Consider the following 144,179-nt stretch of genomic DNA (forward strand, 5'->3'; position numbering starts at 1 on the left):
CAGTGGTGGCAAATGAAGAGAATGAGATGATTCCCACTAGAGTGTAGAATTCATGGAGAGTTTATGTCAATTATAGGAAACTTAATCAGTCTAGCAGGAAAGACCACTACCCCTTGCCTTTTATTGATCAAATATTAGAGAGGCTAGCGGGTAGGTCACAATATTGCTTCCTCAACGATTACACAGGGTATTTCCAAATATGCATCGCCCCTAAAGATCAGGAGAAGATTACTTTCACTTGCCCCTTCAGGACTTTCGCTTATCGTCGTATTTCATTCGAATTATGTAACGCTTTGGGGAACTTTCAGCAATGTATGGTGAGTATTTTTGGTGATTTATTAGAGCATTATATGGAGGTATCCATGGATGATTTTTTAGTTTATGGCTCGTCTTTCGATGCATGTTTGAATAATTTGTCGTAAGTTTTGCATAAATGTACTGAGATCGATCTAGTTTTGAATTTTGAAAAATGTCATTTTATGGTCGAGCATGACATTGTTTTAGGTCATATCATCTTTAGGGAGGGCATTAAAGTAGACCCTGCTAAAATTTGTATTATATCTTCTCTATCTTACCCTGCATGCATGCTGGAGGTTCAAAATTTACTTAGTCATGCAGGTTTCTACAGGAACTTTATTAGACATTTCAGTAAAATTGCCCTTCCATGAACCCATTTACTGCAAAAGGATATGGTATTTCATTTTGATCAGAGGTACAAGTGTTGGACCAACAAGGCCGACAAGAGGGGAGATGAATTTCCTATCAAAAATAAAACTAACTCTTTCTCAAACTTTTAACTTAGATTAGTAACATAATTAAATTAAAGCAATTGAACAACTAAAAATAAAAGAGGCTAAAAAATTACTTGGTTACAACCTAGATGGTTGTTAATCCAAGGTAAAAGAAAGTACTAAAAAAAAGTCTCCTTCATTGAAGGCGGTGAAGCCTCTTACACTCGTTGAATGCTCAGAAAAATACTAAGAAATAAATACAAGAGTTGTTCTATATTTTTTAGGTCCAGGGGTCTTTTTATAGCCCTTGAAAAATATTATCCACAGCTTGAAGGCGCCTTCAAGGCGGTCCAAGGCGCCTTCCATTAGATAAATTCTATCTCCTGAGGATAAAATTTTATCCGCAGGTAACGGCTAGGAAAGGCACCCTCCATGGGTTAGAAGGCGTATTGTTCATCGAAGGCACCTTCCAAGACATGGAATGTGTCTTCCATAAGGTAAAAGGCAGATCAACTCCCATAAGCTGATATTTCTTACGTGGGTGATGCTCCGGCTACCCGGAATTGAGCTCACCCGAACTCAACTCCGACCTTCTCTTCGAGCAGACTTCCTCCCTAGCTTATCGTCCCTCGAACGCTGCGCACATCCTTCTCATCCATCGATATACTCTTCCGCGGCACCTCGTCCCTCGGATGCACCAAGCCCGTCGACTCTTTTCTTGTGACACCCTTCTCGCTAGCTACGTCGTTCGCTTGACTTCTTGTGTTCCTAAGTTCCTGCACACTTAGATACAATAATCAAACACACAGGATCTAACTTAACTTAGTTGACCACATCAAAACTACCACGGAGTACTTACAACCTCTCCCTTTTTTATATGCATCCCAAGTTAAAGTTAGGGTTAAATAAAAAGTAATAACAAGATTATGTAAAGAGAGTTGCAATTTGAATAAAATATCGCAATGCACTGAATATAAGTACAAGGATAAAAATTCTAATTTTTAAAATTCTATCTCTAATTTTTTTCCCTAACTCTTAACTTGAACATATTTCTCCCCATTTGATCATATTAAAAAAAAATAGAAAAAATAAAATAAACTGTTAGAAAAATTTGAAATATTTTTCTAGGGGTATTTAAAAAGAATGATTAGTATAATAATATTTTTTTTAGAATGACAAAGAATAATTTAAAAATTACTTTTCGATTTCAAAAAATCTTGAAAATTTTTGTCGAATCTAAGCAGAATAAGTTAGACCTGTAGAAATATTTTCATAAAAAAATATGATTTAGTCTAACAAAAATGTTTTATTTTACTAAAAGAACTAATTTTCAAAAATAAATCCCCCAAAAAAATTTTCTAACTCTAAAAATTCTTCTTATTTTTTTTGGATATGACAAACAAATTGTCTAATACTAGAAAAATCAAAGTTCTTGAATTTCTAATTTCCTGAATTTTTAATATTAAAAACTATCTTGTAAAAAAGAATCTGTTATAAATTAGATAAAATTTGAAAAATATCAAAAAAATTTGTGAAGATAGAAAACATCATGGTTTATCCTAGAAAAATAAAAGATTTTAAAGATAAATCTGAAAATTATTTTAAAATTTTAAAATACCGTTTTTGTTAATAAATTCATAGAAAATAAATTAGAAAATTATAAAAATATTTCCTTTGACAGAGAATATTATATTTTATCATAAAAAAAATAATTTTTTCAAAAACTAAATTTGTGAAATAATTGTCAATTTCAAAATACAATTCTTGTTAATAATTTCATATAAAATAAATCGACAGTAATTTTTTTAAAAAAAAAAATTATTTGAGGATCATATTTTCATTTTGCACAAAAAAAAATTAGCAAAAATTAATATAGAAAGATTACCAAAATAATTGATTTTATAAAAATGACTAAATTAAGTAAATTAATGCATAGATAAGATTCTGAGTAAAGAATATAACAAAAAAAATTACTCAAAAATTATTTAAAAATTAATAAAAAAATATCTTGAAATCTAATATAGGTTTTTTCCTATTAGGTTCACTAAAAATTTCAGTGGTATATAATTCTTAGGGATTTTCCTAATTTATCCTTGTGATTTCTAATATACTAGTTAATTTTACCATACTTTCTAAATTTTAATTTTTGAAAGTCGTTAGAACATGCATGGTTATTTTTAAATTTTTCTATTTATACATTCAATTTTCATTTTCTATTTTTAAATTATCAAACATATCTAATGAGCATGAATTTGCTAAGTTTAATTTTAACCTAGCATTATCATGTTCTAGTTGTACTATATTTTTAGATAACATTTTTGATAAATTCAAAATATTGCTTTGGAGATAGTGCACGTATCTCACTTACCTCGTGTTTTGATGCTCCCCCTTTATCGTAGCTTTCTTCTGAGGATCCTTACCCTTCATCGATGCTTATTTCTGAGCTGCTTTCATCTTCTCTTTGGTAGTCTGCTAATAAGGCTAGTCCAGTATATTCTTTAATTTCTGACTCCGATGATGTCTCGTCTGTTGGACCTCGTGGTTATTTTGATGTGATCAACCAAGTTAGTTAGATCCTGTTTGTTTTTTATCCCCGTGTCTAAGTGTTCAGGAGCTTAGGAGCGCAGGAAGTCGAGCGGAAAATGCAGCTAGCGAGAAGGACGACACGGGAAGGGAGCCGACAGGCTCGGTGCGTCCGAAGGATGAGAGAGCTACGGAAGAGTACACCGGTAGGCGAGAAGAACGTACGCGACATTCGAGGGACGTAAAGCCGGGATGGAAGACTGCTCGAGGAAAATGCCGGAAATTAGGTTCGGGTGAGCCTTATTTCAGTTCGCCTTGGACCCTCGAGATAGAGTTTACAGGAGCTATATAAAGGCCCCTGGAGCTAGGAAATAGATATTCAACTGCATTCAACTCTTGTACTTCATTCCTAGCAATAGTTCTGAGTTTTTAGTGTGTAAAAGGCTTCTCCGCCTTCAGAGAAGGAGATCGTTAGTGCGCTTTTTTCATCGCCTTGGATTAACAACCGTTTTGGTTGTAACCAAGTCAATTTTTGGTCTTCACTAATTCTTTTTGTTTTATTATTTTATAATTATTGCATATTTATTTTGAGTTGAAAGTCTTAAGGATGGTATACTTTTATTTGGCAGGCTATTCACCCCCCTCTTACCGGCCCCGCTGAACCAACAAGTGGTATCAGAGCCCGACCGCCTCAGAAGGACTAACCGCTAACTGAAGCACAAAGATCAAGACGATGGCTGGAGCGGACATTCATCCCCCGAAGTTCGACGGAGACTTCGCTACGTGGAAACGCAAAATGGAGGTATTTTTTAAAATAGATTTCGATATTCTTATTACTATGAAATATGGTTTTACAACTCCAATAGATAAAGAAGAGTACCAATGGACGAAGAAGGAGCAAGCAGATTTCGTCGCAAATGGAAAGGCGAAATTTCACCTGCTAAGTGTTCTGCCGCCCCAGGAGGTAAGTCGGATCGGAAGCTACGACTCCGCGAAAGACCTCTGGGAAAAATTTTTGGAGCTTCATAAAGGTACCTCAGAAGTAAAATTGGCAAAGCGGGACATCCTCCGGACTCAGCTGACGAATCTCCGGATAACACCGGCGAGAAGGTAGTGCAACTCCAAGCGAGGATCAAGGAGATGATAACTCAATTCAACAACCTCGAAGAATCGGTAACGAACCGAGACTCGATCTGATACACACTCAACGCCTTCCCCAGAACTCCTGAATGGGCGTCCTTAGTAGATGCTTACTATATCTCTAAGGACTTTGAGGTAAGTAGTTTAGAAAGTCTATTTTCTACATTCGAACTTCACAAGTCTCGACTTGCAGAGCCTAAACAAGTAGAGAATTCGAACCTTAACATTACCCTACAAGACGAAAAGGATGATCCCACTCCGAAGCGTCGATCGACGAAACTGAAGCGACGCTACTGGTAAGATGTTTCAATAAATTTCTTAAAACTAATAAATTTTAATCACAGTCGAGAAAGCATCAGCGCAATAGAAGAACGGTCCGTTGCTACAATTGCAATGAAGAAGAGCATATTAAGGATGATTGCCCAAAAATAAAACAAAAGACAAAAGACAAGGAGAAGGTAAAGTACAAGTCAAATTCCTCTAAGAATAAAATCCTGAAGGCCACGTTGGACGATTCAATGTCCTCCGAATTTGAAGTCGAAGCCTTCTCGGGACTAGCGCTGATGGCGAATCACCAGCTAGAAGAAGAGTCAAGTTCAGAAATGAGCATAGATGAAGGGGGAGGAACATCAGAAGAGGAAAGCTATGATGAAGGAGGAGCATCACAAAGTAAGGTAAGTAAGGTATGTGTTCTAAACCCTAAACAGTCATTTCAATTTATTAAAGCTCTTTCTAAAGACTTAGCTGAATCAGAAAAAGAAATTGCTAACTTAAATAAAATGTTAGATAATTTGAAATCTAAAAATGATAAATTGAAACTCCAAATTGAAAAGTTAAAATCTGATGCGTGTTTATATACTAATGTTTTTCAAAAATCAAAAATTAAGGTTTATGGAAAATTAAATTGGTATATAAGAAAACATCAGGGTCAACTTAGAAGAATACCTTAAAGGCTATATACCCCCTAAATTTTTAACTAACCCTATAGCAAGGAAGTGGATGATGCAACTCATGTGGCAGATTTGTTTTTCAAAGAGGTGGTAAGACTTCATGGCATGCCTAGGAGCATTGTTTCAGATCGTGACACCAAATTTTTAAGCCATTTTTAGAGGACCTTATAGAACAAGCTGAGAACAAAGTTTCTTTTCTCCACCACATGCCACCCACAAACTGACGGCCAGACTGAGGTGGTAAATAGGGCACTTTCTACTCTTCTTAGAGCAATTATTAAGAAGAACATTAAGTCTTGGAAAGAATGTTTACCTCATGTTGAATTTGCTTATAATAAGGCGGTCCATTCTACTACTCAATTTTCTCCTTTTGAGATTGTTTATGGGTTCAATCCACTAACACCTCTTGATTTGTTTCCTTTACCTAACACTTCTTCTTTAGTTCACAAGGATGACAAAACAAAGGCAAAATATGTGAAGAAGCTTCATGAGCAAGTTAAAGCTCAAATTGAGAAGAAAATGGAGCAATATGCAAATCGAGCCAATAAAGGGAGAAAAAGAGTTGTCCTTGAACCCAATGATTGGGTGTGGGTTCATATGAGGAAGGAACAATTTCCTACCCAAAGGAAATCAAAGCTTCAACCAAGAGGAGATGGACCATTCCAAGTGTTGGAAAGAATTAATGACAATGCTTACAAAATTGATTTGCCCGGTGAGTATGGTGTTAGTGCAACATTTAATGTGGCTTATTTGAGTCCTTTTGATGTAGGTGATGAAGATCTAAATTTGAGGACGAATTCACTTAAAGAAGGAGGGAATGATGTGAGCCAAGAAGAGGCATTGAAGGGAATTGGGGGACTCATGACTAGGTCCAAGACTAAGAGAATAAAGCAAGCTTTGGAAGGTTTAATAATGGGGCTCAAGGAAAAGGAGGATCAATGCACAATAGAGGCAACAACTAAATGGATCACATTCCTTCAAATTGAAAGTGAAATTGGACCAACATGAGGACTATTTTCGTATGCATTTTTGGGGGTTTTTTTCTAAAGTGACTTTTGATGTTCTTTGTGTGTTTTTAATGTATTTTTGAGAGTTCCTAAGCTAGTATAATAAATACCATGCATGCATGGTTGTATTAAGCTAGTATTAGGGATTAGTGGATAATAAATATCATGCATGCAAGCATGATATTTATTGCATAATTAGTGCATACTGGATCTTAAGGGATGTTAAATAGGAGAACTCTTGTATGGAAAATCAAGTAAGTTTGAATGAAAATTTTAGTTTCTCTTTGGTGAGAGCTTCCTTCTAGTTCTTAGGCAAAGAACTAATTCCGATCTTATCAAGGCAACTTATGGCGATCAAACCCCATGACTTATCACTCACCTTCTCACCTTGCTTGAGTGTGGCGTCAATACCCTTCCCCAAGCTGAATTTCAAGGTGATCCATTTACTACAAGGTTCTTTATCAAGAGAGCTACGGAAGAGTACACCGGTGGGCGAGAAGAACGTACACGACGTTCGAGGGACGTAACGCCGGGACGGAAGATTACTCGAGGAAAAGGCCGAAAATTGGGTTCGGGTAAGCCGTATTTCGGTTGGCTGCAATCACCCTATCAATCAGAGCTTCGGAAGGAGAAAGAAAGCCAAAAGGAGCTGAAGAAGCTAGCCAGAGGCGCCTTCAACCAATGCTGAAGGCGCCTCAGCTGCCTATACTGTCTGAGGCGCCTCAGATAGCTTGGAGGTGCCTCAGACCCAGTCCGAGGTGCCTCCAAGGCCAATTGAGGTGCCTCAGTTCCAGTAAACTTAAACGTTTGCGTTTAGATAAAGTTTTATCCAGTCAAACTATTGGAGGCGCCTTGAACCCCTGTTGGAGGCGCCTTGGACCCTCAAGATAGAATTTCCAGGAGCTATATAAAGGCCCCTGGAGCTAGGAAATAGATATTCAACTATATTCAACTCTTGTACTTCATTCCTAGCAATAGTTCTGAGTTTTTAGTGTGTAAAAGGTTTCTCCACCTTCAGAAAAGGAGATCGTTAGTGTGCTTTTTTCATCGCCTTGGATTAACAACCGTTTTGGTTATAACCAAGTCAATTTCTAGTCTTCACTAATTCTTTTTGTTTTATTATTTTATAATTATTGTATATTTATTTTGAGTTGAAAGTCTTGAGGAGGGTATACTTTTATTTGGCAGACAATTCACCCCCTCTTGTCGGCCCCACTAAACCAACCTCGTCCCATGTAGCTTTTAAGTCTTGTGCCTCGATTTGGTTGGCTCTTTGTTCTTGTCCTTCATCTTTAGCTTTGGACAATCATCCTTGGTGTGCCCCTTCTTCATTGCAGTTGTAGCATCAAATCTTCCTTTTGCACCAAAAGTACTTTTTCATCTACGATTTAAATTTATTAGATTTAATAAACTTATTAAATTTTCTTACCAATAATGTCGCTTCATTTTCGTTGATAGATGTTTCAGAGTCTTGTTTATCTGTTTTTGTCTTCAAGGCAATGTTCTGACTGAGCTCCTTTTTTAATTATGCACATTTAGATTTGTGAAGTTCTAAAGTAGAAAATAAACTCTCTAAAGTACTTACCTCTAGATCTTTTGAAATATAATAAGAGTCTACTATAGACGTCCAATCTTATGTCCTAGGAAAAGTATTTAAGGCACACCTTAAAGAATCTTAATTTGTTACTTGTTTCCGAAATTCATAAGTTCGATTATTAATTCTTTCAGCTTGGCGTGCAATTGTGCTACTGTCTCTCCTTCTTTCATCTGGAGGTTGGTCAATTGGTTCTGGAGCAGATCCCATTTTACAAGCTTGGTTTCGGACGTTCCTTCATGTAGCTCTAGGAACTTCTTCTAAAGTTCCTTTGCTGATTCGTAGGTGCCAATTTTGCTAACTTCCTGTGGAGGTAGCACGCTCAGAAGATGGAATTCGACTCGTGTAAGGTCCAAAATCCGCAAACGTAAACTCCATGCATGCAATATAGAAAAATAGTAATTTAATTTAATGATTTTAAATGCATTATGTCATCTGCTAGGAACGATTAAAGGTTTAATTGAGTAGTTTCACATGACTTCTGTTGGGAATTTCGGGCCGCAAAAACCGCCTTTTTGCGTTGCGGAAACCCCAAAACCCAAGCCACCGGATCCGTGCTAAGATAAAATTTTCGAAAAATATTACGAGTACGAGTTTCTTATGCGAGTTCTAAACTAGATCTACAAGGAGAAGGAATTTACCCTCGATGCGATGCCCTTCGCAATCCCGCTCGTCCAACGGTTCACCGGATCTCAAGATCGTCAAGTGTATGATCCTCTAGAAGTATCCACACGAACAAACTAGGTGGAGAAGACCAAACAAAGGTGTGCTAGCACCTTAGGTGGTTCAGTCAAGGAGGAGGAGAGGGAGAGGAGAATGAGAGAAAGGAAGAAGATGAGAGTTACTTGGCTTGAATGAAAATTAATCCATCCATTCAACCATAAGTGGCCGGCCACTATTGGAGTTGTAACCTCCATTCTCATTTAATGTGGTCATTAAAGAGGAGATTTGTAACCTCCATGAGGTGGCACACACATGTGCTAAACATGATGATGTGTAACACCATTATTGGCCACTTAATGCCAACTCACAAATGAGGTGGCAAATGGTCAAGTCAAACTTGACCTTTCATCTTCCTTCTCAAGTCAAGTCAAACTTGACCAAATCTCTCTTATGGTTGATCTAATATAACCATTTGATTCAAACCAACTTAATATAATGAATCTAATTCATTTAATTAAATTGATTCAATGAGTCATAATCTAAATTAGACTCATTGAACACATGAATCAACTTGAGTCCAACTCAATTAGTTCAATTAGGATTACTCTTAATCCAATTTGATTCATCACATGAATCTAATCCTCTTGGTTCATCATATGAACATAATCTCCATCTAATTGTCCTTTGTGTGTGACCCTATAGGTTCTTGTAACGTTGGCAATGCTCCTAAACTCATTTAGAAGCATAAGTAATGAGCGGTATCTAGCAATACATCATTACTACCCAAGTTACAAGAATGTTGAGATCCAACATCACCTTGTGACTACTAATTGTGACTCTTCACAATATATGACATTGTCCTTCTATCCTAGATATCTAGATTGATCAATGTGAGGCATAGACCGTGTCATCCTCTAATCAATCTAAATCTTGAATCCCAAGTAGACTCACTCGATCAAATGAGCTTAATATCTCATATTGACTCATTTGGGCATGACCATGTACTTAGTGGTCTCACTCTATCAAGAATATCAATGTCACTCCCGTCATATAGGAGGGATAGATCCCATCTACATCACTCGCATCCCTCTACATAATTTGTTGCATACCCAGTAATCGTCTTTATAGTCCACCCAGTTACGGGTGACGTTTGACGAAGCTAAAGTATATAACTCCTTATGTAGGGATCCATGGTGATTTCAGGTCCAAGGACTAATAGTCATACTAATAGCCACATGAGAAAGTATATGACACTCATATAACGATCCATGATACTTTCTCATGGTGGGTCATTCAGTATACATTCTCCAATGCATACCCATGTGTCAACTTGATATCTCTATATCCATGACTTGTGAGATCAAGTCATCGAGTTGACCTACATGCTAGTCTTATTGCATTAACATTGTCCCTGAATGTTAATACTCGACTAGGAATGATTAAGAGTAGTGTTCCCTATATCATCTCACTATCGATTCAACCAATCGATTGATATAGGTAAGAACCTTCTACTCAAGGACGCTATTATACTTAGTTTATTTGGCACCAATACAAGTAAGCATAATAACTAAAAAACCAAATGCCTTTATATATAAGAATATGATACAATGAGTCCATACAACAATCATCAAATGATTGGCTCTAGGGTTCTAACTAACAACTTCATAATTAGGATTTTTGTTTTTGAATATTAGATGCTGGGCCAAGTTTACTTTTTCATTAATATTAAACCAAAATAGGTTTCAAATATATAAATATTCTCGATGAATACTACTGTGTGAATAGTAGTCACATGAATATTAATTATATGAATAGTGATTTTTGCTCATATGTAGGTTTTATTGATTTTATTGGGCCTAGTTACCTAGGATTAGTGGGCCTAATCTTGACCTAAATATTTAAAGCCAAAAACCTTATCTTCCAAGCATATGATTTCCCACACAGCTTCACGGCAAAACTGAGGGTGAGGAGTCTAGTTGCAGCCGCAATGTCGTCGTTTCATATCAAATGATTTTTGATCAAGTTTCAAGGATAAATCGAAGCCAATCCATTTTCCTGTCCTTCCAGCAACTCTCCTACGTGTCTAGATTAGAATAATCGTGTGTGGATCACATAAAGGCATGTTCAATCCTTCGTCCCTCTCATCATTCAAGCTATATATATATATATGTGCTTTATTTATTGCATGAAGGAAAGTTAATAGCATGATGTATATTTTCGTTTTTATTGATTAATGCATGAAAATGACGTTTATTTTTCGTTTTATTGAATTATGCATGAAAACTTGATATTCCTTGCATGTAAACGCATGGTTTGATGTTGCAAGGTGGCTGCTGGTCTAGGAAGGGTTGAGTATGATAAAAATATTTAATTTAAATGATTATGGATATTTTAGGAAATTTAATGATATATGCTGTTATTATAATGTATGCGTGACTTTAAAAGGAAAAAATGATATAATGTATGATATTTATACAAGTGATGATAAGATGAAAAATTATCTTGAAGTATGTGAGTTGACTGTGATAAATTATGATTTGTGGATTTTTCGTGAGGGAGAAGGTCCCAGAGGGAGCTTGTTCACAGGAGAAGGCCCCAGAGGGAGCTCAATATCGGATTTCCAATATTTTAGGTCACGACCCAGTGACGAGAGTTACTGACACCCCGCCGCCTGGTACCATGGTTTTACTACTGAGATTGATCAATCAACCCCTTCCCCCTGATTAGTTAGTCACTTTCAATGATCAAACTACACCTTAAGAATCTTTACAATGAATGCTAAATGTTATGATAAATGATTCATGATTATGATTATGCTATGATTATGATATTGTGAAGGATTTACTCATATTATTATGCTCATGTTATTTTATGTAAGGATATTGTTTTTTTTTCACTGTAGTATGAATATGCATTATTTGCTATAATGGTTAGGACATGCTGAGTCATTAGACTCACTTAGTTCGAATGGTGCAGGTGAGAATAGCATTGATGAGATTGGAGGCTCGGATGCTTGAATGGACTGGACAGACAGTATACATTCCAAGGACATTACAAGCTTCTGTAGATTTGACAATCAAATGATTTTTCTTTTTTTTTATATGCATACTATCTATGCTTAAGAATGGTTTTGGAGGGGAAAAATACATTATTAAAATATTTATGCTAATCTATTTTAGTTTGTTAGACCGGGGTTGGATCTTAAGAAGGCATACTGTTTTATTTATGTTTATAATTTTGAGATATTCTAACAGCAGTTGAAATCGTCATAATGGTGTGTGTGTGTTTAAATATTCCTTTATTAATATTTTTACTTATGTATTTATTTATTAAATATAAAGCATGCGTTGTTTTTTTATTATATAGAAAAATAATGATAATGGTAATAATAAAGTTAGTAATGACTTTAAGTAAATTAGAAGTTTGGGATATTACAACTCGTCCATTTACTACGAAGTCCGCTTGCTCCTTCGTTGTCCATTGGCGTTCCTCTTTTTCATCTCCTTGTGGGTTCTTAGGATCTACAAAATCATATTTTATAATTAAAGGCAATTCAAAGTCTATTTTAAAGAATACATCCATGCGTTTCTTCTATGTTACGAATTCTCCCTCAAATTTCGGTGGATAGATGCTTGGTCCGGCCATCGTCTCGGTACTTCAGTCAGGGGCCAGTCCTTCTAAGGTGTTCTCGCTCTGATACCATTTGTTGGAGCAGCAGGGCCGACAAGAATACATCCATGTGAAGGATTTACTCATATTATTATGCTCATGTTATTTTATGTAAGGATATTGTTTTTTTTTCACTGTAGTATGAATATGCATTATTTGCTATAATGGTTAGGACATGCTGAGTCATTAGACTCACTTAGTTCGAATGGTGCAGGTGAGAATAGCATTGATGAGATTGGAGGCTCGGATGCTTGAATGGACTGGACAGACAGTATACATTCCAAGGACATTACAAGCTTCTGTAGATTTGACAATCAAATGATTTTTCTTTTTTTTTATATGCATACTATCTATGCTTAAGAATGGTTTTGGAGGGGAAAAATACATTATTAAAATATTTATGCTAATCTATTTTAGTTTGTTAGACCGGGGTTGGATCTTAAGAAGGCATACTGTTTTATTTATGTTTATAATTTTGAGATATTCTAACAGCAGTTGAAATCGTCATAATGGTGTGTGTGTGTTTAAATATTCCTTTATTAATATTTTTACTTATGTATTTATTTATTAAATATAAAGCATGCGTTGTTTTTTTATTATATAGAAAAATAATGATAATGGTAATAATAAAGTTAGTAATGACTTTAAGTAAATTAGAAGTTTGGGATATTACAACTCGTCCATTTACTACGAAGTCCGCTTGCTCCTTCGTTGTCCATTGGCGTTCCTCTTTTTCATCTCCTTGTGGGTTCTTAGGATCTACAAAATCATATTTTATAATTAAAGGCAATTCAAAGTCTATTTTAAAGAATACATCCATGCGTTTCTTCTATGTTACGAATTCTCCCTCAAATTTCGGTGGATAGATGCTTGGTCCGGCCATCGTCTCGGTACTTCAGTCAGGGGCCAGTCCTTCTAAGGTGTTCTCGCTCTGATACCATTTGTTGGAGCAGCAGGGCCGACAAGAGGGGGGTGAGGCCGACAAGAGGGGGGTGAATTGCCTGTCAAAAATAAAATTAACCCTTTCTCTAACTTTCAACTCAGATTACTAGCACAATTAAATTAAATCAATTAAACAACTAAAAATAAAAGAGGTTAAAAAATTACTTGGTTACAACCTAAGCGGTTGTTAATCCAAAGCAAAAGAAAATAGTAAAAAAGTCTCATTCGTTGAAGGCGGAAAAGTCTCTTACACTCGTTGAATGCTCAGAAAATGCTAGGAAATGAATACAAGAATTGTTCTATATTTCCTAGGTCCGGCTACCTGGAGTTGAGCTCACTCAAACCCAATTCTGACCTTCTCCTTAAGCAGGGTTCCTCCCCGGCTTCTCGTCCCTTGAATGTCAAGCACGTCCTTCTCGTCCACCGATGTATTCTTTCATATCATCTCATCCCTCGAATTCACTCAGCCCGTCAGCTCCTTTCCTATGACACCATTCTCACTAGCTGCGTCTTCCGCTCGACTTCTTGTGTTCCTAAGCTTTCACACACTTAGATAGGATCAAACACTTAGTGTAACACCCGAAAATTCTCAAATAAATTTTAGAAATATTCTATTATTTTTCTGGAATTTTAGAATATTTTAATGAAATTTTTGGAGTAGCAGAAGTAGCAAAATTAAATAAAAACGTAAAATAGCCTAAGCTAGAATTGAACCCGCGACCTATTAGACCCTACAACTTATAGCCTTACTTTAGTAACCAGGTGGCCCCAGCAGGGGTGTGCTAAAAGAAGAGGAGAAAAATTATATTTATGATTTAGTTGGATCGTATTAATCACTTAATATAAATAGGGAATTTAAGTGGGGATTTATTATTTTTGGATCGGCAACTCTTCCTCACCCTCACACTCAACTCACCGCCCTCTCCCTCTTCCTCACCCTCTCGGCACACCAAGCCCCGAGGGACCTGGGGTTCCATCCCTAGGGTCGTAGGAGCACCTTCCGGCGACGACTCTAGTACAAGGACGCTCATCTCCGCGAGAAGAACGCGTAGACATAAGAAGATCGTCGAGGAGATCTTCTTCTTCGAAAACCTAGCGATCAGAACTGTAAGAAACCTAGCGCAGGAAGTAATTAATCCCTCACCTGCAGTATAAGTAGTTAATCGTATGTTTTTATGTTTTTAGTTCAGCCATATGCAGATTTTTTTCGGCACGTAGGGTGTATTTGACCCTCCTCGCAAGTTTAGGGTTTATTTGAGCACCTCTAGATGGGCCAAACATGTTTCCCTCTCCAGTTTTGGGGTATTAGACGCTGTCGGGTGCCTAGAGGTGGTCCCCTAATAGAGAGGAGAAATAGAGCACACCAAGTGTTCGATAAAATGACTAGTACAATTAAATGCTACAGTAGGCATTTTAATAGTTCAGTTAAATGCCATAGAAGCATTTTAAATAGCATACTTAGTCTTGCTTCAGTTTATATGGGACTATGGTCCAATGGGTGGGATCCCACAGTTGCCCCTAGGTTCAGATAACCTAGCTCTAGGTTCAGATAACCTAGTAAGATCAAGATAAGATAAATTAGCTTATGAATCAGTATTTTACTTTTATCAGTGGCACTGTGCTGGACTCTTAGTTGTCCTTGGGTTAGGCTCCCATAGTCGTCCCTAGGTTTAGATAACCTAGTAAACCATACTAGATTCGGGACTAGCTACCTCGGGTCTAGTTAGGGATGCGCGCATAGTAAGTACAATTGTCGGGCCTATTAGCAGCATGATTATTATTTTTATCTATTATGAAAAATAATTTTCAAAACTTCACAATTCAGTTATGTGAATACAATTCAGATTTAGCATTAGCCTAACATTAGTTTAGCTTAGTTTATGTATCCGTTCAGTTTTTCTTATTGATACAATAAGATAGTTCTATGATCAGTATTTGATTGCCATGATTCATATATCAGTATGCCATGTTTTTAGCATTTCCAGTATAATTATCTGCATGCATTTCCAATAGCATCTTTTAAAAGCATGATTTCATCGAATGCATGTTTGTGAGGTAGATGGTTCTTACTAAGCTCCCAAGCTTATAGTTTCATTTTTCCTTATACTGCAGATAAAGGTAAAGGGAAGATGGATTAGCGGAGGCTGGAGGAAAATGTGCCAAGATGTGTGTGAGAAGGAACTTGGAATAAAGACTCTTGGGGACTAGCAAGTTTAAGAATTAGACTTCTTATATTCTTATTATTCCGCACCTTTAGAATGTTTAAATGTCATGAATTATGAAAATATGCACTATGCTATGCCTAGACTACTAGTTATGTTGATGTTAGTTAATAACTATGAATAATGATAGTAATGACATGCCTAGTAATTTAGTGATGCTTTCCAGTTGATACATTTGCATTGTATATGGATTAGTGGTGGTATGCAGCAAAAAAATCAGAGCTCCAATCGATCAGCCGATCGATTGGAGGGTCCTCAATCGATCAGTCGATCGATTGGGAAGTGATTTTCCGTGTACAGAGAGCTGATGAATCGATCAGCTGATCGATTGGCCATGGATCGATCAATCGATCGATCGGAAAGTAATTTCCGCGAACAGAGAGCTGCTGAATCGATCAGCTGATCGATTGGCCCAGGCTGGATCTATCAGCCGATCGATTCAGAAAGGAGTTTCGTGCGCAGAAGCACGCTGGATCGATCAGTGGATCGATTGAAGCCCTTTCAATCGATCGAGTCTCAGCTTCAATCGATTGGGAAGTCTGATTTCAGCTGGAAATGTCTGATTTCAGCTCCTTGATCAAATGGGATGTTTGGGAGTTGCTAGCGGCATGTTTAGTTTGTATAAATGCTTAGTTTTAGTATGAGTATTGATACAAAACTCATGGTTCCACTCACATGCTTAGTAATTGCCCAAGCATGCTAAATTTGATAGAAACATATATTAAATAGCCTATAATGGTAGCTTAGAATGGTGTTTTATTGTATGATATAGCATAGAAAGTTTAGATTCCCTTCTTTAGCATATGTACAACAATGAAAGTGTATTATGAACATAAATTCCAGTTTTAATAACAATTAGCAGAGTTTTTAATTTAGTTCAGCCTTTCGCACATTATACATCAGTGGTAGCCACAGAATATTTTAGCAACCGTAACCCCCGGCCTTACAGTTTAGTTAGTAGAAGGCGGGGGCGTTATAGAGTGGTATCAGAGCAAGTTCCATACTTCCTCCACACACACATCAGCATTGAACCTACAGCTTCCAAGTAAGAATACCTCTCACCTTATTTATGTTTCTTGCTTTCATGTTTATAGATAACTAAAGCATGTTTATATATGATGGCATCTAACATGATAGTAGTAGTTATGTAAACATGATTGTAGTAGTTATGTATGTCCTCTACTTCTCTAGGAAATGGTACGAGGACGCCCAGCTAGAAGGGCACCAGCTACTGAGCCCCAGCATGAGGCGGACAGCTTAGTGCCTCCCCCAGACCTTACAGAGGTAGTGACTCAGTTACAGAAGCAACTAGCTGAACAGCAACAGAAGATAGCCACCCTAAGGGCTAATCAGCAGAACACTCCCACTGCCACCTCGGAACCTAACATAGCAACCCCAGTAGTTACAGAGGTTCCACCAGTCCAACCTACAACACCTGTAGCCCCAACAGCGAGGGCAAGGAGAGAAGCCTATCTGATCCAGTGGTAGAAAATCAAGCCAGAGAACTTCTCAGGCACTAGTGAACCATGGGATGCCCAAGTCTGATTCAAAACACTGGAGAGTACGATGGAACTTCTGGACTGGCCAGATCATGAAAAGGTGAAATGTGCCTCCTTCTGCCTGGCAGGAGACGCACGTATGTGGTGGGAGAGGATTAAAGTGAAGCGCCCAGTGAACCAGATGACATGGGCCAACTTCGAAAGAGAATTCTTTGAGGAGTTCTTTCACATGCGGGTCAAAGCCGCCACTACGACGAGTTCACTGAATTTCGTCAGGGCAACCTTTCAGTTGAGGAGGCCGTGAAGAAATTCAACAGGTTGGCTCGTCTGTGCCCCGAACTAGTCAACACCGAAAGAGAACGAGTCCGGCTGATGCTCAAAATGCTAAGGCCGGAAATAGCACTGAACGTGGCCAGCAGCGTCCGTAGGCCGCAAACCACTGAAGAACTGGTAAGTAGTGCTCTGATCACCGAGCATTACCAGAACAACATCAAGCAGTAGAAGCAAGCCTTCTCAGAGTCAAAAGGCCAAGGAGGCTCAGGTACTCAGAAATACCGTGGCCACAGCTCTAACTGGAAAGGGAACTCCAGTAACAAACGTAAACCAGGGAGTTACCCAAAAGGAGGACCAGCTAGTAAACAGCCTAGCTATCCCAAGTGTTCCACTTGTGGAAAATTCCACCCAGGAGTTTGTCGCAAGGGCACACGAGGATGCTTCGAATGTGGCCAGGAAGAGCATATGGCTAAACAATGCCCGAACAAGACCAACTTTCCCCCACCACAGCTGATTCAGTACGGAGGTAACCAAACACAGTTACACCATATGCAGGTTACTTTAGATGGTCCACACATCAGCCAGGGCAGACTAGAAGCCCCCTCAGCCACGATGAATGCGAGAATCTACTCACTAACCAAAGACGACGTAGCGAATGCCTCGACAGTTGTTACAGGTCAGACAGCAAAGTGCAACTATCTTATTCGATACTGGGGCAACCCATTCTTATATATCCAGGACATTCGCCGAAAAGTTAGCAATATCTCCAGAGGTACTCAGTTGTCAGTTTTTGACAACACTACCTTCAGGAGAAATCATGGCATCCACGCACTGGCTCCGAGCAGTGCCAGTCATTATAGCGGACAGAGAACTCTTTGGTGATCTGATCGTGCTAGATATGATTGACTATGATGTCATATTGGGAATGGACTTCCTGATCAAGTACGGTGCCTCTATAGAGTGCCGTAAACAGAAAGTTGTATTCCAACCTGAAGCAGGAGTGCAGTTTGGGTACATCAGAGAACCAAAGAGAAAGGCCAAGAAGTTTCTCTCAGCTTTGAAAGTACAGAAACTACTGGATTCAGGATGTACGGGATTCCTAGCACATGCAGTCAGTACCAGTCAGGACAAGAACCAAAAGCTAGAAGAGGTCCGAATTGTATGTGACTACCCAGCAATCTTCCCTGAGGAGTTACCGGGCCTAGCACCAGACAGAGAGATTGAATTTGAGATAAAACTCATCCCCGGTACAAATCTCATCTCCAAAGCACCCTACCGCATGGCTCCAGCAGAACTAAAGGAACTTCAGGAGCAACTACAGGAGCTGCTCGACAAGGGTTTCGTACGCCCTAGTCACTCACCATGGGGAGCTCGTGTATTGTTCGTGAAGAAGAAGGACGGGAGCATGCGCCTGTGTATAGACTACCGGGCACTAAACCAAGTCACGATTAAAAATAGGTATCCTCTTCCCAGGATAGATGACCTCTTTGATCAGCTAAAGGGAGCAGCAGTGTTCTCTAAAATAGACCTCAGATCGGGATATCATCAGGTAAGAGTTAAAGAAGGTGATATACCCAAGACAGCTTTCAGGATCAGATACGGACATTATGAGTTCGTAGTCATGCCCTTTGGCGTGACGAATGCTCCAGCTACTTTCATGGACCTCATGAACAGAGTATTCAGGGAATACTTAGATAAGTTTGTCATCGTGTTCATCGACGACATTCTTATCTATTCCGGAACTCAGGAAGAACACGCAGAGCACCTGAAGATAGTACTGCAGAACCAGCTGTATGCCAAGTTCACGAAATGTGAATTCTGGCTCGATCAGGTATCCTTCCTGGGTCACATCGTCTCCAAGGATGGTATCATGGTAGACCCCAGTAAGATAGAGGCTGTGAGTAACTGGAAAAGACCTAAGAACGCCAGTGAAATCAGAAGTTTTCTGGGACTAGCAGGCTATTACAGAAAATTTGTAGAAGATTTCTCCAGGATAGCCTCCCCACTGACAGCTCTCACCAGGAAGAATAGAAAATTTTAGTGGACAGAGGACTGTGAGAACAACTTCATCGAGCTAAAAAGAAGATTGACCAGTGCTCCCATTCTGACTCTGCCAGAAAACACAGACAGCTTTGATATTTACAGTGATGCCTCTAAATTGGGACTAGGAGCAGTACTGATACAAAATGGCAGGGTGATCACCTATGCCTCCAGACAACTCAAGGACTATGAGAGGAATTACCCTACTCATGACCTTGAGCTTGCAGTAGTTGTTTTCGCCCTCAAAATTTGGAGACATTACTTGTATGGAGCTCAGTGTAGAGTGTATACAGATCATCAAAGTCTGAAGTACTTCTTCACCCAGAAGGATCTGAATATGTGACAGCGCAGATGGCTCGAGCTGGTCAAAGACTATGACATAGACATCCTCTACCACCCAGGAAAAGCTAATAAGGTGGCAGACGTACTTAGCAGGAAGTCCAGTGCCACCTTATTATCCCTAGCAGCCATGTCACCACCCCTACAAAAGGAAATTATAGATTTCGGTCTCGAACTTATAGTGGGACATCTCTCTACTATGACATTAGCATCTACCCTACTTGGTGACATCTAGACAGCTCAGTGTCAGGACCCTGAAATTCAGAAAATCAAGCAAGGTTAGCAGAATCAGAAAGTGGAGAGTTCAGAGTATCTGATAGTGGGGTATTGTATTTTGGTGACAGACTATGTGTTCCGGATCAGGAGGAACTACGGAGGAAGATCCTAGACGAGGCTCACAGGAATCCTTATGCAATGCATCCTAGTTCCACCAAGATGTACCAAGACCTAAAGAGACGTTTTTGGTGGCCTGGGATGAAAAGAGACATCGCTAGATATGTCAGCACATGTCTGACCTGTCAGAGGGTCAAGGCAGAACACCAGAGACCAAGAGGAGTTTTGCAGCCTATTCAGATTCCAGAATGGAAGTAGGAGGATATTTCTATGGATTTCATAGTGGGACTACCCAGAACCACGAATGGTTTTGATGTCATCTGGGTAATAGTCGACAGATTGACTAAATCGGCCCACTTCTTAGCTATCAGGATATCCTACTCCATGGAGCAGCTAGCTCAGTTGTATCTCAAGGAGATTGTCAGACTGCATGAAGTTCCACGGACCATCATTTCAGACAGAGACAGTAGATTCACGTCACACTTCTGGGAGTGTGTACAGTCAGCATTGGGCACCAGGTTAAAGTTTAGCACAGCTTCCCATCCTCAGATAGATGGTCAGACGGAGCGAGTAAATCAGGTACTCGAAGATATGCTCCGAGCGTGTGCCCTAGACTTCAAGGGAAGTTGGTGCAAATATATGTGTTTAGCAGAATTTACATACAACAATAGTTATCAGGCCACTATCGGCATGGCACCCTACGAGGCTCTCTACGGGCGGAGGTGTAGATCTCCAATCTGCTGGTATGAAAGTGGTGAACAGAAAGAACTAGAACTTTAGACAGATCTAGTAGCAGATACCACAGCAACTATACAGCAGATCCGCCAGAGGATAGAGACGGCTCAGAGCCGCCAGAAAAGCTATGCTGATACACGACGTCGACCCTTAGAGTTTTCAGTGGAGGATACAATATTCCTCCGAGTGGCTCCCATGAGAGGAGTAATGCGTTTTGGGAAGAAGGGCAAATTAAGTCCCAGATATGTGGGACCATACCTTATCACCAGAAGAGTTGGCAAGGTAGCATATGAGCTAGAACTACCCCAGGAGATGTCAGCTATCCATAACGTATTTCATGTCTCTATGCTAAAGAAGCATATCCCAGATGCCACCCAGGTGATTGAGCCCCAGTCGGTACAAGTCTGCGAAGACCTCAGCTATGACAGTCGGCCTATTCAGATAATAGACCGAGCAGTTAAGAAATTACAGAACAAGGAGATACCATTAGTAAAAGTCATTTGGCAAAATCACACCGCAGATGAGGCAACTTGGGAGACAAAAGCTAGTATGAGACAGAAGTATCCAGAGTTATTTTAAGTTCGAGGATGAACTTTTTATAAGGTATGGGGGATTGTAACACCCGAAAATTCTCAAATAAATTTTAGAAATATTCTATTATTTTTGTGGAATTTTAGAATATTTTTATGGAATTTTTGGAGTAGCAGAAGTAGCAAAATTAAATAAAAACATAAAATAACCTAAGCGGGAATTGAACCCACGACCTATTAGACCCTACAACTTATAGCCTTACTTTAGTAACCAGGTGGCCCCAGCAGGGGTGTGCTAAAAGAAGAGGAGAGAAATTATATTTATGATTTAGTTGGGTCGTATTAATCACTTAATATAAATAGGGAATTTAAGTGGAGATTTATTATTTTTGGATCGGCAACTCTTCCTCACCCTCACCCTCAACTCGCCACCCTCTCCCTCTTCCTCACCCTCTCGACACACCAAGCCCCAAGGGACATAGGGTTCCATCCCTAGGGTCATAGGAGCACCTTCCGACGACGACTCTAGTACGAGGACGCTCATCTCCGCGAGAAGAACGCGTAGACATAAGAAGATCGTCAAGGATATCTTCTTCTTCGAAAACCTAGCGATTAGAACTGTAAGAAACCTAGCGCAGGAAATAAGTAACTCCTCACCTGCAGTATAAGTAGTTAATCGTATGTTTTTATATTTTTAGTTCATCCATATGCATATTTTTTTCGGCACGTAGGGTGTATTTGACCCTCCTCGCAAGTTTAGGGTTTATTTGAGCACCTCTAGATAGGCTAGACGTGTTTCCCTCTCCAGTTTTGGGGTATTAGACGTTGTCGGGTGCCTAGAGGTGGTCCCCTAATAGAGAGGAGAAATAGAGCACACCAAGTGTTCGATAAAATGACTAGTACAATTAAATGCTACAGTAGGCATTTTAATAGCTTAGTTAAATTCCATAGAAGCATTTTAAATAGCATGCTTAGTCTTGCTTTAGTTTATATGGGACTACGGTCCAATGGGTGGGCTCCCATAGTTGCCCCTAGGTTCAGATAACCTATCTCTAGGTTCAGATAACCTAATAAGATCAAGATAAGATAAATTAGCTTATGAATCAGTATTTTACTTTTATAGTGGCACTGTGCTGGACTCTTAGTTGTCCTTGGGTTGAACTCCCATAGTCGTCCCTAGGTTTAGATAACCTAGTATACCCTACTAGATTCGGGACTAGCTACCTCGGGTCTAGTTAGGGATGCGCGCATAGCAAGTACAGTTGTCGGACCCATTAGCAGCATGATTATTATTTTTATCTATTATGAAAAATAGTTTTCAAAACTTCACAATTCAGTTACGTGAATACAATTCAGATTTAGCATTAGCCTAACATTAGTTTAGCTTAGTTTATGTATCCGTTCAGTTTTTCTTATTGATACAATAAGATAGTTCTATGATCAGTATTTGATTGCCATGATTCATATATCAGTATGCCATGTTTTTAGCATTTTCAGTATAATTATCAGCATGCATTTCCAATAGCATCTTTTAAAAGCATGATTTCATCGAATGCATATTTTGTGAGGTAGATGGTTCTTACTAAGCTCTCAAGCTTATAGTTTCATTTTTCCTTATACTGCAGATAAAGGTAAAGAGAAGATGGATTAGCGGAGGCTGGAGGGCAATGTGTCAAGATGTGTGTGAGAAGGAATTTGGAATAAAGACTCTTGGGGACTAGCAAGTTTAAGAATTAGACTTCTTATATTCTTATTATTCTGTACCTTTAGAATGTTTAAATGTCATGAATTGTGAAAATATGCACTATGCTATGCCTAGACTACTAGTTATGTTGATGTTAGTTAATAACTATGAATAATGATAGTAATGACATGCCTAGTAATTTAGTGATGCTTTCCAGTTGATACATTTACATTGTATATGGATTAGTGGTGGTATGCAGCAAAAAAATCAAAGCTCCAATCGATCAGCCAATCGATTGGAGGGTCCTCAATCGATCAGCCGATCGATTGGGAAGTGATTTTCCGCTTACAGAGAGCTGATGAATCGATCAGCTGATCGATTGGCCATGGATCGATCAGCCGATCGATCGGAAAGTAATTTCCTCGAACAGAGAGCTGCTGAATCAATCAGCTGATCGATTAGCCCAGGCTGGATCGATCAGCCGATCGATTCAGAAAGGAGTTCCGTGCGCAAAAGCACGTTGGATCGATCAGTGGATCGATTGAAGCCCTTTCAATCGATCGAGTCTCAGCTTCAATCGATTGGGAAGTCTGATTTCAGCTGGAAATGTCTGATTTCAGCTCCTTGATCAAATGGGATGTTTGGGAGCTGCTAGCGGCATGTTTAGTTTGTATAAATGCTTAGTTTTAGTATGAGTATTGATACAAAACTCATGGTTCCACTCACATACTTAGTAATTGCCCAAGCATGCTAAATTTGATAGAAACATATATTAAATAGCTTTGAATGGTAGCTTAGAATGGTGTTTTATTGTATGATATAGCATAGAAAGTTTAGATTCCCTTCTTTAGCATATGTACAACAATGAAAGTGTATTATGAACATAAATTCCAGTTTTAATAGCAATTAGCAGAGTTTTTAATTTAGTTCAGCCTTTCGCACATTATACATCAGCGGTAGCCACAGAATAGTTTAGCAACCGTAACCCCCGGCCTTACAGTTTAGTTAGTAGAAGGCGAGGCATTGCACTTAGACACCTTGATTTCAGATATCGAGGAAATATCTTGCACGCTCAGACAATATGAGCTTAAACATTACCCTAATAAGTGTCTATTCGGGGTCAAAAGTGAGAAATTTTTTGAATACATCATGATCGAACAAGGAATCGAAACAAACCCTGAGAAGATCTAGGTGTTCCAGAATATGCTTCCCCCTCTTAATCTGAAGGAGGCACAATGATTAGTCAGGCGTATTACTGCACCTTCCCTATTCATCTCCCAATTAATTGATCAAAGCTTATCCTTTTGTAAGAAATTGAGAAAAACTTCTAAGTTCAAGTGGGAAGCAAAGTGCGATAAAACTTTTACTGAATTAAAGGAATATTTATCTCAACTACCCTTGCTCTCTGATGAACGTATATTGTGCATGTTTCTAGGCATTATCGTACATTTACCTATATTTCATAAGCATGATTTACATTATCGCACCCTATTTTTATATGATTTCATTGTTTTTACTCTTTTGATTTAGAGAACTGCTCTTTACTTGTTTTGATTGATAGGACATATTTTAGGAGCAAAAATGGAGCATAAATCTCTTGGAATGTGAAGTTAGAGTAAGGAGTATGCTCTAGCCATGTCCCATGACACATGCATGCTCTATGACCAAAAAGTCGAAGAATGAAGCGGAAAAGGCTCAACACTGACTAACCATGCCTCATCATCAAGCAAACACACGAAGTATTCAGGAAGAAAAAAGGATTCAAAATACCATCAAAATAAAGTTTTAATCAAGGAATATTCTCCGACCGTGTCTCATGACACGAGCATATTTGTACGGAAGAAATCAGGTGAAAAATAATACTAAAATGGAGCCAACAGCTTCCACCACAACATGGTCGTGTCGATGCACATGACTATGTCAATTTTGGCCATATTCTAGTGTCCACCATAGCCGAATGTGCCAGCTTTTATTTTGAATCACATGTCGTACTACTTATCAAAAGTTAGATAATTTCAAGATCTATAACTTTGATTCAAGGTTCAATATGAGAAAACTAGGTTTAAGGGTTGAAAAACCCATTTTAGGGGAGCTTGATAAATTTGTAGATATGGACAACTTGGGGGAGATATAAAAGGGTGAAGGAAACTCTTCTTGTGATCATCTCTGACTAGGGGGCTTTGCCCCCTTCCTTAGAAGAGGGTTTTTCCCTCTAGGGGAAACCCTAGAACAACTCTGTTCATCCATCTCGACTATCCGTCCACCTCCGGAACAAGAATTCCATCCGAGAAGACCAACATTACATTGATAAACATTCTCTTCTCTCTATTTTGTGTATTGAGTTGTTTATTGATATTTTCTTCATCTTTTGGTTGTATTTCCTTCTTCATAGAGTAGATATATGGATTCTAGGAGTAGGGAGTAATTACTATTAGGATGTATACTAAAAGCCTAGCTTTTTGTATGAATATTTATTGAATGAACATTTATTTTGTAATAAGAATCACATTGGTCGAATATCTACATTTAGTTAAATACAGTTGTCCATTTAATTTATATTGTAGATAACATGGTGTGTGGTGTCACATAGAAGATCGTGTTATCAGTTCCTTATAAATTATAAATAGTAGCTCACAACCAAGAAGGATTGGGATAAACCATTGGAATGATTGTAGTGTAATTTGATACTAGTTTATCTTGACTATAAAATTACACTAGTACACTATGAGTGTATTGAGCAGGACCATTTGAGGTTGTTTCTTTTTATACTAACTGCATAGAAGAACATAACCTCTGTTATTATGGATGTGCGTACTCTTAATCCCGATATAATAACAAGCAATTATACTTAGTATTTATTTCTTTAATTTATCAATGGGTGAGATTTATTCGTTAAATTAATAGGTCCGATAAGTTGAGAAATAATATTATTTATATGGTGTGTTGTTGATTATAGAAGGAAATTGTGTCATAGTTATCTAGGTTGATGATGTCCCCTTGAGGAGCTCATAAGTATTGTCATATAAACCTTGCAGGTGGACCTAGTCCGGCATGATAATGAAGTTGAGTGATACTACTCTTAGAGCTAGATGTTAATTAAGTGAGTGTCAGTAACTCATTTAATTAATGGACATTCGATATCTTAAACATAGGGAGATTCATGCACTCATAATAAGAAGGAGTCCATAATGTAATATGAGATTGGTGCGATAATTCAATAATAACTCTTTAGTGGTATGAGTTATTATTGATGAACTTGAGTTGGGTGTTCGGGGTGAACATAAGAAGCTCAAGCTCATCAGGAGACCAAAAATAATTCCTCCTCTCGGTCCCTATTGTAGCCTCTATAAAGCCTTATATCCACCAAATCTACTTCTTACCCAAGTAATGTGCCGGACACATCCTTGCTTGGTGCAAGGGGGTTGGCCAAGCATTAGCTTAAAGCTCAAGAAGTGGTCGGCCAAAGCATGGCTTGGTGCCCAAGCTAGGGGCTAACCACTAGGATTAAAAGGGAATTTTATTTTTATTAAAATCTTTCCTTTTATAGTCATCCACATGATTTTAAAATAGAGTTTTAAATTTTAAAATCTTTCCTTTTATACTTATCTACAAAATATTAAAAAAGAGATTTTAATTTTATTAAAATCTTTTCTTATTTGTAGTGTTTAAAAGAGAGATTTTAATTTTGATAAAATTTTCCTTTTTTTGTAACCATGATTTAAAAGAAAAGTTTTAATTTAATATTTCCTTTTTTGTAGTCATCTACAATGTTTAAAAGAGAGAGATTAATTTTAAAACTTTCCTTTTGTAACCATCACAATAGGAAATTTAAAAGAGAGATATTTTAATTATTATTAAAATTTTCTTTTTTGCCATGACCAAGGATTATAAAAGAGAGGTAGATGGTGCCTTATGGGACACACATCTCCATAATTCCCTTGCTTCCTTAGGGCCGACACCTCTTCCTCTTCTTCTCCTTGTGTGGCCGGCTCTCTCATCTTCTCCCCTTCACCTTGTTTTCTTCCCTAAGGTCGGCGGCACACATCTCCTTCTATCCCTTTTTTTCTTTCTAAGGTCGGCACTCATCTCTTCTTGGTGGCCGAAACTTGAAAGAAAAGAAGAAGCACTTGGTGGCCGGTTACTTGGAGGAGAAGGAGAAGAGAAGGAAGTTTCCTATTTTGGTTTCCCTTGGTGGCCGAATTTCTTGGAGGAGAAGAAGTTGTTTGGGTGGATTTCATCTTGGTAGATCGTCGCCCACACGACTTCTAAGAGAAGGAGAGGAATACAACAGAAGATCAAGAGGTCTTTAACTACAAAGAAAGGTATAACTAATAAATTGTTTCTGCTTCAAATTAATTAGTTTGTATTCTTTGTATGAATCCTGAAATACCAACACAAGAGGTTAGCGATTTCGTGTTTTCGATTTAGTGTTTTGATCTTATGCTTCTATTGAGGTCTCTGTAGTTAAACCTAGGGTTATTGTAAGAAGTTTAAATATCCAATTTCTTTGAAAGACTTTATCTAGGAAGTGGTGGATGATCTCATACCCAAGAAGGCCAAGTGCCTCTCCATATTTAACTTGAAAGCCAATCCTTGAAATAGATATTTAATCAACTTCTATAACATGTAATGAACCTGGATTAATAATGTTAAGTATCATTTGCAATCTAAGTTTTAACTACTGAAGAACACATGAGTTGAACTTGAAATAAAATTGTTAAGTTCCGTTTTTAATTCAAGTTTAACTCATGAGGAACACATAGGTTGTTAGGAAAGTTCTGTGCTTGTACAAATTTTTATACAGGGGAAGCAGAACGGAATTCCAAGTAGCGACCAACAATTACGATGTAATTTTTTATGCATGAATTATGTATTTGGTCATTTCCATGTTTTATAATATGTTTGTTTGTGGTCTGGGCCTACTATATACACATGATCTTGATGCTAAAAGCACAAGATTCGTATCCCATTAGGTGTGGGGATGAACTAAAAGGAGAACCCAATCCTCTGACCGGTAGAAACTCGAGACATGGAGAGTCGCTTACAAAAGTAGATTGGTATGCCACAAGGAGCAATAAGCTGTTAGATTTTGAGGGATGTTTTGTTAGTTAGAGCCCTAGAGACAATCATTTGATGATTGTTGTATGGACTCGTTGTATCATATTCTTGTATATAAATAAAGGCATTTCTTTATGGTTATTATACTTACTTGTATTAGTATCAAATAACTAAGTATAATAGCGTCCCTGAGTAGAAGGTTCATATCTATATCAATCGATTGGTTGAATCGATAGTGAGATGATATAGAGAACACTACTCTTAATCATTCCTAGTCAAGTATTAACATTCAGGGTGTAACGACCCGGCCCTTTGGCCTCTTGGGCGGCCCTTTCGGCGGCCCACTGGCGGCCCTTATGTCGTCGGCCCATTTGGCGACCTCTCATGTCGTCGACCGACGACTCTTTGGCCGTGCCGTTACTCACTAGGACTTTCCACCCCTGGCCAGTGGATTTTTACCTCCCCCAGGATTCGAACTCTAGACCGCCAGGCTTAAGTACTAGAGTTTATGAATCCTGGTAACCAAGTGAGCGGCGCTCACTTGGCTACCATGTGGCGGCCCATTTGGCGACCCTCGTCGACCACCTAGCTCCACTCACTAGGACTTTCCACCCATGGTCAAATCCTGGCAACCAAGTGAGATGATCTCATTTGTCACCGTGATTCATAAACCTAATACTTAAGCCCGAGGTTTAGAGTTCGAACTGGGAGGCAAAATCCACGCCAGGTGGAAAGTCCTAGTGAGTAATCGACGACATGAGAGGTCGCCAAATGGGCCGACGACATAAGGGCCGCCAATTGGGCCGCCACAAGGGCCGCCCAAGAGGCCAAAGGGCCGGGTCGTTACACAGGGACAATGTTAATGCGATGAGACTAGCATGTAGGTCAACTCGATGACTTGATCTCACAAGTCATGGATATAGAGATATCAAGTTGACACATGGATATGCATTGGAGAATGTATACTGAATGACCCGCCATGAGAAAGTATCATGGATCGTTATATGAGTGTCATATACTTTCTCATGTAACTATTAGTATGACTATCAGTCTTTGGACCTGAAGTCACCATAGTTCCCTATATAAGGAGTTGCATATTTTGACTTCGTCAAACACCACCCGTAAATGGGTGGACTATAAAGGCGACTATTGGGTACGTAACAAATTATGCGGAGGGATGTGAGTGATGTAGATGAGATCTATCCCTCCTATATAACGGGAGTGACATCATTATTCTTGATAGAGTAAGACCACTAAGTACATGGTCATGCCCAAATGAGTCAATATGAGATATTGAGCTCATTTGATTATAGTGAGTCTACTTAGAGTTCAAGATTTAGATTGATCAGAGGATGACACTGTCTATGTCTCAGATTGATCAATCTAGATGTCAAGGATAGAAGGATATTATCATATAATGTGAAGGGTCACAATTAGTAGTCACAAGGTGATGTTGGATCTCAACATTCTTGTAACTTAGGTAGTAATGATGTGTTGCTAGATACCGCTCATTACTTATGCTTCTAAATGGGTTTAGGAGCATTGCCAATGTTACAAGAACCTACAGGGTCACACACAAAGGGCAATTAGATGGAGAATAAGTTCATATGATGAACCAAGAGGATTAGGTTCATATGATGAACCAAATTGGATTAAGAGTAATCTAAATTAAACTAATTGAGTTGGATTCAATTTGATTCATGTGTTAAATGAGTCTAATTTAGACTTGGACTCATTGAATCAATTTAATTCAATGAATATAGATTCATTAAATTAAATTGACTTGAATCAAAGGTTGGATTTGATCAACCATGGGAGAATTTAAGTTAAGTTTGACTTGACTTGAGAGGGAAGATGAAGAGTCAAGTTTGACTTGACCTTGACTTGACCAAATGTCATGTCATTGTGACTTGGCATAGGGCCGGCCAATAATGATGTGCCACATCATCAAAGGTTACATGAGTGTGTGCCACCTCATGAGGGAGACCAAGAGTTGTGACCCTTGGTATACCATGGAGATAAAAACTCCTCCATTAAGTGGCCGTCCACTTATGTGTGATTTTGGTGTGCTTGTGTAACTCCATCTTCTTCCTCCTCTCTTCTTGCTCTCCCTCTCATCCTTCTTGGCCGAAACCTCCTTGAGTGCTAGCACACTTAAGAGGTTTTTCTCCACCTAATCGTTCGTGTGGATACAAATAGAGGGGTGTTCACTTGACACCCTTGAGATCCGGCATCTTCTTGGACGAGCGAGATAAGCGAAGGGCTTCGCATCAAAGGTATAAATCTCCACCAAGTAGATCTAGAGTGGATCTAGGTTAGAAAACATGTACACAAAATTTTTGTTCTTTTATCTTCGCACAGATCCGGTGGCATGAGACTTCGGGGTTTCTGCAACGTAAAAAGCAATTTTTGTGGGTCGAAAGTCCCAACAGTGGTATCAAAGCCACGTGCGAAGCGTGTACGTGTTTTATTTTGGTTTTTATGAAAAACTTCAGATCTGTAAGTTTCTGTATATTTACTATTTTTATGTATTTTATGGGTATTTTTCTCGTAGAAGCGAAGCAACAAGTGTTTGGTCACTTGTAGGCTTCGATTACCGAGAAACACCTTCCGAAACGGCAAGGCCTCGCCCAAAATGTTTTGGGACATCGGCTTAGGGCGCTGTAACATCATCGTGGGACACTCGTGAGACTCATTTCACGAGAAGGGGTGCTGTCCCTAAGCCCGCAAGGGGCATTGTCCCGCAATCGCACCCGAAAACCGCTAAACGGGACCGCCGGGAAGTTGTAATTCATAAAATTGTAAAAATAGTAGAAAAAATTATAGAAATTTATGAAAATTACATAATTTAGAATTATGTATAATTTTTGTGATGGTCATGGCCCAAATACCCAATAAGATTGGACAAAATGTGTTGTAATTCATATTATGGCCTGTGGGCCATTTTGTGTGATGTGCGTGTTGTATTTGCTATGCGACCTGCGCGTCGTGCCTTTCTCTATTTTAATATTCCTGTTGTAAAATAGTTTTAGACTTGAATGCAACTCGAGTTTCAAATTTGTAATGTACAAAATTGGAGCGGTGGAAGGTCCACTCAAGGAGGAGTTACGAGGAGGGTGCTAGCAACACATGGTGGTCAAAGGGAGGAGCTTGGAGGAGCTTGGAGAAGCTGTTGACCCTAGGTTGACCATCCGATCTTCTCATTGGCTTGAGAAGATTGTAGTAGGGCCATGACTAATCACAATTTAATTAATTGCTTGTGTGTGTATGTGATGCATGCTAGAGTAGAGTAATTAATTAGTGCCTTAACGATTAGATTCGATCTAAATCGAGTATATGATGCACCACGATTAGATTAGATCTAAATTGCGTATATGATACACATCAATGATTAGATTAGATTAGATCTTAATCACGTCAACTCAAAATGCCTACCATGCCATGATACCCATCACTACTTCGATCACATGTTGTTGTTGAATCTGCCAAAGCAGAGCAACGCATATTATCTTGGTAGGGTGCGGAGGGACAATCTTGGTCTCGCCTATCAACGCCTAGGTGAGTACAAATTCAATTAGATTGAGTAAAACTAGTTAAACTCAATTGGATCGGGTTTAACTATAGACATTTTTCAATGGTTGGTAGATAGGTCAAAATCACATTTATATTAGCTCTTGGGCGATTTAGCCAAAGCTAACTCAAGTTTTAATATAAATGCGGATCTTGATCCTATAAACAAGAGTTTCATAGAGATGTAATTGATAATTAGTTATCTACCAATCATACTAAGTCTTGGGCGATTTAGCCAAAGCTAACTCAAGGCGTAGTATGATGTGGATCTTGTCCCACATGAATTATAGAATTCAGTGGGAGCATTATTTAGTTAAAGGCCTAATTAAATGATTAAATAGAATATGATATTTATTTTCTGCATTTTCTGTTGTAGATTGTCATGTCGTTAAACACGAACACCTTCTCCCTGCGTTCTATCCTAAGGACAAGCTCAATGGAGCTAACTTCCTGGACTGGTACAGGAACCTGAGAGTTGTTCTCACTCAGTAAAGGAAACTGTACGTCTTGGAGATGCCCATTCCCGAGGCACCTCCTGCCACTGCCACGCGAGCTGACCGTGATGCTTATAAGAAGCATCAAGATGACGCATTAGATGTGTCCTGTCTCATGCTCGCGACCATAAACTCTGAGCTTCAGAAGCAACACGAGTTGATGGGTGCTTATGATATGGTTGAATATCTTTGTCAATTGTATCAAGGACAAGCAAGGCACGAGAGATTCGAGATCTTTAAGGCACTGTTTCAGTGCAAGATGCAAGACGGGACTCCCGTAAGCCCATATGTACTCAAGATGATTGGGTGCATAGAAAACCTACAGAGGTTGGGATTCCCACTTGGCTAAGAGCTGGCCACTGACTTGATCTTGTAATCCTTGCCGGATAGTTACAATCAATTTATTCTAAATATAACATGATAGAAATTGATAAACCCTTGTCCGAGCTGCTAAGCATGTTAAGAACTGCTGAGCTCAACCTTAAGAAGGTTAAGCGCAACTCCATTTTGATGGTGCAAAGGCATAAAGGCAAGGGCAAGTCTAAAGGTAAGGGAAAGTCCCAAGCCAAGGGCAAAGGCAAGGCACTGAAACCCAAAGGAGGGGTTGCCAAGGATCCTACCTGCTTCCACTGCGGTCAGACCGGACACTGAAAGAGGAACTGCAAAGTGTACCTGGAAGATCTTAAGAAGAGAAGTGAGACTTCTACTTCAGGTATATATGTTATAGAAGTCAATCTATCTATTTCTTCATCGTGGGTATTAGATACCGGATGTGCTTCTCACATTTTCACTAATGTGCAGACGCTGAGAAATAACAGAGCATTGGCGAAGGGCGAGGTGGACCTACTAGTAGGCAATAGAGCACGGGTTGCTGCTGTTGTTGTAGGAACTTACTGTCTATCTCTGTCCTCTGGGCTTGTACTAGAATTAGATGAATGTTGTTATGTGTCTACTCTTACTAAGAACATAATTTCAGTTTCTTGTTTAGACAAGAAAGGTTTTTCATTTATAATAAAGAACAAATGTTATTCAGTTTATTTAAATGATATGTTCTATTGTAGTGCACCTCTGATGAACGGACTCTATATTCTAGACTTAGAGAACCCCATCTATAACATAAATACCAAAAGGTTCAAATCAAATGAAATGAACCAAACCTATCTCTAGCACTGTTGCTTAGGTCATATAAATGACAAACGCTTATCCCAGCTCCATAAAGATGGTTTGCTAGACTCATTTGATTTTGAATCATATGAGACATGCGAGTCATGCCTACTGGGCAAGATGACCAAGACTCCCTTTAGTGGACACAGCGAGAGACCGACTGACTTGTTAGGACTTATACATAGTGATGTATGTGGCCCTTTCAATGTCGCTGCCAGAGGTGATTATAGGTACTTCATTACATTTACTGATGACTTCAGTAGATATGGTTATGTGTATCTGATGACACATAAGTCAGAATCCTTTGAAAAGTTCAAATAATTCAAGAATGAAGTACAAAACCAGCTTGGCAAGAGTATTAAGATACTTCGATCAGATCGAGGCGGTGAATACCTTAGCCATGAGTTTCGTGACTATCTAGCTGAGTGTGAGATTCTATCCCAACTCACTCCTCCTGGAACACCATAGTGGAATGGTGTATCCGAAAGGAGGAATCGTACCTTGTTAGATATGGTACGGTCTATGATGAGTCACACAGATCTTCCTATATCTCTTTGGGGCTATGCTCTGGACACAGCAGCCTTCATACTCAACCGAGTTCCATCCAAGGTTGTGATAAAGACACCATATAGGATATGGACTGGGAGAGATGCTCAGGTGTCTTTTATGAGGATTTGGGGTTGTGAGGCTTACGTTCAACGTCAAGTCTCGGACAAACTGGGACCCAAATCCGATAAGTGCTATTTTATAGGATATCCCAAGGAAACGAAGGGATATTACTTCTACATTCCCAGTCAACACAAAGTAGTTGTGGCTAAGACTGGGGTATTTCTAGAAAGGGACTTTGTTTCTAGAAAAACTAGTGGGAGTACGTTCAATCTTGAAGAAGTTCAGGATATGGACCATAACACTGAAACCTTGATGGAAGTTGAACTGGAACCACAAAGTGTTGTGGATGATGAGATTGTTCCACAAGGAGTTGGGGAACAACAATCAGTTCAAGTAGACATACCTCTTCGCAAGTCTGATAGGGTACGTCATCAGCCTGAGAGATACTCATTTCTCTTGTCTGACCATGATGACGCTGTACTCATTGAGAATGAGCCTAGCTCTTATCAGGAAGCTGTGATGAGACCAGATTCTGAGAAATGGCTAGAGGCCATGAGATCCGAGATGGAATCCATGTACACCAACCAAGTATGGACTTTGGTTGATCCACCTGAAGGCGTCAAACCCATTGGGTGTAAGTGGGTCTTTAAGAGAAAGACTGGCATAGATGGACTTATCTATAAAGGTCGTTTGGTAGCAAAAGGTTTCAAGCAAATTCATGGTATTAACTATGATGAAACCTTTTCTCCAGTAGTGATGTTTAAGTCCATTCAGATTATGCTTGCTATTGCAGCATACCACAATTATAAGATCTGGCAGATGGATGTCAAAATCACGTTTCTGAATGAAAACTTACTCAAGGATATGTACATGATATAACCTGAGGGTTTTGTAGATCCATAGCATACTGGCAGAGTATGCAAGCTGCATAAGTCCATTTATGGACTAAAGCAAGCTTCTCGGAGCTGGAATCTTCGATTCGATGATGCAATCAAATAGTTTGGTTTCATCAAGAATGAAGATGAACCATATGTCTACAAGAAGGTTGTAGGGAACACAGTTGTCTTCCTTGTATTGTATGTGGATGACATACTACTCATTGGGAACGACATCTCTTTGCTGCAGTCTGTAAAGACTTGGTTAGGGAATTGTTTCTCAATGAAGGACTTAGGTGAAGCAGCCCGTATTCTAGGCATACAGATCTATAGAGATAGATCTAAGAGATTCCTTAGCCTAAGTTAGAGTGCATACATTGACAAGATGCTTAAACGTTTTGCCATGGAGAATTCCAAGAAGGGATTCTTGCCTATGTCACATGGTGTGAGTCTTTCGAAGACTCAAAGTCCCTCTTCTAGAGAGGAGAGAGACCGCATGGATAAGATCCCTTATGCTTCAGCCATAAGATCTATCATGTACGCCATGATATGTACGCGTCCTGATGTTTCGTATGCTTTGAGCATGACGAGCAGATACCAATCAGATCCAGGTGAAAGTCACTAGATAGCGGTCAAGAATAATTTTAACTACTTGAGAAGGACTAAAGAATATTTCTTGATATATGGAGGCGATGACGAGCTAGCTGTAAAGGGTTATAGTAATGCCAGCTTCCAAACTGACCAGGATGATTATAGATCGCAGTCTGGGTTCGTGTTTTACTTAAATGGTGGTGCTGTGAGCCGGAAGAGTTTGAAGCAGGACACAGTTGCTGATTCTACAACAGAGGTCGAGTATATTGCTGCATCAGAAGCAGCAAAGGAGGCAGTTTGGATCCGCAAGTTCATTACTGAGCTTGGGGTGGTTCCTAACATAGCAGATCCCATAGAGCTCTATTGTGACAATAATGGAGCAATTGCGCAGGCTAAGGAACCTCGCTCACACCGGCGGACCAAACACATACTACGGTGCTTCCATCTCATTCGAGAGATCATCGATAGAGGAGATGTGAAGATTTGCAGAGTACCCACAGAGGCTAACATTGCAGATCCCTTGACCAAGACTTTGGCACAGAGAAAGCATGATGGTCACACTAGGTCATTGGGGCTTAGAGCCTACATTGATTGGCACTAGTGCTAGTGGGAGATTGTTAGTTAGAGTCCTAGAGTCAATCATTTAATGATTGTTGTATGGACTCGTTGTATCATATTATTGTATATAAATAAAGATATTTCTTTATGGTTATTATACTTACTTATATTGGTGCCAAATAACTAAGTATAATAGCGTCCCTGAGTAGAAGGTTCATATCTATATCAATCGATTGGTTGAATCGATAATGAGATGATATAGAGAATACTATTCTTAATCATTCCTAGTAAAGTATTAACATTCAGGGACAATGTTAATGCGATGAGACTAGCATGTAGGTCAACTCGATGACTTGATCTCACAAGTTATGGATATAGAGATATCAAGTTGACACATGGGTATGCATTGGAAAATGTATACTGAATGACCCGCCATGAGAAAATATCATGGATCGTTATATGAGTGTCATATACTTTCTCATGTGACTATTAGTATGACTATCAGTTCTTGGACCTGAAGTCACCATAGTTCCCTACATAAGGAGTTGTATATTTTGGCTTCGTCAAACGCCACCCGTAAATGGGTGGACTATAAAGGCGACTACTGGGTATGTAACAAATTATGCGGAGGGATGTGAGTGATGTAGAAGGGATCTATCCCTCCTATATGACGGGAGTGATATCATGATTCTTGATAGAGTGAGACCACTAAGTGCATGGACATGCCCAAATAAGTCAATATAAGATATTGAGCAGAAATGATTAGAGTGAGTCTACTTGGAGTTCAAGACATAAATCGATTAGAGGATGACACGGTCTATGTCTCAATTGATCAATTTAGATGTCAAGGATAGAAGGACATTGTCACATATTGTGAGAGTCACAATTAGTAGTCACAATGGTGATGTTGGATCTCAACATTCTTGTAACTTGCGTAGTAATGATGTGTTGCTAGATATCGCTTATTACTTATGTTTCTAAATGGGTTTAGGAGTATTGCCAACGTTACAAGAACCTATAGGGTCACACACAAAGGACAGTTAGATGGAGATTAGGTTCATATGATGGACTAAGAGGATTAGGTTCATGTGATGAACCAAATTGGATTAAGAGTAATCCAAATTAGACTAATTAAGTTGGACTCAATTTGATTCATGTGTCGAATGAGTCTAATTTAGACTATGGTTCATTGAGTTAATTTAAACCAATGAATAGAGATTCATTAAATTAAATTTATTTGAGTCAAAGGGTAGATTTGATCAACCATGAGAGATAAGAGGTCAAGTTTGACTTGACTTGAGAGGGAAGATGAAGGGTCAAGTTTGACTTGACCAAATGCCACTTCATTGTGACTTAGCATGGGCCGGCCAATGATGATGTTCCACATCATCAAGGCTATCTCATTGTGTGCCACCTCATGAGGAAGATCAAGAGCCATGATTCTTGGTATTACATGGAGGTATAAAATGCTCTAAAAGTGGCCGGCCACAATAATGAATGAGTGATGCAAGGGTGTGCTCATTCAAGTCTCTTCTTCTTCCTATCTTCTTTTCTCTCCTTCTCCTCCATTGCCGAGACCTCTCAAGAGTGCTAGCACACTCTAAGTGGTTCTCTCCACCTTTTGTCTGTGTGGATACGTGTAGAGGAGTGTACACTTGACACTCTACGAGATCTGGCAACCATTTGAACGAACGGGATAAGCGAAGGACATCGTTACAAGGGTAATACTTCCTTTTCATGTAGATCTAAGGTAGATCTAGTGTAGACAAACATGTACATGAATATTCTATTTATCTATCTTCGCACGGATCCGTGGCTAGCTTCGAGGTTTCCGTAACACAAAAAATGATTTTTACGGCTCGAAAGTGCTAACAACAAGTCCCAAATACAGACAAGCTAGCTAAAATAAGCTAGTCTAGTTAAAAGTAGAGGGATGTTGACTTATATGCTAGGAGCACATCATCTCCAGAACCTCCTACTGTTGCGCCTCCATGATTTTAGATCGCTCATCAATACACTAAAATCCGAGAGTGACAATCTCCTCGAGGCAGATAAGTCGATCCTCTAATTAATGGAACTCAAGCATCTTCTCATCCTTCCAAGACTGAGGTGGTTGCCTCCCATGCTTCCAGACTATATATAACTCTATCCTTAAGTTACATTTTAGCTAAACTAAATTGTCTAAACCCTATCTTATTGTATCCCTAGGGCTGCGATGCAACTATTATGCCCTCCAAGTGGTAACCAGACATCTAAGGGTGAATATACGACACATTGCAAGGATTTCTCCAGTGGGACGACAACTCTAAGAACGCAAGCTGCTTGGATGAGCCTCCGCGAGTGCTTTTCGATTTATCCTGTGATCGATGGGAAACTTCCTTAGGGCCATGTTAGTCACCTCCAAGATTAGTCGATTCGAAGAGTTGGATACCTAGATTACCCGAAAAAAGATAAGGTTTAATGTTATCTCAAGTGTGTAAATATGCTATCACGAACGATTCTTATGAGCAGTCAGGATATATAAAAAACTACTGTATGTAAAAGAAACACATTACCATGAATGACTCTCGTGGTCGATAGAGTGTGTTTGTAATATGAGAATAGATCATAAGCATACTAAGCAATAACAATGTTATCCCAAAAAATCTTCTACACTTATACTACGACATGATAACACTAAATCTATATATATAGAGTGTAAAATACCGCAAATAGGCGAATAATAATAAGGGAATTTTTTAGAATTTTTAGAAATTTTTCGGAAATTTTTCGGAGTTCGTATGAACGAGTTTACGGGGATAAAAACAGGACCTCGGGAAGGCCTATTTGGGCTACCCTATTTTAAAGAGGAAATGTTTATTTTCTTTAACTCATTCCCTTTTTCTTTTAATTTATTTTATTTTGATTTATTCCTCTTCTTCACCCCGTGCCTCACCCGAGCTCCCTCACGCGACCTTCCCCTTGCGCCGACTGAGCCCTAACCGCACGACGGTTTCCTCCACCTTCTCCTTCATTTTCTTCCTCCCGAGCCGCACACCCGAAGCTTTCTCCTCTTCTCCTCTCCTCTGCCGCCACCACAGCAACGCCGTGCCCTAATTAGGTTGTGTCGCCGCCGAGATTACTTCGCCGCCACCGACCTAGTGCAGCCGCCGGCGACGCACGGAGCAGTGCCTCACACCCTGGTGCCCTAGCATCTCCGCCGACACCATTGACTCCTCTCGGCTGCTTCTCTGTGCCGGCCACCGTTTTCCTCTGCCGGCGCCGATCCTCACCCTTGTGCCCTAGCCGACGCCTCTCTGATTCTCACTGTGCCCTAGGTTCTTCGCCGACACGGTTCTGCTCGGGTTGTTTCCGGCCTAGAGCAAGGAGGATTTAAGTTATAGTTTTTCCCTCTCTACCACATCTCGGCACAGCGCCGCCGACCGCACCAGTACATCTTCACTGTCGCCGGCCATCAGGTACAGCCGAGCCTTAGTTGGTTTTGGAGGTAAGTTGTGTGGTGTGGAATTTAGGTTATGGCTTGATCTGTGTTCATAATCTCAGTTCTTGACCTTGCTTGGACCAGTTGGTGGATTTCTTCTCTCTGTGTTGCTGCTGTGCCCTAGTTCACCACTGCCGGTGCCGCTCTGTTCTTTACAGCAGAGTGGTGATCTTAGAGGTAAGGGGAATAGGGAGGACTTGCTGTGGTTTTCTTGGTTACGACAGAAATTCCAACTAGTAGCACTCCTGTTCTAGCAATCAACAGGGCTGTGACTTCAAGGTATGTTGTAGGAATTTAGCTACGTGTGGTAGTTATGTAATGGATCCTTGTTGTAGATTGGGTTGGTTTAAATTTAATCTAATGGAACGATTAGGGTTAAGACAATTAACCCTAGTCAATTGTTAGATTTAATTTAGGTAGGCAAATGGTTATGTGGATTAGGGTTTTCCCTAATTTAGTCTCGTGGATTTTATTTATCTATTTAAATTCTTATGAATTTTTAGCTAAATAAAAATATATATATTGATTGGTACAGGACTTTGATTTGAGACGGTGTCTCGACGAGGGATCTATTTTGGATTGAACCTTTTCTATTGGAGGCGAGTACTTTTGACTTATGTCATTTGATATACATTGTAGTGAATATAACAAATTGCATTAATTATGTTTCTCATTCTGTTTCGGTTAATCACTACCCAAAACTTGATACATGCTTGATTGATTGATTGGTTTGCATCTCATGTATACATTACCTGTTTATACATACTTGTAGGGGTAGTGATATACCATGCTTTACCATATTCAGGACCTAGGTTTTATACCTTCTGTGTACCTTTGATTTGATTTGATTCGTTGACCTATATGCACTTTTATATACACATGGATTAGGTCAGGATATTTTGTGGTTAGTGCCATGTACCATTTGCATGATTGCATGCTGTGCGATAGTCCGCTCCATTATTGTTGAGCACATCGCCAGTTACATGGATCTGCACACACCACCACTCATGGGTTAGTGGTCGATTCAGGCAGAGTGTGTTGCAGCAGGGACTCTGTTAGGCACCGTTGGTCCGCTCATGGGTAGTGTGACACAACGTGTTATCCGGCAGGGATTCCTCCCCGTCATCGTGTACCGAGAGTTGAGAGCATTGCGCTCCCCCATTTATGATTTGGGGTAGGAGGATAAGTGTACTCCGACAGCATCCCGTCAACTCGATCACTCATCAGGAGCAGTGACGACAGAGTGCACGGTTGTCACAGCCCTACCCACTCGGCCTCACTATTGTGTGAGATGATCGACTGGCGTCAGGGGTGACCAGAACGCATCATTGGCATCATATGCATGATGCATTTATTGATTGTGTTTGTGTTTGCTGCATTTATATGCTGCATATTGTTTGGATACCCATGTTTGACATGCATACAGGATTTCTATACCACTCGGACTGTTTGTCCTTATACCCAGGTCCTGGTTAGTACAGTTTCTCTCCTGTTTATTTCAGATGCATTTTTGTCCTTATTATATCAGGAGACTGTACGCATGATTAGTGCTAGGTGTTATTTCCTTACTTTGTATATCAACTATACCTGCTGAGTGTTGGACTCACCCCGCCTCCATTGTTGTTATATTTCAGGATGAAGTTGTCAGGAGAGAGTTCTAGTTGCTGGTCCCCTGAAGACCCCGAAGACTTATGGATCTTTTGGTTTTGTTTTGCTTCTTATTTGACCATGTTTACACTTGGTTTTGTTTGATGCCTGGATATTGTATGGACTCTTATGATCGATGGATTTTCGTATGGTTTAGATTTGTTCTACTACATGCCTGCCTGGACGACAGAAGAGGTAAGTTTGTCGGATTTGTGTTTTACGAGTGTAGTTGAGTAGGGTGATTTTCGAGTCAGAGTATTACTGCTTTGTTTGATTATATATAATTGCGTGGATGTTTGTGTGGTTGTGTTTTATTTACTGTTATTATTCCAGCCGCATGTGGCTGAGGTATATGGATATGTAGAAAGTTTCAGATTGTCCGTCGTACAGGGGAGATGCTGCCGAAATTTCTTCGGACAGGGACTCCTCCGGGGCGTGACATAGAGAGAACTAATACGTTGCCTAACCTCCCATTTGCACCGCTCGCGAGCGCACGCGCGTGTATATATATATATATATATATAGAGAGAGAGAGAGAGAGAGAGAGAGAGTTGATATGTATATATATATATAGAGAGAGAGAGAGAGAGAGAGTTGATACGCTATCTAACCTCCCATCTGCGTCTCTCATCCATGACTAAGTGGTTGGACTGTCCAAAAGCGATCTGAGTGTCTTGAATGCATTCACTTTGGGGTGCTTGGATTACTTTTGAATGCCCTGACCACTTAGTCACTAACAAGCAGCGTAGACGAGTGGCATGGATGGGTCGTCAGACAACATATCAAAACTATTTATATAGATATATAGAGGTCAAGGCATAAATAACAATGAAAAGAATAGATATCAACTAGAGTAAATAAGTTAATATCAAAAAACAAATGTAGAGTAGAATATTAATATAAAAATAAGTAATTGTTATCTAATTAATAAAAGAAAAATAATCAAGCATTAAGGGTAAAAAATATATATAAAAGTCAAAGGATAAAACCATCTCTACTCTAGAATGTATAACCATCATCTAATTAAAGAGTTGCCTTGATTTCGAATATATAATTAAAGGATAAATATTTAAGATCAATAAATCAATCTATTAATTTTTAATAACATATTAAGTAATTCAATTGAACTATTAATTAATATTTAATTAACTCTAAATTGATATCAAATTCATATTAACAATTACATTAACCTAAGTGGATTAATTAATCACCAAACAACATTAACGCATAAATAAATATCTCAAATTATCTAATTACAGCTAATCAATTAATTAATTAATGAATTAGCTATCCTAATTAATAAAATAATTAATCAATCTATCAATAACTAAACTTAATTAATTAATCCATAGATTAATTAATTAATCAATTATTTAGTTCATCATATCAATAAACCCTCTAATTGCATTTAATTTTAAAAATAATTTTATATTTGATTTTATAAATTTAAAATGAAATATTTAATTAGTATATTTTTAAAAAGATACTAATTTCCAATCCAGCTTTTATATCTTAATTTTAAATATATTTAGGTGAGAGATCCCTAATATGTGAGTTCTCATTCTCGACTCCTGATTTCTTTCCCTTGTCTATTGCTTCCTCCCCACAAGCAACATGGATTATTAATGCGATGCTTTGTAGCGAGCTCACTGCTTGCCCTCTTTCAGCCATCAATTTAGTAAATCTCCATTGCCAAGGTATAACATCCCCACCATTTCGGCTACAAGTTTCTTCTTAGATAAATATTTGTTAGTGAAGGTTTTGTAATAAAGAATAGATGACTTATGATCATGAATTGAGAGAATGACTGAAAGTGTGATTGCACTAAACCCCTTCAATTGCAACCTACATTTGTTTTTGTAACTCATTTGAAAGGTTAAATAAAGTGGAGATTCTTGCATAACTAGAGTAAGTTAGAGATCTTTTATGGAAGCAACTAGAACTTTGACTCGAGAGAATGGGAGAGAAGAGAAGTGATCTCTCATGTTTGATTGCAGCAAGTAAACAAAAACTTAAGGGTTAAATAGGATCATGTAACAAAATTTGCAAGTAAAGAAAACTTGATAGGTCATGGTTAGTCAGATATTAATTAGGCATGGATAAATTCATTAGAGACATGAGATCTCTTTAAACCATATAAATTCAACCTAGGTATGATTGAAATATGAGTGATTGACTAATGAATTCAAAATTCAAAAATAATTTAGACTGACTCGATCATCTTGTGCATAATTACACCAATATATATATATATAAATCAAGAGTTATCTATTTACACAAAATACTTCATGATAAACTAAAAAAAAAAGATAAATTAACGTTTTTAAATATCCAATATCAACATACCCACACAAAAATTATTAGATTAAGTGACCAAAGCTAATCATCTTTTTAGTTCATTATTTTTTAACATAAATTTTATCTTTGAAAATGAGTTTAAAAATTGAAAATAAATAAATAGGTATAGTTAACTAAATTCAAACCTATTAGTTATTTTGATAAATTATTAATTTTTTTGTGAAAATTTTCATAAATCATTATAGTAATATTGATGAAACAATTATATAACAAGTTTATTATTATATAATTAAAATGATTATTGTCAATACTAGCAAAAAGATAGGATTTTTTTTTCCGAAAAGGAGCTGTTATTTTTTTTAGCAACGTGATCATTGCCTCATTGGATCGTTTAAATTTCATGGTTATTGTTTTAAATTATTTATTAGTTTTTTTAAAATTAATATTGTCCTTTTTAATGAGAACCGTTGCTTTTTTTTTCTAATTTTTTTACCGTTGCTTTTTTTTTTTCTAATTTTTTTACCGTTGCTTTTTTTTTTTCTAATTTTTTTTACCGTTGCTTTTTTTTTTTTCTAATTTTTTTTTACCGTTGCATCTTAATGCGCCAGGTTTTTTTTGAGAGTTTTTTAAGCAGCGCATCGTCTTCTTATCGGGTTGGCAAAAGGCTACTCATCGTCTTCTTCATCGGGCAAAGAAGCGAGCGAGAGAGAGAGAGAGATGAGCGCAGAACTAATCCAAGACCTCCTCGCCTCAGTTCTCGATGATGCAGCTATCTGATACCTCTTGAGGATGATTTTCTTTTGGATTTGGCGGAGTATTTGTTGACCGGAAGGCGAATCTGCCACGCCAAGAAGGTAGGCGCAGAACTAATCCAAGACCTCCTCGCCTCAGTTCTCGATGATGCAACTATCTGATACCTTTTGAGGAGGATTTGCTTTTGGATTTGGCAGAGTATTTGTTGACTGGGAGGGGGATCTGCCGCGCCAAGAAGGTAGGAGCTACTTTGTGATCGGTCTATTTTTCTTTCTGTCTATCTGTGACTCTCTGAGAGGTTAAATTTTAAACAAAAAGAAATTAGCTAGTTTCGAATTTTAAATAATATGGTCGATATGTTTCGGTTCTTCGTTTTCCCCCGTTAGGTAGGGTAGGAGCCCCTTTTGTTTCTAGCATTGTGCAGATCTTCATGATGCTTTGGGATTGTGAGTTCACATAAATGTAGATTCTTTTGGGACATTGAGAGTGTGGCAAACTTTTCTCTCCTTTTTTTTTTCAAAACAAAGAAGTATTGTCTAGTATTTGCTGGAAAGTTTTTTTTTTTTCCATAGACCAATCCGTCTCCTTCTCCTCCTAATTCTTTAACGTTGTAGGGTTTCTATCGGATCAACAGACAAGCTGCGAGATGGAGAAGAAGATGTGAGTATTTCTTATGTGGTTGCTTTAGTTTTCTTCCTTGTTTTCAGTTGGTTCTTTTGTGCTTAGGGTTCTTCCAGAAGTTGCGTTCATTAGCCTTTGTTTCTCTTCATCCCCCTCTCTTTGAATAGTTCTCTGATTCTTCGAATTGACTTCTTCTATTGTCTTCGTTCAGTGAGATCATCAAGACCACCACTTCCTCCTAATTCTTTGCTTTGTAGGGTTTCTATTGGTCCCACGGACAAGTGGCGAGATGGAGATTAAGATGTGATTATCACAAGTGGGCAGGTAATCTTTGCTACATATTTTCTAATTGTCTAATCTTTGCTACATATTTTCTAATTGTCTAATTGTCACTCCTTCGGTTATTGGATTCTTGTGCTTAAGGTTAGTCATCGTGAAGCTGTACTGAATGGCCTTGGTAGTCTAGGTCTTTCTTTTTAAAATAGTTTCTTGCCAGTCCTTTATCAACAAGCACTTTGTTTAGTTATTTTACTTTCCTAACTGCAAATTGTCATTCATTCTTTTGAAATTTCAGGATCAGTTGCTAAGCAGTTCATTCATCTCTTCTTAGGTAGTCATCTACTTTTATGCATATCTACCATAGCAAAATACTTTCTAGTGCTAGATACATTTTGCATACATCATCCAATTATAGATTTCCAGTCCTAGCATAATTTGTTTTTTTTCCTTTTGTTGCATGTTTCAAATTCTTGATAGGGATTATCTTTGGTTAAGTCCTAGCATAGATTGTCAAGTCTTGCCACTTTGAGTGGGTTATAAAATGAGATCATTAGTGGGATTTTTTTTTAGTGCTTATATTGAATATGTGAAATCTAGAATTGGACCTTTATTTTATATTGCATCTTTAAAGTTAATAGTTTACACTCTGTTGCTAGTATTATGAATTAGAAAAGAGGGTTGGGAAGTATCTTTATTGTTGAAGAAGGTACAGTTTTTTTTAGTATTGTTTGTTAGTCAATTATGAAGGGTATTATATTACATCAACATATAAATTAATGAAGTTGTTTTCCCAACGTCTTGTACAATTGTAGCTCCCTTTCCTTACTTGCTTGAGAAGTAAGCTATATCTTGGTTCATCATTTCCTCATACATAATTTATATTTTTGAGCACGCACCTCTCACTCGTTCTTGTACATATGTATTTGTTTATTGTTGTGGTTGAAACTTAAGACGTTAATAGTTGAGTTGATTGCCCATCTAAAATTCTTACGGCAATAATTTAAAAATTGGAGATTGAGCCACCTTATTAATTTAAAAGGCTATTTTTATGATGTAAGATACTATTTAAGCAAACCATTAATCTATATGCATTGTACAAAGTGGTTATATTTTTAGCCAAGAAATGAACGTCTGTGGGTGTTGAAGGCAAGATGACCATTTGGTTTTAGATGCTTTTTTGAATTTGTTTTTTCTTTAGTGAATATAGCTTATTTGTATCCTATTTTGCATTTGAATTGTGATAATATTGTTCATAGTTGATTTATCTTTTGTATATAGACACATTGTATCATTAAAATTGTTTAATAAGAGTTTTTTTCTATATTGTTTCCATTGTATGCTTGCCTTTTTTTCTTTCACTTGTGTTTCTCCTCCTTTTAAGTTTGATCACCCTCATTGCTTCTATATGTTGACTTTCTCACATGTAACTTATAGTGTGAAAAAAAAATTATGATCCTCTTTGATATTAAAGTTCTTTTTTCATATTCAATAATGCATTTTTTGTTATTTTTGTAGCAATTCCTTTTTCTTTGGTGAAAATAGCTTAGTATCCTATTTTGCATTTGAATTGTGACATGAATATTTTGCATTTGAATTGTGATCATTCATGTCATTGCTAATTTATATTTTGTTTATAAACTTCCATTGTATTATTTGAATGGTTTGATATCTTTACCATTTGGTTAAAGTGGATTGATCTTTTATCACTTGATTTTCTTGAGTCTATTACAAGATCTTTAAGGTATTTCATTCAACAAACTATGTCCTTCTAACCCTTTTTCTTGTGTTTTTCTCCTTTCTTCTTCTTCTTCTTCTTCTATTTATTTTCTTCGATCTTTTTGTCCTTTTGTTGCTTCGACATATGCTTCTCTTTATATTTAACTTCGTTTTTCATTTTGTTTCTTTGATTTCTTCTCTTCTTTGTTTTCTAATGTTTGTTTTCTTTTTTTATTTTGTCACTCCTTGTAGCTTATTTTCTTTTGCTTGGTCTCTTTTTATTTTTTTCTTTCAACTATTATTATTTCTTCTTCCTTAGTTTTTGCTTTCTTTATGTTCCTCTTGTATTTTTTTCTTGTCTCTCTCTTCATTTTTGGCCATTATTTTCTTCTTCTAATTAACCTCTTGATAATTTTATTTATTAATTTTTCATTTCTTATTCATCAATTGGTAACTTTTTTTATTCTAATTTTCATCATTCTTGATTTTAATTATTTGCACTCTTCTCCTTCTTTATCTACTCCTTTCGCTTATTTATTTTTTTCTTGTTCAATACCTAATTTATCTACTTGATCATCTTTATAACTCTTCTCTTGTCTTTTTGCTTTTCTTAGCCTTTGCTTATCCTTTACTATCATCATTTTTCTTATTGTCTTCTTTGTATAATTTTCTTTCTTTTCCCTTCTCATCTTCTTCCTCCTTGATCCTTGTTTATTTTTTAAAGTTCTGTCTACTTTTCTTTCTCTTCTCTCTCCTCATGGGATTATTTTGTCATCCTATTGTATTTTTATATATTTCTACCAAATACCTTACAAAAATATATATAGATGCTTGATGTATGATCATAGGATACAAGAACAAAATTTAAAATATGGTAAAAGGAAACAAAAAGGAAAGAAAAAGTGAAAAAAGGAACAAGAAGAAAAGGATTTAACATCCTTATTTCTTTTGTTTTGTTTTTCCTCTTAATTTTTATTGGGATGGGATATAAGAGAAAATTCAAATTGATGGAGAGAATGACATAGGCAATCAATGCACATTCATACAAACTCAACCTAATAAAGTGACATTCCAATATATTTAAATCGTTCTTGGCTTATATTGGCTACTAAATTTCCCCTTCATAATCGGTACTCACATTATTAATAAGACGATCTTAAGTTTAATTAACTTCATGTATTATGTAGCTAAATAGGATGTAGGTCGAATCACATAGTAAAAAAAATATTGATTATCTTTGCCATCCCAATACAAATTGAGAGGAAAGACAGAATTTAAAAAAAATAAAGGATCTTTAATTCTTTTTCATCTTGTTCTTTTTTTTTTTCCTTTTTCTTTCCTTCTTATTTCTTTTTACTCTATTTTAAATTTTGTTCTTCTATCCATGTACTTTTTGTCTTCTTTATGTACTCTTCTCTTGTCCTTGTGCTTTTCTTCACCTTTGCTTATATTTTTTTATCATCATTCTTTTTTTCTTCTTTATATCTTTTGGTTCCTTCCCTCCTCGTCTTCTTCCTCATCCTTGTTTATTCTTCTTATTTTTTCTACATTTTTCTTTCAATTTCCTCCTCTGTTTTCTTGTTATTCTTATTTGTTTTTTATTTTTTTTATTGACTTTTCATTTTCCCTTATAACTTTTGATTACCTCTTTTTCATCGTCCTTTCTTTATCTTATTCTTTTCCACTTTTTCTTTCGTTTATTTATTTTTCTTCTACAACTTGTTCTTGCGTTTTATTGCTACTCTATGTTTGCCTTATTTGTATTCATATTTGTCTTTCTTTCATTAATATTTAAAATGTTTGATCTAATTTTTATTAGATTTGATCCTATACTCTTTTTTTTTTCTTTTCCTAGTTTTTCGCTTCTTTTTCCTCTTCCCTAATTAGTCAACTTTAATTATTTTTCTTCTTTTTCATTTACTAGATCTTGTTCATTTTTGTACCTATTTCTTTTCTTCTTGTTTCCTCTTAGTGCATTCTCAATGTTGATCTTCAATTCCGTCTACTTCCTCTTTGTCCCCTTTTATGACTCAACCAAAAATTGATTATCCTTTTTTGTTTACTATATAACTATCCTTTTCATATTTGATAATGCACTCTCCATGGTACTTTTCCTTGTTAGAATTTGTTTTTTAGTGAATATAGCTTATTGTATATCCTATTTTGTATTTGAATTGTGATAATGATGTCCATATTGATTTATATTTTGTGTATAGACTAATTGTATTCTTAGAATTGTTTAAGGTAAATTGACTTTTCACACTATTTTTGAAATTTGATAAATTTAGACTTTTATTAGAAGATGTTCAAGTTGTTCCATTCAACAATTTTTTTCTAACTTTGCACTTTTTGTTCTTTTCTTCTTTTGTATTTTTCTGTTTATATTTTCTTCTTTTGTTTTTTGATCTTTTTAGCTTCTTTTTTTGCTACATTGTTTCCTTCCTATGCTTGCCTTTTTTTCTTTCACTTGTGTTTCTTCTTTTAAGTTTGATCATCCTTATTGCTCCTATATGTTGACTTTCTCACATGTAACTTATAGTGTGAAAAAAAATTATGAACCTCTTTGATTTACAATTTAAGTTCTTTTTTCATACTCAATAATGCATCTTTTGTTGTTTTTGTAGCAATTCCTTTTTGTTTGGTGAAATAGCTTTGTATCAAATTTTGCATTGTGATCATTCATGTGCTAATCTATATTTTGTTTATAAACTTCCATTGTATTATCTGAATGGTTTGATGTCATTACCATTTGGTTAAAGTAGATTGATTTTTTATATCATAGTGTTAAAATTCAATTACATGAATTTCATTTTTCTTTTATTATAGTAGATCTTTAAGTCAATTCATTCAACAAACTATGCCCTTCTAACCCTAACTTAAACTCGCTCTTCTTATCTTTCCTTCATTTGTGTTTTTCTCTTTTTACTTTTTCATCTATTTAACTTTGACATGTGCTTCTCTTTATCTTTAACTTCATTTTTCCTCTTATGTCTTTGATTTTTTCTCTTCTTTTTTTTCCCTAATGTTTGTTTTCTTTTTTTATTTTGTCTCCTCATAGCTTATTTTATTTTGCTTGGTCTCTTTTTTAATGTTTTTCTCTTTCAAATATTATTTTTATTTATTTTCTATAAGTTACTTTCTTTTGGTATTTTCGTTTTCTTTATGTTCCTCTTGTGTTTTTTGTTTTCTTGTCTATCTCTTCATTTTTTGCCATTGTTTTCTTCTGCTAATTAACCTCTTGATAATTTCATTTATTTTTTATTTCTTATTCATAAATCAGTACCTTTATTTTCTTATTCTAATTTTTATCATTCTTGATTTTAATTGTTTGTACTTTTCTTCTTTATCTACTCCTTTTGCTTGTTTATTTTTTACTTGTTCAATACCTAATTTATCTTCTTTATCATGTTTATCCTCTTCTTATGCCGTTGTGCTTTTCTTAGCCTTTGCTTATGCTTTACTATCATCATTTTTCTTGTTGTCTTCTCTGCATAATTTTCTTTCTTTTCCCTTCTCGTTTTCTTCCTGCTTGATCCTTGTTTATTTTTTAAAGTTTTGTCTACTTTTCTTTCTCTTCTCTCTTCTCATGAGGATTATTTTTAGTCACTCTCTTATATTTTTATGTATTTCTACCACAATACCTTACAAAAATATATATAGATGTTTGATATATGATCGTAGGATAGAAGTACAAAATTTAAAATATAGTAAAAAGAAACAAGAAGGAAAGAAAAAGTGAAAAAAGGAACAAGAAGAAAAAGATTAAAATCTCTTTTTTTTGTTTTGTTTTTCCTCTCAATTTTTATTCGGATGGGATAGAAGAAAAAAATTCAAATTGATGGAGAAGAAAGACATAGGTAACCAATGCACATTCATACAAACTCAACCTAATAAAGTGAGATTCCAATATATTTAAATTGTTTTTGGCTTATATTGGCTACTAAATTTTCCCTTTCCAATGGGTACCCACATATTATATTAAAAAGATGATCTTAAATTTAATTAACTTCATATATTATGTACTTAAATAGGATGTATGTTGAATCACGTAGTAAAAAAAATAGATAACCTTTGCCATCCCAATAAAAATTGAGAGGAAAGACAAAAATAGAAAAAAAATATAGGGTCTTTTATTCTTTATTTTTTTTACTCTATTTTAAATTTGTTTTCTTTAAATTTTCTTCCTTTTTTTGTCTTCTTTTACCACTCTTCCCTTCCCCTAGTATTTTTCTTCACCTTTGCTTATGTTTTTTTTATCATTATTCTTTTTCCCTTCTTTGTATCTTTTGTTTCCTTCTCTCCTCGTCTTCTTCCTCGAGATCCTTGTTTATTATTCTTCTTTATTTTTTTTGTACATTTTTCTTTCAATTTCCTCCTCCATCTTCTTGTTATGCTTATAAATGTTTCTTATTTTTTTATCGACTTTTCATTTTCTCTTATAACTTTCTCTTTTTCATTGTCCTTTCTTTGTTCTTTTCCGCTTTTTCTTTTATTTATTTATTTTTTCTTCTCCAACTTATTCTTGTGTTTTATTGCTATCTATGTTTGCCTTGTATTCATATTTGTCTTTCTTTCATTAATATTTAACATATTTGATCTAATTTTTGTTAGATTTTCATCCTATATTACTTTTTTTTTTTCTTTTCATCTTCTAGTTTTTTGCTTTTATCTCTTCCCTAATTAGTCCTCTTTAATTATTTTTCTTTTTTTTTTCTATGCTAGATCTTGTTCAGTTTTGTCCCTATTTTTTTTCTTGCTTCCTTTTAGTGCATTCTAAATGTTGATCTTCAATTATGTCTACTTCCTCTTTGTCCTCTTTAATGACTCGAACCAAAAATTGATGATCCTTTTTTGTTTACTATTTAACTATCTTTTTTATATTTGATAATGCACTCTCCATGGTCCCTTTTACTTGTTAGAATTTGGTTTTTTTTAGTGTATATAGCTTACTTGTATAATCTATTTTGCATTTGAATTGTGATAGTGATGTCCATATTGATTTATATTTTGTGTATAGACTAATTGTATCATTAGAATTGTTTAAAGTAAATTGACTTTTCACACTATTTTTAAAATTGGATTAATTGAGACTTTTAATAGAAGATGTTCAAGTTGTTCCATTTTGCAAATTTTTTCTAACTTTGCACTTTTTGTTCTTTTCCACTTTTGTATTTTTCTCTTTATATTTTTCTTCTTTTTTTTGATCTTTTAAGCTTCTTTTTTGCTACATTGTTTCTATTATTTTTTTTTTTCTTTCACTTGTGTTTCTCCTTTTAAGTTTGAACACCCTTTACTCCTATATGTTGACTTTTAACTTATAGTGTGGAAAAAATTTATGATCCTCTTTGATATACAATTTATTTTCATATTCAATAATGCATCTTTTGTTGTTTTTGTAGCAATTCCTTTTTCTTTGGTGAAAATAGCTTAGTATCCTTTTTTTCATTTGAATTGTTATCATTTATGTCATTGCTAATGTATATTTTGTTCATAAACTTCCCTTGTATTATTTGAATGGTTTGATGTCATTACCATTTGTTTAAAGTAGATGGATTTTTATATCATAATGTTGAAATTCAATTACTTGAATTACTTGAGTCTTTTATTACAAGATCTTCAAGGTATTTCATTCAACAAACTATGCCCTTCTAACCCAAACCTAAACTTGCTCTTCATATCTCTTCCTCATCTGTATTTTCTTTTTCTACCTTTTTTCTTCTTCTATTTGTTTTTTGTGCTCTTGTCCTTTTGTTGCTTCGACATTGGGTAAATGTAGGATTTTAATCATGGAAGGGTTTAGAAGACAAAACCCCAAATGACATAGTAATATAATTCCTTTGCAAGAAGCATTTCACATTTAGGTATTTGTTCACACTCTTAACCAGAAACTAATGTTAACTCCGTGGATTATGTTTCAGCATTTGAAAGTTGAGGTAATTTCAGCTTGCGTTATGAAAGGCTCAACTCGTCAATGACTCTCATTTAGCAGTGAGATAATAGGAGGTTGAATTCCAGTTGTTGTTGCTTGAAATCAACACATAGAATTGACATTCAACATATTTTAGATTCCAAGTTACAAATTCTTTCAGTTCATAACTTTTTTTTTCTAACTAACTTCAGATTTCACAATAGCTTAAATGATAACATCTACATTTCCTTGATCCTCTAAACTTAATGTTTATCTCAAGTAATTCAACTTCTTGTAAATCCCACTACAATTTAACAAGTGTTGTAAAACAGAGACCTATCGGTCCTCAATTGCAATAGGCAGAATATCAAAACATCCAAGTGTGCAGCATGAAGGAAGAATACCATCTGGCTAGGTACCCGAAGACAATGGTGGTTCATTGCAAATTTATGAGAATAATAGGCTGCTCAATTTCTGTAGTGTAAATCAAAATACAGTTTCAGATATCAACAACTTCTGCTTCAAATCCAGCTGATGTAATTCCATTCTGTTTTGAATTATTTTATATTCCTTCATATTCAATCTTTTCCTCTTTTTCTTATTTTCTTAGTTGTAGTTTTTTTTCTCAACTCGTGCCAACTTACTGATTCTTGTTCTGGAATGAAGCTGGATAGTTTCGGAAATTCAATCCATTGAAGTTGTCTGATTTGAACCATTGAAATCTTGGAAAGAAAAGAACAACATATGACAATGAGGTAGTCACAGGTTTAATTGAAAGTTTTTCGATTAGAGAATCACAAAAATAAATTGGCACACAAATAAAATCAGGACAATTCTGAATTCCTTCCTAAATTTAGGAAATCAAAAATCTTAAGGGAATTTTTAGAAATTTTATGGGGATTTTTTGGAACTCGTATGATGAGTTTAAGGGGGATCAATAATTAGGCCACGGGAAAGCATGTTTAAGCTACCCGAGGAAAAGTTTGATTTTTCTTATTATTATTTTTTCTTTTTTTTCCTTTCCTTTTCTCTCTTTTCCTTTCTCTCTTTTTCCTTTTCTTTTTTTCCTCTCCTCCCCTCTCCTGAGCTCGCCACCGCCGTCGCTCCCGAGCCTCTTCATCTTCGCCAATCGACGCGCAACCAACCCGACGCCACGCGACTCCTCTTCTTCTTCTCCGCGTTCATAACCACCTGCTAAAAAGGAAGCCCCTAAGCCCTAGCGTCCCCTCCTCTGTCTCATCGCTTCCTCGCCGCGGAGATCCCATCGCACCAGCGCCGATTTGCCTACCTCCTCTTCTCAGCCAATCGTCGAAGCTTGAACCATTGCAAAGCTCTTTGAGATTTGCCCTAATTCGGCCGTGCCTTAGTTTGAAGCCAACCGCCACGACCCGACACCGCCGGCCAGCCACCACTTTTCTCCTCCTCCATCCACATCTCGTTCCTTTTGAGCCACCTCACGTAGGGGAGTTGTCGACCAAGGGTAGGGAGTCGTTGACCTGTTGTCGCTGTCTCTGTACGCCGCGGCCCAGACCTCAGACCCCTTCGGCTAACCCTCTACCACTAGGGTTAGTGTCGCATCTCTTCCTCTGCTCAGAAGTGAAGTTCTTGGCTAAAATCCTAATACCGACTAAGCAACACAGTTTCGGTCAGGATCGGTACAGGCGTGAGTGATTGGAACACAAATCAAAGATCAATGGAAGGTAAGATCCCTTATCTAAGAGTTGTGGACTTAGGTTTGGGACTAAAGCAGATACAAATGTGTTGATGGTGTCGTAGGGTGTTCGATTTAGAGGGCAACTCCTTTTACCTCGCTTCGGTCAGGTTTATTGGCAGCAAGTTGTCTCCGGCTGTGGATCACCGGTTGAGGTTTCAGATTTGGGTAAGTTATGCTCAGTATTAGGTTAAGTATGGATGGGATACATTCTGTATTGGATTGATTATGTTGCTAGTAAACCCTAATTGGAGGGAAAATGATTGAGGATGCTTAATCTATTTAGCTATGTATTAGAGATTCAGTTATGAGTTGTTGGAGGTCAATTCATTGTTTTGTCTTAATGATGCAAATTGATTAAAGGATAGTTAGGGTAGATGATTATATCGATTAGGGTTTTTCCTAACTTGTTTGGGGATTTTATTAGCTATTTAAATTCATTTGATACAGGACTCTGATTCGAGACGGGAGTCTCGACGTGAGATCTATCTTGATACGATCTCCATTTTTGAGGCGGGTACCATTGATTTATTTTTTTGATATTGTCATTCTGATATGCTTAGTAGGTTATATAACTTACAGTAATAGTTATGTTTATTTCTGCTTGGTATGTTACTACATGTTACTTGTTGCATGCTGGTTTTGCTTACCTGTTTTGCATTCATTACCCTCTGGATTATTTATGCTCATGGAGGTAGTGACATACCATGCCTTATGATATACCGGACTAGACATCTATCATATCTGATGCATGTACCTAGATCTTCTTATTTGAGTCATTTATTTTTGGTACATGTTTTATGAAGGTAGATATGGATTTACATGCTTAGTGTCATGCACCATCTTGCATGATTGCATGCTGAGCGATTGACAGCTCCATTATTGTTGAGCTCATCGCCAGTTACATGAATCTGCATATAACCACTCATGGGTTAGTGGTATATCAGGCAGGGTATGTGGCAGTTTGCTCTGTCAGTGCTTCGTTGGTCCACTCATGGATAGCGTGACGCAGCATGGTAGCACGACAGGGGTCCCTCCTCTCGACTGTTAGGAGATGAGCGCATTGAGTTCTCCCACTTATGATTTGGAGTAGGAGGATAGGTGTACTCCGAAAGCACTCTGTCACTTTGTCACTCACCCCGTTGATTATTACTATTTCAGGTTAATACTGTCAGGAGGTTCTAGTCGCTAGTCCCCCACCACTGTCAGGAGGCTCTCCCACTTATTTTGGCTTTTTTGGTTTACTTGTTACATTTTATATACTTGTGATGTATAACCGTACTCGTGTATTTTTATCGATTTTTGGTCTGCTGCCTTTGTTTTTCGTTGCGTTGGATTTTGTTGTGGGTTTAAGTTTTTCGTCGTATTAGTGGAATAGGTTTTATTTAAATAAACTGCGTGGTTGTGTCAGCCAGAGACTGAGTTAATATAAACTGTATGGTTTGTTAGTTATTTTTATTATTATTGTTCCGACCATGTTGGCCGAGGTTAGTGTGGCCCTGAGGTCTTGTAGTAATGTTTCAGATTGTCACCGGTACAAAAAAGATGTTGTCGAAATTTTCTTGGTAGGGACTCCCCCAGGGCGTGACAAATTTAATTCTAGAAACTTAGACTGCAGGGCTTGAATGATGAAAAAATCTTGCAAAGGGGGGATGCCACTTGGAAATAAGATAGCATAGCTTTGATTAAGTCATCACTGCTGCAAAACTGTAGTTCCTTTCATTTCTTCTTGACCGAATTCTGGAAATGAACTCACATTCTGATTTTTTTTTTCTGTTGTTACAGTTTCATAATTTATTGGCTGAATTCTGAACTTTGTGTACTTGAAGAAGATTTTTGCTTGCGGTTTAGAAAGCTGATCTTCTCCCAACAAAATGGAAAGGCAACAGGATTGGTACAACCATCTTTGCTCCTTTGTTTCCTTCGTATGCTTGCTTTTTTTTTCTTTCACTTGTGCTTCTCGTTTTTAAGTTTGATCACCTTTATTGCTCCTATATATTGACTCTTTTACATGTAACTTTATAGTTAAAAAAATTTAATGATCCTCTTTGGTTGACAATTTATGTTTTTTTTCATATTCCTTAATGCATCTTTTATTTTTCTTGTAGCAATTCCTTTTTCTTTGATGAAAAAAGCTTAGTATCCTATTTTTCATTCGATTTGTGATAATTGATGTGCATGGCTAATCTATATTTTAATTATAGACTCTCCATTGTTTTATTTGAATGGTTTGATGTCATTTCCATTTTATAAAAATAGATTGACCTTTTATATCATAATGTTGAAATTCAATTACTTGAATTACTCGAGTCTTTTATTACAAGATCTTCAAGTATTCCATTGAACAATCTATACCCTTCTAATCCTAACCTTAAAACCTTGCTCTTCTTATCATTTCCTCATTTGTGTTTTTCTCTTTTCTACTACCGCTTTTCTTTTTTTGTTTCCTCTTCTCCTATTTGTGTATTGTCTTCTTGTGCTTTTGTTGCTTCGACATGCTTCTCTTTATCTTTAACTTCTTTTTCCCTCTTGTTTCTTTGATTTTGTCTAATCTTTCTCTTCTAATGTGTTTTGTTTCTCTCCTTTTAGATTATTTTCTTTTGCTTGGTCTCTTTTTATTCTAATTTTTTTTTCAATTAATATTATTTATTTTCTATGAGTTCACTTACTTTGTGGTCTTTTTTTCTTCCTTAATTTTCATTTTCTTTATGTTCTTCTAGTGTTTTTAGTTTTCTTGTACCTCTTCATTTTTTACCATTGTTTTATTCTTCTAATTCACCATTTGATAATTTTATTTATTTATTTTTTATTTCTTATTCATCAATCGCTACCTTTATTTTTTATTCTAATTTCTATCATTCTTGATTTTAATTGTTTGCTCTCCTCTTCCCCTTCATTAGCTACTCCTTTCACTTGTTTATTTTTCAATCCCTTATTTATCTACTTTCTCATCTTTTTGACCATTCTCTTGTCTTTGTGCTTTTCTTAATTGTCGCTTATGTTTTCTTATCATCATTTTTTATGTTATTATCTTCTTTGTATAATTTCTCTCTCTTTTCTTCCTGTCTTCTTCCTCCATGATCCTTGTCTATTTTTTAAAATTCTGTCTACTTCTCTTTCTCCTCCCTGTTTTTTTTTGTTTACTTTATAGGCACTAAATTATTCTCCAATAACTTTTATTCACCTATAATTTTTAGTTCTTTTTTTATCGTCCTTTATTTTTCTAACTTTGTCTTCCTTCCTTTATTTTTCTAACTTTGTCTTCCGATCAATTTTTATTGGAATGACAAAAGGTTATGTATATTTTTTGTTGCATGATTCGACCTACAACCTATTTAGTTATATAATACACAAAGTTAATTAAATTTAAGGTCGTATTATTCTATAATATGTGGGTACCCATTGGGAAGATGAAATTTAGTAGTTAATAAAAGACAAGAACTATTTAAATATTTTAAAATCTTACTTTAGTAGGTCGAGTTGGTATGAATGTATACTGGTTACTTGTGTCATTTTCCTCTATCAACGTGTATTTTCTCTCTAGACTGTCTACTTCCTTTTTGTACTCTTTTACAACTCTAACTTGTCCATGTGTTTTTTTCGCTTTATGTCTTTTTTTATCGCTATTCTTTTTCTCGTCTTATTTGTATACTTTTCTTTCCTCTTTTACAACTTTAACGACTTCTATTTTTTGTTTTTCATCTTCCTTAATTCATCCTCTTTAATTCTTTTTTCTTCCTTGTATTTCCTTTTTCTTTCTTCTTGTTTCTCTTTGCTCTATTTTAAATATTGTTCTTCAATCCTATATATTATTATTTTTGTCTTCTTTTACCACGCTTGTCCTTGTGTTTTTCTTCACCTTTGCTTATGTTTTTTTATCATTATTATTTTTCCCTTCTTCTTTGTATGCTTTTGTTTCCTTCCCTTCTCGTCCACGGTTATTCTTCTTTGTTCTTTGTCCATTTCTCTTCTAATTTCTTCCTCTATTTTCTTGTCATGCTTATTTCTTTGTTTTTTTTATTATTTTTTATCTACTTTTCATTATCCCCTATATCTTTTGATTATCTCTTCTTTCGTCCTTACTTTAACTTGCTCTTTTACAATTTTTTTCATTTATTGTTATTTTTCTTCAACTTTTTTTCTATCACTACTCTATGTTTTCCTTATTTGTATTTATATTTGTCTATCATATTTAAATGCTTTATCTAATTTTTTGTTAAATCTTCATTTTGTAATACTTTTCTTTTCTTTTTCTTTTCAAACTCTTGCTTCTTTTTCTTCTTCCCCAATTAGTTCTCTTTAATTATTTTTCTCTCTTTTTTGTTTACTTTTTTTCCTATTTCTTTTTACTTTTAAAATATGTATTCTAAATGTTGATCTTCAATTTTATCTACTTCCCCTTTGTCCTCTTTTATGATAACTAAAATTTGATGATCTTTTTTGTTTATAATTTAACCATCCTTTTCATGTTTTTACTTGTATATATTATTTTGCATTCGAATTGTGATGATGTCCATAGTTGATTTATATTTTGTGTGGAGTCTAATTGTGTCATTAGAATTGTTTAATGTGAGCACTATTTTTTAATGTAAATCAATTTTCCACACTATTTCTAAAATGTGAGTAATTGAGAATTTTATTAGAACTTCAAGTTGTTCCATTCAACAAACTATTTTTGTAACCCTTATCCAACTTTGCACTTCCTTTTCTTCATCTTTTTTGCTTAATTTTTTTTGTTACTTTGTTTCCTTTGTATGCTTCTTTTTTTTTCCTTTCACTTGTGCTTTTCCTTTAAATCTGATTACCCTCATTGCTACTATATGTTGACTCTCTCACATATAACTTTATAGTGTGAAAAAAATTAATGATCCTCTTTGGTTTACAATTTAAGTTTTTTAGTTTCATATTCATTAATGCTTGTTGTTCTTGTAGCAGTTCCTTTTTCTTTGATGAAAATATCTTATTTTCCATTTTATTTGTGATCATTGATGTGCAGGCGAATCCATATTTTGTTTATTGACTTCCATTGTTTTATTCAAATGGTTTAATGTTATTTTAATTTGGTTAAAATAAACTGACCTTTATATCATAATGCTGAAATTCAATTACTTGAATTACTTGAGTCTTTTATTACAAGATCTTCAAGGTATTTCATCCAACAATCTATGCTCTTCTTATTATTTCCTCATTTGCATTTTTCTCTTTTTTCTCCTCTTTTTTTTTTTTTTGTTTCATCTTTAACTTCTTTTTTCCTCTTGTTTCTTCGATTTGTCTTGTCTTTCTCTTTTAATGTTTGTTTTTTCTTCTCCTTTTAGCTTATTTTCGTTTGCCTGGTCTCTATTTGTTCTTATTTTTTTCTATTAATATTATTTATTTTGTGGTCCTTTTTTTTCCTTAATTTTCATTTTCTTTATTTTCTTCTTGGGTTTTTGGTTTTTTTGTACCTCTCTTCATTTTTTACCGTTGTCTTTTTCTTCTAGTTTACAATTTGATAAATTTATTTTTATATTTTTTATTTCTTATTTATCGATCAATACCTTTATTTTTTATTCTAATTTTCATCATTCTTGATTTTAATTGTTTTCTCTCCTCTTCCCCTTCTTTTATTATCTACTCCATATGCTTGTTCATTTTTTAATGCCTTATTTATCTACTTTCTAATCTCTATGTCTCTTCTCTTCTTCCTCCTCCTTGATCCTTATCTATTTTTTAAAATTCTGTCTACTTCTCTTTCTCCTCTCTCTTCTCATGAGGTTTATTTTTTAAATTTTTTTGTCTACTTTATGGGCACTCTTTTATTCTCCAATAACTTTATTAACCTATAATTTTTAATTCTCTTCTTGATCATCCTTTATTTTTTCTATTTGTCTTTTCTATCAATTTTTATTAGAATGACAAAAGGTTATGTATATTATTTTACTACATGATTCGACCTACAACCTATGTGTAGTTGCATTATACATGAAGTTAATTAAATTTAAGGTCGTCTTATCAATATAATATGTGAGTACCCATTGGGAAGCTAAAATTTAGTAGCCAATATATAAGCCAAGAACGATTTAAATATATTGGAATCTCACTTTAGTAGGTCGAGTTGGTATGAATGTGTACTGGTTACCTATGTCATTCTTCTCTATCAATGTGTATTTTCTTTTCTACACTATCTACTTCCTTTTTGTACTTTTTTACAACTCTTCCTTTGTCCTTGTGCTTTTTTTATCTCATGTCTTTTTTTTTATCATCTTATTTGTATACTTTTCTTTCTCTTTCCTACTTGTCTTCTTCTCTTGAAGTTTATTCATTGTTCTTAATTTTTTGTTTATTTTTCTTTTGCTTCCCTTCTCTTTCATTTTATGGGTTTCTCTTTATATTTGTCTTCTTTTTTTCCTTTTTCATCTTTCCGAATTAATCCTCTTTAATTCTTTTTCTTTCTTTTTTTCTTCTTCTTTACTAGATCTTATTCCTTGTATTCCCTTTTTTCTTTCCTTCTTGTTACACTATTTTAAATATTGTTATTTAATCCTATATATATATATATTGTCTTCTTTTACCACTCTTCCCTTGTCCTTTGTGCTTTTCTTCAACTTTGCTTATGTCTTTTTATCATCTTGATTTTTTTTCTCTTCTTCTTTGTATGCTTTTGTTTTCTTCCCTCCTTGTCTTCTTCCTCTATCCTTGTTTATTCTTCTTTGTTTTTTATTATTTTTTATTTACTTTTCATTTTCCACTATAACTTTTTATTATCTCTTCTTTCGTCCTTTTCTTTATCTTGTTCATTTTCATTTTTTTTCATTTATTGTTCTTTTTATTCTTCAAATTATTATTTTTTATTGTCACTCTCTATGTTTTCCTTAGTTGTATTCATATTTGTCTTTCTTCTACTAATATTCAAAATGTTTGATCAAATTTTTTTGATAAATCGTCGTCTTATATTACTTTTATTTTTTTTTTCCTAACTTTTTTGTTCTTTTTCTTCTTTCCTAATTTGTTCTCTAATTATTTTTCTTCTTCTTCTTTTTCGTTTTCTATTTTTACTATTTCTTGCTTCTTGTTTCCTTTTAGTGAATTCTAAATGTTGATCTTCAATTCTATCTACTTCCTCTATGTCTTCTGACTCAACTAATATTTGATAATCCTTTTTTGTTTACAATTTAACTATGCTTTTCATATTAGATAATGCACTCTACATGGTACTTTCTTTGTTAGATTTTTTTTTTTTAAAAATATTGCTTACTTGCATATTTTATTTTGCATTGGAATTGTGATAATAATGTCCATAGTTGATTTATGTTTTGTGTGTAGTCTAATTATGTCATTAGAATTATTTAATGTGAGCACTATTTGTTTAACGTAAATTAACTTTTCACACTATTTCTTAAATTTGATAAATTGAGGATTTTATTAGAACTTCAAGTTGTTCCATTCGACATACTATATTCTTGTAACCCTTATCCAACTTTGCACTTTCTTTTCTTGATCTTTTTTGCTTTATTTTTTGCACTTTGTTTCCTTCGTATGATTGCCTTTTTTTTCCATTTCACTTGTGCTTCTCCTTTTAAGTCTAATCACCCTTCTTGCTACTGTATGTCTGTCTCTCTCACATATAACTTTATAGTGTGAAAAAAATTAATGATCCTCTTTGGTTTAAAATTCAAGTTTTTTAGTTTTATATTCATTAATGCTTGTTGTTCTTGTAGCAGTTCCTTTTTCCTTGATGAAAATATCTTATTTTCCATTTTATTTGTGATCATTGTTGTGCATGGCGAATCCATATTTTGTTTATAGACTTCCATTGTTTTATTCAAATGGTTTAATGTTGTTTTAATTTGGTTAAAATAAACTGACCATTATATCATAATGCTGAAATTCAATTACTTGAATTACTTGAGTCTTTTATTACAAGATCTTCAAGGTATTTCATCCAACAAACTATGCTCTTCTTATTATTTACTCATTTGCGTTTTTCTCTTTTTCCACCTTTTTTTTTTTTTTTTTGTTTCATCTTTAACTTCTTTTTTCCTCTTGTTTCTTCGATTTGTCTTGTCTTTCTCTTTTAATGTTTGTTTTTTTCTCTCTTTTTAGCTTATTTTCGTTTGCCTGGTCTCTATTTGTTCTTATTTTTTTCTATTAATATTATTTATTTTGTGATCCTTTTTTTTCCTTAATTTTCATTTTCTTTATTTTCTTCTTGGGTTTTTGGTTTTTTTGTACCTCTCTTCATTTTTTACCGTTGTCTTTTTCTTCTAGTTTACAATTTGATAAATTTATTTTTATATTTTTTATTTCTTATTTATCGATCAATACCTTTATTTTTTATTCTAATTTTCATCATTCTTGATTTTAATTGTTTTCTCTCCTCTTCCCCTTCTTTTATTATCTACTCCATATGCTTGTTCATTTTTTAATGCCTTATTTATCTACTTTCTAATCTCTATGTCTCTTCTCTTCTTCCTCCTCCTTGATCCTTATCTATTATTTAAAATTCTGTCTACTTCTCTTTCTCCTCTCTCTTCTCATGGGTTTATTTTTTTAATTTTTTGTCTACTTTATGGGCACTCTTTTATTCTCCAATAACTTTATTCACCTATAATTTTTAATTCTCTTCTTGATCATCCTTTATTTTTCTATTTTTGTCTTTTCTCTCAATTTTTATAGAATGACAAAAGGTTATGTATATTTTTTTACAACTTGATTCGACCTACAACCTATGTGTAGTTACATAATACATGAAGTTAATTAAATTTAAGGTCGTCTTATCAATATAATATGTGGGTACCCATTGGGAAGCTAAAGTTTAAGAGCCAATATATAAGCCAAGAATGATTTAAATATACTGGAATCTCACTTTAGTAGGTGGAGTTGGTATGAATGTGTACTGGTTACCTATGTCATTCTTCTCTATCAATGTGTATTTTCTTTTCTACACTATCTACTTCCTTTTTGTACTTTTTTACAACTCTTCCTTTGTCCTTGTGCTTTTTTTGTCTCATATCTTTTTTTTATCTTCTTATTTGTATACTTTTCTTTCTCTTTCCTCTTTGTCTTCTTCTCTTGAAGTTTATTCATTGTTCTAATTTTTTTGTTTATTTTTCTTTCGCTTCTCTTCTCTTTCATTTTATGGGTTTCTCTTTATATTTGTCTTCTTTTTTTCCTTTTTCATCTTTCCGAATTAATCCTCTTTAATTCTTTTTCTTTCTTTTTTTCTTCTTCTTTACTAGATCTTGTTCCTTGTATTCCCTTTTTTCTTTCCTTCTTGTTACTCTATTTTAAATATTGTTATTCAATCCTATATATATATATATATATAGTCTTCTTTTACCACTCTTCCCTTGTCCTTTGTGCTTTTCTTCACCTTTGCTTATGTCTTTTTATCATCTTGATTTTTTTTCTCTTCTTCTTTGTATGCTTTTGTTTTCTTCCCTCCTTGTCTTCTTCCTCTATCCTTGTTTATTCTTCTTTGTTTTTTATAATTTTTATTTAATTTTCGTTTTCCACTATAACTTTTGATTATCTCTTCTTTCGTCCTTTTCTTTATCTTGTTCATTTTCATTTTTTTTCATTTATTGTTCTTTTTATTCGTCAAATTATTATTTTTTTTTGCCACTCTCTATGTTTTCCTTAGTTGTATTCATATTTGTCTTTCTTCTACTAATATTCAAAATGTTTGATCAAATTTTTTTGATAAATCTTCGTCTTATATTACTTTTATTTTCTTTTATTTTCCTAACTTTTTTGCTTCTTTTTCTTCTTTCCTAATTTGTTCTCTAATTATTTTTCTTCTTCTTTTTCGTTTTCTATTTTTACTATTTCTTGCTTCTTGTTTCCTTTTAGTAAATTCTAAATGTTGATCTTCAATTCTATCTTCTTCCTCTTTGTCTTCTGACTCAACTAATATTTGATAATCCTTTTTTGTTTACAATTTAACTATGCTTTTCATAGTAGATAATGCACTCTCCATGGTACTTTCTTTGTTAGATTTTTTTTTAAAAAAAATATAGCTTACTTGCATATTTTATTTTGCATTGGAATTGTGATAATGAAGTCCACAGTTGATTTATGTTTTTTGTGTAGTCTAATTATGTCATTAGAATTGTTTAATGTGAGCACTATTTGTTTAACGTAAATTAACTTTTCACACTATTTCTTAAATTTGATAAATTGTGGATTTTATTAGAACTTCAAGTTGTTCCATTCGACATACTATATTTTTGTAACCCTTATCCAACTTTGCACTTTCTTTTCTTGATGTTTTTTGCTTTATTTTTTGCACTTTGTTTCCTTCATATGATTGTCTTTTTTTTTTTTCCCATTTCACTTGTGCTTCTCCTTTTAAGTCTAATCACCCTTCTTGCTACTGTATGTCGTCTCTCTCACATATAACTTTATAGTGTGAAAAAAATTAATGATCCTCTTTGGTTTACAATTTAAGTTTTTTAGTTTCATATTAATTAATGTTTGTTGTTCTTGTAGCAGTTCCTTTTTCTTTGATGAAAATATCTTATTTTCCATTTTATTTGTGAACATTGATGTGCATGGCTAATCCGTATTTTGTTTATAGACTTCCATTGTTTTATTCAAATGGTTTAATGTTATTATAATTTGGTTAAAATAATCTGACCATTATATCATAATGCTGAAATTCAATTACTTGAATTACTTAAGTCTTTTATAACAAGATCTTTAGGGTATTTCATCCAACAAACTATGCTCTTCTTATTATTTCCTCATTTGCGTTTTTCTCTTTTTCCGCCTCTTTTCTTTTTTTTTTGTTTCATCTTTAACTTCTTTTTTCCTCTTGTTTCTTCGATTTGTCTTGTCTTTCTCTTTTAATGTTTGTTTTTTTCTCTCCTTTTAGCTTATTTTCGTTTGCCTGGTCTCTATTTGTTCTTATTTTTTTCAATTAATATTATTTATTTTGTGGTCCTTTTTCTTCCTTAATTTTCATTTTCTTTATTTTCTTCTTGGGTTTTTGGTTTTTTTGTACTTCTCTTCAATTTTTACCGTTGTCTTTTTCTTCTAGTTTACAATTTGATAAATTTATTTTTATATTTTTTATTTCTTATTCATCGATCGATACCTTTATTTTTTATTCTAATTTTCATCATTCTTAATTTTAATTGTTTTCTCTCCTCTTCCCCTTCTTTTATTATCTACTCCATATGCTTGTTCATTTTTTAATGCCTTATTTATCTACTTTCTCATCTCTATGACTCTTCTCTTCTTCCTCCTCCTTGATCCTTATCTATTTTTTAAAATTCTGTCTACTTCTCTTTCTCCTTTCTCTTCTCATTAGGTTTTTTTTTTAAATTTTTTGGTCTACTTTATGGGCACTCTTTTATTCTCCAATAACTTTATTCACCTATAATTTTTAATTCTCTTCTTGATCATCCTTTATTTTTTCTATTTTTGTCTTTTCTCTCAATTTTTAATAGAATGACAAAAGGTTATGTATATTTTTTTACTATATGATTCGACCTACAACCTATGTGTAGTTACATAATACATGAAGTTAATTAAATTTAAGGTCGTCTTATCAATATAATATGTGGGTACCCATTGGGAAGCTAAAATTTAGTAGCCAATGTGTACTAGTTACCTATGTCATTCTTCTCTATCAATGTGTATTTTCTTTTCTATACTATCTACTTCCTTTTTGTACTTTTTTACAACTCTTCCTTTATACTTGTGCTTTTTTTGTCTCATGTCTTTTTTTTATCATCTTATTTGTATACTTTTGTTTCTCTTTCCTCCTTGTCTTCTTCTCTTGATGTTTATTCATTGTTCTTAATTTTTTGTTTATTTTTCTTTCGCTTCCCTTCTCTTTCATTTTATGAGTTTCTCTTTATATTTGTCTTCTTTTTTTCCTTTTTCATCTTTCCGAATTAATCCTCTTTAATTCTTTTTCTTTCTTTTTTTCTTCTTCTTTACTAGATCTTGTTCCTTGTATTCCCTTTTTTCTTTCCTTCTTGTTACTCTATTTTAAATATTGTTATTCAATCCTATATATATATATATATATATATATTGTCTTCTTTTACCACTCTTCCCTTGTCCTTTGTGCTTTTCTTCACCTTTGCTTATGTCTTTTTATCATCTTGATTTTTTTTTCTCTTCTTCTTTGTATGCTTTTGTTTTCTTCCCTCCTTGTCTTCTTCCTCTATCCTTGTTTATTCTTCTTTGTTTTTTATAATTTTTATTTTCTTTTCATTTTCCACTATAACTTTTGATTATCTATTCTTTCGTCCTTTTCTTTATCTTGTTCATTTTCATTTTTTTTTTCATTTATTGTTCTTTTTATTCTTCAAATTATTATTTTTTATTGCCACTCTCTATGTTTTCCTTAGTTGTATTCATATTTGTCTTTGTTCTACTAATATTCAAATTTTTTGATCAAATTTTTTTGATAAATCTTTGTCTTATATTACTTTTATTTTCCTAACTTTTTTGCTTATTTTTCTTCTTTCCTAATTTGTTTTCTAATTATTTTTCTACTTCTTTTTCGTGTTCTATTTTTACTATTTCTTGCTTCTTGTTTTCTTTTAGTGAATTATAAATGTTGATCTTCAATTCTATCTACTTCCTCTTTGTCTTTTGACTCAACTAATATTTGATAATCCTTTTTTGTTCACAATTTAACTATGCTTTTCATATTAGATAATGCGCTCTCCATGGTACTTTCTTTGTTAGATTTTTTTTTTAAAATATAGTTTACTTGCTTATTTTATTTTGCATTGGAATTGTGATAATGATGTCCGTAGTTGATTTATGTTTTGTGTGTAGTCTAATTATGTCATTAGAATTGTTTAATGTGAGTACTATTTGTTTAACGTAAATTAACTTTTCACACTATTTCTTAAATTTGATAAATTGAGGATTTTATTAGAACTTCAAGTTGTTCCATTCGACATACTATATTCTTGTAACCCTTATCCAACTTTGCACTTTCTTTTCTTGATCTTTTTTGCTTTATTTTTTGCACTTTGTTTCCTTCGTATGATTGCCCTTTTTTTTCCATTTCACTTGTGCTTCTCCTTTTAAGTCTAACCACCCTTCTTGCTACTGTATGTTTGTCTCTCTCACATATAACTTTATAGTGTGAATAAAATTAATGATCCTCTTTGGTTTACAGTTTAAGTTTTTTAGTTTCATATTTATTAATGCTTGTTGTTCTTGTAGCAGTTCCTTTTTCTTTGATGAAAATATCTTATTTTCCATTTTATTTGTGATCATTGATGTGCAGGCGAATCCATATTTTGTTTATTGACTTCCATTGTTTTATTCAAATGGTTTAATGTTATTATAATTTGGTTAAAATAAACTGACCTTTATATCTTAATGCTGAAATTCAATTACTTGAATTACTTGAGTCTTTTATTACAAGATCTTCAAGGTATTTCATCCAACAATCTATGCTCTTCTTATTATTTACTCATTTGCGTTTTTCTCTTTTTTCGCCTCTTTTCTTTTTTTTTTGTTTCATCTTTAACTTCTTTTTTCCTCTTGTTTCTTCGATTTGTCTTGTCTTTCGCTTTTAATGTTTATTTTTTTCTCTCCTTTTAGCTTATTTTCGTTTGTCTGGTTTCTATTTGTTCTTATTTTTTTCAATTAATATTATTTGTTTTGTGGTCGTTTTTCTTCCTTAATTTTCATTTTCTTTATTTTCTTCTTGGGTTTTTGATTTTTTTGTACCTCTCTTCATTTTTTACCGTTGTCTTTTTCTTCTAGTTTACAATTTGATAAATTTATTTTTATATTTTTTATTTCTTATTCATCGTTCAATACCTTTATTTTTTATTCTAATTTTCAACATTCTTGATTTTTATTGTTTTTTCTCCTCTTCCCCTTTTTTTAATATCTACTCCATATGCCTGCTCATTTTTTAATGCCTTATTTATCTACTTTCTCATCTCTATGACTCTTCTCTTCTTCCTCCTCCTTGATCCTTATCTATTTTTTTAAATTCTGTCTACTTCTCTTTCTCCTCTCTCTTCTCATGAGGTTTATTTTTTAAATTTTTTGTCTACTTTATGGGCATTCTTTTATTCTCCAATAACTTTATTCACCTATAATTTTTAATTCTCTTCTTGATCATCCTTTATTTTTTCTATTTTTGTCTTTTCTCTCAATTTTTATTAGAATGACAAAAGGTTATGTATATTTTTTTACAACTTGATTCGACCTACAACCTATGTGTAGTTACATAATACATGAAGTTAATTAAATTTAAGGTCGTCTTATCAATGTAATATGTGGGTACCCATTGGGAAGCTAAAATTTAAGAGCCAATATATAAGCCAAGAACGATTTAAATATATTGGAATCTCACTTTAGTAGGTCGAGTTGGTATGAATGTGTACTAGTTACCTATGTCATTCTTCTCTATCAATGTGTATTTTCTTTTCTACACTATCTACTTCCTTTTTGTACTTTTTTACAACTCTTCCTTTGTCCTTGTGCTTTTTTTGTCTCATGTCTTTTTTTTATCATCTTATTTGTATACTTTTGTTTCTCTTTCCTCCTTGTCTTCTTCTCTTGAAGTTTATTCATTGTTTTTAATTTTTTGTTTATTTTTCTTTCGCTTCCCTTCTCTTCCATTTTATGGGTTTCTCTTTATATTTGTCTCTTTTTTTCCTTTTTCATCTTTCCGAATTAATCCTCTTTAATTCTTTTTCTTTCTTTTTTGCTTCTTCTTTACTAGATCTTGTTCCTTGTATTCCCTTTTTTCTTTCCTTCTTGTTACTCTATTTTAAATATTGTTATTCAATCCTATATATATATATATTTTGTCTTCTTATACCACTCTTCCCTTGTCCTTTGTGCTTTTCTTCACCTTTGCTTATGTCTTTTTATCATCTTGATTTTTTTTTCTCTTCTTCTTTGTATGTTTTTGTTTTCTTCCCTCCTTGTCTTCTTCCTCTATCCTTGTTTATTCTTCTTTGTTTTTTATAATTTTTATTTTCTTTTCATTTTCCACCATAACTTTTGATTATCTCTTCTTTCGTCCTTTTCTTTATCTTGTTGATTTTCATTTTTTTTCATTTATTGTTCTTTGTATTCTTCAAATTATTATTTTTTATTGCTATTCTCTATGTTTTCCTTAGTTGTATTCATATTTGTCTTTCTTCTACTAATGTTCAAAATGTTTGATTTAATTTTTTTGATAAATCTTCATCTTATATTACTTTTATTTATTTTTTTTTCCTAACCTTTTTGCTTCTTTTTCTTCTTTCCTAATTTGTTCTCTAATTATTTTTCTTCATCTTTTTCGTTTTCTATTTTTACTATTTCTTGCTTCTTGTTTCCTTTTAGTGAATTCTAAATGTTGATCTTCAATTCTATCTACTTCCTCTTTGTCTTCTGACTCAACTAATATTTGATAATCCTTTTTTGTTTACAATTTAACTATGCTTTTCATATTTGATAATGCACTCTCCATAGTACTTTTAGCTTACTTGCATATTTTATTTTGCATTGGAATGGTGATAATGATGTCCAGAGTTGATTTATGTTTTGTGTGTAGTCTAATTATGTCATTAGAATTGTTTAATGTGAGCACTATTTGTTTTACGTAAATTAACTTTTCACACTATTTCTTAAATTTGATAAATTGAGGATTTTATTAGAACTTCAAGTTGTTCCATTCGACATACTATATTCTTGTAACCCTTATCCAACTTTGCACTTTCTTTTCTTGATCTTTTTTGCTTTATTTTTTGTACTTTGTTTCCTTCATATGATTTTTTTTTTTTTCCCATTTCACTTGTGCTTCTCCTTTTAAGTCAAATCACCCTTCTTGCTACTACTGTATGTTGCCTCTCTCACATATAACTTTATAGTGTGAAAAAAATTAATAATCCTCTTTGGTTTACAATTTAAGTTTTTTAGTTTCATATTCATTAATGTTTGTTGTTCTTGTAGCAGTTCCTTTTTCTTTGATGAAAATATCTTATTTTCCATTTTATTTGTGATCATTGATGTGCATGGCGAATCCATATTTTGTTTATAGACTTCCATTGTTTTATTCAAATGGTTTAATGTTATTATAATTTGGTTAAAATAAACTGACCAATATATCATAATGCTGAAATTCAATTATTTGAATTACTTGAGTCTTTTTTTACAAGATCTTCAATGTATTTCATCCAACAAACTATGCTCTTCTAATTATTTCCTCATTTGCGTTTTTCTCTTTTTCCACCTCTTTTCTTTTTTTTGTTTCATCTTTAACTTCTTTTTTCCTCTTGTTTCTTCGATTTGTCTTGTCTTTCTCTTTTAATGTTTGTTTTTTTCTCTCCTTTTAGCTTATTTTCGTTTGCTTGGTCTCTATTTGTTCTTATTTTTTTCAATTAATATTATTTATTTTGTGGTCCTTTTTCTTCCTTAATTTTCATTTTCTTTATTTTCTTCTTGGGGTTTTGGTTTTTTTTGTACCTTTCTTCATTTTTTACCGTTGTCTTTTTCTTTTTGTTTACAATTTGATAAATTTATTTTTATATTTTTTATTTCTTATTCATCGATTAATACCTTTATTTTTTATTCTAATTTTCATCATTCTTGATTTTAATTATTTTCTCTCCTCTTCCCCTTCTTTTATTATCTACTCCATATGCTTGTTCATTTTTTAATACCTTATTTATCTACTTTCTCATCTCTATGACTCTTCTCTTCTTCCTCCTCCTTGATCCTTATATATTTTTAAAATTCTGTCTACTTCTCTTTCTCCTCTCTCTTCTCATGAGGTTTATTTTTTAAATTTTTTTGTCTACTTTATGGGCACTCTTTTATTCTCCAATAACTTTGTTCACCTATAATTTTTAATTCTCTTCTTGATCATCCTTTATTTTTTCTATTTTTGTCTTTTCTCTCAATTTTTATTAGAATGACAAAAGGTTATGTATATTTTTTTACTACATGATTCGACCTACAACCTATGTGTAGTTACATAATACATGAAGTTAATTAAATTTAAGGTCGTCTTATCAATATAATATGTGGGTACGCATTGGGAAGCTAAAATTTAGTAGCCAATATATAAGCCAAGAACGATTTAAATATATTGGAATCTCACTTTAGTAGGTCGAGTTGGTATAAATGTGTACTGGTTACCTATGTCATTCTTCTCTATCAATGTGTATTTTCTTTTCTACACTACCTACTTCCTTTTTGTACTTTTTTACAACTCTTCCTTTGTCCTTGTGCTTTTTTTGTCTCATGTCTTTTTTTTTATGATCTTATTGTATACTTATCTCTCTATTTCCTCCTTGTCTTCTTCTCTTGAAGTTTTTTTATTGTTCTTTATATTTGTCTTCTTTTTTTTCCTTTTTCATCTTTCCGAATTAATCCTCTTTAATTCTTTTTCTTTTTTTTTTCTAGATCTTGTTCCTTTTATTCCTTTTTTTCTTTCCTTCTTTACTCTATTTTAAATATTGTTAGTCAATCCTATATATATATATTTTGTCTTCTTTTACCACTCTTACCTTGTCCTTTGTGCTTTTCTTCACCTTTGCTTATGTCTTTTTATCATCTTGATTTTTTTCTCTTCTTCTTTGTATGCTTTTGTTTTCTTCCCTCTGTCTTCTTACTCTGTCCTTGTTTATTATTTTTTATCCACTTTTCATTTTTCACTATAACTTTTGATTATCTCTTCTTTCGTCCTTTTCTTTGTCTTGGTCATTTTCATTTTTTTTCGTTTATTGTTCTTTTTATTCTTCAAATTATTATTTTTTTATTGCTACCCTCTTTGTTTTCTTTAGTTGTATTCATATTTGTCTTTCTTCTATTGATATTCAAAATGTTTGATCTAATTTTTTTGATAAATCTTCGTCCTATATTACTTTTATTTTCTTTTTTTTTCCTAACTTTTTTGCTTCTTTTTCTTCTTCCCTAATTTGTTCTCTAATTATTTTTCTTCTTTTTCGTTTTCTATTTTTACTATTTCTTGCTTCTTGTTTCCTTTTAGTGAATTCTAAATGTTGATCTTCAATTCTATCTACTTCCTCTTTGTCCTCTGTCTCAATTAATATTTGATAATCCTTTTTTGTTTACAATTTAACTATGCTTTTCGTATTAGATAATGCACTCTCCATGGTGTTTTCTTTGTTAGATTTTTTTTTTTTTTTGAAAATATAGCTTACTTGCATTTTTTATTTTGCATTTGAATTGTGATAATGATGTCCATAGTTGATTTATGTTTTGTGTGTAGTCTAATTATGTCATTAGAATTGTTTAATGTGAGCACTATTTGTTTAACGTAAATTAATTTTTCACACTATTTCTTAAATTTAATAAATTGAGGATTTTATTAGAACTTCAAGTTGTTCCATTCGACATACTATATTCTTGTAACCTTTATCCAAGTTTGCACTTTCTTTGCTTGATCTTTTTTGCTTTATTTTTTGCACTTTGTTTCCTTCGTATGATTGTCTTTTTTTTTTTTTTTCCATTTCACTTGTGCTTCTCCTTTTAAGTCTAATCACCCTTCTTGCTAGTGTATGTTGTCTCTCTCACATATATCTTTATAGTGTAAAAAAATTAATGATCCTCTTTGATTTACAATTTAAGTTTTTTATTTTCATATTCATTAATGCATCTTTTGTTGTTTTTGTAGCAATTCCTTTTTCTTTGATGAAAATAGCTTAGTATCTTATTTTCCATTATATTTCTGATCATTGATGTGCATGGCTAATCTATATTTTGTTTATAGACTTTCATTATTTTATTTAAATGGTTTAATGTCATTACAATTTTGTTAAAATAAATTCACCTTTTATATCATAATGCTGAAATTGTAACGACCACCCTTCTTACTACTACTACTCTCTAAGGATGACCGTTACTTAACTACTAACTCTACTTAACCGGTATGATTAAAAATCACATGGAAACCCTACCGAAAAATTTCGGCAGAGTCTCCCCTGTATCGGTGACCTTAAACTGACATACATACTGAAACACATATCAAACACACAAAAGGAATAACATCACCACGCAGTTTAATGAAATCAAATCATGCAAGTAATGAATAGCGGAAACAAAATAAAAACATACAATTAACTAACAGCGGAAGACTAAATGACTCATCTAATACATTCTTAATAAATGACAATCTTAATAAATTCTTAAACTAAGTCCCAAGGCTTCCATAGTCCTGGCATCACACACCATCCGCGCCACCTTGTCGCCTTCCTTTCTATATCTTTTCCTTTCCTGTATCTGCAGTAAGAGGAAGTGTAGTCTATAAGCAAAATTTGCTTAGTAAGTGCTATCTAACTCACAAAATCTCAATATGCATGAGGATATACTGAAATCTAAAACTGAATGCTCAAAAGGAATCTACTCATGCTCATCTACTAGTGAAAGAAACATACTGAAAGGCTAAATATGTAAAGTAAATCTATACAATCATGCTAGCATAAAGAACTAAACTTACTGAATTCTAAACACCTTCTGAATCTTATTTCACTTGCTTAAAGACTTATTCTTTAATACTTTATACTTATGTAAAACTTGCTTTACTTGTTCAAAAACTTATACTTATAATACTTCAAAATAGTAATCAACTTCTTCTTGGGCCCAGGCATAGTACCATCTTATGCGCGTTCCCTAACTAGTAGCGAGCCACCAATTCTAAAAGAGCAGACCTCGGTCTACTAGGGCCAAGTCCTCGGAATTGGACACCTGGATTTGTTTAACGACAACCTCGGAAGTCGGGTACTAGCCTCTTCTTAAAAGTAAAATACTTATAATCTTAATTACTTCTTCTTTAAATGCCTCGGCATTTTAATAGGCACCTTGTGTGCCAAAAATCCCTAAAGTCTTGACTTTGGGATCTACTTAAGGCCTCGACCTTTTCTTTCTTTTCTTTATCTTTCTTATACTTTTCTTTATCTTTCTTATACTTTTCTTAAATCCAAAATACTGTTAGGGTATCTTTCGTATGCATCTATGAATGAAACTAACTATGTAACACATAATCATGCATAGCATACAAAAGAAATCTGCACATACAATAGTTATAAAAAATCTGCACTAATACTCAACAGAAATCTGCATACTAGCTCAATAAAAATCTGCATAATAGCTTAACAGAAATACGCATACTAGCTTAACAAAATCTGCACTTGCTTAACAGAAATCTGCATGCTAGCTTAATAAAAAAATTTGCATACTAACTTAACAGAAGTCTGCATACTAAGCTTATCTAAATCTGCATACTAAGCTTAACAAAATCTGCATACTAAGCTTATCAAAACTCTGCATACTAAGCTTATCTAAAATCTGCACTGCTAAAGAACTAAATACTTAAAGAAAAGTCTGCACTTAATGGTCTACATTTCTAAGCTATTTCCAATCAAGGCAAAGCATGAGGAAACTGATAAATTGCAACTAAAACTTGCTATACTAGACCCAGTGCTTCAAGGAACAGCAAGCAATACCCATGACATTTATCAAACTAGCAGGGATAAACTCGAATTTTATCACCAAGTGCTAACTCTACCAAACCGTGTCTACTAAAAGAAATCCTGACAGTATTAGATCCCCAAGCAAAACTTGTCTTTAAGTCTGCCAAATTCCAGATTTAGCACTAAAACATATCCACACAAAAATCAAACTGCTAGTCTAATAGACTACTAAAGATCTAACTGGATACTCCTAGAACTAAAGCTGTTTATTCCCCATGCTCAGCTCAAACCGGAACTAAACAGTAAACTCAAACGAGACTATTCGTGCCCATGAACATAGCACCAACTAAATCCTTTTCATTCCAAGAGGGAGACATTAAAAATCCTATCTAACCTCTTCCATATTCTGTTATTTGTCCAGGTATACTTATCCCCAACAGAACCTGCACTAGAAATCCTGAACACTTCACAAAACCATTAAATACTTTAACAGCCCGCAGCCTTGACATACCCCCCTTCAGATTTCTCACCAATACTAGAAATTACATTAAAATCTCCAATCCTGTATAGCATATTCCGAAAATAAAGTAGGAAACTAAATCCCTAGCAAGTTAATTCTGTACAGTATGTACCGAATGCAAAGAAGGAACAATCAAAACTAGAAAACTAAATCCCTAGCATGTTAACTTTGTACAGGATTCTTAGGCATGCTTCCGCAGAAACAGCAAATAAGCAAATCTGTGCAGCACAATTCGAAAACAGAGAAAGCAAAGGAACTCATGCAAAGCTTCGGAAACAAGGAGGGAATCAAAGATTAAACCTCGGAGCTATCCTACTGCAGGTGAGTAGCAACTTACCTTGCTGTTCTTGAGCTTACTACCGAAGGAGAAAGGCAGCTCTAGGGTTTCGGAGGAGCTCACGATCTCGGCCTCTTCCCTTCGTGTCCGTGCGTCCTCCTTGACAAGGCGCTCACGGGCTTCTTCTTCACTGTCGCTCGAGAGGAGAAGGTGCACGGGAGGAGGAGATAGAGGTGAAGCCCTAGCCCTCTTCTTCGTTTCTACCCGAGAGAAGCCGACGCCGTCGCTCTCGATCGGGAGAGGAAAGGAGAGGGAAAAGGGTTTTCGGTTTTGGGAATTTACCACCTCAACTTATCCCTCTTTATAATCTTCATATTCTGTTAACTTGTTAAATAATTTTCCTACCTTTTCTAAACAGAAAAATCTGTTTGCCCACCTGGTCAGCCGGCTTTTAACCGAATCAAAGGTTTGGGCTTCGATTCCTCCGCCGCGCACTTTTTATTCCAATTTATTTTAAACGTTCCAACTATAGCTTAAATATATTTCACTTCCTAATTTACTAGCAACAACCGCCAGCACAGTTGGTCAGCAGGGTTTTGACCGAGTCAAAGGTCGGTGGTTCAAACCTCGGCTTGGACATTTTTTGTCAAAACTTTTTTCGTTTAGTAAAAATAGCAAACGACCTCCAAAAATTGCATAAAAATACTCTATAAATTCCTAAAAATCTCTAGAATTTTTCTAAACCATTTCTAGATTTTAATAAGGTATTTTAGGACTCCAAATCATGAAATTTGGGGTGTTACAATTTCAATTACTTGAATTACATTTGATCTTTTAGCACAAGAGCTTCAAGTTTTTCATTCAACAAACTATGCCCTTCTAACCCTATTCTAAACGGGCTCTTCTTATCTTTTCCTTATTTGTGTTTTTCTCTTTCTACTTTTTTCTTTTCTTTTTCTCTTTCTTCTTCTTCTTCTATTTGTTTTTTGTGTTCTTGTCCTTTTGTTGCTTCAACATGTGCTTCTCTTTATCTTTAACTTCCTTTTTCATTTTGTTTCTTTGATTTCGTCTCCTTTTTTTATCTCTTCATAGCTTATTTTCTTTTGTTTTGTCTCTTTTTATTCTTTTTCTCTTTCAACTATTGTTATTTTATTTTCTATGAGTTCACTTCTTTTGCGGTCTTTTTTCTTCCTTAATTTTCATTTTCTTTATGTTTATCTTGCGTTTTTTATTTTCTTCTCTCCTCTAGACTTCCTTTTTCTCTCCGGCAGCTCTACTTCACCTCCTTCCTTAAAATAGCTTGTAGGTTGTGTCCTTGTTGTCAAATTTAGGAAATTTCTGAAGGGATGCTGAAATTTGAAGCTAGATTGCAGCATTAAGTAAATGCAAGATTCCAATCATGAAGGGGTTTATACGATAAAGTAAGTGCAAGTACTCTTAAGGTTTTCAAGAAACAATTCACATTTAGGTATTAGCTCACACTCTTCAACATAAACAAATGTGAACTCCTTGGATTAAGTTTAAGTATCTGAGAGTTGAGGTAATTTCATCTTGCGTTATGAAGGGCTCAACTGGTCCTTGACTCTCATTTAGCACTAGGAGAATAGGAGGTTGAATTGCAGTTGTTGTTGCTGAGAATCAACACAGAGAATTGGCACTCAACTTGTTTTAGACGCTAAGTTATAGATCCTTTGAGTTCCTGCTAATTTCTGTTCATAACTTCTTTTTTTTTTGTGACTAATTTAAGATTCCACAATGGCTTAAATGATAACATCTATATTTCCATGATCTTCTAAACTTAATGTTTATCTCAAGTAATTCAACTTCCTATAAACCCCACTACAAATTCTACAAGTGTTGTAAAATAGAGACCTCCTCAACTGCAGTAGGCAGAATATCAAAACATCCAAGTCTGTACAGCATGAAGGAAGAAGACCATCTAAAACATAAATATCTAATAGGCTGGTATCAGAAGACAATGGTGGTTCATTGCATATTGATGAGGAGAATAATAGGTTGCTTAATTTTTGCACTGCAATTCAAAATACAGTTTCAGAAGTCCTCTACAACTTCTGCTTCAAATCCAACTGATGTAATTCCATTATGTTGGGAATTATTTTTATCTTCCTTCGTATTTAATCTTTTCCCCTTTTTCTTATTTACTTCCTTGGTTGTAACTTTTTTTTCAACTCATGCCAATTTACTGATTCTTGTTCTGGAATGAAGATGGAAAGTTTCGAAATTTCAATTCATTGAAGTTGTATGCTTTGAACCATGTAAATCTTGGAAAGAAAAGAACAACAAATGACAATGAGGTGGTCACAAGTTTAATTGAACATTTTCCGATTAGAGAATTGCATAAATTAATTGCACACAAACAAAATCAAGACAATACTCAATTCCTTCCTGAATAAGGAAATCAATAATTTAATTATAAAAATTTGGACTACAAATTCGAATCATGAAAAATCTTGCAAAGGACGTGTTGAAACTTGGAAATAAGATAGCACAAGCTTTGATTTAAGTATCACTGCAACAAAACTGTAGTTTCTTTCATTTCTTCTTGACAAAATTCTAGAAATGAACTAACATTCTAATTGTTTTTTTCTCTGTTACAGTTTCAGAATTCATTTGCTGAATTATGAACTTTGTGTACTTGATGAAGATCTTTTCTTTGCTTGCTATTTAGAAAGCTAATCTTCTCCCAACAAAATGGAAAGACAATAGAATTGGTACAACCATCTTTGCTACTTTGTTTCCTTCGTATGCTTGCCTTTTTTTTCCATTCACTCATGCTTCTCCTTTTCACCCTTATTGCTCCTATATGTTAACTCTTTTACAGGGAGCTTTATAGTGTAAAAAAATTTTTTTGGTTGACAATTTATGTTTTTTTTTCATATTTGTTAATGCATCTTTTGTTGTTCTTGTAGCAATTTCTTTTTCTTTGATAAAAATAGCTTAGTATCCTACAAATTCAATTACTTGAATTATTTGAGTCTTTTATTATAAGATCTTCAAGTATTCCATTGTGTTAGTATACTCTTCTAATCCTAACCTAACGTTGCTCTTAACCTTGCTCTTCTTATCATTTCCTCATTTGTGTTTTTATCTTTTTCTACCTCTTTTTTTTGTTCCTTTTTTATTTCCTCTTCTCCTATTTGTATACTACTGTCTTCTTGTGCTTTTGTTGCTTTGACATGTGCTTTTCTTTATCTTTAACTTCTTTTTTCCTCTTGTTTCTTTGATTTGTCTCGTCTTTCTCTTCTAATGTTTGTTTTTTTCTCACCTTGTAGCTTATTTTCTTTTACCTGGTCCCTTTTTATTCTTATTCTTGTTCAATTTATATTATTTATTTTCTATGAGTTCACTTAATTTGTGGTCTTTTTTCTTCCTTAATTTTCATTTTTTATATTAATTCACCTTGTGCCTCTCTTTATTTTTTACCATTGCTTTCTTCTTTTAGTTCACCATTTGATAATTTTATGTTTTTTATTTTAATTTCTTATTCATTAATCAATACCTTTATTTTTTATTCTAATTTTCATCATTCTTAATTTTAGTTGTTTGGTCTCTCCTCTTCCCCTTTTTTTATCTACTCCATTCACTTGTTCATTTTTTAATGCCTTATTTATTTACTTTCATCTTTATGACTCTTCTCTTGTCTTTATGCTTTTCTTAATCTTTGCTTATATTTTCTTATCATCATTTTTTATGTTATCTTCTTTGTATAATTTTATTTCTCCCCTTCCCGTCTTCTTCCTCCTTGAGCCTTGTCTATTTTTTAAAATTATGTCTACTTCTCTTTCTCCTCCCTCTTCTCATGAGGTTTATTTTTTTATTTTTTGTCTACTTTATAGGCACTCTATTATTCTCCTCCAATAACTTTTATTCACCTATAATTTTTAATTTTCTTCTAGATCATCCTTTATTTTTTCAATTTTTATCTTTCCTCTCAATTTTTATTGGAATGGCATAAGGCTATGTATTTACTACATGATTTGACCTACAACCTATTTTGTTACATAATATTAAATTAATTAAATTTAAGGTCGTCTTATCAATATAATATGTGGGTACTCATTGGGAAGTTAAAATTTAGTAGCCAATATAAGCCAAGAATGATTTAAATATATAGGTCGAGTTAGTATGAATGTGTACTAGTTACCTATGCCATTCTTCTCTGTCAATGTGTATTTTCTCTTCTAGGCTATGTACTTCCTTTTTCTAACTCTTTTACAACTCTTCCTTTGTCCTTGTGCTTTTTTCACCTTATGTCTTTTTTTATCGTCATTCTTTTTCTCGTCTTATTTGTATACTTTTCTTTCTCTTTCCTTGTCTTCTTCTCTTGATGTTTGTTTATTTTTCTTAATTTTTTGTTTATTTTTCTTTCACTTCCCTTCTCTTTCATCTTCTTGTCATGCTTTATTTATGGGTTTCTCTTTATTTTTGACTTTTTTTTTCTTTTTCATCTTCCTAAATTAATCCTATTTAATTCTTTTTTTCTTCTACTGGATCTTTTTTTTCATCTTCCCTTTTTCCTTCCTTTTTGTTTTTCTTTACTCTATTTTAAATATTGTTCATCAATCTTATATATACTTATTTTTGTCTTTTTTTACCACTAAAGCCCTATCCTTTGTGCTTTTCTTCACCTTTGTTTACGTCTTTTTATCATCCTTTGTATGCTTTTGTTTCCTTCCCTCATCTTCTTTTTCGATCCTTGTTTATTCTTTTTTGTTCTTTATCTATTATTCTTTCAATTTCTTCCTCCATCTGCTTGCCATCTTCATTTCTTTTTCTTTATCTTGTTCTTTTTCAATTTTTTTTATTTATTGTTCTTTTTCTTCAACTTATTGTTTTTTTCTATCGCTACTCTATGTTTTCCTTATTTATTCATATTTGTCTTTCTTCAACTAATATTCAAAATGTTTGATCTAATTTTTTGTTAAATCCTCATCCTCTATTACTTTTATTTTCTTTATTTTTCCCTAACTTTGTTGGATAAGAATGAATATGATATGAAAACTAATAATCTAAGATTTGGAACATGGAACATATGAACTCTAACTGGTAAATCAATGGAAATAATAGATATGATGATTAGGAGAAGAATTAGTATTTTGTGTGTACAAGAGACAAAATGGACAGGCGTGAAGGCAAAGATGATAGAGAACTCAGGTTTTAAGTTATGGTATACTGGAAAGAGTAAAGCAAGAAATGGAGTGGTATTATTGTAGATAGTTTGTTAAAGGATGAAGTTGTAAGAGTAGTTAGAAAAGGGGATAGAATTATAGCCCTTAAGATAATAGTGGCGAAAGAAACTTGGTTTTGGGAGGACTTAAATGAAATATTACAAAATATTCCATTAAATGAAATGATTTTAATAGGAGGTGATCTAAATGGGCATGTCGGAGTGAAAAATGAAGAATATAAGAGAGTACATGAGAGTTATGAGTTTGGAACGAGGAATGAGGAAGGGAAAACTATATTAGATTTTGCGATAGCATATGACCTTATATTATGACCTAATATAAGGTCATATGCTATCGCAAAATCTAATATAGTTTTCCCTTCCTCATTCTTCGTTTCAAATCCATAACTCTCATGTACTCTCTCATATTTCTCATTTTTCACTTCGACATGCCCATTTAGATCACCTCCTATTAAAATCATTTCATAGGAGGATAAGGCTGCATACAATGGATCCTTCCTTGTGATCTCGCTTGGCGGGAGCTTCGTGCACCGAGCTGCCCTTTTTATATGACCTTATAGCTAATACGTTTTTTGAGAAAAGAGAAGAACACTTAGTCACATTCAAAAGTGGGAATAATAAATCGCAAATTGACTTTCTTATGGTTAGGAAGAAGGATAGAAAGATTTGTAAATATTGCAAAGTTATCCCTAAAAAAAGCTTAACTACCCAACATAGGGTAGTAGTGTTGGATACGCCTCAAACATAGTATCAATAGAAAAAAAATATATACGATTCCTAGAATTAAGTGGTGAAAGTTAAAGGATGAAAAACGAAATATATTTAAGGAGAAGGTAGAAGTACTGAAATATATGATGACTCTAATACAACATGGGATAAGATGATATCAAAATTGAAAATAGTAGCTAAGAGTGTACTCGGTGAGTCAAAGGGACATGCACCACTAAGTAAAGAATCTTGGTGGTGGAATGAGAAAGTACAAGAGAAAGTAAAGGAAAAACGAATAGCTTATAAGGAATTATATATTTGTAAGAACGAGAAAAACTTAAAAAAATATACAATAGCCAAGAAAGAAGCTAAGAAATTAGTGAGTGAAGCAAAAAATAAAATTTTTGAACGATTATATCAAAAATTAGATACAAAAGAAGGGGAAAGAGATATTTATAGAATAGCTAAAGTGAGAGAAAGGAAAACACGAGATCTTAGCCAAATAAAATGTATTAAAGATAAATGTAATAGGGCATTAGTAAACGATGGAGAAATAAAAGAGTGGTAGAAGAGGTATTTTTATCATTTTTTTAATGAAAGTTTAGGTGACCAACTTAACTTAGGTAATTTAAGTAGGTCAAATGAGTATAGAAATTTTAATTTTTATCGTAGAATTCAAACTTCAGAAGTAAAACAAACTTTAAATGAGATGCACAATGGAAAAGCCGTTGGACCAAATGATATTTCGATAAAGGTATGGAAGTGCTTAGGGAAATAAGGTATTGAATGACTTACAAAATTATTTAACATGATATTGAAAACAAAAAAAAATGCTTGATCAATGCCTCATAAGTAGTCTAGTTCCCTTATATAAGAATAAGGAAGACATACAAAATTATGCAAACTATCAGGTTTTAAACTAATGAGTCATGCTATGAAACTTTGAGAAAAAGTAATAGAAAAATGATTAAGGAAGGAGACCACAGTGATAGAAAATCAATTTGGGTTCATGCCTAGAAGGTCGACAATAGAAGCTATACATCTTATTAGACAATTAATTGAAAAATATCGGGAGCAAAAACAAGATCTACACATGGTATTCATTGACTTAGAAAAAACTTATGATAGAGTCCTAAGAGAAATTATATGAAGAATTTTAGAAAAGAGAGGTATTAGCGTAATAAATATTGAACTAATTAAGAATATGTACGAGGATGTAACAAACAGAATAAGGACTTCCTTCAGGTGGAGTAACTGAAGCATTTCTAATAAAGATAGGGTTACATCAAGGATTAGCTCTAAGTCCCTATTTTTTTACACTAATTATGGACGAACTCACTGTGCACACTCAAGACACAGTACCGTGGTGCATGTTGTTTGCAGATGATATTATTTTGGTACATGAAATACGTGAAGGAGTAAATACTAAACTAGAATCTTGGAGGGACAAGTTGCCCGGAATCGAGAGATTTAAATATTTAGAATCATTTTTGCAAAACGATGGAGGGATTGAGAGAGATGTCTTACATAGAATACAAGCAAGATGGGTGAAATTGTAACGACCCGGCCCTTTGGCCTCTTGGGCTGCCCTTGCGGTGACCCACTGGCGGCCCCTTATGTTGTCGGCCCATTTGGCGACCTCTAATGTCGTCGACCGACGACCCTTGGCCGTGCCGTTACTCACTAGGACTTTCCACCCCTGGCAGTGGATTTTTGCCTTTCCCAGGATTCGAACTCTAGACCTCCAGGCTAAGTAGTAGAGTTTATGAATCCTGGTAGCCAAGTGAGCGGCTACTAGAGTTTATGAATCCTGGGGGAGGCAAAAATCCACTGCCAGGGGTGGAAAGTCCTAGTGAGTAACTGCACGGTCAAAGGGTCGTCGGTCGACGACATTAGAGGTCGCCAAATGGGCCGACGACATAAGGGCCACCCAAGAGGCCAAAGGGCCGGGTCGTTACAATAAAAAGGCGCCTTTTCATTGTAACGACCCGACCCTTTGGCCTCTTGGGCGGCCCTTGCAGCGGCCCAACTGGCGGCCCTTATGTCGTCGGCCCATTTGGCGACCTCTAATGTTGTCGACTGACGACCCTTTGGCCGTGCCGTTACTCACTAGGACTTTCCACCTCTGGTAGTGGATTTTTGCCTCCCCCAGGATTCGAACTCTAAACCTCCAGGCTTAAGTATTAGAGTTTATGAATACTGGTAACCAAGTGAGATGATCTCACTTCATCAGTCGACGACATTAGAGGTCGCCAAATGGGCCGACGACATAAGGGCCGCCAGTTGGGCCGCTGCAAGGGCCGCCCAAGAGACCAAAGGGCCGGGTCGTTACAGAAATGGAGGGGAGCGTCGAGTGTTATAAAATCACAGTTAGACCTGCTATGTTATATGGAGCTGAATGTTGGGCTATGACTTGAGCACATGAGCAGAAGATGAGAGTTGCAGAGATGAGGATGTTAAGGTGGATGTGTGGACATACGAGGATGGACAAAATAAGAAATGAGAACATTAGAGAGAAAGTCGGAGTTGCATCTATTGAGGAAAAATTCCGAGAGACACGTTTAAGATGGTACGGACATGTACTTAGACGACCAATAAATGCTCCAGTTAGGCGATGTGAAACTATGATAAACATGTATATCAAACGAGGAAGAGGAAGACCAAAAAGGTTAGCAACAATAAAACAAGATAAAATTTATTTAAATATAGATGGTGATATAATAAGAGATAGAGCTCAATGGCGTAAAAGGATTCATACAGCCGACCCCACCTAGTGGAAAAAGGCTTGGCTGTTGTTGTTGCTTTTTGCTTCTTTTTCTTCTTCCTCAATTAGTTCTCTTTAATTATTTTCTTCCTCTTTGTCGTTTACTATTTTTCCTATCTCTTCCTACTTGCTTCCTTTTAGTGCATTCTTAAATGTTGATCTTGAATTCTCTATCTATTTCCTCTTTGTCTTCTTTTATGACTCAACTAAAATTTGATGATTTTTCTTGTTTACAATTTAACTATCCTTTTTATATTAGATAATGCACTCTCCATGGTATTTTCTTTGTTATATATTTTTTTTGAAAATATAGCTTACTTGTATATTTTATTTTGCATTCAAATTGTGATAATGATGTCCATATTTCATTTATATTTTGTGTGCAATCTAATTGTGTAATTAGAATTGTTTAATTTGAGTACTATTTGTTTAACGTAAATTAACTTTTCACACTATTTCTAAAAGATGATTAATTGAGGATTTTATTAGAACTTCAAGTTGTTCCATTCGACAAACTATATTCTTGTAACCCTTATCCAATTTGCACTTCCTTTTCTTGATTTTTTTGCTTTATTTTTTTTGCTACTTTGTTTCCTTTCGTATGCATGTCTTTTTTTTTCCTTTCACTTGTGCTTCTCTTTTTAAGTGTGATCACCCTTATTGCTACTATATGTTGACTCTCTCACATAACTTTATAGCGTGAAAAATATTAATGATCCTCTTTGGTTTACTGTTTCAGTTTTTTATTTTCATATTCATTAATGTATTTTTTTATTTGATTAAAAAAATTGATGCTCATGACTAATCTTTTATAGACTTCCATTGTTTTATTCAAATGGTTTAATGTCATTACAATTTGGTTAAAATAAATCGACCTTTTAAATCATAATGCTGAAATTCAATTACTTGAATTACTTGAGTCTTTTATTATAAGATCTTCAAGTTATTTCATTCAACAAACTACGTCCTTCTAACCCTAACCTAAACTTGCTATTCTTATCTTTTCCTCATTTGTGTTTTTCTCTTTCTACCTTTTTTCTTTCTTCTTCTTCTTCTATTTGTTTTTTGTGTTCTTGTCCTTTTGTTGCTTCAACAAGTGCTTCTATCTTTAACTTCCTTTTTCATCTTGTTTCTTTGTTTTCGTCTCTTTTTTTTTTGTATCTCCTGTAACTTATTTTCTTTTGTTTGGTCTCTTTTATTCTTCTTTTATTCTTCTTCTCTTTCAACTTTTATTATTTTATTTTCTATGAGTTTACTTCCTTAATTTTCATTTTCTTTATGTTCATCTTGTGTTTTTGGTTTTCTTCTCCACCATGGACTTCATTTTTCTCTCCAGCAGCTCTAGTCACCTCCTTCCTTAAAATAGCTTGTAGGTTGTGTCCTTGTTGTCAAATGCAGGAAATTTATGAAGGATGCTGAAATCTAAAGCTAGATTGTAGCATTAAGTAAATGCAGGATTCCAATAATGTAGGGGTTTAGAAGTCTGTAACCCCAAACGATAAAGTAATTACAAGTACATCAGATTCAAACTTCATTTTTTATATTCAGAAAAGTCTTCCACTAAATTGTAGACATCCTCCCAATTTAGTACACATATGAGTCAAGAACTCTTGTTTCAAAGAACAAATTTCAGAAATTCAAAACTTCAGATAAGGCAATTAGATTCAAAGGAGTTTCAGATTTCAGAATCATTAAAGGCTTGTAAAGGAATGAAGAATACCACTTGACATTAAGGAAATAAGAGTTTCACTGTAACTTTTCACTGATCATAAACTTACAACAAAAGCTTGGCACACAACCCACAACATACAAAATTTTCAGAAACTTTCATCACAGACAGTTACAATAGAGCAAGCAAATGCAATCCTTGATCTCATGAGGTAGACATCCATATTGTTTGAAAATGCTACTGGTATGATTAGGCAATTAGGAGAAAATAAAACCACCAAAGGAATAAGATAGAGAGCTAATAACCAGGCAGAGGGATAAACTCACTGATATGATCAGTTTTCCAATACAGAATCTAGGAAGGAATGCTTTCATGCTATGCAATCCATTCCTTCCCTAAGCTTATCACCATATTCTGAAAATTCAGAAACACTGTATATTTTTAGAAAAACAAAGCAATCATCTGCTGAGCTTGTCCTCCCTGGTATGAAACTACAATCTTCAACTTGCTGAATTCAGCAATTCTAGCATTGTCAATTCCAAAAGGCATAATTCTGTCTAATTACATTTTGAGATTTGCAAGGTGAGCTTCATGGAACCAATTGACATTGTTTCCAGCAAACCTTGTAACTAGAATTCCTTGAACTCCTTTCTTTTTTTTTCCTTTTGTTCTTCTAGTTTTTCGTTTCTTTTTGCTCTTCTCCAATTAGTCCTCTTTAATTATTTTTCATCCTCTTTTTCGGTTACTAGATCTTGTTTGTTTGCCCCCTATTTTTTTGCCTTCTTGTTTTCTTTTAGATGCATTCTAAATGCATCTGCAGGCCTATTCCTCCATCTCAAGTTGTACTAGTTATAAGCAATACTTATGGTCAAGTTCGAAAACCTGTTGGCTGAAGCATCCATTTCTAGTATTCTGGATTTCGGAAGTGCAACCCACTAAACAAGGATACAGACTGTTCTATATGGATGCCAATCCCACCTTCAGCATACTTGGCTATAGGATGTGTAGCACATCCTGGAAATCAGCCTCCTCCAAATCACATTGTCTATTGCCTTCATTTTGATCTTGTAACATCAACTAAGTTTTCAGGCTGCATTTCCCTCTCATCACCTAGTTCTAGGTTCATTTCCTTACCTCTCCGTTTTGTACATTCACTAATAACAATACACTAATTTTTCTTTGATATGATTGTAGGGCTCCTTCTGCATTTAGCATATAGCATGTTCATTACGTTGTTGGTTCTTTTTATGCTCATAATTCAATGGATTGTCCTCCTTGGACAGAAAGTTTTGATTTACACCAGATTCTTTTGTGCAATCCTGATGACATTTACTCAAAGGAAATAGCAGACAAGGAGCCACAATATCAACAATTTGAATTCCTCTGGATGGGATATTTTGAGAACTTTATCAGGTGCAGCTGCATATTGTATGTCTACTCCACGATTTGCAAAAATTTGGTGGGATAAAGGATGTGACTTGAGAAGATCAATTTTGATATGGCGACCGGTAGGATGCCCAGCTTTTGGCACACTTGGTGATTGTGTGATACAAGGGTTAGACATTGGCTCTTCTTATGTTTTATAAATGATACAAAATTTGTGATATAATAATTCACAATTTACTTGTTTCTGTTTAGAACCACCAGCTTTAGATTGATAACATAATTTGTGTTTATCATAACTCACGAGTTACTCATTTGTCTCAATGTGACAATCCATCAATTTCTGCAAGTCCTGTATAATTCGCTAAAGTTGCACATATTTCTGGAAAAGGATTTGATCAGGGTTTTTTTCTGGTATCCAATTCCTCCTGGCTATGTTTCATTTGATTGAGTGGTGACAACAACTGATTATTCACCAAAAAGGGATTCATAACTCACGAGTTACTCATTTGTCTCAATGTGACAATCCATCAATTTCTGCAAGTCCTATATAATTCGCTAAAGTTGCACATATTTCTAGAAAAGGATTTGATCAGACTTTTTTTCTGGTATCCAATTCCTCCTGGCTAAGTTTCATTTGATTGAGTGGTGACAACAACTGATTATCCACCAAAAAAGGATTTTGTCTGCTGTCCTAGATCAGATCTGTTAACCAAACAAATGTTGCTAGTGAACCCATTTCTAGGTCATCTAGTTCAAAGGGCACAAATTGGTAGAGTATCTGGAAAGTTGAGAATCAGGTATCCCCCAATTTTTTTGTTATTCTCTTCTATTTCACGTCCTGATGTCTTCTTATTCTTGACCTGTACTTTTCTTGCATGTTTTGATCACATTATACCAATAACCCGATTGGTGTACAAATTTAGTGACTATGCCAAAGCTAAAGCACATGAAAATGTTGCTGCTGAGTTGAAGTTGGAACTTCTCTCACTGAGTGTTTTGGACAATTTTTGTGGAACCATGAGTAGCCTTGTCTTGCTTACATTGGTCTTAGAAAGAAGACACTTCAGTCTTCTTATTTACTGTATTAATGCTTACTTTTGATTTGGTTCAGATGACGCCACTTCTTGACACAACAGTGACAAATATTACACATGGGAATTTTCAGGCAATGAATGTTGTTCTAATATGTTCAATTGCTTCATCCACATTCAACAGACAACTAGAGGCATGAGAGCCTCTAATTGAACCATTTGATGCCATATTCAAGTAATTATTTGTAATTTATATGTTTTGTAAGATTTCAATAAGGGTTTGAAAAAAATGGGAGGGGGTTATGTCATTTACAGTTCCATATATTCCTATACTTCCTTAAATCTAGTATATGTTGGACTTTACTAGTATTTTCATTATTAGTTTTTTTACCCTTTAGAATGGAAACATATTATAAGCAAAAATTCACAATCCACAATCAGCATGCAAATTCATTTTTCTTCAATGAGTGCCCTAAATGTTAACATTAGTGCTGCAAATCTAGAAACTCTCATTGAAACTATTATTTTCTGGTATGCAAAATGATGTGGAGAACAAATTGTTGAGAAAAAGCAAGGTAATGTATGATGTCAATTCACATGTTACCCCATTGAGATTTGTTGTATCTACAGTTGAACTAATTATATGTTTTTATTCTTTTAGGAAGCTGGTGAAAATTATAGTAATTCAGATAATTTAATATCCTCTGTATAGTTGATGATGTTCAGGAACAAGCTCGGATGTGATATGCATTTGAGAGAATTTGAACAAAATTAAGAGACAACCAAGTTTTTACAGCACAATGGGCATGTTTCACTGTTCTTTCCTACTCCAAGATTTTTGGATAAGCTAAATGTCGTGGCCAATCAAGCTACTATGTTGCTATATAGATTCTTGAGTCGGAGGTCATACAACTGTATTTATTCTTATAATCATACTCTAAATCAATAGTTTTGGATATAATTCTATTTCATACATTTGCAAAGGCTAACTATAGTGGATGATGGTAATAACCATGACTATTTTTGTCCTTTATGGTTGCTTATTGATGGTAAGGTATTTGATCAATACAAACTTTTCCCACAAGTGCAAGGACAAGATGCATGAGTCCATTGCTATCAAAGAACACTAAGAGCCACGCTAGGCGGAACAAACTCTTCATATTTGAAGTTCCTGAGAAGGTTTTCTATCAACTTCTATTCTTTATTTTATTATAGCTTAGCAAGTTTCAGCAACTTTGACTTCGAAGATATTCGATTTAAGCACCTTTTATTCCTTAGCTGTGCCCATTTTATGTGCACTTGTATATTTTTTTATTAATATTATATTTTGTTTGATTGCGTAATTTATTTGAGTGTTATCATGGATGGGAATGAATGTCTATATAATATTATTGTGCTAACGAATTAGTCTATTTCATATTTTAAAATTTCAATAAAAAATCCTCTTAACCCTAATGACATTGAATTCCGGCGAAGATGATGTAAAGGAAGAATATGAGTGTCGTCTCCCTCTTCCGCGCGCCGATCCTTTGTTTTTGGATGATCGCCCAGGAATCTCTTTTGAATCTAATCTCATATTTGAACAAACAGCTAAGTTTATTCCAACTTTGATCTAATGGTGGGAGTCAATCTAGATCTGATCTAAGGGCTCAGATCTAGATCAAGGGTGATGATCTACTCTCTCTTTGACTTGGATGGACTAGATCATGATAGATGGCCGAGATTCCTTCAAATCTTAAATGAACGGTCTAGATCTCTCCAAATTAGTTCTCCTCCTTTAGCCCTATCCTTAAGCTCAATTTGAATAGATCTGACTATAGTTCATTGCTTTTTTTTTACCTACAAAGACCACATTTAAATAATTAGTCATAATTCTACAAATAAAAGAAAAATTGCATTAAAAACCAAAAACGAATCCAATTCGTGAAATGTAGTATAAATGTGAATTTACCACACGAGGAGATCAAAAAGCATGAATATAGAAGCTTAAATACGCGACAAAATGATGGTTATCAAATCCCCACACTTATTCTTGCATGTCTTGGGCAAACTAAACAAAACTTATCTCCGGAAGCATTTCCTGGCAATACTTCAAAGATAATAAAAGGTAATTAATTAAGACAATCTAAATATTAAACATTTATGAATTCAATCCCTATAATAATCAATAAGCATGGTGATTTTAATCCATTTGAAAAACTAAGAAAGATGCAACCCTCCCAAGATAAATGTTCACTCTAACTCTCACAATCACATGAAAATGGAGGTCACTTAATGTCACTCACAACATTTCAATACCATAATCTTGCTTATTTTCTAATTATCCATCATTGTAAATATATAGCATGAATGAATCAAAAGGATTTATTGAAAATTGAAATGAAGTCAAGAGTAACTAAAGGAAGCAAACAAAACGATTGAAAGAAAAGGAAACAATGAGAGATTGCAAGTATCGGTGGAGTAAACTTGATGAGCTAGTTTGGAACTAATGTTGGACTATTTTACCACCAATGGAGCATGTTCTGCTTCCCTTCCTTGTTTACTATCTCATTGCTTGAAATCCCATCAACTCCAAAAATTATAGATGCACATTAAAGTATCAGATTTAACTCAGACTTCTTCCAAAATTCATATCTAATTTAAGTTGGAGAATTTACCACCAATGGAGCATGTTCTATTTCCTTCCTTGCTGTTTATTATCTCATTGCTTAAAAAATCCCATCAATTCCGAAAATTACAGATGCATATTAAAGTATCAAATTTAACTCAGCCTTCTTTCAAAATTCAGATCTAGTTAAAGTTGGAGAAGAGAGAAGAACTACAAATTGGCTTAGGTCTACTGTATGTGTAAGTGAACTATAATGTGAACCCAATACTCCAATTCAGCATCAAAACCAGCACCCAAGACCAGGAATTCAAATCTGTTCTGCATTTCACAAGTTCAGTTTCAGAAATTGATTTCAGGAATCTGATTTCAGAATTCAGGTTCCTCTGTATGATATGTTCTCAATCACAAAGTCATGGGAAGAAGAAAAGCCACTAATTTGCTATAGTTCAGCTTCAAGAAATCAAATTCTGATTCAATTCTCAAAGGACGTCTACATTTCCAACAATCCAGAATTTTAATTTCAGAGTTTCAGAATTGAGATTTCAAAGTAAATTCAGCTTAATTCCTGAAGGATTCAGCTTTGAAGTGAGTATCTTTTAGCACTAGAATGATTAAAACTTAAATTTAAAACTGTACCAATCAAGAATAGCATAGCGACTTGGCACAAAATCAGATTCTCACTGTTTCCTGCTGATTCAGTTTCTGAATCAAATGGCAGGATCTCACTTGCAGCATGTCGCAAGTTGTTGCAAGCTTACTTCCTGCACAGGTATGGAAAGACACTATGATTCATTCAGCTCTCCTGCAGCTCTAGTTTACCTCCTTCCTTAAAATAGCTTGTAGGTTGTGTCCTTGTTGTCAAATGCAGGAAATTTCTAAAGAATGCTGCAATCTGCTAGATTGCAGCATTGTAAATGCAGGATTCCAATCATGGAGGGGTTTAGAAGACAGTAACCCCAAACCACAGAGTAAAGGTTGTCCTTGGAATATAATTCCAATAGGGTTTGCACGAAACAATTCACATTTAGTTATTAGTTCACACTCTTCAGCAGAAACATATGTGAACTCCTTGGATTAAGTTTCAGCATTTAAGAGTTGAGGTAATTTCAGCTTGAGTTATGAAGGGCTCAACTCGTCAATGACTCTCATTTAGCATTGAGATAATAGGAGGTTGAATTCCAATAGCTGCTCAGAATCAACACATAGAATTAACACTCAACATGTTTTAGATGCCAAGTTACAGATCCTTTCAATTCCTGTTAATTTATGTTCATAACTTCTTTTTTTCTGACTAACTTCAGCTTCCACAATGGCTTAAATGATAACATTTACACTCCCATAATCTTCTAAATTTAATGTTTATCTCAAATAATTCAACTTCCTATAAACCCCACTATAGATTCAGCAAGTGTTGCAAAATAGAGACCTATCAGTCCTCAATTGCAGTAGGCAGAATATCAAAACATCCAAGTCTGTGTAGCATCAAAGGAAGAAGACCATCTAAAACATACATATCTAATAGGCTGGGTACCCGAAGACAATGGTGGTTCATTGCAAATTGATGAGGAGAATAATAGGATGCTCAATTTCTGCACTGTAATTCGAAATACAGTTTTAGAAATCAGCTACAACTTCTGCTTCAAATCCAGCTGCTCTTTTTCCCCTTTTTCTTATTTACTTCCTTGGTTGTAACTTTTTTTTTTCAACTCATGCTAACTTACTGATTCTTTTTCTGGAATGAAGCTGGATAGTTTCGGAAATTCAATCCATTGAAGTTGTATGCTTCGAACCATGGAAATCTTGGAAAGAAAAAAACAACAAATGACAATGAGAGGTGGTCACAGGTTTAATTGAAAGGTTTCTGATTAGAGAATTGCATAAATGAATTGGCACACAAACAAAATCAGGACAATTCTGAATTCAGGAAGTCAAGAATTTAATTCCAAAAACTTGGACTGCAGGCTTGAATCATGAAAAATCTTGCAAAGGAGGGAATGCCACTTGGAAATAAGATAGCACAAGCTTTGATTTAAGTCATCACTGCAACAGAAGTATAGTTTCTTTCATTTCTTCTTATTGACAGAATTCTGGAAATGAACTGACATTCTGATTTTTTTTTTTTCCTCTGTTGATATAGTTTCAGAATTTATTGGCTGAATTCTGATCTTTGCTTGCTGTTTAGAAAGCTCATCTTCTCCCAACAAAACGGAAAGACAATAGGATTGGTACAACCATCCAGTAGCTGAACAGATATCAAACACCAACTTTAGCACTTCCGATTCCCAAAATTCAGCTTCAAGGACTCAGTTCAACAGAAATCAGAATGCTACTTGTAAAAGCATTTCAGTTACCACTCCCTTCTTGAATTGCTTGAAGATGTCTTCTCGTTGCTCATATGCAGGAGTTACTGAAGTTAAACCAACTGCTGTATTTCAGTTTCAGTAATCAGCCCATAAAATGCTCACAAATCAGAGAATCCAAGGGATTGCAGTTACGTCAAAATTCAGATTAAAGGATTTTAGAAATCAGAAATCTTAGTTTCTGTAATTTCAGAATTTGGATTCAGATTCAGTTATACTTAAATTCTGTAGTAACCATTTTCTCCAAGGCTTTTGAGTCAGTAAGGGGTGGCTTCATGGAATAAATGGAACATCAAATGACTAATGAAAGAGCAAAGAGTTGCACTCGGAATATCCACGGATCAGATGCTGCAAGGCAAACTTGGCACACGGCAATACTTCAAGTTTTTTTTTCCTATAATGCAATTCTGTTTTTCCCTCAATTTCGGGTCATTGCTACATTTACATCAGATTAAAACATCCTTTTTCATATTGAGATAAGCCTTCCACTACATTGTAAACATCCTTCCAATTTGGTACACATATGACTCAAGAATCCTTGTTTCAGCTCAGAAATTCAAAACTTCAGATAAGGCAATCAGATTCAAAGGAAATTCAGGTTTAGAATCATTAAAGACTTGTAAAGGATAGAATACCAATTGACAATAAGGGAATAAGAGTTTCACTTTAACTTTTCACTGATCACAAACTTGCAGCAAAAGCTTGGCACACAAATCACAACATACAGAATTTTCAGAAACTCCAGTTTCACCACAGACAGTAACAATAGAGCAAGCAAATGCAATCCTTGATCTCATGAGGCATCCATATTGTTTGAAAATGCTACTAGTATGATTAGGTAATCAAGAGAAAATAGAACCACCAAAGAAACAAGACAGAGAGCTGATAACCAAGTAGAGCAGTGGGATTAACTCACTGATACTGATTAGTTTTCCAATACGGAATCTAGGAAGGAATGCTTTCGTACTGTCCAATCCATTCCTTCCCTATGCTGATCACCAGATTCTGGAAAATTCAGAATCACTGTATTTTCCAAAAAAAACAAAGCAATCATCTGCTGAGCTTGTCCTCCCATGTATGAAACTACAATCTTCAACTTTCTGAATTCAGCAATTCCAGCATTGTCAATTCCAAAAAACATAATTCTGTCTAGTTCCATTTTGAGACTTATGAGCCAATGCAAGGTGACCTTCATGGAACCAATTGACATTGTTTTCAACAAACCTTGTAACTAGAATTCCTGGAACTGATTTCAGCAGCAAGGTCCTGAAAAAATTCCAACTGTTTTTACATAATTTCCAACTTCTTGTGCAGATTTTTCCACAAGTTCTATCAGATTTAGTTACTGACTCCTACACCACTAAAACCTAATTTTCTCACATCTGTAGCAAGAACTTGACCACAACATCAAATTCAGTAACTCAACTTTACGATTTCAGAATTAGAGCTCCTTAATTCTTTAGCTTAACAAGTTTCAAGGACAAGTTTTAAGGAAGTTGCAAGCATATTAAAAAATATGATGGATAGATGTACACTGGTTTAAAATGTTTTTATTCCTTTGTTCCCTAGCATATATTATTATACATAAGTACTACAAGACTCTAGATAATGAAGCCTCGCAGAATAGTTATATAACTGTGCTAACTTGCTAACTCTTGTTGTTGATTCTTATCTACCTTTTTAATGTTTTTCTCCTAATGTGCTTTTGAAGATTAAAGTACCCCATCCAAGATATCCATCAGCTAGAGTTTCTGTACAAGTGCCCAATCTCTGTGTTCATTTTTCTTCAGAAAGATATTTCAGGATCATGGAACTCATGGGAATATTGTTGGTAGTTTTGAGAGCATGAAAACTAAAACAATACAAAGATAAACTAAAACGATGCGGTAATTATAAACTTACAGCGATCTCCTGAAGTGCTGTTGAAGACGCTGGCGGTCGACGAAGAGGTTGCCGCTGTCGGAAGCACGATCACGGAGCAACCGGAAAGTGTTTCAACGTTCACGAACCAAATCCCAGCCGAATGTTCTCCCTTTGCTCTCCCACGATCTCTCGATGCTCCCTGATCACCTCGCCAAAAAACTCTTCTTATCGATCTGCACTTGGACGCTTCTTATAAGAAGACTAAGGAAGACGAAGGGGACAGGACGCCCCTTCGTCTCCCTGGCGTTTGCAGCAAACATGCGTTTGCAGCAGCAAAAGGGACGAATCCTTTCGTCTGCCAAGTGTAATGCCCAACATCTCCCACTCGTCCAAGTCAATCCATATGGTCACATAGACCATGTCAGTCACATAGACTTCAAGGTAATCAAGTCACGAAGACCGGAGCGAAATTAGTCACAAAGACCAAATAAGTCACGAAGACTTTATGAGGATCAAGTCACGAAGACCAGAGCAAAATTTAGTCACAAAGACCAAATAAGTCACACAGACTTTATGAGAATCAAGTCACGAAGACCAGATCAGAACATCCATTCCATATATTAGGGAAAATGGTTCGTGCGACAGCAAGCACAGTGAGCATTCAATTGCTAAGAAGATTGTCACACCTTACTTAGCTGCTCCATAGAACAAATCAGAGACATAAATGTCCATAGAACGAATCATAGACATAAATGGCTTGCCTTTACCCCAGATTAAATTATTTACATCATCATGAACATCTCTAATCCCTCATATTGACCATATGTCAAGAGCATATTCAACACCTCCAATCAAACAAATTATTCACAATTACATTTTATGTACTGAACTAAAAATGTAACCGGTACCAGTGAATAAATATCGCAGATGTAAATCAATCTTAATCTTCCTTTTTAGCTAGAATCCATTCATTCTAATCAGTTGCTTTCCTAGTTATGCTCCATAGACCGAATCATCCATAGCCAATAGGAAACATGCTAAAGTAGCAGACACTGATCAGAACTTCAAGTAGACAGCTAAATAGTCACTTAGGGTAAAATCGAGATTAACTTATAATCTCAAGGGTCTCACATAGTAGAGAAGCAGGGATCCATTCTCCTACAATCCTTCTTGTCGCCATAGCACATGTGGTATGAATCACATGCTACGATGTTATTCTCTTTACCAAAAAGAGCGCATGTTTTTCCCAATTTTAACATCGTACAGATTTCGATCTAGACAATGTCTAATCCTGGATTCAACATATGAATTCTAATCTGGCTTCAAGCAGATTCAGTAAATGGTGGGTGCATTTACTCCAATCATTACACAAATGATCTCATCTTGACACAAATATCAAGGCGACCTTAACTTATGGGTATGTCTCTATTCACAGCTACAAAAGCTGTCCCATAGGCAACAATCTTACCTCTATTCGTACTTAACAAATAGAGATGATTGTCCATGTGAGTGGACCAATCCCAATCTGCCAACATGCTTATCGAGACTTTTATTCGAATGTAACCAAGACATATACACTGAATAGATCATGGAATTTTTCATTTATCAAAATGTCTTTACAATTGTTACATTCTCTGAAGTCCCAAAGACTTCATATGCCCATGAAATGACTCTTTAGTCAATGACTTAGTAAAAGGATCAGCAAGCATATTTCGTGTAGGGATGTACTCAAGAATCACCTTTTTCTTGTCAACAATATCCCTTACAAAATTATACTTAATTTCTATATGCTTGCCTTTGCTGTGATATTTGGGATCCTTGGAAAAAGCTATTGCAGCTTGACTGTCACAGTACACTGTAACAGGATTCCCACTATCCTCAACAATCCTCAGATGCTTCAGGAACCTTCTTAGCCAGACAACCTCTTGCATAGCCGCTGCACAAGCCACATACTCAGCTTCCATTGTCGACAAGGCTACACAAGCATGCTTCTTGCTGTTCCATGAGATGGCGCCATCATTCAGCAAGAAGACATAGCCAGATGTGGATTTTCTGTCATCAAGGTCCCTTGCCCAATCTGCATCTGAGTAGCCACTTAGGCTCATATCTGATCCTTGGAAACAGAGGCAATAATCACCGGTTCCTTTAAGATATCTGAATATCCTCTTCACTGCTTTCCAATGTCTCGATCTTGGGTTTGACTGAAAACGACTAACTAAGCCAACAACATAGCTTATATCGGGACGAGTACACAACATAGTGTACATCAAACTACCAATAGCACTGGCATATGATTTCTTCTTCATTTCGGCTATTTCCTCAGGAGTCTTGGGATACATACTTTTGCTCAAGACAGTACCTTTCGCAATAGGCGTCTGTTCAATGTTGCAATCTGACATATTGAAGTGTTGTAGCATCTTAGTGATATAACCTTCTTGAGACAAACCCAAAAGCCTCTTTGATCGGTCTCTAACGATCTTCACTCCTAAGATGTACTCTGTTTCTTCCATATCTATTATGTCAAATTGTGATGAAAGTCAACTTTTGACTTCTATCACACTCTTTATGTCACTTCCAGCTATTAGCATATTATCAACATATAATGATAAAATGACAAGCTTTCCTTTTTCCTTTCTTAGGTAAACACAATGATCTTCATTGATCATTTCGAAACCATAAGATAATATTACTTCATTAAATCTTATGTTCCATTATCTTGACGCTTGTTTTAGCCCATATATAGACTTCCGAAGTCTACATACTCTTTTCTCTTGGCCTTCAGCAACATAACCTTCTGGTTGTACCATATAGATTTCTTCATCAAGATTACCATTAAGGAAAGTCATTTTTACATCCATCTGATGTAATTCCATGTCATAGTGTGCTACTATAGCTAGGATGACACGTATTGATACAAACTTTACAACTGGGGAGAATGTCTCTTCAAAGTCAATACCCTCCATTTGGGTATATCCTTTTGCAACTAATCGAGCTTTGTATCGATTAATCGATCCATCTGCTTTCCTCTTTACTTTGAGAATCCACTTATTCCCAATAGCCCTTCGGCCCGGAGGAAGATCGACTAAATCCCAAACTTGATTCTTCCTCATTGACTCCATTTCTTCATCTATTGCAACTTTCCATTCTTTTCTAACTGAGCTGCTCAAAGCTTCCTCAACTGTTCGAGGTTCCTCATCGTCAACTGGGAGAACCATCAATGCCTCATTCTCAATATCAAACCTTCTTCGAGGAATAATCTGACGACTACTTCTTTGAAGGTTAGACTGTTGAGAAACTGACTCATTCAGTGGCAAATTACTCCCACTCGGTTGACTAGATTCAGGCATCTCCTGACTCATTGATAAAGGAACATTATCCTCCTCCTCTATCTCATATAGAGGAATTGTCTTATCAACTTCACCTCGTGTTGGGAACTCAGTTTCTAGAAAAGTAGCATCTCTTGACTCTATCTCAGAGATGGTTCCATCTTGTCGCTCACCAATAAAAACATAACCCTTAGAAGTCTCAGAGTACCTTATAAAGATACACTTCTTACCTCTGGGTCCTAATTTTCCATATTCGTGAGTCTTATCATGAACATAGGCAGCTGACCCCCAAGGTCTCAGATTACTCAAATCCGGTTTTCTGCCTGTCCAACGTTCATGTGGGGTAGATGGAACTGACTTTGAAGGCACTTTGTTAAGTATATAAGTCGCAACTAATAATGCATCTCCCCAATAGGAGATTGGCAAATTAGCCTGCGCTATCATAGACCTAACCATTTCAAGAAGAGTCCTATTTCTTCTTTCAGCAACCCCATTTTGTTGTGGAGTTCCAGGGATAGTAAGCTGTCTAATAATCCCTTTCTCATTACACATTGTCTTGAACTGATCAGACAAATATTCTCCTCCACGGTCAGTGCGCAAGGTTTTTAACCTTACGTTCCAATTGATTCTCAACTTCGTTCAAGTAACGAATAAAGCAATCCAATGCTTCAGATTTGTGAGAAATCAAATACACATGATCAAAACGTGTGAAGTCATCGATAAATGTAATGAAATAAGAACTCTCATTTCTAGCCTTCATATTCATCGGACCACAAATATCCGAATGAATTAATTGCAATGGTGATTCAGCCCTAATAGCCTTACCAAATGGTTTCCTAGTCGTCTTTCCAGCAAGACAATGCTCACATACAGACAAGTTAATCTTAGCATGAGTGCCTAATAGGCCCTCCTTAGCTAATATATTCATTCGTTCTTGTCCTATATGTCCCAATCTAGCATGCCAAATTTCATCATTAACATCAGCATTACTAGTAAGAGCAATGTTTGAAAAACAACTATTATTATTTGGTTCTACATCAAAAACCATAAAATCATTTGTTACATAACCATATCCAATTAACACAGAGTTAATTCGAAGTTCCACACAACGGCTATAAAAATTTACATTGTAACCTAAATCAAGAAGACAAATAACGGAAACCAGATTCCGTCGAATCTCAGGAGCGTACAAGACATCATGTAGAAACAAGGTGCCTCCACCACGTAGGTTGAGCTTGCAAGTGCCAATTCCTTTGACTTCAATTCTTGCATTGTTTCCTACATATATCCATTTGTTGCCAGCTGGTATCCGACGGTACTCCACATATGTAGCTCGATCACGAGCTACGTGGTTCGTTGCTCCTGAATCTACAATCCATAAAGGATACGAATCAGCTAACAACACTGTACTTACAACATATTGCTCGTGGAAAGAAGACAAAAATGGATTTACCTTTTTAGTCTCAGTACAATCCCGAGCAAAATGACCCTTCTTGCCACAGTTGAAGCAAGTCAACCTGCTCTTAGGTTTTTGTCCATATTTCTTTCCTTTCTTCTTGATTTGGTTTTTCGCAGCAACAGCATTAACCTCCTTTCCTTTCCCCTTTCCTTTCTTGAACCACTTGTTATTATTCTTGGAACCAGAACCTTCAGCTACAAAAGCTTGACCCAAAATCCTTGCGGATTCAATCCTCTCCGCCTCAAGTTCCACATGGCGTGAGACATCAGTGAAAGTCTTGATACTCTCACTATGGGTCAGGTTCTGTTTCATCGTTTCCCAAGAATCAGGAAGGGAACGGATAACTGCCTGAACCTGTTGTTCATCGGTCAACGTATAACCAGCAGTCTTAAGCTCTCGAATCATGTTACCCATCTCCCTGAGATGTTGGGCCATGGTAACATTCGAGCGCTTCTTTACAACTATCAAACTTGATAGTTAGCTGACGGAGCTTACTCAGACTGACTCCACTGTACTTCTCTCTAAGGGCTACCTAGACAGCATGAGCCGATGGTAATGGCTCATACTCAAATATCAGGTCATCCACCATTGAACTAATCAATATACCCTTAGCAATGGAGTCCTTCATTTTCCATGCCTTATAGGCATCAAGGTCACGTCTGTGCTGTGCTGTGGAACCATCAACCGGTTCCTTAATGATTTGGTTTACAGCCTCCAGAACTTCTTGTTCCTCAAGAATATATTGTATCTTGAGGTGTCAGATTTTGTAGTTATCCCCATATAATTTCTCACCCTTATTGAGTTCAGCTATGATGTTTTTAGTTGTCATGATCTACATAAATAAACAAATTATTTACTATTTTAGTATAATTCATATATGTGCAATTAATCATTGACTCAGTGTAAATTAGAATTAGTTTACAAAATCAAGTGATAACATTGTTTCCACTCATCATTTGTATGTTCTAATCTAATCAACATTGATCAATTTTATTGCACATATCCCATCTAATGAACGAATCATTTTTCATATGAACTAATCATATGGATATATGAACTAATCATATCATGAAATGAACTAATCATTTCCAAGTTAGTTAACATATAACATAACTTTTATTATATAATTCTGTTCGTACAAAACAACAGAAATTATTACATGACTCAAAAACTAGATGAGCTAACATTGCTCGTGCATAACGACAGCAAACAGAACACTAATAGACTAGATAAGCTAGCACTACTCCCACTAGGATAAATGCTAGAGCAGTGGGTAATTGCATCCCGTTCATCCCGGATTCTATGATGGGTGGATTAGCCTCAGATGTATCCATCAGATCCATTTCTGAATCTTCTACACATTCTTGAGGATCCTCCTCTGATTTTTTTGGATCCATCTCTAGATCCTCCTCGGGATCCATCTCTGGATCCTCCTCTGAATCTTCAGGATCCATTTCTGGATCCTCTTCAAATTCTTCGAGGTTCATTTTCGGATCATCTTCAGATTCTTCGGGATTTGGATCCTCCTCTAAATCTTCAGAATCCATTTCTGGATCCTCCTCAAATTCTTCGAGGCCCATATTTTCAGGATCTGGATTCTCTTCAGATTCATCAGGACCCCATTCCAAATGAAGTAACTGTCTGCACATCTCTGAGTATGAGATGTGCCCTTCAGACTCATCCCAAAGTTGGAATGCTATCTGCCTTAGATGTTCCGATAATGAATAAACCAGATACCATCTTCTTTCTGTTTCCTGAACTGGATACCCTTCTTGCTCGAGATTCTAGAACAACTAATCGAGCCGACCAATAAGCCTACCGACTCCGTGATCCGGATCATATTCCAGCTTCTTGATCTCCTCCCTCAGCTCATGTTGTCGTTCATAGCGACCAGTCATCGTGTATATCGTTCTTTGTATCTGGAATTGAAAACATGATGTCAGTACAAAACCGACTGACCAGTACAAAACCGGTCAAATTCAATTTCCACATATAGAACAAAATATACAGTATACACAAGCAATTAAGAAAAATAAATTTCCTTATTTTTGGGGAGTCTCATGTGACTGACACATTGGATTGGTCGATCATGAATCCGAATCTTAAACTTAATCTATTGTCCTCATTAGAACTAATCTAATTGGACCTATGTTCTGTTATCGTTTAAGCCCATTTGAGTCAATCACAGACTTATTAATCAAACTCAGGTTCGTTTGACTCGTCCAATTGCCCATTGGATTAAGTCTGACTCATTAGAACAAATCCAATGTTTCTGATCAAATTTGACACAACGGAACTAATCCGGTCATATTTGATCAGCCCAACTTCTGTAATCAAGAATACCCAATTAATTCAATAATAAACCGGACTGGTTAAACCAACAAATGATTTAAACCAGCTTTAGGTATCATTGAATCAAATTGGTCTGTCTAAATCAATTAATAATTTAAACCAGACCTGAGTTTGATTGATCAAGTTGGTAGAGTTCTATTTTCGATAAATTGAACCATAATTTAATTAAATATTTATTTATTAATTAATAATACATTCCTATATGTATTTAATTAATTAATAAAAAATATTTAATTAAATATACGTGAGAAAAAAAAAATAAAGATGTGCATGCCCTTTTTTTTTCTTACACTTTTTTTCTTATATTTAATCGATTCAAATTTGTAATTGAATTGATTCAAAAATAAAAAAAATATGCATGCGGCACTGTGCTTCGTCAAATTCAAGCACTGTTCATTCCGTTTTCTTTCAAATCTTGAATCGATTCAGCGAGTTTTTTTTCTTACTGATTCGAAAAAACGGACATACTGTGCACTACGATTTTGAATCGATTGAAATTTATTTCAATCGATTTAATTAAATCGAATCGATTAATGAATCGATTCATGCACAGTTTGCGTTATTTTTTTTTCTCTGTCACGATTTTGAATCGATTGGAAAGAAAATTCAATCGATTCAATTTGCTGTTCACCTTCTTCTTCGCGACAGAAGAAGAAAAAACGCGAGCTTTTTCGCGTCGATTTCCATACTTTCAAAACTATACATGCTCTGATACCATTGTTGGTAGTTTTGAGAGCATGAAAACTAAAACATTACAAAGATAAACTAAAACGATACGGTAATTATAAACTTACAGCGATCTCCCGAAGTGCTGTTGAAGACGCTGGCGGTCGACGAAGAGGTTGCCGCTGTCGGAAGCACGATCACGGAGCAACCGGAAAGTGTTTCAACGTTCACGAACCAAATCCCAACCGAATGCTCTCCCTTTGCTCTCCCACGATCTCTCGATGCTCCCTGAACACCTCGCCAAAAAACGCTTCTTGTCGATCTGCACTTGGACGCTTCTTATAAGAAGACTAAGGAAGACGAAGGGGAAAGGACGCCCCTTCGTCTCCCTGGCGTTTGCAGCAGCAAAAGGGACGAATCCTTTCGTCTGCCAAGTGTAACGCCCAACAAATATTGCATGGGTCAAGTAAAATCATAGAGCAAAACCTTGATGGCCATCTGCAATCTGGTGATAAACCTTGGCATCCTGTTGATCTTGCAACTAATGCTAGAACTCTAGTTTGGCAGGTATGATCCTTATATGGTTGATATTCATCTCAGTTTTCATACATATCTTAGCAGCACTTTTGGCTTATTCTTGTTCCCTCTATTTATATCAAGGGTCTTGAAATTCGTTGGTTGAGTAGCATCCTTGTTATCTTGTTTTATCCAGTCTATATCTGTATGTTTTGGAGTCTGAAGCTTCTAAGGACTATCAAAGATACTTTTGTGTAGGTTCAAAGTTTTGTTTTCTTTTTGACTAAAAGTAAGTTGGAATTACTTCTGGAGAAAAATTGCAAGTGTTGTATGATATTATGGAGTTTGGGCAAACTTGCAGCATGGCTAGTGGACAAGTACTTGAAGTTCCGCCAGCGAGTGAAGATGGATCAGCTAATGCTATTTCTATTAACCACAGAGGAGTTGATATTCAGAAGGTAATTTTTAAATTGGATGGTGTCTCATTTGATACTGATTCGTGCATCCTATTGCTTCTCCGGCCTTTTGTTCATCCTAAAGGTGTAATATGAAGAAGTTAATGGTTCCACACTAAAAGATCTTAATATCTTTTTTTTTTAACAAAAAACACATTATTTTTATGTCATTTTTTTGTCCAAGTCTTCTATTGGTTTCTGTATTGGCATATTTTGTATTTTTAATTTTTTTATTAACTTGAAATACTAGTGTTTTATTACATCATTTGAGATCTTATTACATGAAATATTAGTTTTTTTAATTTATCATATATATTAATTTCAATATATAGTAATACCAAGCAAGGTTTGATATCTTGTTCTAAGATGCTTTGTGGCTAGAATAAGATGTAGGGTTGTGCTTGGTGTGTGAGTGAACTGAGCACCAACTCTAGGTTTAGGATGAGGTAACCTAATGTTGCTTGTTCTATGCATTTATCCTAGGTAGAACAGTCGTACCTGTGTTTAACAAGGCCTGAAGCGAATAATAAAAAGTTACCTTTTATTGTGATAAATAGCTGTAAATTTCAGTTTACAAATAATCAAAGAGCTTGCATCCAAAGTACATCCCTACTTTGAATCCATGAAACTCCAACAAGGCTATCAAACTAGCAATGCCCTTAAACTGATTACAAATCAAATGTCTTGATGTAGACCATACACTAATAATCAACACTCACATAGTAATTGATGACCAACCGAAGCTTATAACTAGAATAATATTGATGCATATTATTTGATAATTGATAGTTCACAAGATTCCAATTTGGGCACATATGCATTGATCACCATAAACGACTTCAAAAATCCTAATCTTGCAATCTAAACAAGACAATACTCATCCACTTAAAAGAGAGACTTGTTCATCTGCTCGACCATGACTTCATTGAAATTGATGTGAGCATGAAAAATCAAACGACCCAACCAAGAACAAGAAGAGGGGGAAGAAGTAGAAAGAGAGAACTTGAAATCCTCGCCAAGAAGTCATCCCACCAATTGTTGCTTCTATGGACTACAGCCACTGCTCGTTTCTATCCTCTGCCGTCTCGGTGGAAATAACATCGGAGAAGAAATCACGTGCAAAAAAAACTAGGATAGACTTGTGTCACAGACTAGTAGCGTTGGTGCATGCATCGCAGAAGGTGCGTGCATCAGAGTGTGAGAATAGGGTTTTTTTTTTTGTTTTTTTATTGTAATTAAAAAAAATGGGCCCTTTCTTAGGCTGGGCCCTGAGACAGTCGCCTATTTGGTCTCATGAAAGGTTCGCCCTTGGATAGAACAGAACTAGATCACTACAAGAAAAGAAAAAATTCGTCTCTGAAAATCATTTTCCAGTCTTTAAAAAAGTTTGAGACGGAATATTCCATCTCAAAATGTTGATCCTGATAGCATCAAATAAAATCAGAAACTAAACTGTAAATGACTTACATTGATCTCTCGAATAAATCACAGAAGATGTCATCGAAGACGTTGTTGCTTCTGTTGCCGAGAAGATCACCGCTTCGAACCTCCTCGAACTTTTTCACGAACCAAATCTCGGAGCCCAGGACGTTCTCTTTCTCTTGCACACGATCACCTCACACCTTTGCTTCCTCCCTTGATCACTCCTCTGATCTTATCTTGGACGCCTATTATAAGAAGAAAGAGGAAGACGAAGGGGAAAGGACGACCCTTCGTCTCCTTGACGTTTGCATAAAGGGGAGATGAAGGGGAAGCAACGCCCCTTCGTCTCCTCTCAACGTCCAACATCTCCCACTCGTTCAAGTTTATCCATAAGGTTATATAGTCACATAGACCATGTCAGTCACGTAGACTACAAGGTGATCATGTTATAACGTCAAAATCAAACATTAATTGGTCGCATAAACCAAATAAGTCACATAGACTATTTGACAATCAAGTCACGAAGACCAAAGCAAAATTAATTAGTCACAAAGACCAAATAAGTCACGTAGACTTTATGAGGATCAAGTCACGAAGAGTAGAGCATAAATTAATCACAAAGACCATATAAGAACATCCATTCCATACATTAGGGAAAATGGTTCGTGCGACAGTAAGCACATTGAACATTCGATTGCTAAGAAGATTGTCACACCTTACTTAGCTGCTCCATTGAACGAATCAGAGACATCAATGACTTGCCTTTACCCCAGATTAAATTATTTACATCAATATGAACATCTCTAATCCCTCATATTGACTATATGTCAAGAGCATGTTCAACATCTTCAATCAAACAAATTATTCACAATTACATTTTATATACTGAACTAAAAATGTAACTGGTACCAGTGAATAAATGTCATAGATGTAAATCAATCTTAATATTCCTTTTTAGCTAGAATCTATTCATTCTAATCAGTCGCTTTCTTAGTTATGCTCCATAGACCGAATCATCCATAGCCAATAGAAACATACTAAAGTAGCAGGCACTGATCAGAACTTCAAGTAGACAGCTAAATTATCACTTAGAGTAAGATTTGTTAGGATCTCTTCGTACGGCTAGAGAGGGGGGTGTGAATAGTCGACCCCAATTGCTCGCGTTTCTTTCTACAAACTAGGGTTAGCGCAGCGGAAACTAAATGCAGAAAGAAAACAGGAGAAGAAATCAAACCTCTACGCAAGGATGTAACGAGGTTCGGAGATGAAACTCCTACTCCTCGGCGTGTCCGTAAGGTGGACGAAGCCTATCAATCCGTCGGTGGATGAGTCCCCGGAAAATCGGCTAAATCAAACTCCTTGTGGGTGGAGAAACCTCGCCACAATCACTTGCAACAGCAAGCTAAGAGTACAAGAGAATAGCAAGAACAAAATACAACAGGAATGTAAACACAGTAGCTTGCCTTCTCGTCGACTGGGGTCCCGGATGAAGTAGCAACTTCACGGACAGATGCAGCAAGCAACTCAGCGGAAATGAAGCTCACGCGAAGCTTCGACAAGGAGGAGCTCAACAAAGCTCAAGCACAACAACGCAGCGGAAGGAAGAAGAAGAAGACTGCGGCAGAAGCCCTCGACCCTTTACCGCGAAGACACGAAGAACTAGCGTTGCTACGCAACGGCTAGAACTGGACCGATCAGGCTTTCGCCTGCAAACTCGATCGGTCGCGAGACCGATCGGGCCTGATCGGTCCCGCACCGATCGAAGCTTCGCGAGAGTTGCCCAACTCTCGTGGAATCTGATCGGTCCCGGACCGATCCCGCGTCCCGATCGGTCCCGGGACCGATCGACTCCGATCGGTCCCCGCACCGTCGGTAAGCCCATGACCTTTTTGTTATCGATCGGTTGCCGGATCGATCGATACACAACGATCATCGGATCGATCTGCAGACGATCCGAGCTTTTTTGCCCAAACCAAGTCCCAAACCTTCCAAACCAATATCCGGTCAACCTTGACCTATTGGTACTTCATCCCTAGCATCTGGTCACTCCTCGACTGCTAGAATTCCTCGCCAAGTGTCGGTCAATCCCTTTGACCTACTTGGACTTTCCTCAACACCGGATGTCCGATCATCCTTGATCTATCCGGATTTTCCTGCCCGCTTCACTCACGACTTTCCACCGCTTCACTCACCAGATTTCCACCGCCTAACATCCCGCTTAGGACTTTCTCACTTGCGCTTCACTCACCGGACTTTCCAACCGCCTAACATCCAGTTAGGACTTCCCACCGCCTGGCTTCACTCACTGGGACTTTTCCACACTGCCTAACATCCCAGTTAGGACTTTCCCACTGCCTGGTTTCACTCACCAGGACTTTCTACCTGCCTAACATCCCAGTTAGGTCTTTTCCTCGTGCCAAGCTCCCTGCTTGGACTTCTCCGTGCCAAGTCTCCATACTTGGACTTTTCTAGTGCCAAGTCTCCATACTTGGACTTTTCCCGTGCCAAGTCTCCACACTTGGACTTCTCGCGTGCCAAGCTCCTGCTTGGACTTTTCCAGTGCCAAGTCTCCATACTTGGACTTTTCGCGGGCCAAGCTCCCTGCTTGGACTTTTCCCGAATCAGGTCAACCAGGTCAACCTTGACCTAAGGTTGCACCTACAATCTCCCAAACACCTATTCTTGTCAAACATCAAGAATAGAACTCTCTCACGAGTGTCAAACATCAACATGCAACTCAACTAGGTCAACCTTGACCTAAGGTTGCACCGACAATCTTCCCAAGTCAAACATCAAAATACAACTCGAGTCAAGTCACCTCGAGTCAGGTCAACCTTGACCTAAGGTTGCACCAACAATCTCCCCCTTTTTGATGTTTGACAAAACCCATAATCAAGTTAGGTTAACCCGATAACCTAACTTAGGTTTTCTAACCATCTTCCAATGTCCAATGTTCTTTCCTTGAACATTCTCTGGACATTCTCCCCTTAGGTTAACCCGATAACCTAACTTGGGTTCTCCAATAATTCTCCCCCTTTTTGACACACATCAAAAAGAATTCCAATGTTCTTTTCTTGAACATTCCTTGACATTCTTTCCCTAGCTTAGGTTAACCTGATAACCTAACTTGGGTTCTCCAATAATTCTCCCCCTTTTTGACACACATCAAAAAGAATTAGAGGGTATCAAGGTCAAGAGTTTCTTCCTAATGAAAGTCCCATACCTTTCATTGAAACTCTTAATTTCCCCCTTGATACTAAACTCAACAATCAACTTAGTGATAATCTCATATCACTAATCCTCAAAAGTCTTAAGGAGTAAAAACTCCCCCTAAAAGTCAACTCCCCCTTGACTAATAGTTAAAACTCCCCCTAAAGGTCAACTCCCCCTTTGACCATTGCACCAACAATGTCTTTGAGAGTTCCAAACCTTTAGAAATCCAAAAACACCATTTCCATAACTGAAATTTCAGACAACAGCTGAAAAATCAGAAATTCGGCACGCCCTGATCGGTCACCGGACCGATCAGAACCCCTCTGGATCGGTCCCCAGACCGATCCAGCCTTCCCTGGATCGGTCCAGTGACCGATCCAGCCTTGGACAGTCTCGAGTTCTGATTTCCTTCTCCCGAAATTCAGAAACTCACAACAAATTCCAGAAAATTCGAAAAATTGTGAAATTTTGAGGATACATTCCTCATAGCATATACTATCATGGAAAAATAGTTTTCTATGAAAATAACTTCCGTTTTTCAATCTTGATATAAAGTTCAAAAACTTTGAAATAGTTCAAGTTTAACTCAACTTTGTATCACAATGTTCAATAATGAATGCAATCACTAAGATGGCTTCATCAAGGTCTTCCAAATCAATTTTAAAATGCTTTTAAAACCATTTGAATTTAGGACCATAATCTTAGGGCTAAATGTACATGACTTGTACACAAGCTTTCCCTATGATCCTCCATTTCTTGAATTAGGCTCATCTAGGTACAAGAACTATGCACCTTGATCCTAACTCATGATCCTAATATCTCACACACATCTAAAGTGTATCAAACACATCCATGTCAATTTTGATGTGAGATATGGGTTTAGGTATCTTAGACTAAGGTCTCATGCATTTTCTAAACACAAATTTGATCTCAATATCAAAATGTGTTTTTCATCCTTAAATCAATTCAATTGATTACTAATGCAAGAGATGATGACATGACATATAATGATATCATAAATGAAGACATGTGCCAATGTCATAATGTCATGGCATAAAGTTTGAAACTTAAATAAACATGACATAAAAACTAGCCTAAGCATTATCATGACATTTCAAATGATAATAAAACTAAACATGATGTCATGTTATGTGAGGGCAAACAATCATGGCAAGATTTAGCATACATAAATATACCTAGATTACCTATCTAAGTATCCTTAACCACTTTGCTAACCTAAAATTTAACCCTTGATTGCCCTAAAATGCCAAAATCCTAATTTTGACATTTCTTGAACTCTAGATAAATTCATGCCACTTAAAGATCAAATTTATCCTCAAAACTTGGCATGTTTCATTTTTCCTCGAGAGTTCTCTAGATTTTCCCAAATTGTGCCAATTGAGATTAAAAATGAAATTTCCAATCTTTAGGCACATTTAACTCTTCAAAGGAGTAAATGATAATTCCATTTCATTTTCAAAGGTTATCAAAACCTTGAAAATGCTCCTTGAGTGTCAATTTCCTCAAAGTTGGGTTAACTACCCTTCTAATTGGAGTTGACACTCTCTAACCCATCTATGGGATAGAGAAGATGCTCCTAGGAACCCAATATCTATGTGAGCTCATTGGGTTCACTAAATATTCACTAGGGATGACTTCCCTAGCAACCCTCCTAATGACCCTCTTAGGCTTTGAAGCCTTGGTCATTTGGGTCTCATCAAGGTCAACTATAGGGGTGACTCCCCTTGTAACCTTGGTAATGGTCTTCCTAGCCCTAGGTTTTGTTCCATAATCGAATGGAACATTGTGGTAAGTGGGCTTGACCACTTGGGACTTAGATTTGTGACCCAAACCTTTCTTGTCCTGGGACTTTTGACCCTTAGGCCCTATAGTTGACTTCTCTAAATTTTTAAGAGCCTTTTCTAGGGTATCAAGCCTTGACCTCAAGACTTGATTCTCCTTTTCTAATACCTCAAGCTTTGATTTGTCATTCTTTCTTGAGGTGTTCCTAGGCATGTGTCTAGTTGATTTAGGGTTTCTACTTAGGTTTTCCTTAACCTTAGAAGTGTTAATCCTAGGATTAGCATTCCTAGTAGTATCCCTATCTAGGTTGACATGTTTAGCACCTAAGCACATGTATTGATTTTTAGTGTTAACATGCTTATCATTATTGACTAATGCAATAAATTACTAGCATGTATCCTACTAGAATTGCACGAATGAGCCTTAAAAGATACCTTAAGGTTTGCCTTAGCTCCCCCTATCGATGTGCATCCCTTGTCCTTGTGAGGTTTCCTCCCCTTCGGACATTGGCTCCTATAGTGTCCCCTTCACTTGCATTGGAAGCACACCACGTGCTTCTTGCCTTTGCATATCGGGCCTCCGGCTTCCTTGACCTTAGGCGCCGGTGGAGTCTTCCTAACTCTCTTTGGACATTTGCTCTTGTAATGTCCATACTCCCTACACTCAAAGCATAATATATGTAATTTGCTCGAAATTAGAGTGTTTGAGTTACCTAGGTTTGTGGATCGAGATGAGCTTTCTTCTTCATCCCTTCCGGAGGTAGAATCTTCTTCTTGCTCCGATCTTGAACAAGAGGAACTCTTCTCCTCTTCTTCCTTAGATGTTGAGTAGCCCTCAACTCCCAATTCGCTCCCTCCATGATGTGAGCTACTTGGCTCACTAGGCTCCTCTTTATGGCTTGAAGTGGAGCTCTCCTCATGGTACTTGGCCAAGTTATCCCATAATTCCTTGGCATTGTTGTAACCTATCTTACACAAGATGTTAGTAGGCAATGAAAATTTAATTATTCTCGTTACCTCTTCGTTGATTTCGGATTTGTGAATTTGTTCTCTTGTCCACTCCTTCTTCTCAAGTGGTTTTCCTTCCTTATCCACCGGAGGAATAAAACCTTCTTGTACACAAAACCAATTCATTATGTTAGTCATAAGAAAGTACTTCATCCTTACCTTTCAATACGCGAAGTCACCGCATTCGTAGAAGGGTGGAATGGTGACATCTTCTCCGAGTAGATCCATCCTCTAGCTCGTGCTCCCCGGGTGTTAATCCGATGAAGAGCAAACCTTTACTCTGATACCACTTGTTATGATCTCTTCGTACGGCTAGAGAGGGGGGTGTGAATAGCCGACCCCAATTGCTCGCGTTTCTTTCTACAAACTAGAGTTAGCGCAGCGGAAACTAAATGCAGAAAGAAAACAGGAGAAGAAATCAAACCTCTACGCAAGGATGTAACGAGGTTCGGAGATGAAACTCCTACTCCTCGGCGTGTCCGTAAGGTGGACGAAGCCTATCAATCCGTCGGTGGATGAGTCCCCGGAAAACCGGCTAAATCAAACTCCTTGTGGGTGGAGAAACCTCACCACAATCACTTGCAACAGCAAGCTAAGAGTACAAGAGAATAGCAAGAACAAAATACAACAGGAATGTAAACACAGTAGCTTGCCTTCTCGTCGACTGGGGTCCCGGATGAAGTAGCAACTTCACGGACAGATGCAACAAGCAACTCAGCAGCAGCTGATCCAGTCGTGGAATGAAGCTCACGCGAAGCTTCGACAAGGAGGAGCTCAACAAAGCTCAAGCACAACAGCACTTCGCAACAGGAAGGAAGAAGAAGAAGAAGAATCGCAGCAGCAGCCCTCGACCCCTTTATACCTGCGAAGAAGACACAGCAGAAACTAGCCGTTGCTACGCAACGGCTAGAACCTGGACCGATCAGGCTTCAGCCTGATCGGTCGCGGGGACCGATCAGGCCCTGTGCTGATCGGTCCCCAGACCGATCAGAAAGCTTTCACAGAGAGTTACCCAACTCTCTGTATGGAATCTGATCGGTCCCCGGACCGATCCCACGCGTTCCTGATCGGTCCCGGGGACCGATCAGGCTCCATGCTGATCGGTCCCACAGCCTTCTGTTTGTTATCTGATCGGTCACCAGACCGATCAGATACACAAACGTATCACTGGATCGGTCTGCAGACCGATCCAGAGCTTGGTTTTTGCCCAAACCAAGTCCCAAACCTTCCAAACCAATATCCGGTCAACCTTGACCTATTGGTACTTCATCCCTAGCATCTGGTCACTCCCTCCACCTGGCTTCACTCACCAGGATTTCCACACTGCCTAACATCCCAGTTGGACTTTCCTCAATACCGGATGTCACTCACCTGGATCTATCCTGGCTTCACTCACCAGGACTTTCCACCTGGCTTCACTCACCAGGATTTCCACACTGCCTAACATCCCAGTTAGGACTTTCTCACTGCCTGGCTTCACTCACCAGGACTTTCCAACTGCCTAACATCCCAGTTAGGACTTCCCACTGCCTGGCTTCACTCACCAGGACTTTTCCACACTGCCTAACATCCCAGTTAGGACTTTCCCACTGCCTGGTTTCACTTACCAGGACTTTCTACCTGCCTAACATCCCAGTTAGGTCTTTTCCTCGTGCCAAGCTCCCTGCTTGGACTTCTCCGTGCCAAATCTCCATACTTGGACTTTTCCAGTGCCAAGTCTCCATACTTGGACTTTTCCCGTGCCAAGTCTCCACACTTGGACTTCTCGCGTGCCAAGCTCCTGCTTGGACTTTTCCAGTGCCAAGTCTCCATACTTGGACTTTTCGCGGGCCAAGCTCCCTGCTTGGACTTTTCCCGAATCAGGTCAACCAGGTCAACCTTGACCTAAGGTTGCACCTACAATCTCTCAAACACCTATTCTTGTCAAACATCAAGAATAGAACTCTCTCACGAGTGTCAAACATCGACATGCAACTCAACTAGGTCAACCTTGACCTAAGGTTGCACCGACAATCTTCCCAAGTCAAACATCAAAATACAACTCGAGTCAAGTCACCTCGAGTCGGGTCAACCAGGTCAACCTTGACCTAAGGTTGCACCAACAAGATTGAGATTAACTTATAATCTCAAGGGTCTCACATAGTAGAGAAGCAGAGATCCATTCTCATACTACCCTTCTTATCACCATAGCACATGTTGTATGAATCACATGTTACGATGTTATTCTTTTTGCTAAAAAGAGTGCATGTTGTTCTCAAATTTTAACATCGTACAGATTTCGATCTAGACATACTTAATGTCTAATCCTGAATTCAACATATGAATTCTAATATAGCTTTCAACATGTTTAGTAAATGGTGAGTTCATTTATTTCGATCATTACATAAATGATCTCATCTTGACACAATTATCAAGGAGACCTTAACTTATAGATATATCTCTATTCACAGCTACATAAGCTGTCCCATAAGTAACAGTCTTACCTCTATTTATACTCAACAAATAGAGATAATTGTTCATATAAGTGGACCAATCTCAACCTGTCAACATGCTCATCGAGATTTTAATCCAAAATGTAACAACTTATATACACTGAATAGATCATGACATTTTACAACGTGTTACATTTTACGAAGTCATAAAGACTTCCCATTCTTTGAAATGACCCTTTAGTCAATGACTTAGTATAAGGATCTGCAAGCATAGTACGTGTAGGGATATACTCAAGAATTATCATTTTCTTATCCACAATATCCCTTACAAAATTATACTTAATTCTATATGATTGTCTTTGCTGTGATATTTAAGATCCTCAGCTTGGTCATTACAGTATACTATAATAGGACTCTCACTGTCCTCAGCAATCTTTAAAGACTTTAGGAACTTTTTTCAACTAGACAGATTATTGCACAACTGATGCGCAAGCCACATAGCTTCCAATGTCGACAAGGCTACATAAGCCTACTTTTTACTATTCCATGAGATGGTGCCACCATTTAGCAAGAAGGTATAGCTTGATTAAGGTCTCCTGCCCAATCTGCATTTGTGTAGCCACTCAGGCTCATCTTAGATCCTTAAAATAAACAGATACATAATCTGTTGTCCTTTTGAGGTATTTAAATATCCTCTTTACCGCTTGCCAGTGTCTCGATCCTGGGTTTGACTGGAAACGACTAACTAAGCCAACATCATATCCTATATCAGGACGAGTACACAACATAGTGTACATTAAACTACCAATAGCACTAGCATATATTTTTTTTTCTTCATTTCGGCTATTTTCTCAAGAGTCTTGGGATACATACTTTTGCTCAAAACAGTACCTCTCGCTATAGGTGTCTGTTCGATATTGCAATCTGACATATTGAAGTGTTGTAGCATCTTAGTGATATAAACTTCTTGAGAAAACCTCATATCTATTATGTCAAATTGTGATGAGAGCCAGGATTTGACTTCTATCATACACTTTATGTCACTTCCAACTATTAGCATATCATCAACATATAATGATAAAATGATAAACTTTTATTTTTCTTTTCTTAAGTAAACACAATGATCCTCATTGATCATTTCGAAACCATAAGACAAAATGACTTCACTAAATCTTATGTTCCATTGTCTTAACGCTTGCTTTAGCCCATATATAGACTTCCCAAGTCTACATACTCTTTTCTCTAGGCCTTCAACAACATAACTTTCTAGTTGTACCATATAGATTTCTTCGTCAAGATTACCATTAAGAAAAGTCATTTTTACATCCATCTAATGTAATTCCATGTCATATTGTGCTACTATAGCTAGGATGACACGTATTGACACAAACTTCACAACTGGGGAGAATATCTCTTCAAAGTCAATACCCTCCATTTGGGTATATCCTTTTGCAACTAGTCGAGCTTTGTATCAATTAATCGATCTTCCTTTTTACTTTGAGAATCCTCTTATTCCCAATAGCCCTTCGGCTCGAAGGAAGATCTACTAAATCCCAAACTTGATTCTTTCTCATTGACTCCATTTCTTCATCCATTGTAACTTTCCATTCTTTTCTAACCGAGCATCTCAAAGCTTCCTCAACTGTTCGAGATTCAACCGGGAGAATCATCAATGCCTCATTCTCAATATCAAACCTTCTCCGAGGAATAATCTGATGACTACTTCTTCATAGGTTAGACTGTTGAGAAACTGACTTATTCTGTGGCAGATTACTCCCACTAGGTTGACTAGATTCAGGTATCTCCTGATCTGTTGATAAAGGAACATTATCCTCCTCCTCTATCTCATATAAAGGAATTGTCTTATCAACTTCACCTCGTGTTGGGAACTTAGTTTCAAGAAAAGTAGTATCTCTTGACTTTATTTCAGAGATGGTTCCATCTTGTCGCTCACCAATAAAAATATAACCCTTAGAAGTCTCAGAATACCTTATAAAGATACACTTCTTACCTTTGGATCATAATTTTCCATGTTCATGAGTCTTATCATGAACGTAGGCAGCTGACCTCCAAGGTCTCAAATTACTTAAATCCGACTTTCTGCCTATCCAACGTTCATGTGAGGTAGATGGAATTGACTTTGAAGATATTTTGTTAAGTATATAGGCCGCAACTAATAATGCATCTCCCTAATAGGAGATTCGTAAATTAGCCTGCGTCATCATAGACCTAACCATTTCAAGAAGAGTCCTATTTCTTCTTTCAGCAACCCCATTTTGCTGTGGAGTTCCAGGGATAGTTAGTTGTCTAATAATCCCTTTCTCATTACACATTGTCTTGAACTGATCAGACAAATATTCACCTCTATGGTCAGTGCGCAAAGTTTTAACCTTACATTCCAATTGATTCTCAACTTCGTTCAAGTAACGAATAAAGCAATCTGATGCTTCAGATTTGTGAGAAATCAAATACACATGACCAAAACGTGTGAAGTCATCAATAAATGTAATGAAATAAGAACTCTCATTTCTAGCCTTCATATTCATTGGACCACAAATATCCGAATGAATTAATTGCAATGGTGATTCAACCCTTATAGCCTTACCAAATGATTTTCTAGTCGTCTTTCCAGCAAGACAAGTTAATCTTAGCATAAGTGCCCAAAAGGCCCTCCTTAGCTAATCTATTCATTCATTCTTGTCCTATATGTCTTAGCCCTAGCCTAGCATGTCAAATTTCATCATTAACATCAGCATTACTAGTAAGAGAAATGTTTGAAAAACAACCATCATTATTATTTGGTTCTACATCAAGAACCATAAAATCATTTGTTGCATAACCATACCCAATTAACACAGAGTTAATTCGAAATTCCAAACAACGGCTATAAAAATTTACATTATAACCTAAATCAAGAAGACAAATGATGAAAACCAGATTCCATCGAATCTCAGGAGCATACAGGACATCATGTAGAAAAAAGGTACGCCCACCACGTAGGTTGAGCTTGCAAGTGCCAATTCATTTGACTTTAATTCTTGCATTGTTTCCTACATATATCCATTTGTTGCCAGCTGGTACCCGACGGTACTCCACATATGTAGCTCGATCATGTGCTACGTGGTTCGTTGCTCCTGAATCTATAATCCACAAAGGATACGAATCAGCTGACAACACTGTACTTGCAACATATTGCTTGTGGAAAGAAGATAACAATGGATCTACCTTTTTAGACTCAGTACAATCCCGAGCAAAATGACCCTTCTTGCCATAGTTATAGCGAGTCAACTTGCTCTTAGGTCTTTGTCCATATTTCTTTCCTTTCTTCTTGATTTGGTTTTTGCAGCAACAACATTAGTCTTCTTTCCTTTTCCCTTTCCTTTCTTAAACCATTTATTCTTATTCTTGGAACCTAGAACCTTCAGTTACAAAAGCTTGACCAGAAATCCTTGCGGATTCAATCCTCTCCGCCTCAAGTTCTACATGTTGTGAGACATCAGTGAAAGTCTTGATACTTTCACTATGGGTCAGATTATGTTTCATTGTTTCCTAAGAATAAGGAAGGAAACGGATAACTGCTTGAACCTGTTGTTCATCGATCAACGCATAGCCATCAGTCTTAAACTCTCAAATCATGTTACCCATCTCCCTGAGATGTTGGGCCATGGTAACATTCGAGCGTTTTTTTGCAGCTATCAAACTTGATAGTAAGCTGACGGAGCTTACTCAGACTTACTTCACTGTACTTCTCTCTAAGGGCTGCCTAGACAGCATGAGCCGATGGTAATGGCTCATACTCAAATACCAGGTCATCCACCATTGAACTAATCAATATTCCCTTAGCAATGGAGTCCTTCCTTTTCCATGCCTTATAGGCATCAAGGTCACATCTGTGCTGTGCTGTAGAACCATCAGCCGGCTCCTCCATGAATTGATTTATAGCCTCTAGAACTTCTTGTTCCTCAAGAACGTATTGTATCTTGAGGTGCCAGATTTTGTAGTTATCTCCATATAATTTCTCTCCCTTATTGAGTTCAGCTATGATATTTTTAGTTTCCATGATCTACATAAATAAACATATTATTTATTATTTCAGTGTAATTCATATATCTGTAATTTTGACTTAGTGTAAATTAGAGTTAGTTTACAAAATCAAGTGATAACATTATTTTCACTCATCATTTGTATGTTCTAATCTAATCAACATTGATCAATCATATTACACACATCCCATCTAATGAACGAATCATTATTAAAATAAACTAATCATTTTTCATATGAACTAATCATATGGATATATGAACTAATCATATGGATATATGAACTAATCATATTCACATGAACTAATCATGAGCAAGTTAGTTAACACATAACATAGCTATTTATTTATGATAACTCTATTCATACATAACGACAGACATTATTACATGACTCAAACACTAAATGGGCTAACTCTGTTCGTACATAACGACAGTAAATAGAACACTAATAAATTAGATAGGCCAGCATCGCTCCCACTAGGACAAATACTAGTGCAACGACCAACATTATTCCTATTAACCTGAACTCATTTGGGATAATCTCAGATGGAGCAACTTCAGGATTCTTCATCAGATTCATTTCTAGATCTTCCTCAAACATTTCCTGGTCCTCTTCAGACTCTTCAGGCTCTTCTTCACCCATATAGTGAAGTAGTTCCTCACACAGTTCTGAATATGTGGTGCGTCCTTCATGACGTCTCCATACATAGTCTGCTATTACCCTAGGATACTCTGGCAATGAATGCATCAATGCTCAGATCCTATAACTGTCCAGGACTGGAAACTCTTCTTGCTCAAGTTTCCAGAATAGTCTATCAAGCCTTCTAACATATCCGTCGACTCCATAAGCAAACTATACTCTATCTCCTGAATCTCCTCCCGGAGCTGGTTTCGTCGCACTTCGCGACGAATTAATGTGGTAATCATTCGAGCCATCTGAAAAATTGAATTTAAATAAGTCAGTACAAAACTGACTAACCAGTACAAAACCAGTTTAATTCAATTTATACAGATATAGAACCATCATTATAAATCAAGAAAAATAAATCTTCTTGATTTTCAGGAGTTTAAGTCGACTGACCGATTGGACCGATCGATCAGGAGTTCGGATCTTAAGCTTAGTCTATCATCCTTATTAGAACTAATCTAATTGGACAGGGATTTTTAACATATGTTCTATTGTTGTTTAAGCCCATTTGAGTCAATCTTATACTTATTGATCAAACTTATGTCCGTTTGATTCATCCAATTTCCCTTTGGATTAAGTCTGACCCATTAGAACAAATCTAATCTTTTTGATCCAATCTGACACAACAGAACTAATCTGGTCATATTTGATCAACCCAACTTTTGTAATCAAGATCACCCCAATTAATTTAATAATAAACCGAATTAGTTAAACCAACAAATAATTTGAACCAGATCTAGGTATCATTGAATCAAATTGTTTTGCTTAAATCAACTAATAATTTAAATCAGACTTGGGTTTGATTGGGCAAGTTGGTCTGGTTCAATTTTCAGTTAATTGAACCATAAATTAATTAAATATCTATTTATTAATTAATAATACATTTCTATATGTATTTAATTAATTAATAAATATATTTAATTAAAATTTAAACATGCACTGTTTATCTATATGAAAAAGGAAAAAAAAATTAAAAAGAAAAGAAACATGTAAGTGATTTTCGTCAAAACCTACCGTTCATGTCGGGTTTTTTTCTTTTCTTTCAATCTTCAATCGATTCATGAATTGATTGAAGAACTATGTGCGTTTTTGAATCGATTGAAATGAATTTCAATCGATTCAATTCAATTGGATCGATTGATTAATCGATCAAACCATTTGACGGATGAACAGTGCTCGTTGTTCATCTTCTTCGCGACAAAAAAAAATGCGAGCTTTCTCGCGATAAACACGAGGCGTCCCGCAACCGACTTCCACCAATATTTTAACGCGATCGTCGGCGCTCCTCTACCGTCATATGTCTTGGAGGCAGGGGCGGATCCAAAGGGGGGGCGGCATCGGCGGTCGCCCCCCTTTGCCGGTAGTGGAACCCCTAGTAGTATGGGATTTCACCAGTGGAGATAGAAGATATCGCCCCTTGTTCCACGTAAAAAACACCCCTCCATACTTGAATTCCTGGATCCGCCACTGCCTGGAGGAAATCGCGACTTCGACAGCATTGGCGATTATTGCGAAATCGTAATGTCGCCATTTTACAGTTAATTTCATGCTTTCAGAACCATAATTTTTTGCTCTGATACCATTGTTGATCCTGATAGCATGAAATAAAACCAAAAACTAAACTGTAAATGACTTACATTGATCTCCCGAAGAAATCGCAAAAGATGTCGTCGAAGACACTGTTGCTTCTGTCGCCGAGAAGATCACCGCTTGGAACCTCGAACTTTTTCACGAACCAAATCCCAGAGCACATGACGTTCTCTTTCACTCGCACACGATCACCTCACACCTTTGCTTCCTCCCTTGATCACTCCTCTTATCTTATCTTGGACGCCTATTATAAGAAGAAAGAGGAACACGAAAGGGAAAGGATGTCCCTTTGTCTCCTTGACGTTTGTAAAAATGGGAGATGAAGGGGAAGCAATGCCCCTTCGTCTGCTCTCAACGTCCAACACAAAAATCTATAGTTGATTTTGAGACGGAAATATTCCGTCTCTAATTTTAAAAATAGATTTAAAATTATTTATAAATATGTTTTTAAGTTGACCAAATAAAATTAATTTCAAATACAAATTCTATTTCTAATTTTATTTTAAATCCATTATTAATTTATCTCAAATATCATATCAAATATAATTTTAATTCATTCATAAATATGTTTATAATTTTGTTTATAAATCCGTTTACAATTTATTTTTTAAATTTATAACTAAGTTTGTTATATTCTATTTCTATATTTCACATCTACATATTAATTTACCAGAAATAATCGTACATTTCAAATAAATTAAAAAAAGTATTAAAATATTAATTTCTAAATATAAAAGTGTCATACAATTAATATTGAGATAAATAAATATATACATCATCGAAGTATATTTAACCATTAATCAAACTATAAATAATTGTAGTCCCATGATTTTTTTTCCAGATTTTCTTTCTAGAGCTGGCTATGTATATAATAATACTTAATTCACCATTAAAAATATAACTGCAGAATTAATTAACTTGATTGAAAAGTTCTTCATATCATATGTATTTTCTTCGAATAATTTTTTGTTTGATTACTTTTGTTCGAAAAAAAAAAATCTGCTCATTTTATAGAAAAAAAAACACAAATGAAAGAATATACATAAAAACTAGATGACAAAGGATAAGGATGATCTTCTGGACTAATAATTATGACAATCAATAAAACCAACAAACTACATAAAAAAACAAACAAATTGAAATTTCTCCTCGACTGAAAATGAATATATATACATCAAAGACTCCTTAAAGACTAATGCCTATCTCACAAAAAAAAAATGAAAATTATTTAAAAATCAATTGGATCTTAGTTTTAAATTCGAGAGATTTATTGCATAGGTCTTATTTGAAAATAAAAAAAATGGCAGTCTTAAATATCAAAGTCTCACACTCTATTTACTTCTTGAATTTTCTCTTTTTTATTTAAAAGGAAAAAAAAGGTGAATGATTAAGATAGATGACATAAACCTTTATAACTACAGTAAAATCTGAAAGGATAAGAAAGCCAAAAATTAAGGCAGAGAGCTTGAAGGTCTACCCATGAAATACAATGCATGCAGCTTTGTGTTAATTAGATAGTAGAATAAGAATCACTAGCCAAGCATAGACCTTGACCTTTGGAATTAATAACCAAAAGGTGAACTGAGGTTCTTCCATGGCGATGACCATTTTTCTTGTGGGAGTAGTATCAAACGAGTGAGAGCTCCTGAAAAGGATTGCTTTCAAGAGGATCAATCAGTCTCCACAGTCAGTAGGGAAATATTCAAAACTCTATTGTTGGAGTATGGCTCATATCCGGTGAAAGCAGCCACTGACATGGTCGTGGTGCGAAGCACGGCCAGGTCGTGTCGACTATTGGAAGGTTCGTTACATGTTCATGCCACAGAGTATGGGCAAGCTGCAATTCGCATTGGAACTTTGTGATCAGTAGAAATTCAGTCAATGGGATTTGCTAATGATTGATTTGTTAATATTAACTCAAAAAATCAATTATGAGATGATTGACACATCCAAAGTAGAATCATTGAGTTAGACTCAAGTGAATTCAACAATATAAATTCAATCTAATCTGAATTAAACTTGAGTTAGACTCAAGTGAATTCATTCACTAAAGAGGATTAATAGAGATTAATGAAACATTAGAAGAGTTAATTTCGAAATTCATTCAATTTCAAAATTGAATTCAAAAATAAAGACTTCAAAAATGACCTTAATGGAGTGTTAATATTCATTAAGTAAATTAATGCTCATTAAGTATTTTCATTGGATGAAGTACAAAAAGTATTTTTTTTCCTCTCATTTTTGAGTGTGAATTCATTCTTCTTCTTCTCCTCTCTTTCTTTGGCCGAAACTCATTAGAGGATTGCTAGCACAACCTTGAGTGTTGGTCTTCTCCATTTTCTTGTGTTCGTGTGGATACCGAAAGATGCACGAACACGTGATCGTGCTGAGATCCTAGCTGTCGGGAGATCGAGTACACGCATCAAAGGTATAACTCCCTATCATGTTAAAACTTAGTATATGTTTTCTTCCTTCTCATGGATCTTCTGATAGGAACTAGATGTTTTTCGCTACGCTTTCTGCGTGTTTAGCGCCATAGTTCCTTATAGTGGTATTAGAGCCACTTGCGAAGGCATATACTAAGTTGTTAGATTTTATATGTGATCTAAAAATTACATGATATGTTTACTATGATTTGCATGTTTATGAGTTTTCTATTGGGAATGAAACAGTGAATATATGAACAAACTAAAGGATATAACATCTTCATACTTGTTATGAACGAGTGCTATAACCTATTTCGTTTGATAGAAATATACTTTCAAGGTTTCGGCCAATAGAAGTTGTGAATAGCAAGGTGGTCTCGGCCAAAGTGTTGTGAACAACATGGTCTCTCGGTTTTTTTGTGGGTTGTAAGGTCTTGGGTATGACAACAACTCATACAATGAGTATGCGAAATAATTTTTCGCTGGGGGCGCCATGGTGTTGCGGCTCATAACTTTTTGTTAAAAATCATAGTAGATTTATGTCATAAGGATATTGTGAATTTATATATGACATGGTGCATGGTTATGGCCTTTAACCCCAATGTGATTGGATGTGTTGTAATTCATAATACGGCCTGCGTGTCATGCTTTGATCTTTTATACTCTTGTTGTAAAATTAAACTACCCTTGAATGTAACTCGAGGTTTTTTTAGATTTTGTAATATACAAATTAGAGAAGAATTAGTCTACTGGACGATGGTGGAAAAGGGAGAAGGATAACAACATACGGCGACCAAGGAAGCACTTGGAGAAGATGCTTAGACCTAAGTTGACCTTTTGATCTTCTCATTGGCTTGAGAAGATAGTAGTTTATGGGGCTATAACCATGTCATGTTTAATTAAGCATATATGTTGATGTATGCCATGATTGTATGTGATACATATATAGTTTAACCATAATTAGGTCCTTTTAATATATGTCTACCAAAGTTTGGTACTCACTTCTAACTCGATCAATTGTAGACAGGTTTTGCCAAAGCAAAGTGACTCGATTTATCTTGCTAGAGTGCGATAGGACAATTGTGATGTCTAACTATTAAACTTTGGGTGTGACTTAACTAAGTTATATCAATTGGATTGAGAACTTAGAGGCATATCCCAAATGATGAAATTCAAGTTATACTAGTTTTGGGCGATTAGCCAAAGCTAACTCAAAATGAACTATAATGTGGATTTCATAGATGGGCAAACAAACAAATAGTCTTGTTCACCGAATGATACAAGAGTTACATAGGATGTAATTGGTAAACGTTACCTACCTAAGTTATACTAAGTCTTCGGTGATTAGCCAAAGCTAACTCAAGATGAGATATAACATGAATCTTGTCCCACATGAATGTCATCGTGATTGGATTTGGAGCTAGTAGTGTGGGTAAAACCACATCCATGACTTGCTCCTATCAAGCTTTATAATTTAGTGGGAGAATCATTTAATTAAAGTCCTAACTGAATGATCTAAATATGATACTTATTTCTGCATTTTATTGTTTAGATTACCATGTTGTCAAATACGTCGAATACCCTCTCTCTGCGAGCTGTCCTTGATAAGGACAAACTCAATGGAGCTAACTTCCTGGACTGGTACAGAAACTTGAGAATAGTTCTCAATGGAGCTAACTTCCTGTACGTCCTAGAGCAGCCTCTTCCTGAAGCACCCCCACTACTGCCACTAGAGTTGATAAGGATGCTTATAAGAAGCATTAAGATAATGCATTAGATGTATCATGCCTTATGCTCGCCACCATGAACTCTGAGATTCAGCAGCAACATGAGAACATGGATGCTTATGATATGGTTGAACATCTTAAACAACTATATCAAGGATAAGCAAGGCATGAGAGATTTGAGATATCTAAGGCACTGTTTTAGTGCAGAATGCAAGAAGGAAGTCCTGTAGGACCTTATATGCTCAAAATGATCGGGTATGTGGAGAATCTACAAAGGTTGGGATTCCCACTAGGCTGAGAATTGACCACTGACCTTATTCTATAGTCGTTACTTGAGAGTACAGTCAATTTATCATGAACTATAATATGAATAAAATTGACAAACCACTACCTGAGATGTTGAGCATGTTGAGAACTGCTGAACTCAACCTTAAGAAGGCAAAGCCTAGTACCATTTTGATGGTGACAAAGGGCAAAGGCAAGTGGAAGCTTAAAGGTAAGGGTAAGACTCAAGACAAAGGCAAGGGCAAGACTCATGCACTAAAAATTAAAGGAGGGATTACTAAGGAAGGAACCTGCTTCCACTACGGTGAGATCAGACACTAGAAGAGGAACTGCAAGGTGTACATAGAGGAATTGAAAAGAAAGAGAAATGAGACTTATGTCTCAGGTATATATATTATAGAAGTCAATCTATCTATTTCTTCTTTATGGATATTAGATATTGAGTGTGCATCTCACATTTATACTAATATGCAGGGCCTGAGAAATACTAGAGTATTGACGAAGGATGAAGTGGACCTACGAGTAGGCAATGGTGTAAGAGTTGTTGTTGTCGCTGTAGGAACGTATTCCTTATCTTTGCCCACTGGGCTTGTTTTAGTACTATAAGAGTTGTTATGTGCCTGCTTGAACCAAAAATATAATATTTGTTTCTTGTTTAGACAAGAAGGTGTTTTCATTTATAATAAAGGATAAATGTTGTTCTATTTATTTAAATGACATGTTTTATTGTAGTGCAACTCTGCTAAATGGATTCTATGTTTTAGACTTTGAAAACTCAATCTATAACATAAATATCAAACTTTTCAAGTCTAATTATCTGAATCAAATATATCTCTGGCATTGTCGCTTAGGTTGTATAAATGAGAGTCGCATATCCCAAGTCTATAAGGATGGACTTTTGAACTCATTTGATTTTGAATCATATGACGTATGTGAATCTTGTCTTCAAGGCAAGATGACAAAGAGTCCATTTAGTGGACATAGCGAAAGAGATAATGACTTGTTATGACTCATACATACTGATGTATGCGACCCTTTCAAAATAGTAGCTAGAGGAGGCTATTATTACTTCATTACCTTTACTGATGATTTCAGTAGGTACGACTACGTGTATCTAATGAGATACAAGTCAGAATCCTTTAAAAAGTTAAAAGAATTCAAGAATGAAGTACAAAATCAACTTGGTAAGAGTATTAAGATGCTTTGATCAGATCGAGGTGGGGAATACCTTAGCCAAGAGTTTCATGACCATCTCGTTGAGTGTGAGATCATATCTCAACTCACTCCACCAGGAATACCACAATGGAATAGTGTATCAGAAAGAAAAAATTATACTTTATTAGATATGGTATGATCGATGATAAGTCAAACAAATCTTCCTACTTCCTTTTGGGGTTATGCTCTAGAGATGACCACTTTTACACTTAACCGCGTTCCATCTAAGGCTATAATAAAAACACCATATAGGATATGAACTGGGAAGAGTCTCAAAATATCTTTCATGAAGATTTGGGGTTGTGAGGCTTACGTTAGACGATAAGTCTCAGATAAGCTAGGACCCAAATCAGGAAAGTGTTATTTTGTAGGATATCCCAAAGAAATAAAGGGATATTATTTTTATACTCCCATATAAGGCAAAGTGTTTGTTGTCAGAAACTGGTGTCTTTCTAGAAAGGAAATTTGTTTCTAAAAAAATTAGTGAGAGTAAAGTCGATCTTAAAGAACTTCAAGATACACAAATTAGCACTGACATTTTGATGAAAACTGAACAAAAACCACAAGATGTTATGGATCATGATTTTGTTACACCACAAGAAGTTGTGGAGCAATAACCTATTAAAGTAGCACAAGCTCTACGCAGATCTGATAGGACCTGTCGTCAACCTGAGAGGTATTCTTTTCTCTTGTCTTACAATGGTGATGTAGTACTAGTTGGTTTCAACGAGTCTACATCTTATCAGGAAGTTGTACAGGGCCCAGATTTTGAGAAATGGCTAGAGGCCATGAGATTCAAAATGGAATCCATGTACACTAACTAAGTATGGACCTTGGTTGATCCACCTAAAGGGATCAAACCCATTGGGTGTAAATGGGTCTTCAAAGTGAAGACTGACATGGATGGTTATATATATAGATATGAAGGTAAATTAGTGGCTAAAGGATTTAAGCAGATTCATAGTATAAACTATGATGAAACATTTTCACCAGTTGTGATGCTTAAGTCTATTCAGATCATGCTTGCTATTGCCGCTTACTATGATTACGAGATCTGGCATATGGATGCCAAAACTACATTTCTTAACGGAAATCTACTCGAGGATGTGTACATGACACGACCTGAGGTTTTTGTCGATCCAGAGCATGCTGGAAAAGTATGTAAGTTGCAACGATCCATTTATGGATTAAAGCAAGTTTCTAAAAGATGGAATTTTCAATTCGATGATGTAATCAAAGCATTTGGTTTCATCAAGAATAAAGATGAACCTTGTGTCTACAAGAGGGTTAGTGGGAGCACAGTCATCTTTCTCATATTGTATGTAGATGGCATACTTCTTATTGGAAATATATCCCTACTCTTCAATCAGTGAAAACTTGGCTTGGAAATTATTTCTCAATGAAGGACTTAGGTAAAACAACATACATCTTAGGCGTCAAGATCTACAAAGATAGATCTAAAAGATTGCTTATCCTAAGCCAGAGTACATATATTGACAAGGTGATTAAATATTTTGCCATGCAGAATTTTAAGAAGGGATTCCTGTCGATGTCACATGGTGTGAGTCTTTCGAAGACTCAATGCCCCTCTTCTAAGGAAGAAATGGACCACATGGATCAAATTCCTTATGCATCTGTTATAGGATATATCATGTACGCTATGATTTATACTCACCTAGATGTCTCGTATACGTTAAGCATGACAAGCAGATACCAGTCAGATCCAGATGAAGGTCACTGGACAGCAGTCAATAATATTTTTAAGTACTTGAGAAGAACTCAAGATTATTTCTTAATTTTTGAAGGCGATGAAGAGCTTGTTGTAAAGGGTTACACCGATGCTAGCTTCTAAACTGATAAGGACGATTCTAGATCGCAATCAGGGTATGTATTTTGCTTAAATAGTGGTGTTGTGAGCTAGAAGAGTTCCAAGTAGGACACAATCCCTGATTCTACAATAGAGGCCGAGTATATTGTTACTTCAGTTGCAGCAAAGGAGCCAGTTTGGATTAGGAAGTTATTGCAGAGCTTGATGTTGTTCCTAGTATAGCAAACCCAATAGACCTCTATTGTGATAACATGAGTTATTGCGCAGGCTAAGGAACCTCGCTCTCATCTGCGATCCAAACACATACTACGACGATTCTATCTCATTTGAGAGATCATCGATGGAGGACATGTGAGGATATGCAGAGTATTGATCGATACTAATATTGCGAATCCTTTGACCAAGGCTTTGGCACAGATGAAGCATGATGGTCACACTAGGTCACTGGGTATTAGATGTTTCAATGATTGCCACTAGTGCTAGTGGAAAGTTATTAGTATCAGCCCTAAAAATCAATTATGAGATTATTGGCAAGGACACTTTTTGTATCATATTTCATTAGTAAATAAAAGTTAAAGTTGGTTATTATATTTATTTCATTTTAGTGTCGAATGAATAAGTATAATAATGTCCTAGGGTAGTAGGTTCTAATCTACAACATATCGATTGGTTGAATTGATAGTAAGATATGTAGATATATATAGAATACTACTCTAAGCTATTTGTAGTCAAGCATTAATATACAATGACAATATTAATGCACTGAGACTAGCATGTAGGTCAATGAATGACTTAATCTCACAAGTCATGGATATTAGATATCAGGTTGACATATGAGTATATATTAGAGAATATATACTGAATGACCCGCCATGAGAATATTTCATGGATCGTTATATGAGTATCATAAATATTCTCATGTGACTATTGGTATGAATAGTCCTTAGACCTAAAGTCACTATGATTCCCTACATAAGAAGTTGTGTACTTGTATCGTTAAACGTCATCTGTAACAGTGTAGATTATAAAGTCGATCACTGGGTATGCAATGAGTTATGAGGAGAGATGTGAGTGATGTAGATGAGATATATCCCTTCCATATGATGGAAGCGATATATGTGGGCCCTTTGATTAGTAGTAGGACACAAGAAAGCATGACCATGCTCATATGAGTTAATATGAGATATTGAGTTTATTTGATTGAATATGTCTACTTAAAGATCAAGAAACACAAAGATTGATAAAAGGATGACACGGTCTATGCCTTATTAATCAATCTAGATATCAAAGATAGAACGATTGAGTCATACAAGATAATAGTCATGGAAAGGTTAAGTCGGATCTCGATATTCTTGTCACTTGGGTAGCAATGATGCCTTACTAGATATCACTCATTGATATGTATTTAAAATAGTTTTAGAGACATTGCCAACATTACGAGAACCTATTGGGTCACACACAAAGAATATATTGATTTGGAGATATGTTCATTTAGTTTGACTAAAATGCGATGAACCGTTGGATGAGATTATTTTAGTGATTAACACTTGAGCTAGTGGGGGATTGTTAATATTAGCTCTAAGAGTCAATTATGAGATGATTGACACATCCGAATTAAAATCATTGAGTTAGACTCAAGTGAATCCAACCATATGGATTCAATCTAATCCAAATTAGACTTGAGTCAAACTCAAGTGAATTATTTACTAAAGAGGATTAATGGAGATTAATGAAACATTAGAAGAGTTAATTTTGAAATTCATTCAATTTTGAAATTAAATTAAAAAATGAAGAGTTAAAAAATGACCTTAATGGAGTGTCATTAAGTCTCATTAAGTGAATTAATGCTCATTAAGTATTTTCATTGGATGAAGTACAAAAAGTTTTTTTTCTCTCATTTTTGAGTGTGAATTCATTCTTCTTCTCTTCTCCTTTGGCCGAAACTCATTAGAGGGTTGCTAGTACAACCTTGAGTGTTGGTCTTCTCCATTTTCTTGTGTTCATGTGGATACCGAAAGAGACACGAACACTTGATCGTGTTGAGATCCTAACTGTCGGGAGATCGAGTATACATATCAAAGGTATAACTCCCTATCATGTTAAAACTTAGTATTTGTTTCCTTCCTTCGCATGGATCTTTTTATAGGAACTAGATGTTTTCCGCTGCGCTTTCTGCGTGTTTAGCGCCCTAGTTCATTACATGATTTGCATTGTCAACTTTTCATTTTTGATAAGGCAAGGAATTAAGTTCATTAGCTTTGTGTTAATGGCTCTCAGAAGTCATTAATTTGTTTTGCCAGTATGAATTATTGCTATACTTTTGACTAATTTGGCCATAATAAGTTATTTTCATATTTTTTTTTATCATAATGTTGGCGTGATAACAATGGTCTTACATATTATATTATTTATAGGATAAATAAATTTACTATTTAAATGTACATTCTCAATGTATATGATTGAATTTAAACTTATTTACTGAATGTCCGTAATACGATTAATAGCATGAAAAAATTTCTGATTAAATCATAACTAGTGAGCATCTCTACATGTGTAATTATAAATGTATCGAAATATTCTATAGTCGATGAATTGATAAGTTACAGTCATGTCAACAACTAGCAATCAACCTATGGGATTCTAGTCGATCAGAATTGTGCCAAGTCAACATCGACTTGGGCACTATAAAAGGAGGCTCGAGGCTTTTGTTTTGTAATCAATTACAATCGAGTTCTCTAGTCTCGACTCTCTGTTCGTGCTCTCTTAGCTTTTGTGTGTGGATATGCTTCTCATGCTTAAAGATCAACAACAACTTCAATCTTGTAATTTTAACATTTCAAGTTGCCAAATTCTTGTTGTTTATTGTGCTTACCTTATTTAGATTTTTTTTAAGATTTCCCCTTTTCATAAGTTTACTAGAAAGGAAAATTTTTAAATGAGTACTTTTTGAGTTGAGTGCCTCTCGAAAAGTAAATACTGTTAGTATTAGCCCTAGTACCAATTATGAGATGATTGTAAAGGACACAGTATTGTATCATATATCATTATTAATTGATCCGGTGATAAGGACAGGGGATCCTCGTCGGCGGAGGGTCAGCGACACGTAGAGGTCAGAGGCCAAGGGATTCAACCAGGAAACCCGCCGACCGGGCGAAGCAGGCCGACCGACCGGTCACCGAAGGCCGACCGACCGCGAATCCCCCGAACCGAATGAAAGACAACCCGACTAGGGGTCGGGTTTCCGACGCTCGAGGTAAAAAGGCTTCAAGGGTCGAGCGGGTTGTCCGTTCGGCCGGTGCACAGGCAACACAGGCATGAGCAGTCTCATCCGAGCATATGACCGATGCAGAGGTGATATGCCTACCGAGCGGCCTATCCGCTCGGCCCTGGAACAGACAGGGAACACAAGAGGACAAAGGAGACAGGGGATAACATCATCCTCGAGACACCTGCCGCCGACAAGCAGCAGAGTTGGTGGCCGAGCCGTACACAGAATCATACGGTGGAAGCTTCCATCGTCACATCCGGGATATGCTCGGACGATTGCGGAATGGCGCCAGAGGTACTTTCTGACACAGGCTCGTTAAGGTATGTTTGGGGAAGCGTGCACGTATCACAAAGCATGCCCGCATTCCCCCGGGGTCCTATATAAAGACCCTCAGACGTCGACGAAGGTATGCACACATCTTTACTGTAGCCTCATTATGCTGCCTCTCTCGTTGCCTGACTTGAGCGTCGGAGGGTCGTCGCCGGGAAACCCCTCCCGGCTCGGCTTCCTTGCAGGTTCGTCGGAGAGCTACACCACCAGTCGGAGATAGCGGAGCGTGCCACGTCCCCAGCGTCCGTCGACTCAGCGCTCGGACAGGATCAAATTGGCGCCGTCTGTGGGAACGCACCTGAATCCGAGCCGAGGAGATGGAAGAAGCTGGACGTCAACTTCTGGTAACGCTCTCTCTCGAGGAGCTCGAAGCACTTGTCCAAGCGAGAGCCGCAAAAATCGTGGAGCAGCAACAGAAAGCTCAGGCTGAGCGGGCAGCGCAGCAGGTGACATCAGCCTCGAGGGCCGAGCGCCACCTGAAGACAGGCAAGAGCAGCTCTTAATATGGGGGCAGAACAAGGGGTCGGCTGGCACTCAGATGGGGGCGCCGCCCGCCCCAATATCTTTTCATCGGGCTTTGTTCCTGACGCCCTCGGAGGTAGCACAGGCTAACCAAGACAAGGGATCTTCATCGGATGAAGCACCCATTCGGACATCAGAAAAGGAAAGGCGCCCCGATCGGACGCGTCTCCCGAGCGGACCAACCGGCAGTTCTCAGATGCCATCCTTCGCGATCCACTGCCGAGGCATTATGTGCCCCCTGCGATCAGGGAGTACAACGGGACAACCGACCTTGATGACCACCTGGGTAAATTCGACAACACCACCACTCTGCATCAGTACACAGATGGTGTGAAATGCCGAGTGTTCCTCACCACGCTTTCGGGATCGGCGTATCGGTGGTTTCGAAGACTGTCAGACGGCTCCATCACAAGTTTCAAGAAATTCCGAACGACGTTCCTCCATCATTTTGCAAGCAGTAGGCGCCACCAGAAGACGAGTGTCAGCTTGTTTGCCATCAAGCAAGGCGCGAGGGAGCCGCTCCGAGCGTACATTCAGCGCTTCAACCAGGTGGCCATGGACATTCCAATGGTCACCTCGGAAACAATGGTGAATGCGTTCACGCAAGGGCTCGTGGACGGTGACTTCTTCTGCTCGCTCATCCGGAAGCCACCCCGGGACTACAACCACATGCTGCATAAAGCCAACGAATACATCAATGTGGAGGAAGCCCATGCGGCGAGAAGAAAAGAAGCCCAGAGCGACCAACCAGCTCCCGCCGAGCGGAAACAGCCCATCAGTCACCAGCCACCTAGAGGACCGCGAGGCGAAGCCGCCCGTCCTCACAAACACACTCGGGCGCACGCCGTCCAGCAAGTCGCGGTTGAACGGCCCAAGCCCAAGGGGAAGGTATGGACCCCGATGTTTTGTTCACTACATCAGTCGGCCACTCACAATACCCGCGACTGTCAGAGTCTGCCCCCCATCGCTCATCCTGCGCCAAGAAGCTATCGCCGCAAATCGCCTTCACCAGATCGACAACATCAACAACGGAGCCCCGTGCAAAGGATAGAAAGGCGATCCCCCGAACGGCATCATCGCCAATGGCACGGAGCCCACCACCGAGCGTCAAATGAACGACCTCGACCATCCGCGCGGGAGGAGGAAAATAGGGGCAACGCATCTCGGGGAGAGATCAACATCATCGCCGGAGGCCCGACCGGCGGAGATTCCAATAGAGCCAGAAAGGCACACGCAAGGCAGCTGAGGATCCACGCGGTCGACTGCAGCCAGGAAAGGGCGAACGGACCCGAGATTAGCTTCGGACCCAAGGATCTCCAAGGAGTTGAAGTCCCTCACGATGACGCCCTGATCATTCGAGCGGTAATAGCCAGTTATACTATTCACCACATTTTCATTGACACAGGCAGCTCGGTCAACATAATATTCAAGAAAGCCTTCGACCAACTGCAAATTGACCGAGCTGAACTACTGCCAATGACGACCCCCCTCTACAGATTCAGGGGGAACGAAGTCTTGCCAGTCGGCCAAGTCTGACTAGCTATCTCGTTGGACGAGGAGTCGCTCAGAAGGACAAGGACCACCACCTTCATCGTGGTTGATGCTCCTTCTGCATACAACGTCATCTTAGGGCGATCGGCTCTCAACAAGTTCCGGGCGGTCGTCTCTACCTTCTGCTAGAAGATCAAATTTCCGGTGGAGGATCAAGTAGGGGAGGTGCGGGGAGACCAGCTGGCCGCTCGAAGATGCTACGTGGAGATGGTCCGAGCCGAAGCAAAGTCCGCTCGGAAAGTGTCGCGGGTCAAGGTACATGCTATTACTGAAAAGCCACCTTCTTTAATTTATGAAGAAAAGGAGGAGGTGCAGATTGACCCTTCCCGACCGGAGGCCACCACCTTCATAGCATCCGATCTGGAGGAGAAGCAGAAGGAGAAGTTGATCAAATGCTTGCGGCGGAACTGGGACGTCTTCGCCTGGTCGACCCATGAGCTGCCTGGGGTCTCGCCGAGCGTAGCGCAACATGAACTTCATGTCCGGCCGGACGCTCATCCGGTGAAGCAAAGGAAGAGGGACTTCAGCGCGGAGCAAAAATGTAATCATCCGGGCGGAGGTAGAGAAGCTTCTGGAGGCCAGCCACATAAGGGAAGTACAATTCCCGAGTTGGCTTGCAAATGTGGTCCTGGTTTCCAAGCCGGGCAACAAGTGGAGAGTCTGCATCGACTTCCGGGACTTGAACAAGGCGTGCCCGAAGGACTTCTACCCCCTTCCCCGGATCGATCAGCTGGTGGACTCCACGGCCGGGTGCGAGCTGATATGCATGCTGGATGCATACCAAGGCTACCATCAAGTGTCGCTCGCCCGAGAAGACCAAGAGAAGGTCAGCCTCATCACGGGGGACGACACCTACTGCTACAATGTAATGTCGTTCGGGCTGAAGAACGCGGGAGCCACCTACCAGCGTCTGATGAACAAGGTCTTCAGGGAGCAGATCGGACGCAACTTGGAAGTGTACGTGGACGACATACTTATCAAGTCCTTCCGGGCGACCGATCTCTACGCGGACATGGAGGAGACCTTCCAAACGTTGAGAAGGTATGGCGTCAAACTTAACCCTCAGAAGTGCCTGTTCGGGGCAAAGGGCGGGCGCTTCCTGGGCTACATTGTGACCGAGCGGGGTATAGAGGCGAACCCCAGCAAGATAAAGGCATTGCAGGACATGCCGCCTCCCAGAAATCTCCGAGAGGTACAGCGTCTCACCGGTCGGATAACGGCGCTGTCAAGGTTCATTTCTAAAACCGCCGACCGGAGCTTGCCATTTTTCAAGATTCTCCGTAAAGCCACCAAGTTCCAATGGGGCGAGGAGTGCGATCGGGCATTCGAGGAATTGAAGACTTATCTGAATTCCTTACCCGTGTTGGCGAAACCAGTCGAAGGTGAGCCGCTCCGCATTTATTTATCTTCAACTGAGCATGCTGTGGGCTCAGCATTAGTAAGGCCGAGCGGTGAGGAACAGTCAGTGTACTTTTTAAGCCATATCTTAAAAGATGCTGAGTCTCGCTACACCGGTCTTGAGAAGTTGGCTTTCGCCTTGGTACTCGCCGCTCGAAGGTTGCACCCTTACTTTTTGGCGCACACCATTATTGTGATGACAAACAGCCCGCTCGCAAGGGTACTCTTGAACCCTGAAGCATTCGGACGACTCATCAAGTGGACAACGGAGCTTAGCGAATTCGATATCCAAAACCAACCCCGCTCGGCGATCAAAGCACAGTGCTTGGCAGATTTCGTGACCGAAGTACAAAAGCCCGAGCCCGAAGCTACATGGAAAATATATGTGGATGGATTGTCCACTCGGCTCGGAAGTGGAATTGGGATCATGCTACTGTCGCCTTAGGGAGAGCGGATGCATTTATCCGTCCGGCTAGATTATCGGGCAACCAATAATGAGGCGAAATACGAAGCCCTCATAGTCGGATTGCAAGCCGCACGGCATGTTGGAGCTAGTCGGGTCGTGATCCACTCGGATTCCCAGCTTTTCGCTCAGCAACTCACGGGCGCTTTTGAGATAAACAATGCAAGACTCAGATTGTACGCAGAGGCCTTTGAGAAACTCAAGACCGGCTTCATCGAGGTAGTGGTCCAGAAGATACCCCGAGCGGAGAACCAGGCGGCAGACGAATTAGCCAAGCTCGCAAGCTCGATATCGCCGGTCGTCATCCAGCAACCAATCGAACAGGTATCCTTGGTAGCGCATATAGACCGGATGGAAGGCCTCACATTCCCAAGCGATTGGAGAACAACCATCATGGAGTTTCTGCGCTCAGGGGCCTCACCGTCCGATCGGGATGAAGCTCAGTTACTAAGGAGGAGGGTCGGCCAGTTCACTCTCATCGGAGATCAGCTTTATAAAAAGGCTTTCTCCCGACCGCTGCTAAAATGCGTCAGCTCAGAAGATGCAGAGTACATTCTCTAGGAGGTACACCAAGGATCTTGCGGAGGTCATCCGGGAGGTCGATCTTTGGCTAGGAAGGTCCTGCTAGCCGGATACTTCTGGCCAACGCTACATGATGACGCCGCTCGGACCATCGCAATGTGTCTCTCCTGTTAGAAATACCATAATTTCTCGCATAAGCCGACGGAGGAAATGAAAGCGTCCACCGTGTCTTGCCCGTTCGACCAGTGGGGCATGGACATCGTAGGACCCTTCCCTATGGCGACTGGACAAAGGAAGTTTCTATTGGTGGCAGTAGATTACTTCTCTAAGTTGGTGGAGGCTGAGCCATTGGCCAAGATAACCGAGCACATGGTCAAAAAATTCATCTGGCAAAACATCATCTGTCGGTTTGGCATTCCGCATCAGCTCGTGTCGGACAACGGACGACAGTTCGTCGGAAATCAGCTCGAGGAATGGTGGAAGGGATATGACATTGAGCAGCACTTCACGTCTGTGGCGTATCCCCAAAGCAATGGTCAAGCCGAAATAGCCAACCGGGAGATACTCTGAATTCTTCGGGCTCGGCTCGACCACATGGGAGGAAGCTGGGTGGACGAGCTGCCAGGAGTCTTATGGGCCATCCGCACGACCCCTAAAGAGGGAACGGGAGTAACACCTTTCCATCTGGTGTATGGAGGCGAGGCGGTCGTCCCAGTCGAAGTCGGCGTAGAGTGCGTCCGGATCCAGAACTACGACGAAGATAATGCCGAGCGGAGGCATCTAGAATTGGACTTGATCGACGAGGAGCGAGCCAAAGCGTCCGTCCGGCTGATGGCCTACAGGCAGAGAATGAAACAGAACTACAACCACCGCGTGATTCCTCGAGCATTCCAGGTGGGCGACTTGGTCTAGAAGAAAGTGAAGTTGGTCGGGGACGTAGGCAAGTTGGAGGCTCCCTGGGTGGGACCATTCAAAGTCATCGAGAAGCTCCGATCGGGAGCCTACTACTTGGAGGATGAGGATAGATGAAGGCTAGAGAGGTCGTGGAGCACAAACCACCTCCAGCCCTATCGGGCTGGATGAAAGGTGCGCTAATGTAATATATTTTGAATATTCTGTTCGGATGTATTATTTGGTTGTAGGAATGAAAGCTATAAGAACAAAGCAAAGGCATGATTCTGGCGCACCAAGTGGGTAGCAGCATGATGCCGTGGCGAAGGCCCCGTGCCGTTCGGCCGGAGATATATTATCCGAGCCATAGGGAAGGTGGCGAATGTTAGAGTGTATACTGAAAGCCTAAGCTTTTGTAAACATTTATTTTGAATAAAGAATCACATTTGGTCAAATTATCTACATTTGTTTGTACTTGTTCAATTAATTTATATTGTAGATAACATAGTATGTGGTGTCACATACAGAAGATGATGTTATCAGTACCTTATAAATTATAAACAGTAGCTCACGACCAAAATGGAAGGGAACAAACCATTGGAAGGTCGTAGTGTAATTAGGAATTAGTTTATCTTAACTATATAATTACACTAGTACACTTAGAGTGTATTGAGTAGGATCATTAGAGGTCGTTTCTTTTATACTGACTTTATAAAGGAACAAAGACCTCAGTTATTGTGGAAGCACTATAAGAAAAACGCTAATAGACAACGCTTTTAAAGCGTTGTCTTTATTGGTGAAAAAGCGTTGTTAAAAGCACTGTTGTTAAAAGTTCGCTCAACGACAACGCTTTAAAAATATTGTTATTTGTAGCAAAGACAACATTTTTACAACGCTTTATAAACGTTGTTATTTTTTTTTTGCAAAGACAACATTTTTGCAACGCTTTAAAAACGTTGTCTTTTTTGCGAAAACATCATTATTTAAAAGTGTTGTTGTTTTTTGCAAAGACAACGCTGTTGCAACGCTTTAAAAGCGTTGTCTTCTTAAAATAAAATTTTTTTTAAAAAAAAATAAAAAATCTATTTACAAAATCATTTTTTTATATTTACAAAACTATTAATTTTCTTTTACCATGTTTTGATTCAAATTTGACATATAAAATAGCATTTAATTAGCTCGGCTAATGATTTCAAACTCATACTAAAACAATAGAATTCAACTACAAAGTATTAGTATTTACAGGAGAATTTAACTATACACAAAGACTAAATAGTTCTATTTCAAAGTAGATAGTGGCATTCGAATTTAAAATAAAAAAGCACAAAATAGCTAGTCGGCCTCGAAGACAACGATCTGCATGCTTACTTCTACTAGATATGATAAAAAAGATTGTCGGCTTGAGACTGGGACAAAACACCTACCACTGTGTATCTGTCACAGAAAATAATACCATCAGTATTATGCAAAAGAAATTTTCGGTGGTAAATGCTGAAAACAAAAGTCACAGTTTACACCATACAATAATTTTTAAGAGAAAAAGAATTAAACATAAAATGACGGGGAATAGAGCAAACGAAAAATACATGTGCTACTTTCTTTCCGCCATGGAAATATGGCAAAAAGAATGGCATAATTGGATAAATACATAATTGGAGATGTAGTTCTAAAAGAACAGCATATATTTCATTTGAGTTCTTACATGAACTAAGTCGAAGGCGATGATGTGTGCCATGGATCAAAGTAACAAGCATTGGGTCCATTTTATACTAAACATACATTGGAGACTCTGAAAGGTGTAAATAGAGAGCCACTTCATTCTTTACATACTGCTTTCTATTATTGTTTTTGCCATGTTGGAATCTATACACAGATACCCATGTTGGATGAATTGGAATAACATAGCAAATTTCACATTTTGCAAAATGGCCGCATAAAATCATACGATCCGAACAAAAATCTGGTCATAGTTATAATAAGAAAAACAATGATGTATATATTTAACTCTTTCTCAAATTTGAGCATTTAAGTAGTTTCAAAAGAGAGGTGTCTGAAACTGGGACTTACTTCCTCGTGATACACCGCTATTAGGTCTTCTCCCCTCAACATGAATCAATCTCCCATTTAACTGTATTGGAGATGCCTGAAAATGAAAAGCCAGTATGTAAAGTATGTAATTTGAGGGAATCCTCATCATACAACGAGAACTTAAATTTATCTTAAGCAAAATCAGTTGTCCTCAATATAACAATTCTGAAGAAAAAAAACAAAGTATGCTAACAAGATACAAGGATATGAATTTAGAAATAGTTTACAGAAGTAAAAAACACTTGGTAAATAATAATGAGGATCAAATATATTAATGTAGATATTTACAGAGCTGGAACACAAACAGATCTGAAATTTTATAGAGAAGATTTATATGCAAATATCATCGGTAAAATATGTCAGATCTCAAAACTGGTTTTAATAAACAAGAAGAAATAAAGATATAGAAGCTGCATAAAAGCATGTACACTCAATAGGTAGATACTGATTTCAACACGTGATCATACTAGTGCAGACTAGACTTGAAATAGGCAAGGATACTGCAAAATACTACTATATAGAGTTGATATACTCTGATACTTGTGAGAATAAACTTAAGGAAGATCACATACCTTAAGTGCATTTTGTACACCAATGGCATCTTGATATTCAATGAAAGCATAAAAAACATCAGACTCCTGCAAATTTGCATGTATTGCTGAGCTAAAAATTAATCAAGATGCATAAAACTAAATCAAAATAGTACATCAAGCTAAATGGAATCAACCTTCCGGCTTCTAATAAAAACACCATCTGATCTCAATTTACCAAAATTCTTAAAGACTTGCTCAAGGTCTGAAGTCGAGATAGATGAAGGAAGATTTCCAACATAAACATATCTGGAATCAACTGAGACCAAAACAAATACTATTCTCAAACAAGCTTAAATTAAGACCTTTTCACTAGAGCAGATAAATTCTAGGTGAAAACATAAAGAATATAGAAGCAATTGAATTGATACACAACCTGAATTTTCAACAAAATCGGAAACTACTTAAGTATTAAGGAAGAAACATAGAATGGTGCCCAAGATCACATAATCATTGCATACCAGTTACTGAAAGTTGAACATTTGAGGATTGTCCAAATAATTTTCAGAAAGAAAATACAAAGCCTATAAGAAGCAATCAGATTCAGACAATGAGACTATGTGGCCTGAATATAAATGGGAGGGTTGACCTTTTCAAGTGCAAAGTAGAAATTCAGGATTGTTCAAACAATTGTCAAAAAAAAGATACAAAACACATAATAAGCAATCAGTTTCAGACAATGAGACTATGAGGCATGGATGGGAGGGCTCACCTTTTCAAGTGCAAAGTAAAAAAAATCGGATTGTTCAAATAATTTCAGAAAGAAAATACAAAGAAATGATGGGAGAAACCTTCATCCTCAACTACTAGAGCCTCCTCAATTGCCTCAGAGCCAGAATTCTCAAGAAAAATAGCAGGATGGAAATGTTGAAATAGCCAATCAGATGCAAGAGAGAGGCAGTTAAGTTTAGATCATGAGCAGAGTGGTTCAGAATCATGTGCATCAGCTCTAATATCAGAGCTTGATCAGTTCAAAAAGGAAAAGGATACAATCTTGAAATTCATGGTAGACTTTTTGTTCATGCATAAAAAGAGCATAAATCCTTATCTATTAACTTGTTAGGTTTTAAGAGCTAGAGTTATTGATATACTTGTAACTCAATCTTCTTGTCTGGATAAATTGAGCTTCGTCTCTTTCTTTTTTCTCCTAAAAAAGATCGTTTCTTTGATGCATGCTTGGTCTGTGTTCTTCCAATCTATTAACTTTGAACGCTCTCACAGATAGCAACAGGTACAAGGGAAAGGCATAGAACAAACCTGTTCACCAGAGTACCTCTCTGAGATACCGAATCCGAGCTCTAGGTCTCACTGCTGCCCTTTTCCGATGACTTTCATGTCCAGATCCAACTGCGGCGGTCCATCTCGCAACCTCAACCTTCCAATTTGCTTCGCAGATCACCGCCACCAAGCTCCCAAGTGGTTAGCCGCCCCTTCAGACAAAACAAAAGGTAATCCAAAATCCATGAACTGAAATCTAATAAAGCGACAACATGTGCTAAGGCATTCGACAAACAAACTGACAGCAAGTAGACCAAACGAATGAAGGAAAGACCAAAAAGGGGGGAAAAAATCAAAATCCTAACGAAAATCTCGGCTTCGGACTCAGGATCCACCTATAAAGGCGATTTCTCTAAGAAGAGTAGTGTGAAGGAAGCGTGAATGAGTCGACGGAGGCGAAGAGATGGGTTCGGAGGAGAGGTGAAGGAATAAGGTGAAGAAATTTTGCCCGCGGTCTTGACGGAGAGGAGTTCGGAGGAGAGGTTCGGGGAGAGGGGTTTGCCGGAGAGGGGTTGGAAGGAGAGGGCTTGAGAGGAGTTGGATGGAGATCTAGCGTGTGAGAAGAGGAGTTGTGAGAGGGGTTAGGGAAGATAGGTGGGTGCGAGTGAAACCTAAGGATTTTCCTACTCTTAGTTGCATCCAACGGTTTAGATCATTTCAGATTTAGATGAGGACTTGATAATAGACAATATTTTTTAAAAATCATTGTTGTATACATAAAAAAAAATGTTAGTAGACAACGCTTTTCAAAAAGCATTGTGTTTGATCCATAAAAATCACTAATAGACAACGGTTTTTAAAAAAGTGTTGTCTATTAGTAAGAAAATAAAGAAATAGACAACGCTTTTCACTAAAAGCGTTGTTAAAAAGAAAAGGACAACGCTTTTTTAAAAAAGCGTTGTCTTTTAAGTGTTGTAAAATCTTAATTTTCTTGTAGTGAAGTATGTGCTCTTAATCCTAATATAATAACAAGAACATATATTTGATATTTATTTCTTTAATTTATCAATGGGTGAGATTTAGTTCGATAAATCAATAAGCCCGATAAGTTGGGAAATGATATCACTTATAGTGTGTGTTATTGATTATAAAAGGAAACTGTGTCCTAGTGATCTAGGTTGATAATGTTCCCAAGATGAGCTCATAAGGATTGTCATGTTAAACCCTGCAGGTGGACTTAGTCCGACATGATGATAAGGTTGAGTGGTACTATTCTTGGACTAAGATATTAATTAAATGAGTTGTCAGTAACTCACTTAATTAGTGGACATTCGACATCTTAAACACAAGGAGACTAACACACTCATAATAAGAAGGAGCCGAAAAATGTAATTTGGGATTGGTGCTGTAGTTCAATAATAGTTCTCTAGTGGAATGAATTATTATTAATAAAATTAAGTTGTGTGTTCGGGGCGAACACGGGATGCTTAATTTTATCGGGAAACCAAAACCAATTCCTCCTCTCGATTCCTATCGTAGCCTCTTATTTATAGAGTACTATACCCACATATACCCACCTTCATACCCATGATGTAGGGGCCGGCCAAGCTAGCTTGAGGATCAAGCTAGGGCCGGCCAAGCCTTGGTTCATGGGTGGCTTAGGTGGCCGACCCCCATTAAATTTAAAAGAATTTTAATTTTAAATTTTTCTTATGTGAAAGATATAATTTATTGGAGAGATTAAAAATTAAAATATCTCTTTTAAAAGGATCTACAAAAGATTAAAGAAAGAGATTAGATCTCTTTCCTTATTTGTAGATTGGAAAGATATTTTATTTTTCTTCTTTGTAAATTATTCACATGTTGAAAAATTAAAATTATAGAAATTTCTTTTTATCAACCATGAAGGGATTTTAAAGGAAAATTTTATTTTTTTTAAAAATTTCCAAAGGCAAATAAGGAATTTTAATTGTTGATTGAAATAGCCTTGTTTGCTCTTAATGATGTGGCCGGCCATGACATGAGGGAATAGGAAATTTTGTTTAATTTTTCTTAATTAATTCATGTCAAGGAAAGTTAAGGAAATTTTATTGTAATTAAATTTCCTTATTTGCCAAAGCTAAGGATTATAAAAGAGGGGGTTGGGGTGCCTTCATGACACACAACCTTTATTATTCTTCTCCCTCTTTTCTTCCTTGGTGTGGCCGGCCCCTTCAAGATCTCTCTTCTCCTTGTTGTGGCTGAACCTCCTCTTTCTCTAGGAGATCAAGTGGTGGCCGGATCTTAGCTTGGAGAAGAAGGAGAGAAAGCTTACATCTCTTGGAGCTTGGTTGGTGGAAAAAGATCTTCATCTTTTGGAAGCATTGTGCTTGGCCGAAACTTGAAGAAAGGAGAAGAAGGTGCTTTGGTGGTTTCTCATCTCGGGTTGCCCACACAACGTCCGAGGTTAGAAGAGTAATATGGTAGAAGACCTAGAGGTTTTTGCTTGCAAAAGAAAAGGAATACTAGTATTTAATTTCCGCATCATACTAGTTTTATCTTCATGTAAAAATACCAAATACAAGAGGCGTACGATTCTAGTATTTCGAATTTATTTTCGATGTTGTGTTCTTTTGTTTTTCTTTTCCTTGTGATTTGATTATTCTTTTCGGTTGACCTAAAGTTATTTAAGGAAATTAAATATTAGCTTTCCTTAAAAGGCTTTGCCTAGGCGGTGGTGGTTGTTCCCATATCCAAGAAGGGCATGTGCCTCGCCATGCAGTCCTGGAAGCCAATTCTGGAAATTAATATTTAATGAAATTAATAACCTAGGTGATTTGGATCGAACGTGTTAAGTTCCACAGGAGATCCAAGTCTAAACCTAAAAGAACAAGTAAATTAAACTTTGGATCAAACGTGTTAAGTTCCGCAGGCGATCCAAATTTAATTTAAAAGAACACATGGTAGCTAGGAAAGGTTCAGACCTTTGTACAAAAATTTTTGTACAATGGAACAATTAGGTTTTCCGAGTCGCAACCAACAATTGGTATCAGAGCTAGGGTTTTGCCTCTGTGTATTTGGTATTAGTTTAATTATGCACATGTCATACATAATTTAGGCAGGTTAATAGTAGGTTGTGCTAACTTTGTGGATGCAGGATCCAACTATTATGGCTTATAGTTTTTATGTGTGTGATTGGACCCTTGGACATGTCAAGGGCATTTATTGTGTGTGCATGATTGTATTTTAAAATACAGCAGGAGCTGCATTTAGTTTTATTAGGATTTGATTTTTTGATCTAGTTACATGTACATTCCTTTTATGGAATATAGGATCGATGGATGTAAATTTTTATTTTATGTTCGATCTAGTTCACATGTACATTCCTTCGAGGAATATAGGATCGAATAATGTAAAATTCTATTTATGTCACAGATCAAATCTTGCAAGGTGTGGAACCTTTTGAGGATCGAGACGCAGCGGAACAAGGAGCAAGATGGATGCGACAACTAGACCTGGTGGCAGTGGCCAAAGATGGCAGCAGCTAGGGTTGGCGACACACGGAGGACAGCAATAGATAAAAGTCATAATAGTTGAAAATTAGTTTTTCTGTTTATTGCTTTTTATGCTATGACTGCGTGTGATCGTTAGTATGCATGTTAAGTAGACTAGCATAGTCAAAATTCCTCACTTTAAATAACTAAGTGGGAGAGGGATTTATTTTTAAATAAATTCCACGGTCTCCATTACTGGTTTATAAGTGATGCAACAAGCTTGCGCGTTGGCTCTGAGTGCCTTCCTCCATATCAGATGAGCTTGTTTGCGGATCACTAGATTAAACTTCCATTTTTGGATTACTATAGGAAGTTAATTAAGAGCGTGTGATCTTCCCCATCGGAAGGGGC

General features: G+C 36.3%; 2 long non-coding RNA genes across 28 annotated transcripts; one reads left to right on the forward strand and one right to left on the reverse strand.

Moving 5' to 3' along the window:
* Window positions 1-43,842: 43,842 nt before the first annotated feature.
* LOC122056581 lies at window positions 43,843-94,888 on the forward strand. 26 transcript variants are annotated; one of them, XR_006133293.1, is made up of 10 exons: window positions 43,848-44,210; window positions 44,587-44,632; window positions 44,851-44,917; window positions 55,993-56,101; window positions 87,040-89,352; window positions 90,962-91,366; window positions 91,500-91,550; window positions 92,525-92,615; window positions 92,743-92,832; window positions 92,919-94,872. It is a non-coding gene; the product is annotated as an uncharacterized LOC122056581 (long non-coding RNA). The 26 variants fall into 26 exon arrangements; XR_006133285.1 differs by adding exons at window positions 45,168-45,203; window positions 78,025-78,138 and having other exon boundaries at window positions 43,847-44,210; window positions 56,040-56,101; window positions 90,962-92,832; XR_006133287.1 differs by having other exon boundaries at window positions 90,962-91,881; window positions 92,525-92,638.
* Window positions 94,889-137,650: 42,762 nt separating this feature from the next.
* On the reverse strand, window positions 137,651-140,954 carry LOC122056582. 2 transcript variants are annotated; one of them, XR_006133299.1, is made up of 7 exons: window positions 140,691-140,954; window positions 140,335-140,507; window positions 140,169-140,258; window positions 139,215-139,336; window positions 139,060-139,125; window positions 138,467-138,542; window positions 137,651-137,833 (listed from the first exon to the last, which is right to left on the reverse strand). It is a non-coding gene; the product is annotated as an uncharacterized LOC122056582 (long non-coding RNA). The 2 variants fall into 2 exon arrangements; XR_006133298.1 differs by lacking the exon at window positions 140,169-140,258 and having other exon boundaries at window positions 137,652-137,833.
* Window positions 140,955-144,179: the final 3,225 nt, after the last annotated feature.

This window comes from Zingiber officinale, chromosome 3B, assembly GCF_018446385.1.
Source record: "Zingiber officinale cultivar Zhangliang chromosome 3B, Zo_v1.1, whole genome shotgun sequence".
NCBI lineage: Eukaryota > Viridiplantae > Streptophyta > Magnoliopsida > Zingiberales > Zingiberaceae > Zingiber > Zingiber officinale.